This window comes from Hyla sarda, chromosome 5 (assembly GCF_029499605.1).
Source record: "Hyla sarda isolate aHylSar1 chromosome 5, aHylSar1.hap1, whole genome shotgun sequence".
Lineage (NCBI taxonomy): Eukaryota > Metazoa > Chordata > Amphibia > Anura > Hylidae > Hyla > Hyla sarda.
In genome coordinates, this window is record NC_079193.1 from 225,120,533 (window position 1) to 225,264,711 (window position 144,179).

General features: G+C 42.2%; 1 protein-coding gene, 1 long non-coding RNA gene and 1 pseudogene across 3 annotated transcripts in view; all 3 read left to right on the forward strand.

Annotated features, from left to right (window-relative positions):
• The first annotated feature begins 4,336 nt into the window (after positions 1-4,336).
• On the forward strand, positions 4,337-88,417 carry LOC130273832 (uncharacterized). Its single transcript, XR_008844134.1, has 5 exons — positions 4,337-4,421; positions 46,030-46,081; positions 56,007-56,077; positions 87,199-87,296; positions 88,389-88,417. It is a non-coding gene; the product is annotated as an uncharacterized LOC130273832 (long non-coding RNA).
• LOC130275218 (U2 spliceosomal RNA) lies at positions 38,099-38,307 on the forward strand (annotated as a pseudogene).
• Positions 88,418-124,974: 36,557 nt separating the features above from the next.
• JARID2 (jumonji and AT-rich interaction domain containing 2) overlaps positions 124,975-144,179 on the forward strand; it is a 159,699-nt gene continuing 140,494 nt past the window's right edge. Inside the window, exon 1 of one of the 2 annotated variants that reach the window (XM_056521214.1) lies at positions 124,975-125,543. In XM_056521214.1, coding sequence (XP_056377189.1) covers positions 125,466-125,543 — 78 coding nt within the window. In that variant the 5' untranslated portion in view covers positions 124,975-125,465. The remainder of the gene's footprint in view (positions 125,544-144,179) is intronic. The other variant, XM_056521215.1, reaches the window with a different exon arrangement.

Genomic DNA, 144,179 nt, shown 5'->3' on the forward strand with positions numbered 1-144,179 from the left:
AGGGGTAAAAGGAGAAAATGTATAATCTATTTGTAGCCGAATTTCTCTCGAGTAAGCACATACCTCATTTGTCTATGTAAAGTGTTCGGCGGGCGCAGTAGAGGGCTCAGAAGGGAAGGAGCGACAAGGGGATTTTGGAGAGTACGTTTTTCTGAAATGGTTTTTGGGGGGCATGTTGCATTTAGGAAGCCCCTATGGTGCCAGAACAGGAAAAAAAACACATGGCATACCATTTTGGAAACTAGACCCCTTGAGGAACGTAACAAGGAATGAAGTGAGCCTTAATACCCCACAGGTGTTTCACGACTTTTGCATATGTAAAAAAAAAAATTTAAATTTCAATAAAATGTTTGTTTCCCCCCAAATTTCACATTTTTGCAAGGGTTAATAGCAGAAAAGACCCCCCAAATTTTGTAACCCCATCTCTTCTGAGTATGGAGGTACCCCATAAGTTGACCTGAAGTGCACTACGGGCGAACTACAATGCTCAGAAGATAAGGAGTCATATTTGGCTTTTTGAGAGCAAATTTTGCTCGGGGGCATGTCGCATTTAGGAAGCCCCTATGGTGCCAGGACAGCGAAAAATACCCACATGCCATACCATTTTGGAAACTAGACCCCTTGAGGAACGTAACAAGGAATAAAGTGAGCCTTAATACCCCACAGGGGTTTCACGACTTTTGCATACGTAAAAAAAAAAACGTAACAGGAACGTAACAAGGGGGACAGTGAGCATTTACCCCCCACTGGTGTCTGTCAGATCTTTGGAACAGTGGGCTGTACAAAATTTTTTATTTGCACAGCCCACTGTTCCAAAGATCTGTCAGACACCAGTGGGGTGTAAATTCTCACTGCACCCCTCATTACATTCCGTGAGGGGTGTAGTTTCCGAAATGGGGTCAAATGTGTTTTTTTTTTTTTTTTTGCGTTTGTCAAAATGGCTGTAACAATCAGCCACCCCTGTGCAAATCACCTCAAATGTACATGGTGCACTCTCCCTTCTGGGCCTTGTTGTGCTCCCCCAGAGGACTTTATGCCCACATATGGGGTATCTCCGTAGTCGGGAGAAATTGCATTACAAATTTTGGGGGGCTTTTTTCCCTTTTACCTCTTGTCAAAATGAAAAGTATAGGGCAACACCAGCATGTTAATGTAAAAAATTTATTTTTTTACACTAACATGCTGTTGTAGACCCCAACTTCACCTTTTCATAAGGGGTTAAAGGAGAAAAAGCCCCCCAAAATTTCTAAGGCAATTGCTCCCGAGTACGGCGATACCTCATATGTGGCCCTAAACTGTTGCCTTGAAATACGACAGGGCTCCAAAGTGAGAGCGCCATGTGCATTTGAGGCCTGAATTAGGGATTTACATAGGGGTGGACATAGGGGTATTCTACGCCAGTGATTCCCAAACAGGGTGCCTCCAGCTGTTGCAAAACTCCCAGCATGCTTGGACAGTCAACGGCAATACTGGGAGTTGTTGTTTTGCAACAGCTGGAGGCTCCATTTTGAAAACAGTGGCGTACCAGACGTTTTTCATTTTTATTGGGGAGGGGAGGGGGGCTGTGTAGGGGTATGTGTATATGTAGTGTTTTTTACTTTTTATTTTATTGTTAGTGTAGTGTAGTGTTTTTAGGGGACAGGCACACGGGCGGGGGATTACAGCGAGTTTCCTGCTGCGAGTTTGAGCTGCGGCGCAAAATTTGCTGCATCGTAAACTTGCAGCCTGATACTCACTGTAAGCCCCCTGCCCATGTGAATGTACCCTGTACATTCAAGGGGGGGGGGGGGGGCTCCAGCTGTTGCAAAACTACAACTCCCAGCATGCACAGTCTATCAGTGCATGCTGGTAGTTATAGTTTTGCAACAGCTGGAGGCACACGGGTTGGGAAACACTGAGTTAGGAAACAGACAATGTTTCCCAACCAGTGTGCCTCCAGCTGTTGCAAAACCACAACTCCCAAACATTTTCAGGCATGCTGGAAGTAGTAGTTCGGCAACATCTTTAGAGCCAGATGTTGCCGAACTACAACTCCCAGCATGCTTGGAGTTGTAGTTTGCAACATCTGGAGGACTACAGTTTGCAGACCACTAATACAGTGGTTCCCAATCGGTGCCCTTCCAGATGTTGCAAAACTACAACTCCCAGTATGCCAAAACTGTCCAGGCATGCTGGGAGTTGTAGTTCTGCAACATCTGAAGGGCCAGATGTTACAGAACTACAACTCTCAGCATGCCTGGACAGTAAGGGCATCCTGAGGATGTGTAGTTTTGCAACATCTGGAAGGGCACAGTGGTCCCAAAACTGCGGACCTCCAGATGTTGCAAAACTGCAACTCCCAGTATGCCCAGACGCCAAGGGCTGTCTGGGCATGCTGGGAGTTGTAGTACACAGGGTCCCAATATAGCAATGCATGTCGCTTTACGGCGACATGCATTGCTGTAAAGGGCCCGACCGTGGCTGAAGATCCACTCACCTGTCGCCGCCGCCGCCGCCTTCATCGCCGGGATCCAGGTCTTCAGGGACGAGGTAAGTACCGAGGCCGGGCCCCAGCACTCCCCCGTCCCCCGCCGCGTCCTCCGGTCTTCCTCCCGTCCTCTCCGGACTTCCAGGGGCCGGGCAGGGCAGGTCCGTTAACTAACCGAAGAATCGCAGGGGATCGGAGGAGGTGGCAGGCTTGCCACCTCGCTCCTATACTCCAGCATGGTCCTGGCTGTCTATGACAGCCGGGATCACGCAAAATTACCGGGTGGGCGGGTCCCAGAAACCCGATCAGCCCGGTATCGCCGCAGATCGCAAGGATTCGATCACCGCAGATCGAAGGATTTCAGCAGGGATCCGCTTCCGATCTCCGCCGGGTGAGCAGCGGAGACCAGGAAAAGAACATGACGTATGCATATGTCATGGGTCCTTAAGACCCAGGGTGTGATGACGTATGCATACGTCATGGGTCCTTAAGGGTTTAAAGACTCATCAAAGTGTCTCAGGCTAACTGATTAATCTGGTAAATATATAGGCCGGCGTTTATCATTGTAGGTGTAAGTGAAGCATTTTTCTACCTTTTTTTTTGTGTGCTGGTAATGTATAGGAACACTAGATTTATTAAATGGTCACAGAGCATTTGATAATTTTTTTTCTCTCTTCACATACACGAAAAAGCTAAGCTAAGTCTGGGCTAGTGTAGTTTTAGAGACTTTTCAGTGGCTTTGCGCCTTTTTTTGCACCTTTTCACAAAAAGGCATAGTTCATAAAACCCTTCCATATCATGTGTATTGCCAAAATCAGTGGATTGCAACTCAAAATCATCAGAAATGTGTAAACCAAAAGGTGCAAAAAAGGCGCAAATAAACCCTGCCAGACCCTTTTTTGCGCCTTTTGTAGACATAAAAAGCAGTCTAAAGACAATGATAAATGTCGTCCATGGACTTTCTGGTTTAAGTTTATACTAGTTTATACTAGCTTTTAGTTAGTTTAGTGTACTTTTAACCAGAATCATGTGGCAAAAAAAGTATGTAGAACTTTAAAACTTATTGGGGGACATTTACTGTATAATTGTTGCTTTAGTAAGCAAGTTCTGAGGGCATTTTTTTTTTTGCTTTAGTTTTGCTTATGTGTGACATATTTATCTTACTATCACAGGGGTTGGATACATTTGGAGCACATATGCAAAACAAAAAAGTAGTAGCTGAGACTTTTGTGAGACTTTTTTGCGACTTTTAAATTTTGCTCACGTACGGGAGTTTTGTACTCCAGGTCAGACCTGGAGCAGACTTACAACTTTTTTTTTGCCTACGTGAGACTGAAATTTGCTTAGGTAACTTTTTGCTTGCCCACATAAGTCGCACACAAAAGTGCTTAGGCGCACGTGTGACTTTTTGTCGGCATGGAGTAAGCAACAAAAGGCTCTAAATACCTTAATAAATGTCCCCCATTATAAATGTGGTGCAAAGTTACATGCGCCACAATAATTATATTTTTTTTTTTTGCAACAAACTTCTGGCACAAATATGGGCTACTGTCATTCATGTATGTTTTTATTCCTAAACTATGCTCTAGTACTCTTTGCATTGATGCACAAATTACATGCTATTGTGGTGGGGTCACACTAATGACTGTCTTTATTTCCAGACTTCTAAGTATTATAGTGTAAGGACTCTAAGCTTATATCGTATGAAAACATGGAAGCAAAATCCATAATTGGTTTCAGTGCTTAGGCAGGTAATGTCCCCATTATATAGGCTCATATTCTTGTCGCACTATGAAATGGTTAATGAGCTTGCAGCACATATGTGACACAGGCTTGTGGTCAGAGGCCGGCAATACGCTGACTGCAGTGTGATAATCTGTGCACACGGCATAAGAAATGAGACCGGACCGGAGGACTGAAGAGCTATAGCGACACAACAAGAGAACAGAAGAAGGTAAGAAGTTTTGTTTGTTTTTTTGTAGCCCGGGGACAATAGGATGAAACTTTTTTTCACTATACTACTCCTTTAATTAATTTGGTGATGTTGATATCATATTACATTTAGTAGTATAAAATGGGTTACCATATTGCATTTTAATTTTACTTTACTGTAATAATTTTTAACATAAGCCAATGTAGTGTGATCATTGGCTAAAAGGCGTACTTATACTGTTTTGTCACTTTAAAGTGGTTATCCCGCTCCAGAAAAAATGTTTAAAAAAAGAGTCAGGGTGATAAAAATAAATAAATAAAAAATAAGTCATACTCACCTGCCCTGTTTGCCACAACTGAGATTCCAACAGCTCCTGGCCCCCACTGCTCAGAACTGTTTCCTGGTTCTTGTGATGCATTAACCCTTCAGTATCTGCCCATTCAGCCACTCACTGGCTGCAATAGTGACACAATTGTCAATTCTTGTAGGGTCAATGCTTCATAGGAAACAGGATGAAGCACTTAGCAGTGGGCACCATGACCGATCAAAACAGCAGCTGCAGGGAATATTGATAAAATGCTAAAATTCCTTATTGCAACAAATGCTGCCAAAGATTTAAAAAAAATTTCATTTGTATTTCAAGTAATATGTCTTGGTAGAAAGCATTCCTATTAAATATTTTACCTTAGAAATTTTAATGGTAAGAAAATATTACTTGAAAAAAATATCCATTTGTATTCTTTAAATATAAATGTAAACCATATGAATAAGAGGAAAATTTAAGTGTGTGGACTGCTGACATATATAACGGAGCTTTGTGCAACAAAGTGTCATTTGTTAAACATCTGGAGATGGTCGGAAGTCATGAAAATGTGTATCCTAACGCCAAACACTGTGGGCACTGATACTGCTTTGACAATGAACTATTGTTCTAATATTAGATATGATCAGTGCTTTAGTGTTTATGGTCGTGCATTTGGTGCTACATGCAAAGCCATATGACTTTCCAGGGCTATTCTGTTCCTGCTACTTTTAACACATTTACTTCTGAATGTCATTGTTCATGATTCTCATTTTTAAATTTAGCTTTTAAGAATGTCCCTCTTTGATGTCTCCTCTGGATGACTGGGCAATACTGTTTAAGCTCTTTATTACAGAGGAATTGCATAATATACAAACATTCTGTACAGAGACGGTAATTCGTCCCTAGTGTCATGTCTGTCTTGGTCTGTGTTCACACACAGTTATTGGATTTGCTGTGTGTGAACAGTTTTATGTTCCCTGGTTAGGGAATAGTTAATGTCTCTGGCTTTTTCAGCCTCAGCCACTGTTGTCCAATAGCCTTTAGGGTGTGTCTACTTAATAGGGTACTCCCCTGGAAAATTATAATTTATTTTTTTTCAAATCAACTTGTACCAAAAAGTTAAACAGATTTTTAAATGACTTCAATTTAAAAATCATAATCCTTCCAGTATTTATCAGCGGCTGTATGTATTCACAGGAAGTTATTTTATTTTTGAATTTCCTTTCTGCCTGACCACAGTGTTCTCTGCTGGCACCTCTGTCCTTTTTAGGAACTGTCCAGAGTTGGAGCAAATACCGATAGAAAACCTATCCTGCTGTGGATAGTTCCTAAAATGGACAGAGTTGTCCGCAGAGAGCACTGTGGTCAGGCAGAAAGGAAATTCAAAAATAAAATAGCTTCCTGTGGATCATAACAGCAGTTGAGAAATACTGGAAGGATAAAGATTTTTTAATAGAAGTAATTTACAAATATGTTTAACTTTCTGGCACCAGTTGATTTAAAAAAAAAAAAATTCCAGTGGAGTACCCCTTTAAGTTCAGCACTGACTAGCTTCAGTTCTGGTGATACTTCATTTACTGATAGACTTCTTGATGTCTAGCTGCTAACATGCTGGCCATGCTGCTAATGGAGACTTTGAGTGAAACACTCCTTATTTGAGCTTTTAAATCTACTATCTCTGTTTTAGCATGCACTTTGTATTTCCTGGTTTTAGCCATGTTAGGTGGCATGCTCTTAGTAGATTTTAGCTGTGTTTGAATAGTCTGTTAGGATTTGCATATCCTTTCTGCACGTTAGATGAGCTGAAGGCTGCATGCACTGGGACCTCTGTGTCAATCAGGGGGTGGGCGTGGCGGCACGGGGCATCAGGTACCTCGCTCCACGCCTATCCAACCATCATTGGCTTTGATCAAAAGCATTTTTTGGTGTCATGAAAGCCTGCAAATATTAGGTAATAACATAGCTATACACACCACCTGCACACAGTACAAAGGCTGTGTGCAGGTTATTGCACCAAGATTTCATGACAGTTGCGCTTTAAGCTTATTCATGTTTTGTTCTGGAGTCTGTTCAGACTAATCCTTTTTCCTGTCTGGTGTTTTGAACTCTATATGTTTATTAGTTCTTTATTCAGATCTTTGGAGTTTTGTTCATGACCGCTTATCTATAGAGTCCTCTGTTCATGACCACTGAGTCCACTGTTCATGCCCGCTGATATAGTGCCCTCTGTGCTGCTCACTGATCTGAAGTTATGCTATAGAGTTTTATGTTCCTGTTATGTTTCTGGTTTGTGACCGACTATTTATTAGTATGTGTTTTTAGACCCCTGCACTTTAGCTCAGAGAGGGACTGACGCCCAGTTGTCGGTCCACAGTTTAGAGTGGATGGGCAAGTAGGCAGGGAGAGAGGTTTTAGGGTCAGTTTAGGGCTCACTCTCCCTGTCCCCCTGGTCGGTCCCTGACACCTAGGCTGTGTTCTATTAATATATGACGATTTTTTTTTTTTTTATATATTTATAAAACGTTAATGTGTACATTCACAATCGGGGACATTTGTCATTGTTGCTTTGGTAAGCGAGTTCTGTAAGCATTTTATTTTTTTGCTTTAGTTTTGCTCATGTATTATACATTTATTACACTATCACAGGGGGTTGATAAATTTGGCTCACATAAGCAAAAACCAATAAATCACTTTTGAATACCATTTTTTTTAACACATAAGCAAAAACCAATAAATGACTTCAGAACACCACTTTGCAGCTTTAAAAAAATGTGTGATATGTATGTGTGTTTATTAAATAGTTTTTTATCACTTTTTCCCCCTAGATTTGGAGGAGTATATGGTGATCAGCATTGTTGGTTTAATGTTAATAAAATGGTTAACAGGGGAGTGTTGTTTTTTTTTATAATTTTTTTTCAAATGTGTTGTTTTTTTTTACATTTTATTTACTCAACAGGCTTAGTAGTGGAAGCCGTCATATAGACAGAGTCCATTACTAAGTCAGGCTTAGCGTTAGCCGCAAAAACAGCTAGCGCTAACCCCCAATTAATACCCCAGTACCCACTGCCGCAGGGGTGCCGGGAAGAGCTATACCAACACGCCCAGAGTGTCAAAAATGGTGATCCTGGGCCTAGGCAGTAACAGGCTGGCATTATTTAGCCTGGGAAGGGCCAGTAACAATGGTCCTCTCCCACCCTCGTAACGTCAGGCTGCTGCATCTTGGTTGGTATTTGGCTGAGAATAAAAATAGGGGGAACCCTATACTTTTTTTTTTGCATAAATAATTAAATATTTAAAAAATGGTTCCCCCTATTTTTATTCTCAGCCAAATACCAAGCTTGTCACCTGCCCCCACTGCACAACTATAACTCCCAACATTCCCTTACTGTGAGTGCATGTTAGGAGTAGTAGTTGTGAAAACCAGGGAAGCGAGCAGTAATGCGCTCTGCTCCCTGGACGGCAGTGATAAGAAAATCACTGTAATTTCATATTTCCCGCCAATGGTAGATTTGAAATTACAGTAAACTCTGCGGTGCTGTAGCACAGGGAGCCCGGGCTGACATAACACTGCAGCCGCCAAGAACTTCTGCAGCTGGGAGATGTGCAAGAGCCGTCCCAGCTGCCAGCGGGAAATATAAAAATGTGCTCTCCAAAGCTGGCCTGGCTTACATTTTTGGAGGGGTTGCGACTTTTTGTGCGACTTTCATACTTGATAAATCCCTGACCACTACAAAGTGAAAAATGAATTTCACTTTCGTACACACTTTTGAAGCTTTTTGCTTACAGCCAAAAGTCGCAAAAAAATTAGCTTAGGTGTTTATGCGACTTTTTGTGCGTCTTTCGTAAGCAAAAAAAGAGCTCTTGATCCCTTGATAAATGTCCCCCAATATTTTCATTTATAAATTTATACCACGTTAAATAAAAATACAGACAACCTTAAGTCCACTCCATACCAAACAGACAGGAGAGGAGAAGGATAAAAAAAAACTTTCACTTATTCAGTCATTTTGTCCATATTTTATTATATTGCCACAATCCCTTCTCCCCCACCCCATACAGAATATCTTTTTTTTTTTAATTTCTGTTAATTATATAATAATTATAAATAATATAAAAGACATACTATGTATTAAGGAAATATCATAAGAATGTGCTACATGTATTCTTTCATAATATAGCATGTAATGTTGCATGCCACAGAGACCTTAAGGGTCTATTCACACGTACAGTATTCTGCGCAAATTTGAAGCACAGAATTTTCTGCTGTAGATTTCAGTGTAAACTGAATGACTGAACACCGCTTGAAATCCTGTACATCAAATCAATCTGCACAGAATACTGTACGTGTGAATAGACCCTAAAGGAAACCGGACCCCAGCAACTTCTGCTGGCCCCATGGTGTAGTAATTTAACATGTATTCCAAAAATTGCTGTGTCATCATGGCCATTCAGGTAGGCCCAGATTTATCAAACTGTGTGAGAGAAGAAAATAGAGTAATTTTCTCACAGCAACCAATCACAGCTCAGCTTTCACTTTACCAGAGCCCGTTTGCTGAGATGTGATTGGCTGCTATGGGAAAATCCCCCTATTTTTTCTCTCACACCGTTTAATAAATCTGGGCATAATGTTTCTACATTAATTATTAATTGCTTGCAGCATGTGCATTCCTGAGTCATTTTGAGGGACATTTATCAATGTTTGCTTATGTATTCTTTTTTTTTAGTAATTTTTTCCTTACTTTTTTTTTTTGCTTATGTGTGACTTATTTATCAACTGGTTTCAGCCTGTTGATAATTTTCTTTCACGTAAGCAATTTTTCCTTTTTTACTTTGGTAGTAGCTTTTTCTGCTCCATGTTTGAGCTGGAGTAAATTTAATCAATTTTTAACCCTGTTGTGACTTTTTTTTGCGCAGTTGCGACTGTCGCAGTTAATAAATACTTGACTACCTGTAGTCCATTTTAAAATTATTACTACGTAGTTAATTTTTGGAAAACTTGCTTTTCTTGCTTTCCAGTCAAAATGTCGCACGAAAAATTGCGTAGTCACAGTTGCGACAATTTTGCTACAATTATAGTAAAGAAAACCCGACTAAACCCTTTGATAAATGTCCATATTTGTCTCAACCCCATTATTCATAGTCTGAAAGCTCTCATGAGCAGGGTCGTACTGTCTGATACTTGTCTTTGTACCCCAAAAATTGTAAAATGCTGCAGCATCTGTTGGCACTATATAAGTAAATATTATTTTTATTATTAGTATTATTATTCTTATGGAGTCAGTGCTGTAAGTCTGCTCAGTAAAGCTCTAAACACACCTCCTGCTCAGTGTTTGACATTCTCCAGTGTGTGTTTCAGGGCTGCTAAGACTTATGTCACAATCACAGGGGATGTTTATTATATAGCAATGTGTTTGGAGACAGACTGCCCCAGTGACTACAGGCAGCTAATTTACATGCTGCATGTGCTGGAATCAATGTATAAGTATGGCCATGACATAGGAAAGTTTGGAATACATGTTAAATGACCAACACAATGATGCCAGCAGTATTTGACTGACAGGTTCCTTCTAATGTGTAAAATCAGAGGCAAACAGGGGTGCAATATGGGCCCATAGAGCTATAATATTGCTGCATTTAGGAATTCCAGCACTGACCAAACACAAATACCCTGAAGGTGCAATGCCCGGGGTACAAAATCCCAATATATCAGTGATTTCCGTGAAATTAATATAAAGACGGACATGGGATTGAAGTACTGTTAAAAGCCTGTGTCACTGTGCCTAAGTGACTTCAATATTACGTGGACATACATCCACAGTCACATAACTGATAGTGGGGGCATATAGAAGCTCTTCCAAATGGATAATTATCCACCACACTGTAAGGACCAGGCACAAGGTGAAAGGATGTTAAAATATGAACACAGTGCCTTCCCCCTGCCCCCCCCCCCCCCCCCCCCACACACACACACACTTCTGTAACAAATCACTGCCATCAGGAGGAAATGAGGCAAGCTGATATATAAGGATTTTTTACCCCTTCAGGGGAATTTTTTTGGTGGATATTGGAATCCCAGAATCCCAGAATTTGTGTATGAATTTTCAACACTGCAAGCATTTGTAGTGCATATTGCAAACACTAAAAGGAAAAGTGCGGAATAACTCACCCAGTAAGTTGATAGCAGCAGGATGATTCACATCACATCCATTTGGTGAACAAGCAGGGAGGTGGAAGATGGAAACGGGGGGAATCAGGCATTGGGCCCGATGCCTGATTCCCCCATTTCCATCTTCCGCCTCCCTGCTTGTTCATCGAATGGACGTGATGTGAATCATCCTGCTGCTATTAACTTACTGGGTGAGTTGCTCCGCACTTTTCCTTTTAGTGTTTGCATTATTCATTCATTTCTTGCATGCAGCACCACCCCCAGCAGCACACAGTCTGTGAGCACTGGCCATATCATTGGAGGGAAGATTTATATAGGACAAACTGTGGCAGTGCTGGATTCTACTTTCTTTTGTGTCTTATTATTTGTAGTGAATATGTCATTGTTTTCTTCACACCTTTCTAAAAGCTAATTTTAGAGAAGGTAAAAAAAAAGTTTACATTTTTTAAAATGTTATATATATATTTATATATTAATATATATATATATATACTAAAGAAATATTTTCATAATATATAATATATATTTTAAACATATTTATACTAACTACATTGCATATTTAGTTTTAAATGTGTATAATGTATACCATGTGTACACTTTCTCAATGTCTGTACTGTAATCCTCCTTTATTACAAAGTGTAACCCCTGCTAGTCTGACAATACCCTAAAATACTTTCAAAGGTCACTTGTTAAAGCGGGTAGACATTATTGCCCTAACTTAACTAAAACACTTTTCACTTTTCAGATCACCGTTCAAAGATATTTTACTGGAATGTAAATTAAAGAGTACCTGTCACCAACTTAAAGGGGTATTCCAGGCAAAACCTTTTTTTTTATTTATATATATATATATATATATATATATATATATATATATATATATATATCAACTGGCTCCGGAAAGTTAAACAGATTTGTAAATTACTTCTATTAAAAAATCTTAATCCTTCCAATAGTTATTAGCGTCTGAAGTTTTCTGTCTAACTGCTCAATGATGATGTCACGTCCCGGGAGCTGTGCATGAGAGGAGAATATCCCCATAGGAATTGCACAGCTCCCGGGACGTGAGTCATCAGAGAGCAGTTAGACAGAAAACAACAATTCACCTTCAGAAGCTAATAACTATTGGAAGGATTAAGATTTTTTAATAGAAGTAATTTACAAATCTGTTTAACTTTCCGGAGCCAGTTGATATATATATAAAAAAAAAAGTTATGGCCTGGAATACCCCTTTAAACTTTTAATATAGTGTTCTTTGTGTAATTAGCAGAAACTTTACCATTCACTTGCTTTGGCAGGAGACCAAACTCAAGAAGTGCTTCTCTGCACTGAGCTTGATTGACAGCTGCAAAGAGCCTCAATGAAACATGCAAAGAGCCTCACTGAAACATGCAAAGAGTCTTATGAAAGCTGCACAGAGCATGAGGTCTTCTATTCATCACATTACTGCAACCATATGAGGGCGGAAGTGGTTCCTCAGCAGGCTTAAGTAATGTCATGCCTGCTGGGAAACCTCCACTTTCTCCTATTGGGAGATTGCATAAAGAAAGAATAAAGGTAAGATACAGAGCTTTTTAAAGCTTTGATATTTTTTTTAAGGGTGGGAGGAGTGTTAGCAGTAGTTAAGGAACATAGCCTGAGTTAGTTTGGAAAAGTTTATTTGGTGACTTTTTAACGTGTATATGCTGTAATATATAGGTATATGTGATAGAAATATTTGAGTCAGAGCGGCTCTAGAAAGTCTGGGTGGGGATAAAGAAAACAGCGATGCCTGTATAGTGACTGGAGTGTGTCACAGTTATGCAAGCCAGTGGACTGTGCATAAATAGCTTTGGAAGAAATTAGGGGTTTGCGAAGAAACCCTTATCCAGTATAAATTAAAAGTACATCTTGTAAACTGCAAATCAGAAGGTAAGACTAACCTGAGGAAATTGTTCAAACATTACTTGAAATGTTGGAACACCCAGAAAAGCATTAGGTCATATTTGTAATATTGGCCAGGTAGTGGAAATCTCTTAATTACAGTCCATTTGACCTGATAAGGTACATAAAATTTTGTCTAAATCAGACAACCTCTAGCTCAAAGTGAAACATCAAATTATCAAATATCTAATGGTGAGCAACTAGTTAACCAGTAAATCAATACATATAATGATTTGTCAGTGTTTTAAACAATAGAAGGAAGGGCTGTAAGTAAAAAGACTTAATTTCTTCATCAGCCTGTGATTCCTTGTAGTCAGGTTAGGTGTTCACCCACTAAAGGAGACAACTGTAAGGGAGAATGGGCGCAGCACTCAGTAGGTACTAAAGAATGTGCATCTGCCACAGGAATTTCATGTGTAAGTGCAAGAGCGATTTTACTTTATTATAATAGCATGTTGAAGCATGATAACATTACTTGTGCTTATTCAGATGATTCATCAGTTAGAAAGATAGTAGTCGATCAATGATACAGGTTCTGAAATGTTCTTTTCGGTTGTTCTTTGAACATATATTAATACTGATATGATCTAAAGGTAAGTCTGAAATCCTGGTTCTCATATGCCAAACAAAATCCTTTCCTTTATTGTTTCCAAATCATGCTATAGTGTTATATTAGTTCCCCCTACAAGTATTGTGTAGGTGTGTTTGAGACAATAAAAAAATGTCAAATAGGGTTATTATTCATATATTGAGGTTAACACGTTAAATACTTTAGGGACAATAGTTTGTATAACAGCCAACTAAATGTAAATTCTAAAATATTTCATTTAATTGTTTGCTATGAGTACCAGCTGGACATTTTTTGGCAGATATTACAAACCTTTTATATATTACCATCATAGACACCCATTGTGTCATAGAACAATGTTTTGGGCATAGTGTTTTCCCCCACTCACACAATCAATATACAGGTACATTTTAACCCCTTTACTTAAAATCAGGTACATGTACGTGGTGATTAGGGATGACTTCCGCATCACCATGTACATGTACCTGATGGAAATAAACTGTCACAGCGCCGCCGGGCACTGCTATGTACGGTGAACGGCGTAAACATAAAAAAAAATTTAAAAGACCAAAATCGCTGCTTTTTTGTCACATTTTATTCTAAAGAAATTTATAAAAAATGTATAAAAAGTAAAACCTAAGCAAAAATGATACTGATAAAAACTACAGATCATGGTGCAAAAAATGAGCCCTCATATTGCCCCATATACGGAAAAATTAGAAAGTTATAGGTAGTAAAATTAGGGCAATTTCAAACATACTAATATTGTTAAAATGGTTTGAGATTTCTTTTAAGCGGTACAATTATAGAAAAGAATATAATCATGGGTATCATTTCAATCGTATTGACCCACAGAAATTTGCTAAATTGCGTCTTTCTTTTCAATTTTCCCACATAAATAATATTTGTTTGGTTGCGCCGTACATTTTATGGTAAAATAAGTGATGTAATTGCAAAGTACAATTGGCGGCGCAAAAAACAAGCCCTGATATGGGTCTGTGGATGGAAATATAAGAGAGTTATGATTTTTAGAAGGTGAGGAGGAAAAAACAAAATTGCAAAATTTAATGCAAAAATAAAATTGGTCTTGTCCTTAAGGCCAAAATGGGCCTGGTCCTTAAGGGGTTAAAATGAAAAATCTGCAAAAATAAATAAAATTTTAAAATTCTGCCTCCACTTTGCTTTTATTTCTGTGAAACGCCTAGAGGGTTAATAAACTTCTTTAATGTCATTCTGACTACTTTAAGGGGTGTAGTTTATAAAATGGGATGATTTATGGGGGTATCTAACATACAGGCCCCTCAATTCCACTTCAAAACTGAACTGGTCCATGAAAAATCTGATTTTGCAATTTTCTTGAAAATCTGGAAAAGTGCTGCTAAACTTATAAACCTTCTAACATTCTAAAAAAGTAAAAGAATGTTTACCACATGATGGGAACATAAAGTAGACATATGGTAGATGTGAATCAATCATCAATTTGGTGTGGCATGGCTATTTATTGTACAAGCAGAAAATGTAAAATCTAGAAAAATGCAAATTTTTCATTTTTTTTCACTATTTTTTTTTTGTTACAAGAACCACTAAATATATCAGTCAAAAGTTACCACTAATGTAAAGTACAATATGGCACGAAAAAACTATCGCAGAATCTCTTTCATCAGTGAAAACGTTCCAAAGTTATTACCAAATAAGTAGACACAGTGGCCCTCATTTACTAACAGGATCCCGACACTTTTTGTCGGGTTTTGCGCCAGAATTCTGTCTGCGCCAGAATCTGTCGCACAACCCGACAAAATCAAAATCACTCAGAGTGAAAAAAAAAAAAACAACAAAAGGGGCTTTTTTCCCAACAAAAGGGGTGTGTTCTCGACAAAGAGAAAAAACCCTCCGAGTGGGAAGAAAACTCACAGGAAAACCTGTGAGTTTTGCTTCACAGAAAACTGACAGCTCAGAGCTGTCGGTAAATTCCTCAAAACGGAGTGAATCCTGCTACCCCCAGCATGGAACAGGGTCTGTTCCATGTTGGGGGTAGTAGTAGAGGGGCTGAGGGATTGATCGCACCGGGTCTCACTTCTGAGACCCGATCCGATGTTATTAAGCAGGGGAGCGGGCGGCAATTTCCGATCCCCTGCAATGTACTGTAAACTTTCATTTTTAAATTCCCCACCAGTCCACCAGGAGCCCTGAATGTCCGGGACCGAGGAGCCAATCAGGGCTACTGACAGGGTTTTAATATAGAAGCGCTGTGGTGGGCAAAGATGTATAGAATCGCTGGGGGGTATATATCTGGCCCCTCCAGCGTTTCTATATACCTTTCCTCCTGCTGCGCTATATCAAACTTAGGCCCCCCCCCAGTGCTATTATATATATATATATATATATATATATACTGACCCCCGCTGCGCATATTTATATATATACTGACCCCCCCCCCCCAGCTGTGCATATTAATATTCATGCTCCCCCTATCCTGGCTGCCAATGAATGAAAACTCTATTAGCGGCGGAGCGGAAGGCTGCCTGCTCATGCTGCTAAGAGTTTGTCATTCATAGCGGGCAGCAGCTGCATATCATGCTATGGGGGTCAGACATATGGAAATATGTCTGACCCTCACATCATACATATACAAATGCCGGCTCACCGCTATGAATGACAAGTAAGCTATTCGGAGCAGCAGCGCGAGCCTCCCTGCACTGCTTTACTTGTCATTCATAGCGGTGAGCCGGCATTTGTATATGTATGATGTGAGGGTCAGACATATATCCATATGTCTGACCCCCACAGCATGATATGCAGCTGCTGCCCGCTATGAATGACAAACTCTTAGCAGCGAGAGCGAGCAGCAGCCCTCCGCTCCCCCGCTAATAAAGTTTTCATTCATTGGCAGCCAGGGGAGGGAGAGCATGAATATTAATATGCGCAGCTGGGGGGGGGTCAGTATATATATATATATATAAATATGCACAGCGGGGGTCAGTATATGCGCAGCACGGGTCAGTATAGATATATAATAGCGCTGGGGGGGCAGTACATTTATTCAAGCGCAGCGGGAACTAAGTTTGATATAGCGCAGCAGGGGGAAAGATATATAGATTCTATACATCTTTGCCCACCGCAGAAGTGAGACCCGGTGCGATCAATCCCTCAGCCCCTCTACTACTACCCCAACATGGAACAGACCCTGTTCCATGATGGGGATAGTAGTACAAGCACTAATGTAGTCAGAATTTGTAGAGACTTTTTTCTGTCGCACAGAATACGTTTTGTGCGACAGAAAAAAAACCTGCGACAGAAAGAAAGGGAAATTGGGCGACAGATTAGTAAATAGCATCAGAAAAAAAAGGAGTAAAGGACTTGCAAAAACACAAACCGACACTCCACTCTTAGTAAATGGGGGCCATTATATTTTGAAAATTTGCCTTGGTCATTAAGGTCAAAACAGACTGTTGAGTAAAGGGGTTAACATCCACAATGCCAAAATTTTTGATGATTTTTAGTTTATTATGAGAACTAGGGATGATTGAATCGAATCTGCCGAATCCGAATTCGTTACGTATTTCAGGAAAAATTTAATTCGTAACGAATGAAAATATCACCCCGATTCGATCGCGCAAATTGCTTCATTAAACTCCATTTGGTGCAGTCCAGGCTCCAGGGGCCGGGTATCTAAAATGGTGAATCCACATGTGAGGACATGGGGCAAGGAATCCTCGGAAAGCGGGAAGGCAGAGCGGGAAGGCAAGTAAGCGGGATGACCCTGAATCACATGCAGCATGCAGCCTATCAGCAGCCAGCCACCCCTGTGATGTCACAGCCCTATATAAGCCATCTTGCAGCCAGTCACATCAGCGTTCTATTGCAGAGAGAGAGGGACAGAGAGCAGTGTGTGTTGCACATAAAAGCATTTTTACAGCAGAAACTCACCTCCCAGTCACATCAGCATTCTATTGCAGAGAGAGCGGGACAGAGAGCAGGGTGTTGCACAGAAAAGCTTTTTTACAGCAGCAATTTATCTCAAGCCCAAATCCAGCCTAGAAGCACTGATAGGGAAGCGAGTGAGATTGAGAGAGAAAGTGCAATTTGGGTGTAGAACACAGCGACTGTGTGCTGCAGCACTGGTGTGTACAAGAACTGATAAATGAATAGTAGCCATCCAGTTAGGGAGAGCAGAGCACTATAAGCATATTGTCCTCTATTAAGTGTAACCTGTGCGTACATCTAAGTGGTGCACCATTTTGTTCCTGTTAAAGTCTTGAGGGCCTAGATACTGTGAAAGGCCAGCCAAAAGTACACACCTGTTGGTGTTGTAGACAAATACTATTTAAGCGCACTGGAGCGCATTGTCCTCCCCTCATAAGTGCATACCACATATCTAAGTGGTGTACCATTTTATTCCTGTTAAAGTCTCCAGCCACCTCCAGGCTGTCTCATTCTTCAACTATATGGTCTCCTCATGCTTTCTGCCACCTTCAGGCTGTGTCATTCTGCCACTATATGGTCTCCTCATGCTGCCGTCAACTCCAGGCTGTGTCATTCAGCCACTATATGGTCTCCTCATGCTGCTGTCAACTCCAGGCTGTGTCATTGAGCCACTATATGGTCTCCTCATGCTTCCGCCACCTCCAGGCTGTGTCACTATACCGCCATGTGGTCTCCTCATGCTGCTGGCACATTAAATAAAACTTTTTAGGTTCATCTATTTGAAATCTTCAATTTAAATGTTTAAAAATATCTTTAATCTTTTCAATTTTGAGGCCCTTTGGTCTCGTCAGGCTGTTCCCACCTCCAGGCTGGGTCATTAAGCCACTATATGGTCTCCTCATGCTGCCGCCAACTCCACGCTGTGTCGTTCAGCCACTATATGGTCTCTTCGTGCTGCCACCACCTCCACGCTGTGGCATTCAGCCACTAAATGGTCTCCTCATACTGATTCCACCTCCAGGCTCTGTCATTGTACCACTCAGTGGCAGTGATTCTAATAGCCTCTAATCTGCATGTCATACTGAATAACAGTATTATTTCACTAACACATCACACACCCTATGCGTGTTACAGCAAGGCAAAGTGTTCTACACCCCTATTGAGGCTCTCTGTAGGCCAGAAATAGCAATTTTTAATACAGATTCCCCGCGAATATATTCATACGGAACCAAATTTTTTGGGAAAATTCGCGTATTGGCCAAATCAAATTTTTCAAAAAATTTGCTCTCTTTTCAAAAATTCGCTCTCTAATGAGAACCATAGAACTTGTAGACCTGCAGGGTGGTCTAGCTATTGTGGTAATATTACGAATGAAATAATAAAGTAGATTTATCAAAAACTGTGCAGAGGAAGAGTGATTGAATTGCCCATAGCAACAGATCGCTTCTTAAATTTTTTGACAAGGCCTCTGAAAAATGAAAGAAACACAGTAGAGCGCTCAGAAATGTTTAGATGCCCCATAGTGAACTTCCTTGTGTTCTTGCTAGAAAATCAAGTATTTCTCACAGAAAAGAATTGCAGTAACACATGTTTTGCTATACACAAGTTTATTCCCTTTGTGTGCATTGGAACTAAACCAAAAAGGGAGGAAAAAAGCAAATAGAACATAATTTCCCACCAAACTCCAAAAATGGGCTGGACAAAATTATTGGCACCCCTAACTTAATATTTGGTTGCACACCCTTTGGAAAAAATAACTGAAATCCGTCGCTTCCTATAACCATCAATAAGCTTCTTACACCTATGAGCCGGAATGTTGGATCACTCTTCTGTTGCAAACTGCTCCAGGTCTCTATTATTAGAAGGGCGCCTTTTCCCAAAAGCAATTTTAAGATCTCTCCACAGGTGTTCAATGGGATTTAGATCTGGACTCATTGCTGCCACTTCAGAACTTTCCAGTGCTTTGTTGCCATCCATTGCTGGTTGCTTTTTGACATATGTTTGGGGTCATTGTCCTGCAGGAAGACCCAAGATCTCGGATGCAAACCCAGCTTTCTGACACTGTGCTGTACAGTGTGACCCAAAATCTGTTGGTAATCCTCAGATTTCATGATGCCTTGCACACATTCAAGGCACCCAGTGGCAGAGACAGCAAAACATCCCTAAAACATCATTGAACCTCCACCATATTTCACTGTAGGTACTGTGTTCTTTTCTTTGTAGGCCTCTTTCTGTTTTCGGTAAACAGTAGAATGATGACTTTACCAAAAAGCTCTATCTTGGTCTAATCTATCCACAAGACATTTTCCCAGAAGGATTTTGGCTTACTCAAGTTTATTTTGGCAAAATGTAGTCTTGCTTTTTTATGTCTCTATGTCTCTGTGACAGAGACACAGTGGGGTCCTCCTGGGTCTCCTGCCATAGCGTTTCATTTCATTTAAATGTCAACAGATAGTTTGTGCTGACACTGATTCTCCCTGAGCCTGCAAAACAGCTTGAATATCTGTGGAACTTTTTTGGGGCTGCTTATCCACCACCTGGACTATCCTGCATTGATCTTTCATTTCTCTTCTGTCCACGCCCAGGGAGATTAGATACAGTGCTATGGCTTGCAAACTTCTTGATAACGTTGCGCACTGTGGACAAAGGCAAATCTAGATCTCTGGAAATGGACTTATAACCTTAAGATTGTTGATATTTTTCCACAATTTTGGTTCTGAAGTCCTCAGACAGTTCTCTTCTCCTCTTTCTGTTGCCCATGCTTAGTGTGGCACACACAGACACACAATGCAAAGATTAAGTGAACTTCTCTCCTTTTTATCTGCTTTCAGGTGTAATTTTTATATTGCCCATACCTGTTACTTGCCCCAGGTGAGTTTAAAGGAGCATCACATGCTTGAAACAATCTTATTTATCCACAATTTTGAAAGGGTGCCAATCATTTTGTCCACCCCATTTTTGGAGTTTCGTGTGACATTATGTCCAATTTGCTTTTTTCCTCCCTTATTTTGGTTTAGTTCCAATTCACACAAAAGGAATAAACATGGGTATAGCAAAACGTGTTACTGCAATCCTTTTCTGTGAGAAATACTTCATTTTCTAGAAATATTTCAGGGGTGCCAACATTTACGGCCATGACTGTATAAGGTTTAAGGATTTAAAGAGGTTTTCTAGCCTTGTTACAAAATAACATAATACTACAGAATGGGAGGACAAATAAAAAATATATATACTTACCCCTCAGCTAACCCAGCAGAAGTGCTATGATAGTGGCCCCAAACTTTGGATGCTGCAGCCAATCACTCCCATTCCCTGTAATTGGTATAAAAAAAAAAAAAAAAAAGGCCAGAAAAGCCTTTTAATAATGTTTGGTATTTAACTGGAGTCTACAATGTTATACTGTGTGTATTACCCTTTGATAAATACAGAAGCTACCCTGTTTCTCCTACCATATATTTGTGTTACCATGAAGTAAAGTCGCTTTTAATCAAAAATGGTATACCTTTTGGCCCTCAGTACTATTGTGAAGATTGTTACTGTGACTTAAATACTATTTACGGTTTGCATAATGATTACAAAATATCTTCCTAACTGGTTAATGATGTAGAAATATATAGCAGATCTAATTGACCATTTTCATTACATGCTCTAGTTGTCAGGCTGTGGTTATACATTGACCTTGACGTAAATTGTCTCTTTGAATTCTTGTAATATGTAACACAGACTAAGAGTTCTCAAGGTTACAGTGTATACACAAAAGTTTTAACAGCAAATATTAAATAGTCCAATGCCAAGACCTATAAATGTATATAGGTAGGGTTGCCAATAAGACAACTCATTTGCATATGCAATAGCTGGTTTACTTAAAGGGGTATTCCAGGAAAAAACTTTTTTTTATATATCAACTGGCTCCAGAAAGTTAAACAGATTTGTAAATTACTTCTATTAAAAATTCTTAATCCTTTCATTACTTATGAGCTTCTGAAGTTAAGGTTGTTGTTTTCTGTCTAAATCCTCTCTGATGACACCGGTCTCAGGAAATGCCCAGTTTAGAAGCAAATCCCCATAGCAAACCTCTTCTAAACTGGGCGTTTCCCGAGACAGGTGTCATCAGAGAGGATTTAGACAGAAAAGAACAACCTTAACTTCAGAAGCTCATAAGTACTGAAAGGATTAAGATTTTTTGATAGAAGTAATTTACAAATCTGTTTACCTTTCTGGAGCCAGTTGATATATATAAAAACATTTTTTTCCTGGAATACCCCTTTAAGGTTATCTATTTTGAAATAAAAAAAAAATAAAAAAAATAAAAAAAAATATATATATATATATATATATATATATTTGTGGTCAGGAAAACTATCAGATCCGAGTCTTGAGCCTACCTAACCGAAGCTAAGCAGCTTGAGTTGTGCCATAACTGCTGCGACAGATATACCTAAAAAGAGGGCAAAGACAACACTAGGTTATGAAGTAGGGAGTATTTATTGTATGAGTAGAATACAATCACGTGACCAAAAGCTTAAAAGTCAATAACATTTCACAAAGTGGATCTGGAATGTATCTGGAGTAACATGAGGACCACCACCTTCCCAATTTCTTAATGATGTGTACTGGCATGTTGTATTTAGAAGCTGCTAAAGCCGCTCCTATTCTAAAGGAGTGGCCAGAGATGGACATAGGGTTGACCTCCATATTTTTCAATATCACGCGGACATATCTCATAAACACAGCAGTAGTTAAAGGTACCCTTGACAAAGAGAATAATGGAGAATCAGGTGCCATACTGTTAATGACACTTAACCATTCTTGAATGACTACTACAGGACACCACGCATTACCAGTAGGGAAATACTTAATCTGGTTGACCTTCCCAGGCATAAGCATTTTGGAAGAGTACATTGTTAAGACATAGAAAGTGTCACACCACACAATATGTGACTTCCGTAAGAAGCCAGAAGAGGCATGAGTCCTAGAGAACTCCCCCGTCCTGAGGAGGCCATAATATGCTAAATACATGGCCGTCTTTAACAGTAGGCTGAGAGTGCAGCCGAAGGGCAAGCCAGACAAGGCTTGTGACAGAGACCTAAAAAGCTGCTCTGGTTGATACTGGTTGCTTCATGCTGCCTGGAGCCTAATCCCTTTGAGGATAGCCCGAATAGGATGGGAGGAGAATAATGAAGGATTATCTGGGTACTCTAGGGACTGAAAGTGCTGGATCCCTGGGAGGTAAAGTTTTATAGTATTGTGAGATTGTTGCTTTCTGCCATTCAAACCTCAAACTAAGGCCAGTAGGTATTTGATGTTACCGAGCTGCTGCTGGGGATGTGAACTTTGGAATTGGCCAAACAACCTCCATGCTGTGTTGTATGTCTTGAGCGTGTTGAATGAAAGCGACTGTGAAATGAGCATCTTAGCACTGCTTATGTGTTGTATCAATCCATCATAAACGATCTGAGGTGAGGAGTGAGAGTGGAAACGGCATCGGCCTCTGGGCACACCTGGAAAAAACCATCAATGTTAAGCCAAGATTCCTGTGCCCACTAATGTGTTCACCGAAAATATGAAAATTATGAATTAAAGATAACAAAATAAAGCGTCTAACAAAGGACATGATCTCTTTGGAAGTAGACCATCCTCTATTTAAGATGTCTGCTACGGCAGCATTGTCGGTGAAGAAAATAGACCGTACTGTTGGCCCATTCCCTGCACCAGTCCTGTGCGGCTGCCACCACTGGGTAGATTTCAAACAATGAGGATACGTGCCTAAACCCAGGCAGGCTTATCACTTCCTCATGCCAGGCACTGGCCATCCAATGGGAGTGATAGATCGCCGCAAAGCCTGTGGTGGAAGCCGCATCGGTTTGAGCACACTGAGACTGTTGTGAGGCCCTGGGTGTAAACAGTGATATGCCATTCCACTGGGACCATAAACTATCCCACATGGCTACGTCAGCTAACAATTCTCTGTCTAGTCGCACAGTGCTGTTTTGATCAGGGGCTGTGGGTAGTAGTTGAAGTAGTCTAGACACAAATTAACTCCCTTGTAGAATTATTGTAAATTATTATTTTATCGGCAAAGTTGAGCATGTTAAGGAGCGATTGCAGCTCCACCTTGGTAGACAACTGCGACACCACAACCTTGTTGATGGCAGCCCTGATCCTGTGCAGTTTTTCTAGCAGGAGACTAGCTTGCATCTTCACTATGTAAGCGTAACCCCAGAAAGGTGATCTGCGTGCTAGGGCCCTCGACTTTATTTGTAGCTATCGGAAAGTTTAGGTTGGCAAAAATGGTCCGTAATGTATCAAGGTCCAGAGGAACTGTGGCATGATGTTCTATGAACAGAAAGTCATCCAGATAGTGTATTAGGCAATTACAATGACCTCTGTTGAGTAATACCCAGTGGACAGCCTGAGCAAACTGATCAAATATCCAGGGGCTGCTTTTGGAGCCAAATGTCAGTTTGCTAGTGAAATATTACTGGTCGTCCCACTTGATGCCATGCAACTGCCATAGACTGGGTTTGATGGGGAGTAACTTGTAGGCATCTGTAATGTTGGCTTTAGATAAGAAGGAACCTTTCCCTAAAGGAATGATGACCTCTATGGCCTTGTCTATCATCCAATGGTATCAATGAATTAATACTGGGGATGGGACAAGAATGAGGTGCAGAGAGGTCATAAATTAAAGGGGTTATCCAGCATAAGGTGATTTTAGTACGTACCTGGCAGACAGTAATAGACATGCTTAGGAAGGATCTGCGCTTATCTTGAGCTAAATGGCTATGCTGTGAAATAACCACAGCACTGTGGCTAGCTTTTTGTGAACTTTTATTTCCTGTTTTCAATTTTCTTGTTTGCCTACAAATCCCATTATTCCATTTTCCTCCTTCCCACACATCAGCCGCCCAACCCATTGAAACATAAAGGAGCTGCAGACCTGTGGTTTTCAATCAGGGTGCCTAAAGCTGTTGCATTACTTGCAGATTGCTCTCTCCACCCATTGAAGCAGACAGGCTCCCTGTCATCAGCTGAGTCAGGTCTCGACTGCATTGCAAGCTGGGAAAAATCCGAGACAGCAGTCATTTTGTATGCTGGTTAAAATACATTTTGGGGTGAAAATCACATAAGAATTGTGAGAAAACCGTCACACACAGGTAAAGACACTATATTATGAACTACACTAACTTTACAGCCCCTGTAGCATAGTCAAATAAAAAAAAAAACTGGAATACCCCTTTAACCTTTTTTTTCCACACACCACTCCCACTGGATTCCCTCTCCAGATATAAAATGGCAGGAAAGACAAATGAGAAATGAGAAACCCCTTCATTAGGTGAAATTGAAATTGTTGCAGATCTGTGATCTGCCTAGGTACCTGATGGGGTACCTGATGGGGTGGCCTAGTTTATCCAGGGATGGTGCTGCCTTAGGGACAACAGCAGCAGAAGGAGAATATGTATGTCTCGGTTGCGCCCCCTCATGGGTTAACCTCATTACACCATCAGTGATCTGGGTCATGGCGTGGCATTGACTACAAGCAGGTGCTCTGAGACCGGTAAAATGACGGCAGAAGTTTTCTGTGTCTACGTTGGCCCAGCTGGTGACTTGGTCATACTTCGCTTTATACGACCTATGGTATTCATAGAAGGCATAGCCTCCTTACTTGTAGCCGAGATCCACCACCTTGTACATGTAGAGATCTAACTCCTGCCTCATGATTGAACTGGTGGAACAGATAATGTCCCAAAATAGACTAAAGACCAGCACGAACTCCGGCAGGGTGAGTTTGCAATTCAACCCGGAAACCTTGCCACATGTTATGGTATTGTTGTCTGGGGCTTCGTGTGAGGCAACCAGCAAGGATGACAGGTTAACCAGCTTGCCTTCAAGTATCTCTTTTTTTTTTTTCTTGTATAACTGTTTATTTAAAGAATTTTGTATTTTAATACAGAAGAAAAATACGACATGTGTACAATGAGCATGAGTACATTGCAATACATAAAGCAAAATTTGCAACTTTACATATATAAAGGAGAAACACTGTAGAGATGAAGTAGGAGGAGAGAAAGGGAAAGAAAGTAAAAATTAAAAAAGAAATAATGATGAAATAAATTAAAAGAAATAAAAGAAAGAGTATGTTACTAGGAACAAAGTGTGATGGAGAAACATTCAAAAAACTGCCCAACCCACCTGACATGCTCGTCCGAGAGGTGGCCTGTGAAACTGGAGTAGATGTATTTCTATTCTCAACTGTCTCCAGCCTGGACTAAATTCTTGAGATGGATGACGTGATAATATTTAACATAATATACAACTGTGATAAGGATGTATGAATAATGTCCTGAGATGCTGTCTCCTGGCTGGGACTTGCCACGTCCGCAGACAGGAGACAGAAAAGTTCAGCTTTCCTAGCGGCAGCGGGGTATGGAATGTGTCATCTGTGTAACTCAGCTTGGGAATGGTCCACGCTCTAAAAGATGGTAGTATGCTGTCATGCTCAGATTGTTGATCCATGTGGTCTCCTCTATGTCTGAGAGACATGCTAACTGAAGACAAACCAGAGAAAGAAAATGTGCCAATCATGATTGTAGACTGAGTCCAGGAAAATGCTAAATACTGTTGTCACCCGTGAACAACTAAAGCTACCCATCTAAGTCTTAGAGCCGATGTGGGGCATGCTGTGAGCCAGAAAGCTGTGAATATGACTGTCACGAAGAGAAACGAGCGGGTGGTAGGGTTATCTATAAAATCACTATTTGTCTACACTAGACCGAAAATAATGATAAAAAATCCCTCTTACACCACCCAATTTAACAGGAATCTATCAATTCAATTTGGATATGCTACAATACCCAAATATAATCTACTATCCCCAGTAGTATATAAAAACAAGAAAAAGATTGATCCAAATCTATAATGTAGCCAAACAGGTAAGTAAATTTAAGACTATAACTTAGCTCTCTTCAAGGACAATGTGCGTCCGTTTTACCAGGCAAAAGGCGTGACTTAATGATTTATTATGAAAGAAAAATATTCACAGTACATATAAAAACCGATATTAACAAAACAAAGTTTCACCACACAGAAAATAAAAATAAATGGGAAAAAACTAAAATCCATACTTTCAAAAATTACAGAGTTCTATTCCGTGGGGCCTGGTAGGAAATGGTGTCTGGCATCTAAAATAAGATCTTGTCCCCATGCAAGCGCACCCTAGCCCCCTCCCAGGTCTGTAGTTTTATACCCTGCTATGGACAGGAGACACCTCTATGTTCAGGCCCTGGGCGGGACAAGGAGGAGAGATAGATGTTGCCCACTTCCTTATGATACCTTTATGCCCAAAGAATAGGGAATGTCCTCTATCTTCTATCATGGGCCAGGCACCCACATCATTTTCTTACATTTGGGTTCTCCATCAAATCCTCTTTCTATGGGTACCTGACATGACCCCCTTATTGTGTATGATTTACCCAGTGCATACATTTCGGACAGGGATCAATACACAAGGGTCATGTGAGGACTCATTTTAAAGGTAGTACGATGGAGAATCCACCCGTATAAGATAGAGGCTGCGGACATATTTTCCTGTCCCCCATATTAATATTGGAAGACATTGCATTTTCACAGGTGCCATACCTCTCTCTCTCTCTATTGACACCAGGTCTTGGAGTCTGTTCACCTAGTAAAGGTGTCATATTTACCATCCAGGCAAACAGTGCCCATTAATTGGCACAGTTATGTTAATTTCCCTCAACTGGCCACTGGATGCAATGGCTTAGACTGTCATCTCCTGGTAGTTTGATCAAACAGGATGGATTCTTTGGAATGTTAAACTACCACAGATAAGGGTAATGTAAATAAAGTTGTGCATACCGAGGGACATTTATGCAGGACATATATCACCAGTAAAGAATGACAAACAATCACAATGCAATATGGATACATATTTTAGCCATTGTTTATGAAAATGACATCTAGTGTGACCATCATGCATGTAGTTATACAGTGGGGATCAAAAGTTTGGGCACCTCAGGTAAAAATTTGTATTAATGTGCATAAAGAAGCCAAGGAAAGATGGAAAAATATCCAAATGGCATCAAAGTACAGATTAGACATTCTTATAATATGTCAACAAAAGTTAGATTTTATTTCCATCATTTACACTTTCAAAATAACAGAAAACAAAAAAATGGCGTCTACAAAAGTTTGGGCACCCTGCAGAATTTATAGCATGCACTGCCACCTTTGCAAAGCTGAGACCTGCCTGTGTCATGGATTGTTCTCAATCATCATCAGGGAAGACCAGGTGATGTCAATCTGAAAGGTTTTAAATGCCCAGACTCATCTGACCTTGCCCTAACAATCAGCACCATGGGTTCTTCTAAGCAGTCGTCTAGAAATCTGAAACTGAAAATAGTTGACGCTCACAAAGCTGGAGAAGGCTATAAGAAGACAGCAAAACGTTTTCAGACGTCAATATCCTCTGTTCAGAATGTAATTAAGAAATGGCAGTCATCAGGAACAGTGGAAGTTAAAGCACGATCTGGAAGACCAAGAAAAATATCAGACAGAACAGCTTGCAGGATTGTGAGAAAAACTATTCAAAACCCACGTTTGACTGCACAATCCCTCCAGAAAGATCTGGCAGACACTGGGGTTGTGGTACACTATTCCACTATAAAGAGATACTTGTACAAATATGGTCTTCATGGAAGAGTCATCAGAAGAAAACCTCTTCTACGTCCTCACCAAAAAAATCAGCGTTTGAACTTTGTAAATGAACATATAGATAAGCCTGATACATTTTGGAAACAAGTTCTGTCAACCGATGAGGTTAAAATTGAACTTTTTGGCCGGAATGAGCAAAGGTACGTTTGGAGAAGAAGGGGAACAGAATTTAATGAAAAGAACCTCTGTCCAACTGTTAAGCATGGGGGTGGATAAATCATGCTTTGGGGTTGTATTGCAGCCAGTGGCATGGATAGAAGGAAAAATTGATTCAATAAAATTTCTGCAAATTTTGGATGCTAACTTGATGCCATTTGTGAAAAAGCTGAAGTTAAAGAAAGAATGGCTTCTACAAATGGACAATGATCCTAAACACACCTCGAAATCCACGGGGGATTACATCAAGAGGCGTAAACTGAAAGTTTTACCATGGCCTTCACAATCTCCTGACCTCAACATAATTGAAAATCTATGGATAGACCTTAAAAGAGCAGTACGTGACAGACAGCCCAGAAATTTCAAAGAACTGGAAGACTTTTGTAAGGAAGAATGGGCAAAGATACCTCAAACAAGAATTGAAAGACTCTTGGCTAGCTACAAAAAGCGTTTACAAGCTGTGATATTTGCCACAGGGGGCATTAACTCTGCAGGGTGCCCAAACTTTTGCAGACACCAATTTTTTTTGTTTTCTGTTATTTTGAAAGTGTAAATGTGGAAATAAAATCTAACTTTTGTTGACATATTTTAAGAATGTCTAATCTGTAATTTGATGCCTTTTGGAGCCTTTCATCTTTCCTTGGCTTCTTCATGCACATTAATACAAATTTTTACCTGGGGTGCCCAAACTTTTGATCCCCACTGTATATTAGCTATCTACGTAACCAATGCGCCTGCAGTCGTGACAGGTTTAAATGTAACCAAAATGCCTGTAGTCATAACAGGTTTAAGCGTAACCAATGTGCCTATAGTCGTGAGAGTTTTAAGCGTGACCAATGCGCATGTAGTCGTGACAGGTTTAGTGTAACCAACGTGCCTGTAGTCATGACAGGTTTAAGCATAACCAATGTGCCTTTAGTCATGACAGGTCTAAATGTAACCAAAGTGCCTGTAGTTGTGACAGGTCTAAACGTAACCAACATGCCTGTAGTCATGACAGGTCTAAACGTAACCAACATGCCTGTAGTCGTGACAGGTCTAAACGTAACCAACGTGCCTGTAGTCGTGAGAAATCTAACATGAACAACGTGCCTGTAATCGTGACCGGTATGAATGTAACCCATGCCTGTAGTTGTGAGGAGTTTAACGTAACCCCCATGGCTGTAATCATGAAAAAGTATGCATAACCGATGTGTATATAATGATAATAGCAGCCAGTTTGAGAGAGGTAGTAGCAGACCACTTGCCGAATATGTATGCCCTGGTTATTGGGAACTTTGGTTTGGTGGTAGAACAATGGTTTGAAGGTTATAACCTGAAAAATAGCGACATATGTATGCCTGTATGACTGAAATGTGCCCGTAAAACCAATATTACCGTATGTACCCAGAGCAGTAGATGAAGTCAAAGACACTTTGCGACAGAAATAGTAACGAATAAGGGTTTTATATGGAAAGCACCTAAAAAATTGATACAATAATATAACCACATGCTACATCACAAAGGGAACATAAAATATGCAAGATTCATGCACCCTAAAACCTCAACCTACCAGGAAAAAGACAGAGGATATAAGACACCGACCATGCACCTGTGGGTATAAGACATAATAATAAAACATTGACCAAGCCATGTCTATATACACATGTGTATATACATATGTATCTACGCGTATACATGCACTGTGTACATACATATGTATTATCCCCCCATATACATTCCTATATACCCGTATACCCATATGTAAATACAACACTTTTTTTTTTTTACCTTATACTAATGAACTATGAACAACCGGTCTCGTATAAACAAGGGAAGGTAGACGTGCCCCTGAAACAAACTGAACAACAGCGTAAAGCATTTAAGAAACGTGACCTTAAGACACACATAACTCAGGTTTATGAGATGTAACTAGTGCCAACCGAACCTGCAAAGTCCTGTATGCGTGTGCCAGATAAAAAAAAGGTACACTGATGGGACGGTGACTACTATATGAGCCTAAATACAGGCTTGTAATACCTGATATAGTGAACATGTAGACGCATAATAAATATATGTGACACAGAACATTTAAGTGCATGTGAGTATTGAGTGTGTACATTACATAAACTGCCAGCAGCTGAGACACCAGTCGGACCCCCGGCCCATACTCAGGCACCTCTGCGGGGAAGCAGCATAATGCTGGCGCAGAGATGGGAGTCAGCAGCTGCCGCACCGAGCCCCGGTGTACACTGCGCATAAGCAGCTGCGGAGTATGCGCCTGTATCGTGCTTGTCCTTACTGCCCAGACTCCCCTTTCCCCCAAAAAATTCACCATCTTACTTGAATCAGAAGAAGCGCTGGGCTGCAGATGCACTTGGAGCGCTAGGAGCACGAGATTCCGGCCAGCAGAATGCACGCTAGTCACACAGTGGTGAAGTAGCAGAAACAACTGAAGAACGTCAGCTACGGTTGGTCCTGATGCTGTATATATGTGGTAGGAACTGCCCCTCCCACAATTACGGCTAACCATTAGCCTACCACGTACATATATATATAAATACTGTATGTATAAATAATTGAAATACTGCCAGTTTGTATTTGTTTTGACAGCAGAGAGAGGAAAAGAAGCTTTACAGGATCTAAGCAATGCGATTTATCATGTCATCATCTACAACTCTCATTCTCTCACTCCTATCAGAAAAAAACTTCTCCTGTGCAACACCCCTTGGAATGTACTTCCCAAAACCATCATGGTGGTCAAGTAACAAGTATATGAGTATGAAGTATATATGGGTCTCCTCCAGACTCTCTGCCAACAGATGATATCAGGGGAGAGACAGGTCAAGTATGTTGGATTTAAACAGGCTAACCCCTTTATTCTCCTAGAGATTAGCCACTGCCACAGTGGCTTACCCCTTCTCTCAAAACATGATTGTTCAATTGTGCCAAACATTCATGTGTATTGGAAGATTGATAGATATATATGTAAGCCAAAGAAACATTTAGCTGATAGTTATTGAAAGTTTATGGCCATATTTAGGCTTGTTCCTAAAATTTTATGCATGTCTTGAAAACAAATTTCTTCAAGGAGACCTATGTCACATAATCACAGTTCAGAAACATAGACTTTTCTTTATTCCTAGTTTCCCTTATCTTGTGCCCCAATCCCTTTTCCCACCACCACCCTCCCTTGCCATGTCTATATTCAACACCACTTTTCTGTGCTAACATTCACAACGAGCAGGAGCTTTTGCAAACAAAAGCGCAGAGGCAAACATTGTGAAATACAAGTATTAACAATAACAGTCATAAATGCTATAGATCCTCTGTAAGTCCAGTGACTCTTTATTGGATGTTTTCTCTAATAGTAGACATTCTCTTCTCCATCCACCCAAACAACCACCATGACAGATTTTCTCAAGACTGCAGAATTTCCTGGTAAGACATCCTTGGCCACTCACTTCTGCAGCCTAAATAAATACAATCCCCAGACCTGACCCCCTCATTGCTTTAAGGTAGACTGTGTAAGGTCACACATCAACTGGTAACCGCCAGTTCAGAAAGATCTATGAAAAATAACGGAGGAATGGCACATTTTAGATGATGCAGAATGTGTATTACCCAAGAAATACAGGTAACTGCCAAAACAGACATATCAGGAGAAATGACAGGTTCTCTTTAGCTCAAGGGTCTCAAAGGAGTTAATTATGACATACTAATCCCTAGGATGACAGATCAGCCTCTATAAGACCTAAGGTGTCTATAACCTAAAGAAACCTTAAGAATTTGCTGTACTAAGATAATCTGTGATTCACTTAATGACTTGAGAATTTAGTGTAAGATGTTGTAATTTAGTAATTTAATTACATGTAACTAAGAAGAAACTTTCTAACCAATCTTATCCTCTTCAATATTCTTTGTGGTTTATTTGCCGGGATGAATCCTAATCGCACTATCCCACACAAAACCAATCTCTCTCTAAACCCCCGATGAAAACTGAAGCTGTTATTTTACTCCCACTTTAATATAAGAGAGGTTTACAAGACCTTACAGACCTAATTCCCAACCTTAGCTTTGTGAGAAAAGAACTTGACTCTTGAACTTTATACTGACTTGTACTAACTTAATTTTTTTTATTTTAACATATCTCATTTTTCATTTCATCAATGTAATATTGTTTAATACAAATCATTAAAAAAATAACTAATACATCTTGTCTGTTCATTTGGAACCAACACCACCAGATATCCATGTGCCACAAAGCACAATATCATGGTGAAAGCTAAATTATACAAATAACATAAAAGCATCAAGCAGAAAGAAAATGTAACTAGACGCACCAAGAGGGTATTTAGGGGCTTTCCACCTACACATGGACCAGTTGTAATCAAATTCATTCTATACCTCTAATTCCACTCATATTACAAGAATAATGACTACTTTATCTTCACTTCTAATAGATGGGACATCACTTTAAAATTCTGCTTTAGGGCTAAACTGTTGTTTATTTAACCTTTCACCTCTAGATTCTCAGCTGCATGTTTCCCCTGTCTAGCACTAGAATGTCTATGATCTTAAAAGATAAAAAGATAAGGAAGAAAGCGGGCTGATACATATATATGCACTGAAATGAATACATTTGCAGAAAAAAAGGACAACAATTGTAAAAATTCACACTAGAGTCATCAATCCATGTGAAATTTAAAACATGTTGATTTATGTTACAAGTATGCCATGGATTTGCTGCAGATTTTCCCCAATGACTTCAATGGGAAATTCAAATTTGTTTGTGGAAACACCAGGAAAAGTGGAGCAGTTGCCCATAGCAAGCTATCAGCTAATATTTTAGAAGCCTTTCTAAAAATAAAAGAAGCAATCTGATTGGTTGCTATGGGCAACTGCTCCACTTTTGCTCTGGACAGGTTATGATAAATCTCCCCCATACCCATAATCTTTTTTCCCATTTGTAATTCACACCAAAATTATTATCCACAAAGCCATACCAAAATCTGCACAATCTGCAGCGGATTTGTCATTGAAGATTTTGGTGCAGTAAAACTGTAAATTTATTTAATGGGAAATCTGCAATTAATTCATCACATATGGCAAAACCCTTAGGCTAAGTTCACAAGGTGTAAAATTTGCACAATGCCTGTCCGGAAAAGACAGGCAGATATTCCACAAATAGCAGGCGCCGACTTGAACATGCCAGCGCTAGGAACGCTTGGAATGTGCTGTCTCCATAGACAGCAATGTATTTATAAATGGATTCTGCCAAAAGGATGATCATGTCTATTCTTTCAGCAAGCACCCAAATCAAAATTTCTGTGGTGGAGACATCTTCTTTGAAAATTCTGCTGTGTGCACGGTAAAGCAGAATTCCACATAAAACAATGGGATTTCCGAGCATAATTTTTTCGCCAGATACCATAATATAAATGGTATATTTTTTTGCTGTTCTGGTTACCGTAGAAACGCCCTGTTCTTTGGATGGTCAGCTGATCTCATAGTAACATAGTTCATAAGGTTGAAAAAAGACCAGAGTCTGCCAAGTTCAACCTATGTCCCTAATCAGTCCTTACTGAGTTGATCCAGATGAAGGCAAAAAACCCTCAAACTAGAGGTAAAAGTTCCTTCCCCACTCCAAATATGGCATCAGAATAAATCTCTGGATCAACCTTCTGTCCCTATAAATCTAGTATACATAACCAGTAATGTTATTATTCTCCAAAAATGCATCCACACCCCTTTTGAACTCTTTTACCGAGGTTACCAACTTAGCTGAAAGACTTCAGCAGTGTGAGTCTTCTCCCAGTCACCTTTAGTTCAGACCATGACTCAGAGACTGCTGATCAGGATCAGGAGCAGTTAATTCAGAGTTTGCTAGCTAGAATCCAGGAGTTAGTCTGCCTATACCCAGGTGTCATCTGGTTCTTTCCCAATTCCTGTAGAACCGCAAATTTAGTCTCCTGGATTATTTTTCGGGTAACCGAAAGTTATACTTTCATCTAAGACCTTACTCTTCTGACACTGAGGCCCAGAGAGTGGGAATTATTTTGTCTCTTCTGCAAGGGAGTCCCCAGAAATGGGTATTTTCCCTTGGTCCCAATGCCCCTAAATTGACCTCCATGGATTCACTGTTTGCGGGATTGGAGCTCTTGTACACAGAGCAAGACCATGCTGAATCACAGCTGCGTACATTGAAGCAGGGTCACAGACCTGTTGAGGAATATTGAGCAGACTTTAGAAAGTGGTGCGTCGCTTTTCGGTAGAACACCCCAGTTTTAGTTTGTCAGTTTAGATTGAGATTAACTGACACATTAAAAGACATGCTGGGGATTTACCCCTCTCCTGACACCCTTGGCCAAGCCATGACGTTAGCTGTCGTCTACGTGAGCGCAAACAAAAGTGTTCATCTTCCTTCAATTTTCCTCTTTTGCTTGACTCTTTAACTGTCTATAATAACCAACCTGTGCCTGAGGTGGAGCCCATGCAAATATTGTCAATCCGTACTCCGGAGTAGCGCAGAAGATTTTGTCAACTAAACGGCCTGTGCTTTTACTGTGGGTAGAATACACACTTCATCTCCTCCTGTGTCAAGCATCCGTGCCCAAGTGGTAATCGAAGAGGCCACTTGGGCACACAGGTATGTCATGCCTCTCAGAGAACTACACCTGGCAAAGTTCTTCTGGGGGGCATTGTTCCATCTTATATACAACCTGATTTAACATCTAAAAGTTTTGCAGCAAGCTCTGGCTGAGTCCGCATGTTGTGGCACCATGGGCAATAGGATTGTCGAGAGCACTCATTCGGACTTGCAGTCAGAGGGAAGGAGTGAGATTCTGGAAGATGACTGTGAGGACACCAATGAGTGGTGTGATTTGGAGGATGAGGATACAGATGAGGACATTGATGGTCCATGAAGTAAAGACCTTTGTACTCTCCGGTGGTTAAGGTTCCAGTGGCCCCTTTTAAAAGGGGGTTACAGTAAGAACCCAAAGGGTTAATCTGCACTGAGGTCTTGTGTTGTTCTGGTTACTGTGGAAACGCCCTGTGTCCTGTCCTCTGTCTGTATTGTAAGTCACCGTGGTTGTGGACCCGTCGCCTAGGGCGGGTACGCAAGAAGGCAGGGGAAGTGGGAGCGGGTGAGTTCAGGGCTTCACTCTTCTCTGCCCATACGTGACAGTGAACTTCCAAAATTCCATCATGTAAACATGGCCTAAGACATAAGTTATTATGCCACACAATGCAATAAAATGCACTCACTTGTAGGAGTTGTACCATTGTACCAATAGGCACCCTTCTACTCTTCGATTTTCACAATTTCCTCAAATGGTGCATGACCAGGAAGCCAAATATTACAATTCTAGCACATATGTGGTCCTCCCATCCTGAAAACTAATGCTGTACCACTGTAGTCTTTCTCCAATAATGTTTATTAGGTTAAAAAAAAGCCCCTGAAATGCAAGGTCGGTAACAAAAGTGTCAAAAATTTTACATTTAAAGAGCCAGTACTCATAATTAAGTGTCTACACCTGCACCCTGTCTTTAAGTACTTGCTCCTCCCTTGTATCCCTGCCAGATCTTTGTTGCCTTGTGCCCTAGTTAAAGCATACTGTGTTCCTGTGTTCCTGACATCCGTGTTCCTTATCTTTGTTCCATTACCTGACCCTGGTTTAAATGTTTACGCTTCTGCTTTTTTGGACTCTGGCTCCGCTGGCAACTTCATTGGTGCCTCCCATGTCCATTAACACTGTCTTCCAGTGACCCATCTTGTCAAGCATTTCTTCTGTTAATGGACAAAATCTGAACTGTAAGGTGCAATTCCGCATTGAACCCCTTGTCATGCAAGTGGGGGATTTGCATAAGGAAAAAATTTAGTTTTATGTGCTACCACATTGTACTTCATGGCCTTCCTTGGCTTCAACATCATTCTCCACAACTTGACTGGAAATCTGGTGAAATCAGTTGTTGTGGACAATTTTGCCAAGATCACTGTCTCGTGCCTCCTCTTAGGCCTGCTAATAAAAGCTTCAGAACCGACGCTCTTTCCAGATCCTCTGATATCACAGGATTGGACTCCACACTAAGGTATAATCCTCCTGTGATATCTTCTGTGCCTGGTAAACTCAGACGTAAAGTCTTGAATTGGGGACATTCTTCTTTGCCAGTTGGTCACCATAGAAGTCGGAAGATTCCACGACAGAAACCTGCAAGTCCCTTACAGCCTTTGCCTGTTCCAGAAACCTCTTGATCTCATGTAGTGAGTTCCAAAGAAGAGGGGGAAACTAAAGGGGGATACTGTAACATCTGCGCTCTGGCCAGACACGCTGGCTGTGAGTGCTCTCTTGTCCTGTCCCTGGTGCCGGCGAGGTTGGGATTCGCATCGCGGGATGTGCTCGCATGCGAATCCCAACCCGTCACTCACCTCCCTTGTCTTCTTGTCCTTGCAGCCCCGGCGCGCGTGCCCCTGCCTCCTCGGGCGCACAAGCCGGAGCTCTTACATTTAAAGGGCCAGTACTCATTTAATTAAGTGTCTACACCTGCACCCTGTCTTTAAGTACTTGCTCCTCCCTTGTATCCCTGCCAGATCTTTGTTGCCTTGCGCCCTAGTGAAAGCATACTGTGTTCCTGATATCCGTGTTCCGTTACCTGACCCTGCATCTGTGCTACCAGCCCAGATCTTCGCTACCTTGACCTTGTCTTGCCTGTTTCCTTTTGTGCCACGCAACATCCCAGCTACCTGTGTGGAAGAGTCGTGTCAGGGGTAGCGACTTGGGTGCCGCCTGCCGCAGCAAGACCATCCCGCTTTGTGGTGGGCTCTGGTGAAAACCAGCGGCACCTTAGACCCCGCTCCCTGGTACAGCTCACATCATCATCCATGCAGGCCCAGAGGATCCATCACCTGCCGTGACCCTAACAGTTTCATGACTTTGCTTTAAGGATGGGGCTACACAGTGATTCTGGTGAAGTCAAGGGTCATGTATCCAAAAATTGTGTTGCACTGCAGTGATCACAAGATGGAGTTCTTGCAACCTTGGTCTTTAGGTCTCTACGGCTATGTTCACACACTTTTTTCAAAAATTTTCTTTGCAGCTACAAAAATCAGCCAAAAAAGTGTAAATATTTTTATGCAACAGCAGCTAGAAAAAAAAAATCCTTTTCTGCAGCTTTTGTTTTTAAATCTGCCTTTTTTTGCAGGTTTTCGCAAAACTGCCCTTTTTTGGAATGTTTTATGAGCAATTTGAATATCAGACGTGTTTTAACCCAAATAAAGAACATGCTATTTGCCAGCTGAAATTATGACCAAGTTTTACCTTATTGACTTCAATAAAGCACGATATTACAAGAAAATCATATAATTTTATCAGATTTTTTACTGTAAAAACACAGGTGGCCAGTTTTATTGTGTATGAACAATGAGTAAACCTAACATTTTTGTCATCATCTTTTTCAGTTATCCATTAAAAGGTATCAACTACTAAGAACTCTTAACTGTCAATTACTCCAATCCTCTAGCTAACAGAAGATATGTGTTTTATTTTATCAAAAAATACATAAGTATCTCTTCTTTTATCAAAATGAAACTTGAAGAAATCCATGTACTTGCCAAATGACAAACAGTCATACTAAAGTATTGAATAAATGTTCAGTCACAGAATTTTCAGCAACAATACTGTTATGTGTGAATTTATCCTATCAGATATACAGCTATGTACAAGGAAATGTATAGATAAGGTCACATAGAAGCTGCATGTGATGATTTCCAATAATTTAGCAAAGGGAATGTTGTGAAAGTAATTTAAAATAAAGTATTATAATTACTAGATTAAATAATTAAAAAAAATATATACTTAGCAGTCTCCCCTTTCTGTCTTTAGTTCAGTTTTGCACCATGTAAGCCCATTTTTTTTTTTACTCTTTCCTGCCCTATGACTATTAAAATCGCTTCTCGGCCTTTTGGCTAAGATCAAGTGTAGTATCTGTTCTTATCAGTTTAATATCTGCCCTATGACTAGTTACGTCATGGACTGGAATATGGTAACGCGCATTGATATATATTACGTCATATCGTGTTAACTGTCTTTGAAGCACAGAGTGCTAAGGGACAAAGGGCCTTAAAGTCTTCAACACTCTGCAGACCCAATAAATGTAGAGTTATCAACTTCATCTGACATTAAACTGAGCACAAATAATAAGCCACATGGAATTCATGGCACTCGTCTTCATTGCTGAGCAGCTACATGCAAGCCTTACTTCAATACCAAGCATCAGCTGGGATGGGATAAAGCACTAGAGCTGCGTTTTATATCTCCCCTCTCCCTGCTAGTAAACTACAGTGAAGTAAACATGACTGTGTAACTTTACAAGTTCTTTAATTTTCATATTAGTGGCAGTATTTATATGTTATATACAGTGTTACTATATTTTAATACAGATATGTTAAAAGTTTTGATCTGACGGTGTCTAGGTGTTCAGACCCCCATCAATTGCTTGGACATGCAGTGAGAAGTGGTCATCTAAGTGATTCTCTCCACTAATTACTCTACAATGCAGTATCAATAGGTATAATGCCTCTGGGTGAGCAAACACCGAGACAAGCACTGATCTAAAAAGTTGGTGCTTGTTCAATTATTGACTGGGCAGTAAGAAACCACCCCATGTAATAAGGCCTTTAGAAGAAAAAAAAATGTGTCAAGACTTTATGTTTTGTTTAAAAAAAGAGTATGTGCTTTAAAGAGTACCTCTCATGATCTTGTTAAATTTTATAATCCTTCCAGTTCACTGCCCCCATCAAGATAAACCACCCCCTGCCTTTATTTTTATTATTTTAAAATTTTCTACCTTGATACTGCTTTGTATTTTCTTCTCAGTCTCATTCAGATTTACAGACTGGGAGGGGGTGTTACCCAGCAGGCTGTAACATCATCTATAGCCATATAGGAGAGAACTTCCTCCCTCACTCTGCTACACACAGCCCAGAACAGTTCAGTGTGTGAGATGAGCTATGATTGGCTAAGGCTGCACACACCGCTCGGCAGTCCAGACTGCATTTCTTGATTTCGGACTTCTGCCAGGCCAGCAGGAGTCCAAAGTCTGTGCAAATTTTTTATTTGCCATAAGTAGTGCAATAGCAAAAATTAGTTTTAACCCCTTAAGGACTGAGCGTTTTTCCATTTTTGCACTTTCCTTTCAATTTTACACCTACAGACCCATGTGATGGCTTGTTTTTTGCTCCACCAACTTTACTTTGTAATGAAATTTTTTTTTTAAATGCCATTTTGTATCTTTTGGGGGCTTCTGTTTCTACGTAATGCATTTTTTTGTAAAAGTGACACCTTATCTTTATTCTGTAGGTCCATAGCATTAAAATGATACCCTACTTTAATAGGTTTGATTTTGTTTTACTTCTGGAAAAAATCATAATTACATGCATGAACATTAATACGTTTAAAAATGTCCTCTTCTGACCCCTATAACTTTTTTTTATTTTTCCGCATACAGGCATGTATGATCTGAAGTTTTTATCAGTACAATTTTTCTTTAGATTTTTTGACAGGTTTTTTTTATGGTATAAAATCTGACCAAAAATACGCTATTTTTGGACTTTGGTATTATTTTATGTGTACGCCATTGACCGTGCAGTTTAATTAACTATATATTTTTATAGTTCAGACATTTACCCATGCGGTAATACCACATATGTTTATATTTATTTTTATTTACATAGTTTTTTTTTTTTTTTTTAAATGAGAAAAGGGGATGATTCAAACTTTTATTAAGGAAGGTTAAATCCCATTTATAAACTATTTTTTTCCCTTTTTTTTTTCACTGTTATAGCCCCCATAAGGGACTATAACATGAAATACATTGATTGCAGACACTGATCAATGCAATGCCATAGCATACCTTTGATCAGTGTTATCGGCGCTCCACTGCTCCTGCCTGGATCTCAGGCACGGAGCAGTGAATCGGCGATTGGACAATGAGGAGGCAGGTAATGACCCTCCGTGTCCTAACAGCTGATCGAGACACCGCTGTTTCACTGCACGACTGAGCTGCCGGGAAGGCTTTTTTTTTTACTTTAAATGTGGTGATCAACTTTGCCTGAACGGCAATGTCCAGCATTAGCCACGGGTCCTGGCTGCTGATAGCTGCCGGGACCATGCAGGTATGATGCGAGCTCAGCTCTTGAGTTCGCTTCATAACCCTGCCGTGCCGCAGCGCCATTAAAAAACGTCATTCTGGGGCAAGAGGTTGATGACAGTGCCTATTTAAATGTAAATGTACATTTAGTTTCAGCTTAGTTTTAATTTAGGTAAAACTTTAAATTAAATATGAATGATCCCTTTGACAACAAACAGATCCCAGTGAACACCACAAGAAATATCACTATTGTGTTAATAAATTGTTTTAATACAATCTAACTCACTGGATCTACATTATTATATATATATATATATATATATATATATATATATATATATATATATATATATATGTATATACACACACACACACACATATATAATAATTTATATTTTTTATACACCTATACATTGGTTTTAATCAAGCCCAGACTTGTAACCCCACTACATACATTGTTTGCAGGTTGTATGGGATACAAAACCTTTTCACATTAGTACTCATCTGGCAACAATACTATTGTCCCTATTGTCTGGTTGTAGCTACCTACACACGTTTTAGTTTAGTTTCCCACAGAGCCACCACTAGAAAATGTAGTATGCATATACGTGCAGAGTTCTCTGGAGTGGGAGTAGCTCCTCTCTACTCTGATCAATATACAAGATCCCCTTACAATAACTCCCCTAAAACACAGTTTTTACTAATTTCTACTAAAATAACATATATTTTAAGCTAGAACTGCAGAAGGTCAATGAGGGAAACACCCTACCGTATGGACTCGGGGAGGATATATATAGAAACTGCATAGAGAGGGACTCAAACTCAGAGGCAAGCACACAAGAGGTGGCGAATCTGAGACCGAGCTACCTGCCAGCATTTTTTTTTTTAAACTGCATAGAGAGTTCATGTGATAAGGTGTGATAAGGACTTTCTGATGATGTTGTTGTTTCACCAAAACATGTAGATTTGGGCATATGTATGTGTTTTAAGTTGGTGCCACTATAGCACATGGTGGTTTGGAGTACTGCAGACTCCAAATTAGTATTCTTATTATAAAGTTGGAGTTCTACCCTAAAATATAAGTTGACTTCATTGTAGTGTAGTGACACCTAGTTTTTAAAGTGGTACTCCAGCCCTAAGACATCCAAAGGATAGGGGATAAGATGCCTGATCACGGGGGTCCCGCTGCTAGGGTCCCCCCACAATCTTTCATGCAGCACCCCGCTATCATCAGCCTCTGGAGTGAACAGTGCTCCGGGCCTGATGAATCATGATCACGGGACCAGAGTATCATCCCCATGTGAAGTCACGCTCCACCCCCTCAATGCAAGCCTATGGGAGGGGGTGTGACATCTACCATGCCCACTCCCATAGGCTTGCATTGAGGGGGCGGAGCGTGACATCACACGGGGACGAAGCAGTGACATCACGATACACCGGCCCCGTGATTGTGATTCATCAGATCCGGAGCGATGTTTGCACTGGAGGCTGATGATAGCGGGGTGCTGCATGAAAAATTGCGGGGGTCCCCAGCGGCGGGACCCCCACGATAAGGCATCTTATCCCCCTATCCTTTAGAGTACCCATTTAACCATTTTAGTCACAATTAATTTTAGTAGGAATTAATAAAAGTTACATTTTAGGGGAGTTATTGTAATTGGATCTTGTGTCCTGGGCTTTTGGACATTTATGCACACCACTATACCACATATGTTTGTGTTTGTTTTTGTTTACATTATTTTATTTAAAAAATGGGAAAGGAGGGGGGGGGGTGATTGAAACTTTTGTTAGTGATTGGGCTTATTCATATTTGATAACTTTCAATTCATATCTTTCGATTGCATACACTGAACAATGCTATGGTATAGCATAGTATTGATTAATGTTACCGGCACTCCATAACTTAAGGCCGCTGAGGCTGCCTACAATATTGGAGTGCTGATCGGATGGGATGATGGCAGGTAGGGACCCTCGCCCGTCCTCAAAGCTAATCGGGACCCCATATTTTGCTACAGTGGTCCCGATCAGCTCCACTGAGCTATCGGAAATACATTTTCGCCATTAACTTTGATTACAGCAATCTAGAAAGTTAATGCAGGACATAACCCTGATCAGGGATGTTTAGCATTAACCCATAGGGTTAATCGGTTCTGACAGTTTATTTTGTTTCCTTTTGTTGCCGAGTTACACCTAGCTCTCTGGGATGGTCAGCTGACCTCATAAGCTAGGCTTTGCCTACGAAAGAGGTTCTCTCCTGTAGCTAGCATTATAACCTGTTTATTCCTGTTTACCCAGTATCTGTGACTTTTGGCTTGACTTCTCGACTTCTCTCTGGTATTAGCATTTTTGTGCTTAGGAAACTATTGGTATTGACTCGGCCAGTGGACATTGACTTATTGTGTGTGTGTTAGATATAATCTGTCTGTATTGTATTTTATTTTGTTGACAGGTACTTCCTTCACATATTTAGGAAGGGACTGTCACCGTGGTTGTTGATCCACTATTTAGGGTGGATAGTCAAGTAGGCAGGGATAGACGGAGTGGGTGAGATCAGTACTGCACTCCTTCCCTGCCCATATGTGACACCATGGATCTCTGTTGCTAGTAACCAACCAGCTATAAAGCGTGCTTAGCTCCTAAGCATGATTCATAGACCGGGAGCAGGGTTAGAGCAAATCTAGTCTAAAATGATATAGCAACATCACAGGTACTGAATCTAATGAAAGTAAAAACAAACCAATGATTTTGGCAACCCACGATCTTATATGTTTGGGGTAGTCTACTTACTCAAGTGCTTTGGTCACAAAAAATAGGGATCATGCATATTTTATTTTAACCTGCCTGTTACATTGTTCCCACAGGTGATAAGCTGATGCTGGAGGAATCAGGCAGCAGCCTACCCCCTCTTCTCATGGAAATAACATGCCCATTGGAGTCTTGAAAATGTGTTCAACATTTATTAAGTGTGTCTGGCTGGCTAAGCATGACTACATGTAAAAAAAAGTGTTAATAGATACTTATAAAATACATTTCAGAAACAATATTTGTACTTAAGTAGATGTAAATAGAAACATGTATCAGGAACACTGAGGAGGTGGTTGTCTATTTGCATACTATTATAGGACATATTACAACTATTAAACTAGATTAAACCATGGTTGTGTTTATTTCATAATCATTAATCCAAGATTTATTCTAATAGTACAAAAAGTAAATAGTATAATGACTATAAATGTGGTAGTGTTTTTAAAGTAATTAACACCCTGCCATGATGTTTTATTGGATTGTTTAGAAAAGCTTGTTAGTTAGTTCCTAATGTTACCCATGAGTATGCCTTGTTTGTTTTGTGTAAAACACTACATAAGAACATGCCATAGAATAAATAGAAGAACACAACTGTGACATATACATTTACATTGGAATTTATAAAAAAAAAAAATATATATATATATATATATATATATATATATATATAGAAAAGTAAAGATGATGCAGCACTCCACAATTATGCATAAGGTGGTATTTATTCCAGCATGTGCAAAGACAACGTTTCACCAGTCTCTCACTGGCTTTCTCAAGTAACTGATAGTGACATCGGTGGGTATAAATAGACCTCCCATTTGGTCATGTGACATAATTGACAAAACAATTTACATAGGTAAACCAGGTGCATACATAATAAAAGTGAATAACTTGAACATTTCATAACGTATAGAACATCATAGTATATATGCATGTGATACAGTGATCAGATATTAGATACTGATCATAGAAAACGTAAAAATGACATAAATATACATGCAAGTGCGTGTAGACGTGAAATACTTCCGGTGTCCTCGCCATGATGCCTGTGTTGCAGAAACGCCGATCCAGCGTGCTATCAAAGAGATTCGCGGCTGTTAGCATCGCTTCCGGGTTGGGAGGAGGTAGCGGCGTCTAAATGACGCCATTGCTGCCATAGAAACCTCTCTCCGTCACTAGCGCATGCGTAATAGGCCTATGGGATGTAGAGAACGGACTGCTCATGCGTACTGTGAGTTGCGTCCTTGGCAACCAATGCGTCCGTACCTTAGTAGCCTAGTAACCAGGACTTGTCAGCGGCTTCAGTGGCAGTGAGCGATGAGCGTATCCATGTTGGGCTTATCTGAGGTGAGTAGTTAGTCAGTCACTTCACCACTAGTGGGTGTTGTTGTGAAGAAGATAGTATAGATGATTCCCCATTGGAAAAAAAAGAGAGTGGGGGAAACCTGCTCCGTCTGTCGTTGTCCTTAGCAACAGGTGTCCACACAGAAGCATAAAGAAAAGTGGGCATCCCTTATTCATAAGCACATGCGAGTATCCTAAATAGGACAGGAATCTTTGCATTTTTGCCCTGTCGGTGTGTTTGAACCGACTGCAGGTCCTGTCAACCATCATGATTCCGTGGAGCTGTCGGTGTGTGTGAACCGATCCTGTGCTCCAAACCACTGTGTGTGTACCGGTACCAGCTGGGGTGCGCTCTCGGTGGTCAAACTGAAAAAAAGAAAGAATGTGAATGCCATGTTATATAGGATCACATTAGAGGCTCCCACATACACAGAAGGTCACACATATATCTCAGGGACATAGACAACCCTGTCTAGTGTGTAATTGGGATAATTGCGGGGGGTGCCTATTGAGAGATGCTCATGGACATGTGCATACTCAGCACCAGGTCAAGTGGCTGTTGTCAGAGAAAATCCAACCGTAGCCACTAGCCGACTTTGAACCCCTCCTCCCACACACTATTGCAGACATGTGTCTATATAGGTCCCTCATTCATGAAAACAGTCATGCCGGAGCTCCGAGGATATGGAGTGTGGTTGGTACAACACAAAACAGTAAAGTAGATGGTACAGGTGAACGGAGGCAAGTGTGAAGAAGGGAATGATGCCCATGAGAATAGAGTAGGGAATAGATATAAGAACAGTGTTAGAAAGGGGAATAAAGTCACATGGATGAAAATTACCGCATAATAAGAAGAGGAAAGGTGAATGAGCTGGCTATATTGTCGAGTATGAAATCCAATGATAGATATAGAGTAAAATCCAAAGTGGTGGTTGGCATCATGGCAAGTACCCGGTGTGCAAGTGGTCTAAAAACAAAAGAGAGTAGCATAATTAAAATTAATATAATATATTGTAATATATACAAATGTTGTGATACATATCACTTTCACCTAAAGCTTGGTGGGGAAACTGATTATCAAGGGGCTAGGTCAATCAACGTTTAAGCATTTTAGGGAGCACTGTGAACTCCACATTAAGTCCTTTTGGTTTCAAACAATCAAGGTTGTGTATCCATCTAAGTTCTCTGGTTTTGAGCATGGTTATGCGATCACCGCCCCTCGTTGGTGGGGGGATGTGATCGACCAGCATGCCCCTAAGTTCAGATTCCATATGTTTGGCTTCAGTGAAATGTTTGGATACCGGTAAGTCCATGCGCTTTTTTCTTATAGAGTATCTGTGTTGGTTTAAGCGGGTTCGGAAATCATTCTTTGTTTCCCCCACATAAATCAAATTGCAGGGGCACCAAAGTATGTAAATGACATGATTACTTTCACATGTCAGATAAAAATTAATGGGATATTCTTTCTTGGTTTGCGGATATATAAATGTATTGCCCTTGTTAATATATTTACAACTAACGCATCTGAGGCATGGGAAGCATCCTTTGGATTTAATTGACATATATTTCTGATTCTTTCTAGGTCCTGCGATGTCAGCTTTAATCAGGTGGTCCCTAAGGTTCCGTGACCTACGGTAAGACATTAAAGGGGGGATTTGGAATTCTTTTATCTGGGGAAAATTGTTTTTAACAAGGTGCCAGTGTTTTTTTATGGCTCTAGATATCCTATTGGATGTTTCGTTATACGTGGAAATAAAGGGTATACGGTTGAGTTGGTCTTTTTTATGAAATTGGGATTTGCCTAGTCTCCTCTCAGTTTTTACCCTCTGTACATGTTTAGAGATGATGCCCGCTGGGTATCCTCTATCTCTGAAAAGTTTAACCATTCGATCTACTGCCATCTCAAATTTATCCTCTGTGTCCGTGATACGGCTAGCTCTTAGAAGTTGGCTGTAAGGTAATGAAGATACCATGGGTCTGGGGTGTGAAGATTCGAATTTCAGAAGGGTGTTACAATCTGTAGGTTTGTAATAAATGTCTGTGGATAGTCTGTTATTACGAATGGTCACTTGTGTATCTAGAAAATTGACAGTGTTGTCGGAAAAGGATAAAGTAAACTGTAAGTTGGTGTCAATGCTGTTAAGATACTTCTGGAAGTTTAGTAATTCCTCTGGTCCCCCTGTCCAGATGATGAAGATATCATCTATGTACCTCCACCACCCCAGTAAGTGACTGGAGTGGTGGGATACATAGACGCTCTCTTCCTCAAACTCGGCCATAACAATGTTTGCGTATGTAGGCGCTACGTTGCTGCCCATAGTGGTCCCCCGTTTTTGAATATAGAACTCATCATTGAAGGAGAAATAATTATTCTCCAATACAAATGATAGTAGCTGTAAAATTATGTCATTTTGCATGATAGTTAATGGGAGTTTTTTTTAGAGCATTGCTCACTGCTCTAAAACCCCTATCATGTTGAATTGAGGTGTAAAGTGAGGCTATGTCAAACGAGGCTATGATGGCATCATCTGGTATATGTAATGGTTGAATCACTGATAAAAAGTGCATAGTATCTCTCAAGAAAGATTTTGTACCTGTGGCCAGGGGTCTGAGTACCTTATCCAAAAAAATTGAAACATGGTTAGATAATGACCCTCTCCCCGAGACTATTGGTCTGCCGGGAGGGTCTTTTAACCGTTTGTGTATTTTAGGAAGTAAGTAGAGTAATGGGGTAACCGGGTATTCAATAAACAAAAATTCTTTAAGTTTTTTTTTATCAATAATGAGATCATCGTCCGCCTTGTCGAGTATCTCATTCAGTTTCCGTTGCATAGATTTTTTAGGATCGTTCTGGAGTAATTCATACACCTCCCTATCCCCTAGTTGTCTATGTGCCTCATTAAGGTAAGTACTCCTGTCCATCACCACAATTCCACCGCCCTTATCTGCAGGTTTAATTATTAAATTGTGGTTTTGGATCAGTTCTTGCATGGCTATGATTTCCCCATGTGTCATATTGGGGTGTTTAAGTAATGCCTGTTGTTCCTTGATATGTGTAAATTCACGTTTAACACAATCAATAAAAGTAGAAATGACATGTGATTCAATGGGTGGTTGAAACTCACTCTTAGAGGGTAAATCATAATCCTTAAATACAAACCCATGAGTATTCTGGTTAAGCAGTGCCTGTGTATCAGAGGACTCAAATGGGTTTTGGCTAAACCATATTTTCAGTTTTAGGTTCGAATAAAGTTCTCAAAATCAAGTTCTAATTGAAACCAATCATTATGTATGTTGGGGCAAAAACTGAGACCTTTAGACAATAAAGACAATTGTTGTTCAATAAGTATAGTAGAGGAGATATTTACCACAGTCTCTGTTTTTTTTCTGTGTTACTTCTTCCTCTGTTGCTGAGTTTGCTTGTGCTGTTGGGTCCGACCCGACTTCTGTGCTCTGGTTCTTGCGACCTCATTGGTGTTTGCGTCCTCCTCTTCTTGGCCGCCCCCGACGGGCGGCACGTGCACTAAAAAAGGATTCTGCTTGTTTTGTCGGTTATGTCCTTGTTGTCCTTGTCTTACTGTTCCATCTTCTGAGTCTGTCTCATTTCTCTTTTAAAATCTTTTATAGGTAGATACGGTATTTTCCCATGTATAAACATGTCCATTAGTGTAGTCCTGGCAGTCACGGAACCATTTATGTCTTTTTGTTTCCTCAATCTGTACGCGTTGTTTCTCCAGATAGGCTTGTTGTTTGTCAGATAGGTCACGCCATTCCTCTGAGAGGGATGCTTTTAGGGCTATTTCCACCTCTGTTACTTTGGTTTTTAGTGTAGCCATATCACGTTGCAAAAATTCTATGTTTAGGAGTATAAGATCCAGTGAGTATTTATTGGAAATAGCTTCATAGCAGGTACGAAAATCTGTGTCATTAGTAAATGCGTTGGTCCTAGGTTGGGCTCTCATGCCTCTCCTGGTGCGGTAGTATTCACTTAAAGGTAGAAAGATGGAGTTGAACAGTGAGTAGTTTTTTGGTCTCACTTTCATAGGACCGTTTTAAATCAATTTTAGACGGGTTATGTAAAAAAGCAGTGTTGATTGTCAAACTCCCCAAGATACGATCAGCGTCCACTTTGCTATAGGAAAACACATCTGTGGAATGTGGGGTTGAGATTACTTCTATGTTGGTATCCATCTGTGTATCCATGATGTACCTGGGTGCACGCCTGTCGACCTTCAAACAGCAAAAAGATAAAGGCAGCACCTCAGTCGTCCAGAGTAGGAGAAGAAAATGAAAAAGAAGATGGGGTGCACGCATTCCTGGAACCTGGGTCCACTGGTTCCTCAATCCAGAAAAGTAAAGATGATGCAGCACTCCACAATTATGCATAAGGTGGTATTTATTCCAGCATGTGCAAAGACAACGTTTCACCAGTCTCTCACTGGCTTTCTCAAGTAACTGATAGTGACATCGGTGGGTATAAATAGACCTCCCATTTGGTCATGTGACATAATTGACAAAACAATTTACATAGGTAAACCAGGTGCATACATAATAAAAGTGAATAACGTGAACATTTCATAATGTATAGAACATCATAGTATATATGCATGTGATACAGTGATCAGATATTAGATACTGATCATAGAAAACGTAAAAATGACATTAATATACATGCAAGTGCGTGTAGACGTGAAATACTTCCGGTGTCCTCGCCATGATGCCTGTGTTGCAGAAACGCCGATCCAGCGTGGTATCAAAGAGATTTGCGGCTGTTACCTATGTAAATTGTTTTGTCAATTATGCACGTAATGACGGGCAATACAGGGGTCGGAGCATCGTTACGTCACGGCTCCGCCCCTCGTGACGTCACGACCCGCCCCCGTCAATACAAGTCTATGGGAGGGGGCGTGGTGGTCGTCACGCCCCCTGCCATAGACTTGCATTAAGGGGACGGGCCGTGATGTCATGAGGGGCGGAGCCATGACGTCACGCTGCTCCAGCCCCTGTATCGCCCGTCATTACGCACAGAGCGAACTCGCTCTGTGCAGTAATGATGGCGGTGTGCCGCAGCGGCGATCCCCGGGGTCCCCTGCAGCGGGACCGCGGCGATCTAACATCTTATCCCCTATCCTTTGGATAGGGGATAAGATGCCAGGGGCGGAGTACCCCTTTAACATGATGTTGAAAAAGGCTAAACTACAGTAGTCTCCAATCATCCAACTTCAAACTGAAAAGCAAAATTTTGTGTTAGCTAAAAAAAAATCCCACATTTTTGGGTCAAAATTCAACACTTTCTTATAGGATGGTACATTTTGCATAAAACTTAAGGAGAGAGAAAAAATAACTAATTTTACCTACTTACTTAATTTACCTATATACTTAAAAAGTTATTACAGTTTTAGCAAATAAACTTCTATAATTAAGGAATAACTTTATGAAACATGTAAGCTACTGGTCGACATTCACATTGTTGGATGCAGTTTTTATATTTTACTTTCAATGTTTTTTTATTATATATACAAATTTTATATTTAAAAAAAAAGGAAGACTATTTTTTGCACAGTTATGCTGTGGTGCTCAACTTTCTCTATTTTAGCAAGTAAAAGTCATCGATGTACAGTCATCGATGTACAATAAAATATTTTTAAAAAATTCTTTTTTGCACCAATTCCTAATTATTTTTAAGATCTACGCTTGTAGTCATTTAATGGAAACATTGATTGATTATTTCTAGAAGATGAATATCAATCCTGGTATGTGATAGACACATAAGATATAGGGGAAAGATTTATCAAACCCTGTCCAGAGGAAAAGTTGCTGAGTTGCCCATAGCAACCAATCAGATCGCTCCTTTCATTATTGAAAAGGCCTCTGAAAAATTACACAAGGGATCTGATTTGTTGCTATGGGCAACTCAGCAACTTTTCCTCTGGAAAGGTTTTTATAAATCTCCCCTAGGTCTAGAAATTAGGCCTAAAGGAAACAATATATTAGTGAGACAGTATTTCCTCAGAGGAAAGTTTTAATGACACAAAGTAAAAGGGTTCAGAGTCCTTTAAAAGTTTGGCTATTCTAAGCCAGGTTGTAATAAAAATATGAATAATTATTGTTTTATAGTAAAAGGTAAATACGTAAGGCGTTCAATAAATTTCCAATATTGATTTGAAGCAATGAACTTATAAAATGTATTTTATATTTAAATTTTTTCTGTATAATCACTCTTACAGGGTACCTCTCATGATCTTGTAAAATTTTATAATCCTCCCAATTCTCTGCCCCATCATGATAAACCACCCCCTGCCTTTATTTTTATTATTTGTTAGTTTTCTACCTTGATATTGCTCTGTATTTTCTGCTCAGTCAGATTCACAGACTGAGAAGGGGCGTAACTGAGCAGGCTGTGACATCATCTGAAGCATTATAGGGGAGAACTTCCTACCTCACTCTGCTACACACAGCCCAGAATAGTTCAATGTGAGATGAGCTATGAATGGTTAAGGCTGCACACACACCCCTCAGCACACCAGACTGCATTTCCTGATTTTGGACTTCTGCCAGGCTAGCATGAGTCCAAAGTCTGTGCAAAAGATGAGGGGAAATGTGCTCTGGACAAGAAGGGAGACACCAAGTGGCAGCTTTTTTTAAACACAAATAAAACATAGAAAACATAATTTTTTTAAACAAAGAACATTAGAAAAATATTTAAACTATTACTTACATACAGCGCTATTTAAGCAAACCATTACTTACATACGGCGCCATTTGTTCAATTTTAGCACAAATGCATCTATACATTTCATTAGTCTAATTTGGTGATCAGGAGTATGACGCACAGAAAGTTTCATTGCATAACATGTCATAAGGAAGTCAGTCCTGCTGACTTCCTGTTAACTACTGGAAAAATGTGTGCAGCCAAAATGCAGTAAAAGCTTGTGAGAAATGCAGCAAACACAGCCTAAAGACTTCAAATATTTTTTAAACACCTTAATTGGGATTATAGGTCAAATCATTATGCATTTGAATAGGAAAACATCAAAACTTCACAAAATTTGAAGTGAACACAACTCACTTATGTGTCTAATGCATTCAGCTGGCTAAAATACAACACCACCAGCTTGCAGTGACCAGGTGCAGTGATCAAATGTCACATGCAAACACTCTGAACAGCCTGAGGATTCATGGGAAATGTAGACAGCATGTGGCAAACAATCCTAAAAATCCAGTAAGGACAAGTATTTCCAAATATTGAGGTACACAAATTAAAGAGAAAAAACTTTAAAACCCATTACTAAACAGAAGGAGGAGGGAAAACAGAGAAGGTAGTGAATCTGCGCTGCAGAGCCAACACAAAGGGCCACTTCAAGATCCAATAAGCATGCGCAAGTGCTTTATTTTTGGTCAGTTACTGAAGGACATCCCATAGTATTATGTACAAAATACTAAATTACAACCTTACAGATGCACAACTGTATAGACTGGGTTTCCATATGCTTCCACAGTGCTGATATACATGCCGTGGTCGATATGACCAGATGATGCAGAAAGGTCACCACAAAGATGAAGGGGGAAAATGGTGGGAAGCGGCAAAGTTAAGGGAAGCATTTTATTAAGGCGAAAAGAAACTCTGTACCACCACGCTAAAGATCGAAGAGTGGGTTAAACTAAATAAGATACTACTCTGGGAGGCTAAGAAAAAGAACACAGATCATACTCCCAGACAGCCAACTAGGTCGGTGGCTGACAATCTGGGAGTGATCCCCCACATGGCATAAAAAGAAGAAATTACATGTCATTCAAAATATGAATTTGAGCAAAGAACTTTAAAGAGAGTCTTTACTTGGGAGAAGATGGAACCAGAGGGTAAAAAAAAGAGAAATGTCAAAATGTTCAGCTTCTCAGAAGCCGAACACATACACAGAGTCACCATACTGGAGATTTCCATGAATAATGAGCTGTCTCCGAGGAAATCCAATGGGCAAACCTGGCAGTATCAGCCCAATGTCAAACTTCGGCTTACTCAGGCCTTGTTCAACATTCCAGAGGATTGGACACATAGAAGATGGGACTGCCAAAAAGCAAGCCAAAAACCTATACTAAAGTTTCAGCATAGAGGAGATAACAGGAGGGTGAAAAGGTGGACGCACAGCAGGGGCCACCCAAGGAGAAACATGTATAGATAGCAGTCTCCATTGAAATCCAAAGCTTAGTGGACGAGTGTCTTTGCCATTCTATCACCCAGGTTAGATTGGAGGCAACATAATAATGGTACACATGTGGCAGTCCAAGGCCACCCTGTGTTTTGGGCTTGTACAAGAGAGAACATGCAAACCTTGAATGTTTGTTTGCTCAAATTAATATAAATGGATGAAAGCAGACTGAAGAAAAGAAAATTTAGCAAAGGGAGACAGGTAAAGCCTGTAAGAGATACATATAATAGGGCAAGATATTCATTTTAAAGATAGAGCACCTGCCAACCAAGTAAAAGTGCCAGTATACCAGCGAGCCAGCCTTAATGGTCAACAGGGAGGCATACAACCAGCTTGATACCAGAGAAATAGGGTGTCAAGTACGCTCTTCTGGCTCAAGCATACACAACCTAAATTGACCAAAAATATGAGGCATCACATATACTCCTCTGGCTCAAGTGTACACATGCGTATGCACCTGACCAATGGAATGTATTTCTAAATGCCATCAGGCCTGGTCTATTTTGCCTGACCTGCTGTGCAAATGTGTGCTACATTCGCAGTGCACACCTGGTGCAGCTGAAACCAAAAGTAGTAAAGATTAATACATGACACCTTCCCCATGTGTTTTCCCTTACAGCATGACCAAAAACCACACAAACCTGCAGCCAAGTGTAAAAACTGCCTCTGATTTTTTCACCATGGTTTCCAGTGACATGGCACAGAACTGTCACATATACAGTACATTTTTGCAGGTTAATCCACACCAATTTATTTAGGTTGTGATGTAAATTTGTTGTTTTCATGTATAAAAAAAATTGTTGTGGATTTTGCTGCAAATACACAATCATTATGCAGCGAAATCCACAACACTGTGGTTTTGTGTGAATGTGAACTACCTCATTAAAGTCAATGGAAAACACAACATAAATTGACATGCTCAAGATTCACGGCCGGTACTGTTAGATAGTTGTAAGGGAACATGCCATATCAGAGAAAAATGCTTTAATTCTTTGGTGCCAGGTGTCAAAGAGGAGTTCTCGAGACCAAGTGCTCAATGCTGGATCTCTTCCTCGCTCCCCCTCTCAATTCATTGAAGTTGTCCCATGATAACAACGTATGCCTCATCCTTAAAGGGTACCTCTCATCAAAAAAACGTTGGATATATTATAGATTAATGTATGCAGAATAACTTTACAATTGCATGTTATTAAAAAAATATGCTTCTTTCTATTTAATTTTCCACTTTGAAGAAATGACCACTAGGGGTCTCCCTACCAGTCCTGGCAGCAAGCATTTCAGACTCATGCTGGAGTCCTAAACACTACGAGCTGCCAGTCTGCTTTGTTCACAAAGGAGAACACTCAGAGCTGCCAGCCTGCTTTGTTCACAGCCTGTTTGGCTGTGAACAAAGCCGGCTGGCAGCTCTGAGTGTTTAGGACTCCAGCATGATTCAGAAATGCTTGCTGACAGGACTGATCGGGAAAAATACAATAGAAAGAAGCATATTTTTCATTAACATGCTATTGGAAAGTTATTCAACATTCATTAATCTAAAATATATCAAAAGTTTATTTGATGAGAGGTACCCTTTAAGGGATGAGTGCCTGATTACAGATGTCTGACTGATGGGTCCTCTTATTCTTTATAGGAAAACAAATGCAATATATAAAGTATTAATATTATTATTTTCTTAATTTTCGCCACTTCTAAATATACATATTTATGAACTAAAAAAGTCTTACTTCATGTATACTAAACACCAATAGGAAGCATACCATGCTTATAAGAGTGCATAACCTTAATTAAGGAAACAAGTTACAATTAGGGCTGGACGGTATACCGATTCATATCGAATACTGACATTTTTGCCCTGCATGATATGAATTTTAACCCACTCCGCAATACCGGTTTGCCCCCCCCCCCCTTGGGAATGAATGAATTATCAGCCCAGCGCTGCGCTGACTCCACATCGGGGAACTAATCATATGTGACCCGTGAGCGTTGTTCTGCCCCCCCCCCCCCCAATTCATTATCAGCCCAGCGCTGCGCATATCTCCCGCAAGCGCTGCCCTCCTGGTCCTGCTGTTTGTTGCAGCCACCGGCGCTGGAGCTCTATACTGTACGCTGTATCCCCATGCCCGGACTGCAAAAGGTAAACAAAATAAAATTTTACTCGCCTCCCGTTGGTCCGGTACCGGCCTCACCTGCTTCCTGGGGACTGGAACGTCGGACAGCCGTCAGCCTATCACTGGCCGCAGCAATGTTCCGCCTCGGCCGGTGATAGGTTGAGCGCACTGTCATGTAAGAAGCCGGCCGGCTTCTTACATGACAGTGTGCTCAGCCTATCACCGGCCGAGGCAGAACATCGCTGCGGCCGGTGATAGGCTGACGGCTCTCCGACGTTGCCGACCCCAGGAAGAGCGTAAGGCCGACGTCGGAACATGCGTTAAAGTTTATTTTGTTTACCTTTTGCAGCCTGGCGGCTGCAACAAACAGGAGGACGAGGAATGCAGCGCTTGCGGGTGATATGTGAGTATTTACCCCGATGGGGACAGCGCAGCGCTGGGCTGATAATTAATTTGGGGGGGGGGAGGAAATGGTAGATTACACTGAAGGCAAGTGTAACTTATTTTCAATATATCAAAAGGGGTTAGGGGTGGCAGGGATCACTGAATGTAAGGTCTCTGTTTGTTATGTGCAATGTGTTTTTGTTGTATTTAAATGTTTTTTTTTTTTTTTAGTAGGCTGTTTCTGTCCATACATTTATTGTAATGATGAATTGTTATGCACATTGCAGTTCAGACAGTGCAACCAATGTAATGTTGGTATATTGAACATAATATTGAACATTGTCTTCAATGTGATCTGCTCTTTCATTGTAGTTCTGCCTAAACTTTTTTTTACGTATCTTAATGTTTTTATTGTAACTTGTTTCTTTAATAAGGATTGTGTATTCTTATAAGCAAGGTGTGCTTTCTGTTGGTGTTTAGGTTTTGAAAGTTAAACTCAATACATTGTGTGTATTAAGCCTTAAGTTGTTCATGTATACTAGAAACACATTATGGAAGTCCTAACCTTTATTTTGTTTTGCATGAGATTTTCAATTCAATTCAGAATCAAATATGTGTACAGGAAATTGTAGTGATTGACTTAATTTTGGCAGCTCATATTTCCATTTCTAAAATTGTTCTATTATTCCTAAATGTGCTACCCTAAATGTGCTACCCTCCTTTTCATGATTAGAGCATTGGGAAGTAGAGAAATCACATAGAAAAAAAATGCATATTGGAATACTGACCTACAAGTAGTATGTAATGGGTTAATGTAACATGTACAGAGGCCTCATTTGGTGTTATTGTTGTTATGGCAGATGGAGATGGAGGATTAACCTGGATAGCCAGTGAGCCGTGTACCAGGAGCTGGATTTTTTTCGCATATGAGGTCAGTAAGATAAGTTGAATGTGATAGAAAATAAACTGGCTGAACAAAACGGATATCTTGTGCTATGTACCTGCAACTAGTGCCAGTTTTACCCATTAGTAATTACAGAATTCTACAATGCTATGACATAATGGGAGTATTACATAAATTATCTGAGGAATATTCTGGTCTTTTATAAATAAATGATAAGAGCCCTGTTATTGCTAGAGGTCAGTCACAGCAGATTAACACAGCAGGGCTCCAAACAGATGCATTCAGAAAACTGTCCTCTGCTTCAGATTATTTATTTATTTATTTTGATCTGATCATTTTTATTAAAAATTTTCAGTCATTTTCTTGACAACCAAAGTGTGCATAAAGCAACACATGGGCAACAAAAAAAAAAGAAGAAAGGAAAAAATATATAATGCAGGGTGGACTCTAAGTAAAGAGAAAAGAACAAATAAAGCAATTATACAATGCAATAGTAAAAAGAGAAACAAACACTGATCATGTAGTGTCATACCAAATAAGAAAAAAAATATTATCTACACAAGATACATAAAAAATAAAAATTAGAAACAAGAATATCTGATAAAGGTATTGCAAAACAGTACCAAGATATCGATCTAATATAGATCAGTCTGGAGCCAGTGGGCCACAATTTTCTGTCATGCCTAATATACCAACCTCTGCAGAGCAACTTCAGCTTGATCATCAGGAAAGTTAATTCAAAATTGCCTAGGAGACTACATTTGGGTCAGCAGGCACTGTCATTGGGTACACCTTTGCAATAACATTCCAAATCCTTCCAAACTCCTTACATTCCCACATTAGATGTGCATTAGAGTCCTGCATCGGGATCCCAAAGGTCCTGCGGGATCCAGTAAAAACTTTATTGTTGCAGGCAAAAGTGGGCATTCACAGAACATACAGCAGGTCCCGCAAAACCCTACACAGTCCCACAAACCTCTGAAATGCCACAAGGGGCTAATGAAATGGCTGATGGTGAAATGGCACAAGGGGGTGATGAAATGGTACAAGGGGATGATAAAATGGCACAAGGGGGTGATGATATGGTACAGGAGGGTGATGAAATGGCACCAGGGCATAATGAAATGGCACAGGATGTAATAAAATGTTACAGGGGGTACCATTACAAAAAATTGTGACAAAATGCTTGCGGGGGCAGGCAGGATTGGACACACATTTTGCCAGAACGGACGGGGGGGGGGGGGGGGGGGGATAGCCACCCAATAATTGACTATCCCTGCCCTCAGTGGCCACTTAGTCAAGCAATGCATGTAAGCGGACTAGAGACCCTCTCCTGAGACTGATAAATATGTCAAATGTGGGAAAGCCAGGCCCACCTTGAGAGTTGTTTAAGCAACTGCAGCCCACCATCCTCCCTTTGAAAGAAGCCTTCCAGACAAAAAAAGTCTGGAAGTTCAGGATTCTGCCATATACTGTAGGGTTATTGTAACAAAGGTAATTGGGCCGGTCCCAGCACCACCCAGGTCCTCACTAGGCCCAACCGGTGGCATCTTGCATTATCCTGACAATCGAGCCTCCACCACACAGGGCTGATCACCATAGTGGAACGGTTCGGCTTGGCCTATAAGGAGATGGATGCACCAGGCCAATCTTCTGCAGCACCAGAACTCGCACCACCCAGTGCTAGTATATTTAAAACTGCCATCTGCCTTGCTCAGATGTTTGTGATTGTGGTTCCCCAAATTACCAGTGTTTCCCTGCTTATCTTACCTGACTTTTGCCTGCTGATTTTGTGCTGCTCTGTCCTCTAAGTTTTGACCCTCTGACTTATACCTGGTTTCCCCTCTGGTATTCTGATTTGGTTCATGATGTTTGTGTGTGTTGCTGACCTCGTCAAACTTTTTTCTTTTATGCCCCATGCACATAGTGAGGGTAGGGATGGTTGCCCAGTTGGGATCCGTTATTTTGGGCAGATCGTCTAAGTAGGTAGGGTGAGTGGTTGAAGGAAGAATAGGTCTGCACTGCTCCCTACCTACTGTGACTATACTCATAGGAGAGTTTTAGTCATATATATATATATATATATATATATATATCGCTATAAAAGACAGACAGAGTAAATACAGTCTTCCCCAACCAATGTGCTGCAATGGGTGAATGAAACTCTTTAGCTGAGGAAACTAGATACCTATAGGAACACAGAGCCAGGGGTCAGGTAGGGCCAAGCTTACAAAGGAGCACTTTTACATTATTTAAATTATTTTTGAAATTTAAATCCTATCTACTATAAAAGGGGCATTGGCTCTAACATCAATATTTATACCTGAAATACATTTGCTGCATTCAGATGATGTAACAGTTGCATAAAGGATAAACTCATGGTGCACACACAGCAATCAGAGTAATCCCGCGTGGCTGCTATATGACACCAGAGATTTTGTATATTCACAAATGACAAAAAAAAAAAACTAATGCAATCTTTGGTAAAATATTAAAACCTTTACATCATTTAAGCCTAGTTCATTAACGCTATTAACCTGAAAATAATTAAAAACGTTTCTTTTTATTTTTCTTACAGCAAAGTTTTCAAGGACATATTCAGACATACAATATACTGCACATATTTGATGCGCAGGATTTGAAGCTCAAGATTTGAAGCTGTGCTTTCGCTTACATTGAACTCTACAGCATCAAATCTGCAGCTCAAAATTCTACACATTAAATATGCACTGGATACTGTATGTGTGAATACAGCCTGGGATATGCATAGAAATATATCCATGCTAAAAGTATACATAGGGGCATTATTCACTGGCTGCAGGAAATATGTGAACTGTTTGTTTTTTTATGTTTGCCACATGTTTGATTACTGGTTGGGCAGTATAATATGGGTCTGATGCTGACAATAAGGCTACAAAATTCAAGTTGTAGCTTTTAGAGATGAGCGAACTTATAGTAAATTCGATTCGTCACAAACTTCTCGGCTCGGCAGTTGATGACTTTTCCTGCATAAATTAGTTCAGCTTTCAGGTGCTCCGGTGGGCTGGAAAAGGTGGATACAGTCCTAGGAGACTCTTTCCTAGGACTGTATCCACCTTTTCCAGCCCACCGGAGCACCTGAAGGCTGAACTAATTTACGCAGGATAAGCCATCAACTGCCGAGAAGTTCGTGACGAATCGAATTTACTGTAAGTTCGCTCATCTCTAGTAGCCTTAGCAGTATCTTGCACAAGGTCCTAAGTCTGAATCTGATCAGAAACAACAAAGAACAGCTAGCAATTATTGTACAATGCACACCCCCAAGTAATATAAAAATATACCAATTTTATTAAACTCATAGAAAAGACAAACATTTAAAACCATTTAAAATCAGGGGAGGACTGACAACACTCAAGGCCCCTGGACCATAATAAGTAAGGGCCCCCTGCAATGCTCTGCTGCTGGTCACACTTCTGCCCCTATTCTACCCAAATCCCTCCACCATCCCTACACACAAAATAAACTAAATTGTATTTATAAGAAACACTTTAAGGTAGGTAAAATAATTTTCCATGACCAATGATACCAGTATACAATAAGTAAATATTTACCACCACACAATAGCTGGATAATTTTTGCCATACTGTACTGAATAAAACCACTATACACAGACAAGTATACTATACAGGATCTGTATACTATATAAGTGATTATACACAGGACCATATAGCGGTAGATATCAGCTGTACCATATAAGTGCCTACAGTTACATCTAGGGACTCACAATTATGTATTTTCTGATCAGCGGCGCCCTCTTTCCTTTTCTTCTCCGTCCGGATCAAACCGCCATGTCCATCTCTTAACATCTGCAGGACAAACATGTCAGACTTTACATTTTTCCAGCGTCCTCCCCTCCTCTGCACAATCTGCCCATCCACAGGCCTACAAACTGTAATAATGTCCTTCTTGGTGTCCTGCACAGTAAAAGGGCAGATAGGTAGGTAGCCAGGTAACTAGGTAGGTAGATCAGGAAGCCAGATATGTAGGTAGGTGACTAGCCAGGTAGGTAGGTAGGTTGCTAGCTAGGTAGATAGGCAGCCATTTATGAAGGCCAGGTATTTACATAGTTAGGTAGCCAGTTATGTAGTTAGGTAGCAAGATATTTAGGTAGTTATTTAGGCAGCCAGGTATGTAGGTAGTTAGATAACCAGGTATGTAGGTAAGTAGTTAGGCATCCAGGTACAAAGTTAGGTAGCCAGGGTGTTAGTCAAGTAGGTAGCTAGCACCCCTTCCACTCAGTGGCAGATCCAGAATCTAGTCTCAGGAGGGGCACTATGAAGACCCCCTATGTAGGTAGTAGGTAGCCCTCCTATTAGTTTAGTAGTTTGTCCCCATATTAGCTAGGCAGGAACATAGTAGATAGTCCCTCACATTAGGTGTAGGCAGCAGAGTTCCCTCACATTAGGTGTAGGCAGCAGAGTTCCCTCACATTAGATGTAGGAAGCAGAGTTCCCCCATAGTGGGTGTAGGCAGCAGAGTTCCCCCACAGTAAGTATAGGCAGCAGAGCTCCCTCCCAGTAGGGGAAGGCAGCAGAGTTCTCCCACAGAAGGTGTAGGCAGCAGGGTGCCCCCGCAGTAGGTATAGGCAGCAGGGTCCCCCCCACAGTAGGTATATGCAGCAGGGTCCCCCACAGTATGTGTGGGCAGCAGAGTTAGAGTCCCCCCCAGTAGGTGTAGACAGCAGAGTTAGAGTCCCCCCCCCAGTATCTGTAGGCAGCAGACTTAGAGTTCCCCCCAGTAGGTGTAGACAGAAGAGTTAGAGATCCCCCTCAGTAGGTATAGACAGCAGAGTTAGAGTCCCCCCAGTAGGTGTAGACAAAAGAGTTAGAGTTCTCCCCCCCCCCCCCAGTAGGTGTAGACAGCAGAGTTAGAGTCCCCCCAGTAGGTGTAGACAGCAGAGTTAGAGTTTCCCCCCAGTAGGTGTAGGCAGCAGAGTTAGAGTCCCCCCCCAGTAGGTGTAGACAGCAGCAGAGTTAGAGTCCCCCCAGTATGTGTAGACAGCAGAGTTAGAGTCCCCCCCCCAGTAGGTGTAGACAGCAGCAGAGTTAGAGTCCTCACCCCCAGTAAGTGCAGGCAGCAGAGTTTGAGTCCCCCCCCCCCCCCACCCAGTAGGTGAAGACAGCAGAATTAGAGTCCCCCCAGTACATGAAGACAGCATAGTTAGAGTCTCCCACAGTAGGTATACACAGCAGCAGAATTAGAGTCCCCCCCCCCCAAGTAGGTGCAGGCAGCAGAGTTAGAGTCCCCCCCCCACAGTAGGTGAAGACAGCAGAGTTAGAGTCCCCCCCAGTACATGTAGACAGCAGAGTTAGAGTCACCCCCAGTATGTGTAGACAGCAGAGTAAGAGTTACCCCCAAGTATGTGTAGACAGCAGAATTAGAGTCCCCCCCTCCAGTAGGTGCAGGCAGCCTCTTCCCGGGTTGAAAATAAAAAAAAATGATGCTCACCTGTATGTGTCCCACGCAGCGCTCTCCTCAGCAGCAGGGGCCTGCATCTGTCTTCCTCCAAAGTGCAGGCACCGATGAGTGACGTCATCGGCGACTGCGTGGGGGCAGAGGTCACATCTTTGTGTAGGTGCAGACGTGACACACACAGATGGGACGCCATCTCTGATATGTGCGTGTACTGGCAGCGCTGTCTGCTGGGGATCCGGGACAAGTGTCCTGGATTCTCATTAGCAGCGGCAGCGGGCCCCTTACCCGGGCGGGCCCTCGGACGACATCCGATTGGATCGGCCGGTCAGTCTGCCCCTGTTTAAAATTACAGAAATATCGGAGTGGAGGATGTATGTATAACACCTACTACACTCACACCTGTGGATGTAAGCAATGGTAATGACAGCTCCAAAAAATGACTGTGTACAAAATATAAGTACAGCAAAAACGTACATGGCTCCCAATGAATGAGCAATATAAAGTGCTATTACTCTTGCACTGAAGTGTAATATGTGAGTCAGTACCTCATAAAAGAGCCGATGTGCCACAAACCAATCTTAAAAATGGCCCAATACTAATGACGAAAACTAAAGTGCCTGAAAGAAACAACCTGTGATCCCATGTGAAAAACCTGCATGATGAACCCATGTACAAAGTATGATTAGATAAGAGAGAAACGCTGTCTGACACTCACAGGGAAACCCTACGTGTTCTGCCGCCTCACCGGGCAGCTTCATCAAGAGTAATGAGAAAGCAACCCAGTGAGGCAGCTAGCTGTCTTACCGCCAGATACAAGATAGTGAGATGGAAGATGGGACCTAACTAAATTCCTGGGACACATAGAGATGAAACACTTGTGGACTACAGGTCTTACTGCTCAGACACATTGGGATGGGGTGACTAATCTAAATACCAGGTGATCTGTAGTGATAGACTGGTGTATTGATTTAAAGGAGTTATCAAGGAATAGAAACCCCATTCAAAAACTGCTCTCCATCTGTCTCCAGGTTGGGCGTGGTCCTGCAGTTCAGTTCCATTGAAGTGAATGGAGCCAAGTTGTAAAACCACACCCAACCTGGAGACAGATGTGGAGCTGTTTTCGAAAGAAATTAGCTGTGTTTTTCTATTCCTGGATAACCCCTTTAAGTAGCGTTCTGGCTCTTTAGGAGGCAGAAAGGGAGAGCACTCCTTTTGGGCAGAGCCAAGAACAGTGGCAGGAAGACAAACACATCAGCATAAGGGAGCATGGAGTGGACCACAGGTAGAGAAAATAATATGGAAGGAGGTAGAATGCATGATATTTTTTTTCCTATTTACTGTTTACCATAACTGATAAATGTATTATATGGGCAATAATTAGTTCACAGAGACCTGATAAGTATATGTTTTTAAAAATTCATTATAAAATCAGGTTTATTGTATTTTTTTATGTAATAAAATAAAAAAAAAGGCTAGAAGACAACCAAGTAGTGAGTGAGACTGTTCACTTCTTAGTAAGTGAATAGTTGCTGTTGGATATCAATATTATTTGCTTGACAAGTCGATGCAGTGGTGCTCTGACTCCTAGCACTGATAGGAGTTCTAGCACTAATACTCCAAGAGAACCCTTGCTGATAATGAAACCATCAAGCCACACTCACTTAAGTCAGAAGGGGCAGGGTGGTTCACTTATTTCTAGGTACAAAAGCTCTTCCTTAAAGGGGTACTCCGGGGAAGTTAAGAAAAATAAAAATGCCCCAAAGCCATCACAATACCTGTTATGTGTACCCTGTAGTTATTCATGTGATTTTGGCAGTTCCTTTGGCCCCTGATGTCTCCTAAATACTTTTTTTCCTTATCTTCAGCACAGACTACAACTCCCAGAATTCAGCTCTGTGTAATGGCTGCCAGCCAACTGCTTTCACTATTTGTGAGCAGGCATACACTGCAGATCACACACACACACACACACACACACACACTGGGGGAGATTTGTCAAACTGTGTGAGAGAAAAAGTGGAGGGATTTTCCCACAGCAGCCAGCTAACAAGCTGAGGTAAAGTGAAAGCCGAGCTGTGATTGGCTGCAAATGGGGAAATCTCTCCACTTTTTCTCTCACACAGTTTGATAAATCTGGGCACAAGTCTTTTCTTTTATGCCGCCTCCTGCTATGAATTTTTCTGTATCCTGAATGGCAGCATATTCAAAAGAAAAACAGCAGCTATGTGCTCAGTTGTGACTAGGAATCTTCACTGCTTTTTCTCTCACAAGCTCCTCACACAGGTAGGGGACGTGCGTCTGTACAGCCAGAGCTCTAGCCCAATCATAAATCAGACAGAAATCAGGTGATGCTGTCTTGATGGGAGGGGCTGCTCTCACTGAGGAGACAACGTGGATCTAAAAAATGAATTTTTCTCTCACTTCCTGCATGTAAGTGACAGCTGAAAGAGGAAAACTGTTGTATATAGCTAATGAATGATATTTAGACAAATGCATAGGTTGGTGAGACGGAAAGAATGGGCTATGGATTTAGTTCCCCGGAGTACCTCTTTAAGAACTGCGACTTTCTTAAGTCCTGCATATGCATGCAACCCCCCCCCCCCCCCACCACCACCACCACCACCACCACCACCACAACGTAAAAATGCACACCTTTTAGAACACCCACTAAGGTATGCTGGTCGTTGGTTGGCTGTCAGTTCTGACCTCCAGTGGATGAACACAGGGGCACAGCTTTTATGATATCCAATATGCCCTAATAAAAAATACACATATGGGGTTAGGGCCTAAGATTGGTAGCATCTCAGAAAAGCCATAGAGAGGTTCCATGTATATATTCATACAGGACTTTCTTTCTTATGTTTGCCAGTGCTTACTTGGAAAACTTTGCTCCAACAAGCTAGAGGAAAAAAACATTTAATGAGTGTAAATTCTAAGCTTTCCCTTCATCTGTGTTTTAAATAGAATAATGTTAATATTTAGTGAACACAAAAGAAAGCATGTATGTTCAATTTTGTAGACTTAGAATAACTTTTGGCTGCATTTAAAAGGACCCAGGCACTACATTAATGTGGTGTGTTGGACATTCTTAAAGGAACAAGAAATGTAAAATATGCCATCGCGCAACTATATGAACCAACAGGAAATCACTGGCTCACTTCAAAGAGAAAATACAGTATATAAATGGAAGACAGATGTGAAAAGTGGGTTCCTCTAATGGCTGGCATATTGGATTCACTATAATCACATATACATTGCATCATGTACATGATTTCAGTTACACTTTTCACTGTTCCTGAAATCCATACAGACATTGTACAGTGAGATAATACCTTCCACACTCTCTGCGCCTTTTTGATGATTTGGGAACTGTGATCACCATGAGAGCAGTGCTAATTCAAACAGATGTCAGAGTAGTAGTCGTGCTACTGTCTGACTGTGTTAACTAAAGCAAACCCATGTCTGCACAGGGCAGTAGGCGTCTAGTATGTCTAGGTTAAAATAATTTTCACATCACACATTAAATTTAAGAGCAAGAATTTTATGAAAATCTTTTTTTTTTTTATTAAAGGCCATCTGATATTTATTAAGACTGTATAAAACCTTATTTTTACCATGCCCTTGGTCAACTTACACAGTGGCCCTCATTTACTAACAGGATCCCGACACTTTTTGTCGGGTTTTGCGCTAGAATTCTGTCTGCGCCAGAATATGCGCCAGAATTTGCACCAGAATCTGGCGCACAACCCCGACAGTGGAAAAAAAAACTACAAAAGGGGCGTTTTTCAAGACAAAAGGGGTGTGTTCCCGACAAAAAGAGAAAAAACCCTCCGAGTGGGAAGAAAACTCACAGGAAAACCTGTGAGTTTTGCTTCACAGAAACCCGACAGCTCTGAGCTGTCGGGAAATTACTCAAGATGGAGTAAATCCTGCTACCCGCAGCATGGAACAGGGTCTGTTCCATGTTGGGGTAGTAGTACAGGGGCTGAGGGATTGATCGCACCGGGTCTCACTTCTGAGACCCGATCTGATTAACAGTTATTAAGCAGGGGAGCGGGCGGCATGTTCCGATCCCCTGCAATGTACTGTACACTTTCATTTTTAAATTCCCCACCAGAAGCCCTGAATGGCCGGGACCGAGGAGCCAATCAGGGCTCCTGGCAGAGCTTTAATATAGAAGCGCTGTGGTGGGCAAAGATGTCTAGAATCGCTGGGGGGGTATATATCTGGCCCCTCCAGCGTTTCTATATATCTTTCCCCCTGCTGCGCTATATCAAACTTAGTGCCCGCTGCACTTGAATAAATGTACTGCCCCCCCAGCACTATTATATATCTATACTGACCCCCGCTGCGCATATACTGACCCCCGCTGCACATATTTATATACATACTGCCCCCCCCCCCCAAGCTGCGCATATTAATCTTAATGTTCTCCCTTCCCTGGCTGCCAATGAATGAAAACTCTATTAGCGGGGGAGCGGAGGGCTGCTGCCCGCTCTCGCTGCTAAGAGTTTGTCATTCATAGCAGGCAGCAGCTGCATACCATGCTGTGGGGGTCAGACATATGGATATATGTCTGACCCTCACATCATCCATCTACAAATGCCGGCTCACCGCTATGAATGACAAGTAAGCTATTGGCAGCAGCAGCGCGAGCCTCCGCTCCCTGCACTGCTTTACTTGTCATTCATAGCAGTGAGCCGGCACCTGTATATATAGATGCGCGATAGGGGTCAGACATATGGATATATGTCTGACACTCACAGCATCTATATATATACAGGTGCCGGCTCACTGCTATGCGTCATTCATAGCGGTGAGCCGGCATTTGTATATGTATGATGTGAGGGTCAGACATATCCAGTGAAACATGGGGGTGGTAGCATCATGCTGTGGGGAGGCTTCTCTTCAGCAAGTACAGGGAATCTGGTAGGAATTACAAATGCAGGGCATTTCTTAAAGAAAATATGATGCGGTCAGTAAAGAAATGAGACTGGGACAGAGGTTCACCTTTTTGCAGGACACTGGCCTAAACATACAGCCTGAGCTACAATGGCTTATTCAAAGCACATAAATATAAAAAAAAATGGCCCAATCAAAGCCCAGACCTTAAACCAATTGTGAATCTATGGCAAGACTTGATAATTGCTGTTCACAGATGGTCTCCATCTAATCTGACTGAGCCTGAGCTATTTTTCCAAGAGGAATGGACAAACATTTCCATCTCTAGATTTACAAAGCCAGTAAAGAAATACCCCCAAAAGACTTTCAGCTGTTATTGCAGTGAAAGGTGGTTCTACCAAGTATTGGCATATGTATCCAACAGATTTAAACTTTTGTGTTCCCATTATTGTTTTTACCACAGTAATAGGTATTTTGCACTTTCAAAGTACTTTGCATGTTGTGTTGATCAAAATAGGCAAAAAGACCAAAGGGCTTTTAACAACTACCGCCTCTTTATAAAGTCCTCATAAACATGGCTGAAGTGTAATATGGAGCCATAGGCATTACATGTGGTGTTCTATGTGCTCTGCAGGGAAATTCATTTAGATTTCTCTTTTTCCGAGAAGCCATCCACAAAAGTAAAGGGTGCCATATTACAGCTTTGTAGATTGTAGAGGTTGTAACCATTTAAAGAAATGCTATACACTTGTGTGCATGAGCCTTAAAGGAGTATTCCAGGATTTTTTTATTTGACTATGCTACAGGGGCTGTAAAGTTAGTGTAGTTCATAATACAGTGTCTGTACCTGTGTGTGATGGTTTTCTCACAATTCTTCTGTGATTTTGACCCCAACATTTATTTTTAACAGCATACAAAATGACAGTTGTCTCAGATTTTTCACAGGTTGCAATGTGGCCAAGAACTGACTCACTAGTCAGCTGATGACAGGAGCCTGTCTGCTTCAATGGGTGGAGGGATTGCTTGGTGGGAGAGAGATCAATCTGCAACTAATGCAAAAGCTGTAGGCACCCTGATTGAAAACCACAGGTCTTTTGAATGGATGCAGCTCATTTATGTTTCAATGGGTGGGTTGGCTGATGTATGGGAGGGAGGAAAATGGAATTGTGGGATTTGTAGTAAAAAAAAGAAAAGTCAAACAGGAAATACCAGTTCACAAAAAGCTAGCCACAGTGTTATGGTAATCTCACAACATAGCCATTTAGCCCCAAGACAAGCGCAGATCCTTCCTAAGCATGTCCATTACTGCCAGGTATGTCTGCCAGGTATGTACTAAAATCCCCTTATGGTGGATAACCCCTTTAACAGTAGTTACTTGGTTGCCCAGTAGCTCGGCCACCAGTTCTGCATTGCTGCCTTAGTATACAATAGACAGCATAGTAACAGTTGTATATAATGTAATTAACCTACCAACGTTACTATAAGAACTTAGTGAACTTAGTGAAAAGCATTTTGGCAGCTAAGAGATACTACCAATATCACAATTTGCTAATATGAATAGAAATTAGAATCCCCTTCACTAATCATTAAACCCTACATCTGCTGAAATTCTCCATAATGCAATTTATGTGTATAAAATCAATTAGAAATGCTCTGTAATACAACCGTACATCAATACACAGACATGGAGGCACATGAAAGACAACGACAGTGTCTGCTGAAATCAAGATCGGGGCTTTATTCCATTGAGCATGTGATGAAAAACCTTCAAAATTTAATAGATCACAAACTGCTAAATTATAGGAAAACTGAGAAGATCTTATTACTATATGTCCCCCAGACAGGGAAATGAGTATGCAAGCACTGAATACATTTATACATTGATATCACAAGCTTTTGTATTCTGTTCTTTAATATCATAGTTTGTCATTCTATTTTTGAGACAAATTGTAAAAAGAAAATACATACATGAGTAATCTTTTTACACTACCAGCAATGGGACCATGTGCGCGGCACTGGATGTTTTCAAGATCTACTGAGGTGAAAAGGACTTGCGTGCAAGGAGTGATGGCAACTGTTATCTATTGTGTTACATTTGCTTAACTTATACATATCAAATACAATGGATAGTAGTAAGCAGTAGTCAGCAGTCTCATTAATTCAACAGGCAATGTTTCATAATTGTGTTAGTGGCCACCTCTCATCCCTCTGAACACCAACGTACTTGGCATTTGCCAGAACTTCCAGATGGTCAGTCCAGCCCTGATAAAATTAACATAAACACTAGATACACACTCTACTTGGTATTTACCCTCCTATTCAGTTCAGCAAGGATGCAGGAGCTCAATCATGTGACAGTTGTGACTATAATGTCACCAAAATATTGTCCAACACTTTTCTTTCTCTTGTGAAGGTGCTTAAGTCCTCATGGGTGGTGGAGGCCCAGGGCATGTGCCCCATGTGTTCTCCCTATAGTCTAGGGTTCATGCTTCTCGAAACTGGCTCTTGGATCCCCAGGCCAAAACCAGTATGGCACTGGTTTAAATGAGGTGTGTAGTTTAATGGAGACACTGGTTAGGAAAGTTATACAGATTCCAGTGCTGTATGCCCTGAGCTGGTGTATATTTCTGTGCTGGGCGTAATGGCAGCTATACAGGAGTGCGTCTTAGTAAAGTCAGTGAACTGAAAATGTGTTGAGCTTTATTTATGTGCGGTGTATAAAAACACTGCACATAGTAAATCTCCCCCATTATGTTATCATCGCTGTCAAATAAACAAATTAGTGTTTGTAGTCATTCTCTTATTACAAAAATAACTATAAAACGCACTGTGCTCACGTCTTTGCAAGATTTTTGCACAAGGGAGACTTCTTTGACAGCTTCAGACAAGAACAAGAAAGATGCCTTCCAGAAGAAAACTTAAACTGCTGTCAGCCTAAGATTACTTATTTTTTTTCCTTAACGAAAAGTTAAGTGCTTGACCTGGATGAACTCATTCTTTCTCGAGGGTTTCATTTAACAACCAAGTTTCTTTTTTAAACATGTAATGTATTGGAAATCCAGCCAATGCTTTGTTTACTTTTAACATCAATATTTAAAGGGTCTCATATTTCAAACCTAATAAAGCTATGCTTAACTTTTACCCCTTCTGCATACAGCACTTTTCTTGTTTGCAAATGTAAATTTTACAGTTTTACACATTTCGTGCATTTATGTGAAGGGCTGTATTTGGCGACTAAAATGGTCACCCATACGTCCTAGAATAAGAATTTACAGTCTTGTCACCATTCGCTACTAGCCCTGCTGCTAAATTCTGTGGCTGTAACTTTAAAAAAATAAATTTTTTGCCACTTATTCTAGCAGATTTACTTATTATTTATTTGGCATATCCTCTATACCTGCCTCTGATGTGCACCATGTGACCACTGCTGCCAGAGAGGAAAAGAAGTCTGGGGGAGACACCATTCATGGTTTCTCGGATATCACCTGTCACCTCCAAGTGCCTGTGCTGACCAACATGCCTGCCAGGTGTGCCAATGATGAAACACATGCCTGCCAGGTGTGCCAATGATGAAACACATGCCTGCCAGGTGTGCCAATGATGAAACACATGCCTGCCAGGTGTGCCAATGATGAAACACATGCCTGCCAGGTGTGCCAATGATGAAACACATGCCTGCCAGGTGTGCCAATGATGAAACACATGCCTGCCAGGTGTGCCAATGATGAAACACATGCCTGCCAGGTGTGCCAATGATGAAACACATGCCTGCCAGGTGTGCCAATGATGAAACACATGCCTGCCAGGTGTGCCAATGATGAAACACATGCCTGCCAGGTGTGCCAATGATGAAACACATGCCTGCCAGGTGTGCCAATGATGAAACACATGCCTGTCAGGTGTGCCAATGATGAAACACATGCCTGCCAGGTGTGCCAATGATGAAACACATGCCTGCCAGGTGTGCCAATGATGAAACACATGCCTGCCAGGTGTGCCAATGATGAAACACATGCCTGCCAGGTGTGCCAATGATGAAACACATGCCTGTCAGGTGTGCCAATGATGAAACACATGCCTGCCAGGTGTGCCAATGATGAAACACATGCCTGCCAGGTGTGCCAATGATGAAACACATGCCTGTCAGGTGTGCCAATGATGAAACACATGCCTGTCAGGTGTGCCAATGATGAAACACATGCCTGTCAGGTGTGCCAATGATGAAACACATGCCTGCCAGGTGTGCCAATGATGAAACACATGCCTGCCAGGTGTGCCAATGATGAAACACATGCCTGTCAGGTGTGCCAATGATGAAACACATGCCTGTCAGGTGTGCCAATGATGAAACACATGCCTGCCAGGTGTGCCAATGATGAAACACATGCCTGCCAGGTGTGCCATTGATGAAACACATGCCTGCCAGGTGTGCCAATGATGAAACACATGCCTGTCAGGTGTGCCAATGATGAAACACATGCCTGCCAGGTGTGCTAATGATGAAACACATGCCTGCCAGGTGTGCCAATGATGAAACACATGCCTGCCAGGTGTGCCAATGATGAAACACATGCCTGCCAGGTGTGCAAATGATGAAACACATGCCTGCCAGGTGTGCCAATGATTAAACACATGCCTGCCAGGTGTGCCAATGATGAAACACATGCCTGTCAGGTGTGCCAATGATGAAACACATGCCTGCCAGGTGTGCCAATGATGAAACACGCCTGCCAGGTGTGCCAATGATGAAACACGCCTGCCAGGTGTGCCAATGATGAAACACATGCCTGCCAGGTGTGCCAATGATGAAACACATGCCTGCCAGGTGTGCCAATGATGAAACACACGCCTGCCAGGTTTGCCAGTGATAACAGTCATTCCTACCAGGTGTGCCAGTATTGACCTGCCAAAATGCAGAAAGGAGTGCAGGCCATTCTGTATTCTAGTAAAAAGAAAAGTCAGAGATGTGGACAAGTCACAATGCAAGACATTTTGCTAGTCTTCAGTTTAGGGGTGAAAGATAATGCTTTTAGCCTAGATGCAGTACAGGGTTCTTTGAACAAAATATGGTGTTATATTGAGCGTTTTCATTTTTTTTTTTGCCAACAGAGTTATTGAAAGGTTTGTTTTTTTGTAGAACATGTTACCTTGTATTTCATTTTTGTAAAAAACTTTTTATTTTTATTTTAAGTGGGGTGGAATGGGAAATAGTGCCACAGGGTTTTTGTTTGTACAAACTTCACAGTGGGGGTTTAATGAAGTGACTTTTTTCTATAGTTCGATACGATTATAGAACCAGCAAATTTATAGTTTCTACATTGTGTTCCTTTTTAACAGTGCAGACTTTTTATTCTTTATTTGTTATTCTTTGTTTGTTTATTTGTTATTCTTTGTTTTATCACCATGTCCATCCCAAACGACTCAAACAATAAGTTGAACATGGTACTTATCGCACACTGTGATTGCTGTTAAAGAAAACTGAAAAAACAAGATCATTCCACAGCAGTGCTCTTATCCTCACAGATAGTAAAGTTAAAGGTGACATCAGTGTATAGATGACAAAGGTACATACAGTAGCTGTCAGTTACTGATCAGCCTCTCTCTCCCTGTAAAACCGCCACTGAAAAGGTCACAGAGAATGCCCAGTTAAGTTTTCAACTCATGTGAATGGGACAGCTCCTCTCTTTTGTTATCTATGGTCATTGGTTCTGCTGTAAAACATTTCTATAAATGTTGTTCTAAACAGCTCAGTAAAGATAGAAATGTACAAAAAACAAAATAAAAAAATTGCAATCAGAAAATAGAAATAGATTAGAAGAATGTGTTTCAGTATCTGGTTTTAATAAGTAAAATAAAAATTAGGTGATACATTACCTTTAATGGGTAAGTTCCCAGAGAGAAAATGGACTTCACTTTTTCAATTGGGGGATTAAATATATTTTAATTAAAAAAAAGGAAACGGGATCATCCAGCCCAGCAAAACAAGATCAACTTCATTGCTTAAAAGCCAGCGTAAGACACAAAATGCGATGCATTTCAAGTGCAAGTATGCACTCCTAGTCGTATTGAGAATAACTTTTCGACCTGTCAATTTAGCAGTTAAAAATACTTACCGCTTAAGGACGCTGCTCCTTTTCACCTTAAGGATGCAGCCCTTTTTTGCAAATCTGACCACTGTCACTATATATATTAAGAACTCCGGGATGCTTTTACCTTTCATTCTGATTCCAAGATAGTTTTTTTTCGTGACATATTCTACTTTAACATAGGTGTAAATTTTCATTGTTACTTGCATCCTTTCTTGGTGAAAAAATCCCAAAATTTCATAAAAATTTAGAAAATTTAGCATTTTTCGAACTTTGAAACTCTCTGCTTTTAAGGAAAATGGACATTACAAATAAATTATATATTAATTCACATTCAACATGCCCACTTTATGTTGGCATCATAAAGTTGACATGTTTTAACTTTTTGAAGACATTAGAGGGCTTCAAAGTATAGCAGCAATTTTAAAGATTTTCACAAAAAATTCAAAATCTGAATTTTTCAGGGACCAGTTAAGTTTAAAGTGGATTTGAGGGGCCTTTCTGTGAGATATACCCCACAAATGAACCCATTATAGAAACTGCAATCCTCAAAGTATTCAAAATGACATTCAGAAAGTTTTTTAACCCTTTAGGTGTTTCACAGGAACAGCAGCAAAGTGGAGGAGAAAAATCAAAATCTCCATTTTTTACACTAACATGTTCATGTAGCCCCATTTTTTTCATTTTTACAAAGGTTATAAGGAGAAAAAGCCCTGCAAAATTTGTAGCCCAATTTCTCTCAAGTATGGAAATACCTCATATGTTGACGTAAAGTGCTCTGCAGGCTTGAAACATGGCTCAAGAGGGAAAGAGCAACTGTAGGATTTTGGAGGGCAAATTTGCTGAAATGGTTTTTGGTGGGCATGCTGCATTTAGAAAGCACCCATGGTGCTAGAACAGCAAAAAATACCCCACATGGCACACTATTTGGGAAACTACACCCCTCAAGGAACGTAACAAGGGGTAATATGAGCCTTAACACCTCACAGGTGTTTGACAGGTTTGCTTTGAAGTTGGACGTGAAAATGAAAAATTTGATTTTTAACATTAAAATGATGGTACTACTCCAAATTTTTCATTTTCACATGGGGTAATAGGAGAAAATGGACCCAAAATTTAAAGCCCAATTTCTCCCGAGTAAGGAAATATTCCATAAGTGGATGTAAAGTGCTCTGCTGGTGCACTACAGGTCTCAGAACAGAAGGAGTGCCAGAGAGAGAATTTGGTTTGAATAGAAGTCAGTGGCCATGTGCGTTTGCAAAGCCCCCCACGGTGTCAGAACAGTGGACCCCTCCCAACATGTGACCCTATTTCGGAAATTACACCCCTCACGGAATGTAATAATGGGTGCAATGAGCATTTACACCCCACTGGCGTTTGACAGATCTTTGGAACAGTGGGCTGTGCAAATGAAAAATAAAATCTGTCGGACACCTGTGGGGCGTAAATGCTCACTTTTTCTCCTATTACCCCTTGTGAAAATAAAAAATTTGGGGTAAACCCAGCATTTTAGTGAAAAAAATAAATCTAATCTAGTTTTCCGTTTATTGCACTCTCATTTTTTTCCTCCTTACTTTAAAAAAATCATAACTCTTTAAATTTTGTACCTAAAAATCCAAATGATGGCTTATTTTTTGTGCCACCAATTCTACTTTGTAATGACATCAGTCATTTTGTAACTTTTGGGGGCTTCTGTTTCTACGCAGTACATGTTTCGGTAAAAATTACACATTCTCTTTATTCTGTAGGTCCATACAATTAAAATGATACCCTACTTATATAGGTTTGATTTTGTCATACTTCTGAAAAAAAAATCATAACTACATACAGGAAAATTTATACATTTAAAATTGTCATCTACTGACCCGTATAACTTTTTTATTTTTCTGCATATGGGGCAGTATGAGGGCTAATTTTTTGCACCATGAACTGAAGTTTCTAGCGGTACAATTTTTGTATTGATCTGACTTGTTAATCTCTTTTTATTCATTTTTTCATGATATAAAAAAAAGTGACCAAAAATACGATATTTTGGACTTTGGGATTTTTTTGCGCGTACGCCATTCATTGTGCGGTTTAATTAATGACATTTTTATAACTCAGACATTTCCGCATGCGGGGACACCACATATGTTTATTTTTATTTTATTTACACAGTTTTTTTTTTTTTTTAAATGGGAAAAGGGGGGTGATTCAAACTTTTATTAGGGGAGGTGTTAAAGGGGTATTCCAGGAAAAAAAACTTTTTTTTATTTATATACATATATATATATATATATATATATATATATATATACATATATATATATATATATATATATATATATATATATATATATATATATATATATATCAACTGGCTCCAGAAAGTTAAACAGATTTGTAAATTATTTCTATTAAAAAATCTTAATCCTTTCAGTACTTATGAGCTTCTGAAGTTAAGGTTGTTCTTTTCTGTCTAAATCCTCTCTGATGACAACTGTCTCGGGAAACGCCCAGTTTAGAAGCAAATCTCCATAGCAAACCTCTTCTAAACTGGGCGTTTCCCGAGACAGGTGTCATCAGAGAGGATTTAGACAGAAAAGAACAACCTTAACTTTAGAAGCTCATAAGTACTGAAAGGATTAAGATTTTTTAATAGAAGTAATTTACAAATCTGTGTAACATTCTGGAGCCAGTTGATATATATATAAAAAAGTTTTTTCCTGGAATACCCCTTTAAATGATCTTTATTCACTTTTTTTTTCACTTTTTTTGCAATGTTATAGCTCCCATATAGGGCTATAACACTGCACACACTGATCTTTTACATTGATCAATGGTTTCTCATAGGAAACCAGTGATCAATGATTCTGCCGCTTGACTGCTCATGCCTGGATCTCAAGCACTGAGCAGTCATTCGGCGATCGGACACCAGGAGGCAAGGTAGGAGACCCTCCTCGTGTCCCACAGCTGTACGTGATGCCGCAATTTTGCCACGGACATCCCAAACAGCCCCCTGAGCTAACCGGCAGTGATTTACTTTCACTTTAGACGCGGCATTCAACTTTGAAGGGTTAAAGGGTTAATAGCGCGGCACTGCGATCATTGCCGCGCGCTATTAGCCACGGGTCCTAGCCATTGTTAGAGGCCGGGCCCGACCCGCTATGACGTGGGGCCACGTCGTGGCCTCACGTTATAGAAAGGTAAAGGACTCAGGATGTACCGGTACATCCTTGGTCCTTAAGTGGTTAATTATCACGTCCAATTTTAATGAAAATTTGTCAAACACCTGTAGGGTGTTAAGGCTCCCTATAACCCTTGTTACGTTCTGTGAGGGGTGTAGTTTCCAAAATAGGGTCACATATGGGTGGGTTTTTTTTTGCGTTTATGTCAGAACCGCTGTAAAATCAGCCATCCCTGTGCAAATCATCAATTTAGGCCTCACACTTACATGGTGCATGAGCCCTGTTGTGCGTCCGCATATCACTTAACACCCACATACGGGGTATTTCCGTACTCAGGAGAAATTGCGTTACAAATTTTGGGGGTCGATTTTTCCTTTTACCTCTTGTGAAAATGAAAAGTATGGGACAACACCACCATGTTAGTAACATACTGGTGTAGACCCCAACTTTTCCATTTCATAAGGGGTAAAAGGAGAAAATGTCCCCCAAAATTTGTAACGCAATTTCTCCCGAGTACATAAATACCCCATACGTGGCAAAAAACTGTTGCCTTGAAATACGACAGGGCTCTGAAGTGAGAGAGTGCCATGCACATTTGAGGCCTATTTTATATATATATATATATATATATATATATATATATATATATATTTGCACAGGGGCAGACCTGGATGCAAGCGTTACAGTTGCCTCCACCACCACAAATACCCTACAGCAGTGTTTCCCAAACAGGGTGCCTCCAGCTGTTGCAAAACTCCCAGCATACCTGGACAGTCAATGGCTGTCCGGCAATGCTGGCAGTTGTTATTTTGCAACAGCTGGAGACTCCTTTTTGGAAACACTGCTGTACGAGACATTTTTAATTTTTATGGGGGGGGGGGTACTGTGTAAGGGTATAGTGTATATGTAGTGTTTTACCCTTTATTTTGTGTAGTGTAGTGTTTTTAGGGTACAGTCCCACGGGCGGGGGTTCACTGGAGTTTCCTGCTGGGAGTTTGAGCTGAGGTGGAAAATTTGCCTCAGCTTGAACTTTCAAAAGAAAACTCACTGTAAATCCACACCTGTGTGAATGTACCCTGTGCATTCCCATGGGGAGGGGGGGGGGGGGGGGCAGGTGCACAAACCTCTTCAGCTGTTTCAAAACTACAACTCTCAGCATGGACTGACAAACCATGCATGCTGGGAGTTGTAGTTTTGCCACAGCTGGAGGCACACTGAGGAAACACTGAGTTAGGTAACAGACAAACTCAGTACTTCCCCTCCAGTGTGCCTCCAGCTGTTACAAAACTACAACTCCCAGCATGCACGGTCTGTCAGCGCATGCTGCGAGTTGTAGTTTTGCAACAGCTGGAGGCACACTGGTGGGGAAACACTGAGTTAGGTTCTGTTACCTAACTTTGTGTTTCCTCACCAGTGTGTCTCCAGCTGTGGCAAAACTACAACTCCCAGCATGCACTGACAGACCGTGCATGCTGGGAGTTGCAGTTATGCAACAGCTGGAAGCACGCAACTACAACTCCCAGCATGCCAAGACAGCAATTTGCTGTTCGTGTATGCTGGGAGTTGTAGTTATGCAACATCTGGAGGGCCACAGTTTAGAGACCACTGCACAGTGATCTCCATACTGTGGCCCACCCGATGTTGCAAAACTACAAATCCCAGCATGCTCAGACAGAAAATGGCTGTGTGGGCATGCTGGGAGTTTTAGTTTTGCAAGATCTGAAGGGCAACAGTTTAGAGACCACTGCACAGTGATCTCCAAACTGTAGCCCTCCTGATGTTGCAAAACTACAAATCCAAGCATGCCCACACAGCCATTTATGGTCTGGGCATGCTGGGATTTGTAGATTTGCAAGATCTGAAGGGCCACAGCTTAGAGACTCTAAACTGTGGTTCTCCAGACCTCCAGGCCACTTACCAAGATCGCCGCCGCCGGATGATGTCATCGCAGCCGCCAGTGCCGCCAGGACCTGGATCGGTGAGCTCCACCATTCCCCCGCTTTGCCCGGACACCCATGGGTGGGCATAGCGGGGGAACTGAACTTTACCACCATCTTCTGCGATTGGCCAGTCACTTCTGACCAATCAATCGCAGGCATAGGAGGGGTGGCATCCATGCCACCTCTCTCTTATCCCTTCAGGGGGACTGGGGCTGTGTCGGAGACCTTCCTCTGTGGTCAGACAGAAAAGAAATTCAAAAAGAAAAGAACTTCCTCAGGAGCATACAGCAGCTAATAAGTACTAGAAGGATTCGTTTTTTTTAAATAGAAGTAATTAAAAAATCTATTAAACTTTCTGGCATCAGTTGATTTAAAAAAAAAATTTGATCCCTTTAAGGACTCCCTTACGCCCTTTGTCCTTAACAGGTTAAACCATGTTATGTGTCACTAAACACATTTTTCCGACCGTATTTTATTCTTCCCCGCTACCTTAATCCTAATAAACTACAACTAGGCATCAGGGCAGAAATGAATGGCTCCAGCAAGTAACGTAGTAAGTGCCTTACCTGTCAATCACACCTGCAGAGGTGTAAGTACAAGCATAGAGCCATGACTACTTGTGGCAGTATCTCCGTCCCCAATGTCTAGTTGGAGATAATTAGCATACAACACATGCCTGAGTGAAAGTTTTTTTATTCTTAGAATTAAAATCATGAAAAATATAAGGAAGACACAGTAAGGAAGTTGGTTTGGTGACACCTAACATGGTCTGAGTAGTTTTATATGTTAAAATCAAATGGCAAAATCCCTTTAAGTCCTTTTTCTCAACAGTCAGATAATCATGCTTCTGCCCTCTCTCTTTTTTTCTTTCTCTTTGCATCCTAGTGTCTTGTCTTTTACGAGTTTCTGTATTTTAAAGTATTTAAAATCTTTACATACATTTAAATATTTTTTTCATGGTCAAGATATATACATTCAAAAAGTACACTATGTTATGTTATTGTATACTTTGTAATGTATGGCTTGTGTGCGTTTCTATTCGGAGAATAAACATTTATTGAGCTATAGTTTGTGATATAGTGACAAAGTCAACAATAAATATTTCCACCATTCTCTTACAATAAAGTACAATAAGCTCTGTTTTTACAACTACTGGTTCTTTTTTTTTTTTTGGCCACAATGATGTAAAAAGCATAATTAGGGGAGAATTGGAAATCAAAGACTTCTGTGTTGGGATCACAAGATATAAGCAAGGCAGGGTGAAGCAGGCTAATTCTTTGTGGACTTAAATTTTAACTTGTCTGCGTGTATAGATCAAACATTATCACCAGAGGCTATGGATGAAATGATTTCCACTTTCAAAGAAAACCACTTTAAAAGAAATTTGCCAGACCCATATAGCAACACTACATTTTGTCTCGGTTTTCAATTGTGCTTCCCTCATGAGTAATGGTTTTGTCATCCCAATTGAACAGCGCACTGCAAAGCAGTTGCTGGAATGATCCTAAATTCTTGATCCTACAGAGAGCCATGCAAGAGAACAGTATTTTATGCCACAAAACCTGCCTTCAATATGTCACACGCAGTTATATGATGTGAGTCCTTGTGAATTTTAAGTTTTTAGTAAATGTCACATAAAGATCATCTTTAGCAAACAAACTTTAATGTATTCATTTGCTTTGCCTTAAGGCACAGACCGTTTACAAATAAGGATTTCTAAAATGTATTTATACAAAATCCAAATTTATCATAATTTTTCTTTGCAAACAGTTCACGAAACTGCTGATATTAAATGGAGAGAGTTCAGAAGAGAGCTACTAAACTAGTACATGGATAAAGGATAAAACTTACCAGGAAAGGTTAAAGAAAGAAAGACCAAACAGAGGGGATATCATAAAAACTTTTAAAAACCTAGAGGGAACCAACACGGTAAAGGAGGAGAGCATATTTAAAAGAATAAAAACTACCGGAAGAGGACATAGTTTTACATTAGCGGGTTTATGCAGTAATATCACTTTACTGAAAGAGTAGTGGATACATGGAATAGCTCGGTAGTCTACTTCCCGCAGAAGTAGTGGCTGCCAACACAGTGAAGGAGTTTAAGGGGGTACTCTGGCGCAAAACATCTTATCCCCCATTAGGGTCTATTCACACGTACAGTATTCTGGGCAGATTTGATGCGCAGGATTTCAAGCTGTATTCAGTCATTCAGTTTACATTGAAATCTGCAACTGAAAATTCTGCGCATCAAATCTGCCCCGAATACTGTACGTGTGAATAGACCATCAAAAAGATAAGGGATAAGCTGTTAGACCGCATCCCCTCCATTCAGGTCTATGGGAGGAGGTGTGACGACTACGTACCGTCACACCCCCTACCATAGACATCAATGGAGGGGGGGGTGGCTTGACGTCACGAACACGGGAGCACTACGCTCCTGTGTTATGGACACCTCTGCTGCCAGCCCGGAGATCGCAGGGGTCCCCAGTGGCGGGACCCCCGGGAGCTAACATCTTATCCCCTATCCTTTTGATAGGAGATAAGATGTTTTGAACAGAAGAACCCCTTTAAGCATGCATGGGGTAGACATAAGGCTATCCTGTATATAAGATAGAGCCAGGGACTACTGATAGTAGTCAGAATATTGGACAGACTAGATGGGCCAAATGGTTCTTATCTGTCAACACATTCTATGTAAATATATTATATTACAAAAGTTTGGGTTCAATTGCATTAAAACTTTCCCTATTGTCAAAATAAATACAGTTTTCCTTGTTGCGGGTGGCTGTCATCCAGTGCATTTGTATATTAGCGTAATCTGCATATGTAGCTAATGTTCTTCTCTTTATCACTACCACAGAGTTCCTTATAGGGCAAGATGCTGAGGGACATCTTAAAGGAACAGACACATATCAGCTTGTGGAAGCTTACTCTTGTTGTTGTATATTTTCTTTTTTTTTTTTTTACATTCCTAGACTTCATCATACATTTGAAATGAAACCAGTAAAAAATAAGACTTTCTGCACTCACCAGTCTTGTAAACAAAGGGTTTATTCATACACATATCATATAGCAAATGGTAATCACCGGATGCAGGGAGGGTGAACAGCACAAAGCAGCCAGCGGGGGCGTCTCACTGAACATCAGCCTGTTTTGCGTCAATGGCACATCTTCCAGTTAATTGCACTTTATTATGGGGGGCGGTCATCTTGCCTGAGCTGTGTTAACAGCATTTAAGTATATGCTTTACAGCAAGCCCCATTGACATAGGTAACAATAGTCTGGGAAGGATGAGCTGGGAATATCTCATATTGTCTTATCTATATATTGATCACATTCAACTGTAATCCTATCTGTGATCATAAGAAGTACTCAGCTGGAAAGGGAGTTCTACATGACAAAAAGTCTTAGTTTAGTTCTACAGAACAAAAAGCTTAGTTTTAGGCCTAGTAGCCAGAATAAAAACTGCAAGGTTTCTAAATTATTTAATTCCTTTAATAAACAAATATAGGAGGAGGCGTTACTCCCACTCGGACCCTTTTCTTCTCTTCTCGAGTGTCTTTTCTGTATGGAGCACTTTTGCTCCATACTCTCCCCCTCAGTCTCTCCCCTACTCCTTTCCTCCCTGGTACCAGAGATCGTGAATTGTGTTGTACCTGCCCATGCTACTCTGTGGTCTAAGCTCTCATGTGTCCCCATTAAGTTTCTGTTCCCGGATGGGAGGTTCCAAAGGAGACTATCCTATAGGAGCTGTTGTCTCCAATAAAGATGTACTACCTTCATATCAGGCATATACAGCATTGTTGTGCACTGTTCCTATCCAAGGTGGGTGTGATGAGATGTCTGACATCTTTTGAATCCCATCTAGTGTCCCCACCTGGAAAGTCGCTTAAGATCTCGTTTTTCTAGAGTTGGTGTGGTACCCCGGGGCTTTTCTCGCGACCGGAATATATTGCCTCCTGGGAAAGGGAGCTAAATCTTAGCTTAACTGAAGCAGATGTAGACTATATTCTTAGGCACTCACAGGGGTACTCGAGATGTATTCGATTAAGAGAATCTCACTTTAAATTATTGTCCAGGTGGTATAGGACCCCAGAGTTTTTATACACCCATGGGCTATCAACCAACAACTCCTGTTGGAGGTGTGTAACTCAGGTGGGGACCATTACACATATTTGGTGGACCTGCCCGGCTATTCAAATGTTTTGGAAGGATCTAGAGTTGAAAATAAATGCCATGATAGCTTCCCCTATAAACCTGACCCCCGATGTAGTTCTCCTTGGAAGACCCACTGTGGGCTTTCGCCCACGTAAGGATACTCTAGTTGCACATCTGCTGGCTGCTGCAAAATCTTTAGTGCCATTAAAATGGCTGGTTACTACACCACACACCATTTCTGAGTGGAGGTCCAAGGTCCACCAGTTGTGTTGATTTGAAGAGATGTCCAGCAGGAGGGACAGATACCATGAGAAGTTCTAGTCCATATGGGAATCTTAGTTAAATTATGTACATGCCTGATGGAATCCTTTTCTACCCTAGCACTCCCCCCCCCCCTCCCCTGACTCTTCTTCCTCTCAATACGGTCTTGATCCTTTTTTCTTTTTCAGATGAGCTCTATTTGTTGGACTATCGTGTCCTTTTGTTGATACTTCGTATGTTGTACCCAATGTGTATTGCTTGAAATTGCGATGTATGTTTATGTCATGTTGTTAAAAACCAATAAAACTTTTAATTGAAAAAAAAAAATATATAGCAGAAATACCTACAGTCTATCACAGAAAAGCTATCTGTGCCATTTTGTAATCCCTAATAAAAAACATTTTCAGAAGAGACCGTAAAAGTAACTTGGTAAGCAGATGTAATATACAGCATGTTAAAACTTTGGGAGTCCATTATGAAAGTACTTACGGTAACAATGAATACAAATCCTTCAGACAATCAAACTAAGAATATAAAACTGACACAGTCATTACAGACTGACATTCTTCAAAATATACCATTGCTTAGGTTTAATCTGACCAAACAGTACCTATCTATGAATACAATCTTTTTTTTTTTCAAGTCCTCTCCTTACACATGAAAAGTAAACAAAGTATCCATAGGGTTAACAAATATTTCTTTGTTCTTGAAACGTGCCCTCTTCATTTGTTTTTACTTTGTGATAACTCACAAATGGCAGGTCATGGAGGACTTTACAAAGGCTGGAGCTTCTTGTCCAAATCTGTAAATGAAATGAAAAACTAAAAGGAAGCCTTTCAGGGATGTGCAAATAAAAAAATAAACTACTCCTCCAAGGGAATAAAACAGAGCACAATCCACTTGTCCCGGTGCCCAAAAAAATTTCAACCAAAATAGTACATAAATAAGGTCTTTATTAGTTTATTTATTTCGTTTTTACACTTTCATTTTTTTCTCTACCACAAATTATTTGTGATGTGAAATTGATAAAAATGCAAATTTTGCAAATTAGTTTTTTTAATTTTTTACGCCATTCACCTTGTGGTCAAACTAACATGTTATTTTGATACTTTATGAACTAACATGCTATCTGATACTTAGCCTGATTACAGCAATAACACATTTGTTTAGTTTCCATCATGTTTTACTAGTTTAAACAATTTCTAAACTTTAAAAAAAAAAAAAAAAAAATTCCTGGGCTGTATGGGGGCAAATTTTTTTTTGCGCTGTAATCTGCTGTTTGTATTGGTACCATTTTGGTATTGGTCTGACCTTTTGATCACTTTTTGCTACATTTTTTCTTGGATATGATGTTATAAAAAAAAATGCAATTTTGTGGTTTGGTATTTTTTTTTTAACATTAACGCCATTGATTGTATGGTATATAATGTTATTTTTTGATAGTTCGGACAATTTCGCAAGTGGCAGTACCAAATACATTTATTTTTATTATGTTTACATGTTTATTACATGGAAAATGGGAAAAGGGGGGGTAATGTGAACATTTTAAATATGGAAGGGGTTAATGTGTTTCTAAAACTATTAACAAACTTTTTTTACACTGTTTATTAGTCCCTTAGGGGACTTTAAGAAGGAATCATTAGATTCCTCATACAGATCGATGCAGTTCTATGGAACTCCATTGATCTGTGTGATCTGTGCTAATTTGGTTGAGCAGGCTCAATCAAATGCAGATCCATGGACAGCCATGGATCAAGAGGTAAGCCCTTCGGCTACCTCCACAGTGGATCGCTAGGGATGGTTAAAAGGTATCTTTAGACACTGCTGTCAGCTTTGACAGTGGCGATCTAAAGGGTTAATAAACTATAAGAAGAGAAGGTGGGCTCAATCCATGCAAATATGATAATTTGCGGGTGCTACACAGTGATAAAGAAGCCAAACTCAAGAAGAAAGAAACACTACAATATAGCAGCACACCAGAGGTATGATAATGAACAAATCTTTATTGTACAAAACACTTTCTGTAAACACTACAAATATTGCACTTGTGAAGGGAAAATATAAAAGAAATTAAAATTGGCTCACTGGAAGCCCAAGCACAAACCTAGGGAGGGGCCATGAACCCCCTCTCCTAGAAATTGGCTCCCGTCCTCTAAGATGTTAAACAGTTACTATAGTCCATACAGAATTATACATTGTATCATAAAGGTGATAAAAACACTATAGGAACAAGGTGCTGTGATCCTGCTGACTACGGAAGTCGGTGAGTTGATGCCTAGCAACATCTGGGTGGCTACAGTTTGGAGACCACTATACAGTGGTCTCTAAACTGTAGCCCTCCAGATGTTGCAAGACTACAACTCCCAGCATGCCCAGATGGCTGTTTGGGCATGCTGGGATTTGTAGTTTTGGAATATTTGGAGGGCTACCGTTTGGAGATCACTGTGCAGTGGTCTCTAAACTGTGGCCCTCTAGATCTTGCAAAACTGCAACTTCCAGCATGCCCACACAGCAGTTTGCTGTCTGGGCATGCTGGGATTTGTAGTTTTGCAACATCTGGAGGGCCATAGTTTGGAGATCACTGTATGGTGATTTCTAAACCATGGCCCTCTAAATCTTCCAAAGCTACAACTCCCAGCATGCACAAACAGCAAACGGCTGTCTCTGCATGCTAGTTGCGTACCTTCAGCTGTTGCATAACTACATCTCCCAGCATGCCCTTCGGTAATCAGTACATGCTGGGAGTTGTAGTTTTGCAACAGCTGGAGGCACACTGGTTGGAAAATACTGCGTTAGGTAACAGAACCAAACTCAAGGTTTTCCAACCAGTGTGCCTCCAGCTGTTGCAAAAGTAAAACTTCTAGCACCCCCCCCCCCCCCCCCCCACCATGTGAATGCACAGGGTACATTCACACAGGCTGGTTTACGGTGAGTTTTCTGCTGCAAGTTTGAGCTGTGGCAAATTTTCTGCCGCAGCTCAAACTCCTAGCGGGAGACTCACAGTAAACCCCCGCCCAGGTGAATGTACCCTAAAAACACTACACTACACTAACACAAAATAAAGGGTAAAACACTACATATACACACACATGTACACTATCCCCCCCTTCCCCCCAATAAAAAAGAAAAATGTCTTGTACGGCAGTGTTTCCAAAACAGAGCCTCTAGCTGTTGTAAAATAACAATTTCCAGCATTGCTGGACAGCCACTGACTGTCCAGGCATGCTGGGAGTTTAGCAACAGCTGGAGGCACCCTGTTTGGGAACCACTGGCGTAGAATATTTTTGGTAGTGGAGGCAATTGTAACGCTTGCATCCGAGTCCACACCTATGCAAATCCCTAATTTAGGCCTCAAAAGCACATTGCGCTATCTCACTTCAGAGCCCTGTCATATTTAAAGGAAACAGTTTAGGACCACATATGGGGTATTTCCATACTCGGAAGCAATTGCGTTACAAGTTTTGGGGAGCTTTTTCTCCTTTTACCCCTTATGAAAAGGAAAAGTTGGGGTCTACACCAGCATGTTAGTGTAAAAAAATGTAAAAAATGTACACTAACATCCTGGTGTTGGCCCACACTTTTCATTTTCACAAGAGGTAAAAGGAAAAAAAGACCCTAAAAATTTGTACTGCAATTTCTTCAGAGTAGGGAAATACCCCATATGTGGACACAAAATGCTCTGCGGACCCACAACAAGGCTCAGGAATGAGAGCGCACTATGTATATTTGAGCGCACTATGTATATTTGGTGATTTGCACAGGGGTGGTTGATTTTACAGTGGTTCTGACATAAATGCAAAAAAATAAATACACACTTGTGACACCATTTTGGAAACTACACCCCTCACGGAACGTAACAAGGGGTATAGTGAGCCTTAACACCCCACAGGTGTTTGACGAATTTTCATTAAAATTGGATGAGAAAATGAAAAAAAAAAAATTTTTCACTAAAATGCTGGTGTTACCCTACATTTTTCATTTTCACAAGGGAAAATAGGAAAAAAGCCCATTTGTAACCCCATTTCTTCTGAGTAAGAACATACCCCATATGTGGGACATCGCTGCGGACGGTGATACACTGACGGCTCTGTGACGTTCCCGTCCCCAGGAAGCAGCAAGAGGATCACAGCGGAGGACCATGAGGCCGATAATGGTAGCAACGGTAGCAACGGGGGAATGTAGGAAGGGGAGTTAAAGTTTAGTTTGTTTATTTTTGCAGCCCGGGCAAAGGAATATGTAAAATTCACTCAGTACAGATGTGCTTTAAGGTTATAATGGGTTGTATCCTTAAGGGGTTAAAAGGATACTCCGCTGCTCAGCATTTGAAACAAACTGTCCCGTACACTGGAGCTGGCGCCGGGAGCTTGTGACGTCATAGCCCCGCCATCTCATGACGTCACACCCCGCCCCCTCAATGCAAGTCTATGGGAGGGGGCGTGACAGTGTAGGCCGCTGGACTTGGACAATTTGATGCACGGCCTTGCTGACTTGAGACAAATTGACTTGGACTGACTTGACTGAGACTGACTATAGCCCGTTTGTAGCTTACCAGGTTTTGACTTGGACCTGCAGGGTAGTGGACTTGTGGATCCGTGGCTGTGTAGTGGACTTTAGGCCTCCTCTGAACTCTAGACACACTCATACAGGACTTGACCTTACTGCAACTCAGCCAAGCAGGAAGAGAGTCGAGCGCTAGAGAGTAAAGTAGTCCCTCCCAGGGCTTATATGTACAATACATTATATAACATAGGCACTGGCGGTGATAAATACAAGACATAGGTGAGGGAGGGCCCAGGGATCACAGAATGGAGTCTGCCAGACAGGCCAGCTAGGGAATAGGGGTGCAACTCCTGTACTGGGCCACCACAATTAATAGAGAAGTGAAAGGACTGAAAGGCCAGAGATATTCAAACTTGGCTTTAGTTTATATAGCAGAGTGTGCAGATTCCAATAGCCACTCTGAACACTTGAGTGAAAAGTTATGAATGTACTCATTATCCTTTTTAGTTCACTAGATACAAATATCTTCCAAGAACACAAATAATAATGACATAGTCAAACACGTAAGTGCCTTCAATATTGTGGCGTTTTCTGGTCCAGTTCTCTCAACATCCTCTGTTGTGGTTATTGACCCTCATTCGCTTGACCTTTTCATTTTAACTATCTTCTACTATATACAGAAAAGAACTCAAAAGGACCTAAACTCATCTTTGAAAAAGATAATCACCCATAACAGTGGTCATGGGATTCCAGTCCAATAATCTGCTAAAAGTAAACTGTAAGTTTTGAGGATGGACTGTTTTTATGTATAGATGAGATTTGAACTCAGGATCTCCTGTTTACTAGACAGGCGCTTTAACCAACTATGCCACAGCACCATGTGTGATGCTGTGGCATAGTTAGTTAAAGTGCCTGTCTGGTAAACAGGAGATCTTGAGTTCAAATCTCATCAGTGTTTTTATGTATAGTACACAGTCACATGTCATCTGACCAAAAATGGCCAAATGCTCCTAGATTGTTGGATTTTGTTGCCTGTTTTTAACCGATTAAGGAACCCCTTAAGTACACAGCCTGTTTAGGCCTTAAAGGAGATGTCCGGTGCTCACTTTTCTTATTTTATCCGTTCCGGGCTGAAAAATAAAAGAAAACAAATTTTCTCTTACCTGCCTAGGCTCCCCCGGTGCTTCAGTACAGGTGTTCGGTCCCCGGGCTGTATTCTTCTTACTTCCTGTTAGCCCGGCACGTCACACGGAGCTTCAACCTATCACCGGCCGCAGCGATGTCCCGCCTCGGCCAGTGATAGGCTGAAGTGGGATACAATAAGAAAAGTGAGCACCGCACATGTCCTTTAAGGACACAGCCAATTATCATTTTTGCATTTCCGTGTTGTCCTCCTTGAATTTTAAGAAACAAAAAAAAACATCAACAGAGCCATATAAGGGCTTGTTTTTTCAGGATCAATTGCATTTTGTAATGACACTTTTCATTTTACCCTAAAATTTATGGTGAAAACCCCCCTGCAATTTTGCAACTTTGTGGGTTTTTGTTTTTTTTTACTCATTGCAGCTCACAATAAAATTGATATGTCATTTTTATTCAACTTATGATACCAATATTTACATAGATTTTGCATTATTTTATTGCTTTTTAAGTAAAACTTTTTCAAATATATTTTTTTTTACTAATTCTGATCCCTTTAACTGTCTTAATTTTACATATACAGAGCTGTACGAATGGCTTATTTACGGTCATCTGTAGTTCTTATTGTTTCCCCTTTTAGTTTAGATGAGACTGTAAGATGATTTTTTCCATTTACATCATTCACACATAGCAATGCCAAATATTTTTATGTTTTCTTCTTTTACGCTAGGTGCAACTGATTCCTAAAATACCCCAAAAGGTCTTGTTTTCAGTATTTTCTTAGTCTTAACAGGTGATATAATTATGGTCAGTGTACTTGAGTATGCCATTGGAAAACATTGCTTTATAAGATTTTATAAGCAATTATTACATTTTCTATACTGATCGATGCTATGCTATTGCATTATATTGATCAGTTAGATTTACGCTCTACTAGTAGAGTTTGCCTGAGGCAGAGTCTATTATCAGATCGAGTGACAGACACAGAGGCCTAGTGAAGATTACACTGCAAACATTGGAACCTTGCTCATGTCAGTCATTGAATGTGAGTGCAGGGTGCTAATAACAGCCATCACTTATTGTCTATGAAGCAAGCTCTGCCATGATGTATATGTACATTGCGGCTCATTAAGGCCAATGTGACCACACTGTGCATGTGTGTCGTATGTCATCAACAGGTTATGTTCAGCTACTGCATAAGTATTTCATTTGAAGGAAAATGGCTGCTAAATTATGCCAATATTGTTTTAATATTTATTGTCCATGTTAAAAAAAAAATAGCTGGCACTGCAGAGCCTTGATAGTTGTGAACACATTGAGCAATAGAAATAATCCAATAAAAAATATAACAGTAACTGTAGGTGGTGCTCAACCATTACAAATAGATAGCTATAAGTACATAGAAAAAATGATGAAAAGGTTGCACTCACCGTTAGTCATATGTAAATATGAGGACAGAGGCTGAAGCGACATATGTTTAGCGCTGCACAGCACTTTAGTCCAGCTACACATTACTACAGTAGTAGGGGTGGAAATGAAATTAAAACAATCAAACTGCTGATGTCAGAGAATGCAAATTGGATAATTATACAGAATAAGACAAAGCAGCAGAAAGACAACTAATGGAAAAAATAGAAAAGGGATTTTTGGTATTAAAAATGTACTTTGCTTCAAATACTGTCAAGAAGATATTAGCAAATGTACATGCTACTGCGTCCCCATGGCCATTCTTTTACATTGACCGAACCACTTCTCCTGAAAGATGCAGTAATTGCTCTTCAGAATTAACCTTAAAGTTTCACATACAAAAGTGATAATTGTTTTTTCTTTTTGATCCACCTCTAAAAGTTCCTGGATTGCTTGGATGCCCCTGATCTGAGAGTTTTGTGTATAGAAGCTTTCCAGGTCAATTGACGACAAGTACAATTCTCTGGGCATTCTCTGACATTATGCCAAGACTAAGAGTCCAGTAGACCTGAAATGAATTGGTGATACCTGTTCTGTACCTTTTATCACATGTTGGATGATGCATGAAAAGTTTCTTTTATACTGCACCCAAGAACTGGAATATTTTCTTCTTTGTACTATATACATTTGCATTCTCTCACATCAGTATGTTAAATGTTTTTTTTTTATATATAACTGTTTATTTTAAAAAGTTTTAAATGGGCACTGTCATTGAAAAAATGTTTGCTATTGCACTCCTTATGGTAAATAAAAAATATTTACCATAAAACATAGAAAATTTAGTTTTCTATGTTTTATTTGTGTTTAAAAAAGCTGCCACTAGGTATCTCCCTACTTGTCTAGAGCACATTTTCCCCATCTCTTGCACAGACTTTTGCACAGACCTGCTGGCCTGGCAGAAGTCCAAAATCAGGAAATGCAGTCTGGAGTGCTGAGGGGTGTGTTTGCAGCCTTAGCCAATCATAGCTCATCTCACACTGAACTTCTCTGGGCTGTGTGTGTAGCAGAGTTAGGGAGGAAGTTCTCCCCTGTATGGCTTCATATGATGTCACGCCTGCTGAGGAACACCCTTTCTCATTCTGTGAATGTGACTGAGACTGAGCAGAAAATACAGAGCACTATCAAGGTAGAAATCTAAAAAATTATAAAAAATAAAGGCGGAGGGTGGTTTATGATGGGGGAAGTGAACGGGGAGGATTATAAAATTCAACAAGATCATGACAGGAACTCTTTAAAGATTTAAAGTAATAAAGAAGGAATAGCAAAAATATACAATGTACACGTAAGTTAGGCATGTTTCAGGAAACAAAAGATTATACAATACTAACATGCGAGTCAATATTTCACAATATACCTCTCAAACCTAGTGAGTCACACGTAACTACGTAACTAGTGCAGTATAGCTAATCACTAGATATAAAACTGCTTAAGCTACAATTAATAAAATGCTAGAATATAAAAGTTATATAGAATACATATCAGGATAGATTTTGGTTCTGAGGACCTCGTTGACTAGCTTTCTGTTGCGTAGATACAAATGTATTCCTCCCAGGCCTGGTAAGCATTCCTAAATTTTAAGATGTTGAACGTTTTAATTTCCTTCCCACCCCTACTGCCATGTATAGCTAGATAAAGCGCTGTACATCGCGAAACATCCTATCCTGCCTGATTTTATGGATTGAAACAAATAAAGGAATATTTTTTTTTATGACCAATGGTAAGTGCCACCATTTCATCATTTTTTATATGTAGTGTATGTAATAATTTTGGTTTACTGGACTTTCATTATTTTATGCCAAAGTGTATATTACATATTGGCTAAAATTACACCTTTTTGAATACATGAGGACCAAATCAATTTAATAAGGTCCTTTCATCAGAGAAATTGGCTTTTGAAATAGAGCCTTTTGGCAGATTTGGTCCATCCTATTTCCAACAACCCTGGTATACTTTACATTTGTGAGAACGGGAGCCATTCTTGCAGAGCTCATAGAAGGGACCTCAGCAGGAAAGCCCCCTCTATCACAGTTACAATTGTAAGTTTCCATATAGAAGGCTTAACCACTTAACCCCTTAAGGACCCAGGGTTTTTCCGTTTTTGCACTTTGCACAAACGCCATTTTGTAAATTTTGGGGGCTTCCGTTTCTACACAGTATATTTTTTGGTAAAAATGACACCTTATCTTTATTCTGTAGGTCCATACGATTAAAATGATACCCTACTTATATAGGTTGGATTTTGTCGTACTTCTGAAAAAAATCATAACTACATGCAGGAAAATTTATACATTTAAAATTGTCATCTTCTGACCCCTATAACTTTTTATTTTTCCGCGCATGGGGCAGTATGAAGGCTAATTTTTTGCACCGTGATCTGAAGTTTTTAGCGTTACCATTTTTGGATTGATGGGACTTATTGATCGCTTTTTATTCATTTTTTTCATGACATAAAAAGTGACCAAAAATACGCTATTTTGGACTTTGGAATTTTTTTGCGCATACGCCATTGACCGTGCAGTTAAATTAATTATATATTTTTATAATTCGGACATTTCCACATGCGGCAATACCACATGTTTAATTTTATTTTTATTTACGCAGTTTTTTTTTAATGGGAAAAGGGGGGTGATTCAAACTTTTATTAGGGAAGTGGTTAAATGATCTTTATTAACTTTTTTTTTTCACTTTTTTTTGTAATGTTATAGCTCCCATAGGGACCTATAACACTGCACACACTGATCTTTTACATTGATCAATGGTTTCTCATAGGAAACCATTGATCGATGATTCTGCCACTTGACTGCTCATGCCTGGATCTCAGGCACTGAGCAATCATTCGGCGATCGGACACCAGGAGGCAGGTAAGGGGACCCTCTTCGTGTCCTATAGCTGTTCGGGATGCCGCGAACAGCCCCCTGAGCTAACCGGCATTAGTTTAGTTTCACTTTAGATGCAGCAATCAACTTTGAACGCCGCATCTAAAGGGTTAATAGCATGCGGCACCGCGATCAGTGACACAAGCTATTAGCCACGGGTCCCGGCCGTTGCTAGGTGCCGGGCCTGACCCGGTATGACGCGGCCCCGCGTTATAGAACGGGAGCGGACTCATGACATACCGGTACGTCATGGGTCCTTAAGAGGTTAAAGGGTTACTCCGGTGGAAGCCTTTATTTATTTTTTTATCAACTGGTGCCAGAAAGTTAAGCAGATTTGTAAATTACTTTATAAAAAAAAATCTTAATCCTTCCAGTACTTATTAGCTGCTGAATACTACAGAGGAAATTCTTTTCTTTTTGGAACACAGTGCTCTCTGCTGACATCTCTGTCCATTTTAGGTACTGTCCAGAGCAGGATGTGTTTGCTATGGGGATTTTCTCCTACTCTGGACAGTTCTTAAAATGGACAGAGGTGTCAGCAGAGAGCTCTGTGTTCCAAAAAGAAAAGAATTTCCTCTGTAGTATTCAGCAGCTAATAAGTACTGGAAGGATTAAGTTTTTTTATAGAAGTAATTTACGAATCCGTTAAACTTTCTGGCACCAGTTGATTTTAAAATAACTTTATCAGGTCTGAGAGAAATGCAATAAATGAAAGTAGATTAAAAGAATTTTCTCAAATAAATATCACTAGAAAATCTGATGATGTCCCTTAGTATGACAGGGAAACATGTTTGACTTTCATTTTAGTAGAGCGAGATCAAAATCTGTTGACAAGTATATACATTCTTGTAAGTGGTTAATTTGCTAGACTAGTATATAACTGCTTGTAGAAGTTAATATGCTCGCCTAAAACATCTGCTAGGGTAGGAAACAGCTGTCTCACACACAACCAGGCCCCTAGTCTCTGTTTTGAACGGAGTCTGGGTCACGCATGCACGCTGCTGCTCCATTCATTGTCTATGGAGCTGCGGGAGAGTGCTAGGAAACCACATGGCCTGATACTTTTTCTTTATACTCAGGATAATTCATTTTTCTGTACTATAGCATTTTTTAACAAAAAAAATTCAACTCAACATTTACCGTATTTTTCGCCGTATAGACGCACTTTTTCTTCCCCAAAACTGGGGGGGAAAAGTTGGTCCGTCTTATATGGCAAATACACACCTATCGTGGCGGTCCCTGCGGCCATCATCCGCGGCCAGGACGTGGTGATGCCCTGTATTAACCCTTCAGATGCGGCGATCCAAGCTGACCGCCACATCTGAAGGGAAAGTGACACTAACCCGGCTGCACCAGGAGGGATCTTACCTGCCTCCTCGGTGTCTGCTTGTGCCGGGATCCCCTGCATGGCCGGCGCTCTCCTTCGTCATCATCACGTCGTCACGCACGCCGTCCCGTCATCCAATAGGAGTGGCGTGCGTAGCGACGTGATGGCGGTGACGGAGAGCGAGGATACCCGCAGCAGAGACGTTCCAGAGCGACAGGGACACCCCGGGGACGCGGCGACAGCGGTGGAGGGCGACATCCAGGGCAGCGGGGACGAGCGGTGACGGGTCCGGAGCAGTGGGGACAGGTGAGTACAACTTCCTATACCAGTGGTCTTCAACCTGCGGACCTCCAGATGTTGCAAAACTACAACTCCGGGCATGCTGGGAGTTGTAGTTTTGCAACATCTGGAGGTCTGCTGGTTGAAGATCACTGAGACCTATACTTTACATTGTATTCTAGATTTTCCTCATTTAAAATTGGGTGCGTCATATATGCCGGAGCGTCCTATAGGGCGAAAAGTACGGTATTACCCTTATTATGCAGTTTTAAGAAATATCCCATGTGTGCCAAAGAAATGAGCACCTTGTGGACAAAACATTAAAATTATTCAAATAATATATATTTTCAGTTTAAATAGTAGCAGTACAGTGAAAACACCTACATTTTGGAAACTACACCTCTCAGATATTTGAGCATTTGAACCGTACAGGCATTTGGGGAAAGTTTTAAGCATTGAGGGATGAATATAAACATTTTAGCTGTTGTTCCAGTAAAATTCTCTTTTGGCTCATTACCACACACAATATTTTTCCCATAAAAAAAAATAATAATAAAATAGTTAAAGTTAAAAAGGAAACATATTTGGTATCGCCCCAAGCAGAATTGTTCAAACTATTAAAATATGTTTATGATCTTGTATGGTGAACTGCGTAAAAAGGGCAAAAAAACATACAAAATGCAAGAATTGCTGATTTTTGGTCACACCAAACAGTACTCTACTTAAGTATTCATTACCCTTGGACTCGGGCACTTTTTTTTATTGTAAAACCACAGATTGAACTTTATTAAAATTTTATAGAGGTGAAACTAGCTACTAATAATAATAATAAATTGCTCTGTGGATCCCTTTCCATCTCACCTGAATGTGAAGTGCTATTTTAGTTTGCAAGAAGAATTGTTTTGAAACCATTTAAGTAGCAGATAGTGCCCGTGTTTTCTTTTGAAAAGACAAAAATTTATTTTATTTCAATTTCATGTATTGAATGAACACAAAATAGTCCATCTTTTAGAAGTGGAAGCCAATATTACATGGATTTCGAAATAATTTACAGATACAAATCTGAAAAGTTTTTGCCCTTTAGGGGCAAAATGTTCACATGGCAGAAAATTTTGGGAATGCATTTCCGAGCTTATTCTGCCAAAAGAATGAACATATTCTTTTGGAGGACACCAACATTTTTACTTCTGCGGCCAAAAAATCTGCTGCGGAAATTTCACTATGTGCATCATTCAGCATAAACCTATTGAAAAAAATAGTTCTCTGCTGCAATGGAATCTCCGAACTAAATTTTTCTGCTGGATTCTGCACGCGAATTTCGCCGTTTGAACATGGCCTTACTGTGCAGCAAGTAATATCTGCAAGTCACATAAGAAATTTAATCTCAGTACAGATACACCTGTTCTGTGAAAATCTCAGAGGTTTTCAGAAAGCATTATGGAACAGCAGCATGAAGACCAAGGAGCTTACAAAACAGGTTAGGGATAAAGTTGTGGAGATGTATAAAGCAGGGTTAGTTTATAAAAATAAAATCCAAGTTTTGAACATGTCACAGAGCACCATAAAATCCATCATGAAAAAGTGGAAAGAATATGGCACAACCAAATATCTACCAATACAAGGCTGTCTACCTAAACTGACAAGCCAGGCAAGGAGAAAATGAATCAGAGAAGTGGCTGAAATGGGAGAATATGTCAACAGGACAACTATGAGTATATACTCCACAAATCTGGGCTTTATGGAAGAGTCACAAGAAGAAGCCATTGTTGATGACACAAGAAATCCTGCTTGGAGTTTTCCACAAGCCATGTGTGTGACATAGAAAACATGTGAAAGAAGATGCTCTGGTCAGATGAGCCCAAAATTTAACTTTTGTTACTTTTTGTGCAAAACAATATATGTGGCGGAAACCTAACCCTGCCCATTACACTGCCCATCACCCTGAGCATGCATCGAAAAACATGGTGATTGTGGTAGCATCATGCTGTGGGGATTCTATTCTTCAACAGTTTTATGAAAACTGGTTAGAATTGATGGAAGGATGGGTTGAACTAAATACAGTGCAATCCTTAAAGGGTCACTCTCATTAAAACTAATTTTTGCTATTGCACTCCTTATGGTAAATGAAAAATATTTCTAATATACTTTGTTTATTTGTGCTTAAAAAAGCTCAAGAGCACATTTTCCCCCAATTCATACACAGACTTTGGACCAAAGTCCAAACACAGGAAGTGCCGCCTGGAGTGCTGAGGGGGGGGGGGGGGGTGTCCAGCCTCATCCAATCATAGCTCCTCTCACACATAACTGCCATATGCTGTTGGTTGGACCCCCCCACCTCAGCACTCCAGGCGGCACTACCTGTGTTTGGACTTTGGTCTGTGTATGAGTTGGGGGAGAATGTGCTCTTGAGCTTTTTTAAGCACAAATGAAACATAGAAAACTTCATTTTTTTTTAAACAAAGTATATTAGAAATATTTTTCATTTACCATAAGGAGTGCAATAGCAAAAATTTGTTTTAATGAGAGTGGCCATTTAAAGAGAATCTGATGCAGTCTGCAAAAAGACTTGAGACTGAGGCCATGTTCACACAGCCAAAAATGTGCAGAATGTCTGGCCGGAAAACATGGGCGGACATGTCTATTCTTTCTGCGGATGCAGAAATCGGGATTTCCATGGCAGAAACATCAACCGTGGAAATTAAACTGGGTGCACAGTGCAGCAGAATCCCATTGAAAACAATGATACTCTGCTGCAGCGGAATTTTCAAGTAGAATATTTCAGCATAATTTCGGTCAGAAATTCAGCCGTGTGAACCTAACCTAAGACTGAGGTTCATATTTCAGCAGGATAATGACCCTAAATAAACCAATGGAATGGTTTAGATCAAAGCAAGTTAATATCTAAAAATGACCCAGTCAAAGTCCCGACCGAAAAGCAACTGAGAATTTATGGCAAGACCTGAAAATTGCTGTTCACAGACAGTATCCATGTGACTGAGCTTTCGATTTTTTGCCAAGAAGATAAACATTTCCATCTCTAGATGTGTAAAGCTGGTAGAGGCATACCCCCAAAAGAATTGCAGCTGCAATTGCAGTGAAATGTGGTTCTACCAAGTATTAACCGGTTGCTGAAGAAGGTTATCGGTTACCGCGCGGCCCCCAGCTGATTCCTGTAGCTGGGGGCTGGCGTTAATAGCCGACATGCGGTGATTGCCACGGCCGGCTATTAACCCTTTAGATCGCTGCTGTCAAAGTTGACATCGGCGTCTAAAGGGACATTAAAATGCTCCCTGGAGGTCCATTGGGGTGGATCGATTCCCCCCCCCCCCCCCCCCGCAGCGCGATCGTTGAGGGGCGATCCACTGCTGAGGTAGCCGGAGGGCTTACCTCTCCTTCACTGCTGGCTCCTGCTCTCTGAATGATAAAGCCTGGCAGGGCCAGGCTTTATCAATCGAGCACAGAGCAGGTTTTATGAAACCACATTGATCTGTATGAGGAATCTAATGATTCCTCCTGAAAGTCCCCTAAGGGGACTAAAAGTGTAAAAATAAAAAGTTAAAAAAAAGTTTACAAACACACACATTAACCCCTTCCTTATTAAAAGTTTAAATCACCCCCCTTTTCCCAAATTCCATATAAAAATATGTAACCATAATAAAAATAAACATATGTGGTATTGCCGTGTGCGTAAATGTCCGAACTATAAAAATATATTGTTTATAAAACTGCACGGTCAAAAATTCCAAAGTCCAAAATAGCATATTTTTGATCACTTTTTAGATCATGAAAAAATGAATAAAAAGCGATGAAAAAGTCCTTTCAATACAAAAATGGTACCGCTAAAAACGTCAGATCACAGCACAAAGAATTAGCCCTCATACCGCCCTGTACATCTAAAAATAAAAAAGTTATAGGGGTCAGAAATAACAATTTTGAACATATTAATTTTCGTGCATGTAGTTATGATTTTTTCCAGAACTAAGAGAAAATCAAATCTATATAAGTAGGGTATCATTTTAACCGAGTTGACCTACAGAATAAAGAGAAAGTATGATTTTTACAGAGAAATTTACTGCGTAAAAACGGAAGCCACCAAACTTACAAAATTGTGTTTTTTCTTCAATTTTGTCGCACATTGATTTTATTTTTTGTTTCGCTGTAGTTTTTTTGGTAAAGTGACTGATGTCATTACAAAGTATAATTGGTGGGGCAAAAAATAAGCCATCATATGGATTTTTAGGTGCAGAATTGAAAGGGTTATGATTTTTAAAAGTAAGGAGAAAAAAACGAAAGTGCAAAAACGGAAAAACCCTGCGTCCTTATGGGGTTAACTTAAGTAGAAGGGGGTGGTGGCAAATATTTATGCATCCAAAAGATGTCAACTTTTTTGTTCTATGGTCTCCCGAACCTGGCTGTCTGCACGGAGATCCCGTGTGTCTGCACGGAGATCTGGGGGGTAGGTCCCAGTGGCCGGACCTCTGCGATCAGACATCAGTACCCCTTTAACCCCTAGAGAACCCATGGCATGAATGAATATCATGACCATACTAGGGGACTCTGAAGCAGGTCCGGAACTGAGCTTGCTTCAAAGCCAATGAGAAAAGGCTGTTATAAGCACCCAGGACTCACAGCTAATGACGGACAATGGGGATGACACCATTGTCCAGTATTAACCCTTTAGATCCTGCAATCTATGTCGATCAAAAAGTGTTATACTAATTCTGTGATAACACAGGGTCCCGATCATTTAAATTTTGATTTGTGGCTTACATTCTCTTACTCATACCTTTTTTTTTACTTTTCCACAAAGTTGTATCAGGGTTTATTTTTCACAGAACAAAGTTGTACTTTTCACTGAAACCCTTTTTTATCATATCATGTATTATGAAGCCCTAATATGATTATGATATGATTCCAATGATACTAAACTTGGATAATTTATGTTTCATTTTATGAAGAAAAAAAAAACTGGGGGGTTATGGGACCACTAGACCCAGTTACATGATGGACATTGGAGCAATCTTCGGTAGCAATCTGCTGGTTACAGCGCAGACTTGACTCCTGAGCCGTACCTCCAAGCCTGTCCCATGACTGTTTACACTGTTGTACCGTTAAAGTCAAACACTGGCCACAGCTGTAAAATGCATGAGACCACTGAGATCAGGATGTCGTTACTTCCCTTGCTCCCCTCTAGCCTCTGGTATTGCGGCACCCAGTCTCCGTCATGCTCAACTTCCAGGTGCTGAGGGTCAATACGTCACTATCTCTGGCTGAGCAGCAATGTGATGTATTGACCCCCCAGCACTAGGAAACGGAACGCTACAAAGACTGGGCACCACAATACTGGAGGCTATCACAGGTATCTGTTGACATCCCATCAAAAACGGAATGCAGACGCTTACTGTAATGGAGGGCAACAGATGCCATTATTTTCAGTAGCCCGAACAGTCATCTAGTGACTCTGTTGAGGACATATATACAATTTTAAACTGACTTAAAAGAACGGTCTTCAGCGTTTTTTTTGCTTAGAATAGTGCACACATCTTGAACTGAGTTCTAGGTGACTCCATTTGGGTAATTGAAATGAATGGCATCTGTTACCCTAGGTTATAGTATACATTGGTAATGCTTTTTCAACCAAATGCCAATGGATACAACTGACGGAAGCACTTATGTATTGTGAACCTAGCTCAAGTACAGTTTGTTTGTTTTTTAAGCAGGCAGCCTTGACAATTAAGAAAAAAAAACAAAAAACCTTTTTGCCAGAGTACCTCTTTAATGCATGCAATTTATTGGCTGTAAACTCCCTCTGTGTCAGGGATTCTTAGATTAAAAACTTAGGGGAAGAGGGGAGACGCTTGAACTGTCTGGACACAGATAGTAAGCTCCATATTAGAGAACTGGTGCCTTGTTACGGTACAAGGACTCAAACTGGCGGATCATGTGTCTGGCATGTGCGTGTCTAATGAGCAGCTCATGAGGTGCTATGTCAGGACAGCCGAACTGAGGTAGTATGAGGTCACACAGTAACCCGAGAGAACACAGAACACATTCAATTCAGCTGAAAATGAACATCACCTCCTGACCAAGGGATCTCATGACACCGATACGAGGGATCACTGCACAAAGTGTGGTACTCATCCTGATGACTCTGCCTGAAAGGATGCTTTGTTAAGACAGGCAAAAATATTGTCAGTATTTTTAGAAGGATTATCAATAGCGTTAGACTCTACAGATGGGGTCAGTACAATTCAGCAATGTTTTATGGGCAAGTTCTCTTTGTAGGTCTAACTGTCATTAAAAGGGTGTTCCACAATGACAAAACCTCTTAAAGATCTCATAATTAGAAAAATAATAATAATAATAGGGGAAAACTTGTCATATTGGGGTAACTCATTTAACTTACAGTCTCGAGGATCAGGTGACCAATGACAGTGTGTTTTTGTTTAACCTCTTAAAGATGCAGGGCATACATGTACATCCTGTGCCCACTCCCCTTTTATGGCGTGGGGCATTAACCCCTTAGATGCTGCTGCCAAAGTTGATTGCAGAGTCTAAAATAAAAATAAAATAAACCACGGAGCTGATCATGACCATCGCAGTGAAATCGCGGGAGGGCCCTTACCTCACTCTTCGCCATCCTATCAGTGGCTTGATGCTCCAGGAAGCCTCAACAGCCTGGATCAATTGACCACCGATAACACTGATCAATGCTATGCTATGGCATATCATTGAACAGTGTATGCAATCTAATGATTGTATGTTATAGTCCCCTATGGAGGCTATAAAAATTGTGTAAAAAATGTTTTAAAAAAACGTAATAAATGTGATTTAAAAGAAAAAAATATGTAAACAAAAATAAACCGGCCGGATGAAGCGCATTATGATTGCGTGAAACCGTCGGCAGTCGCCTTCTTCTGAGCGCCATTACATCTGAGATGCCCAGTCTTTGATAAGAGGAATCGGATGAGACAAGCCGGAGTTGCGGTACCCTAGCGGTGAGTGCAGGTGTGGATTGTTTCTTGTTACAAGCATTTGTCTGAACGTATTTACCTTTTCACCTAGCACCGCCAGTGGGACCTTTTTCGTACTGGGTGACCTGTCAGGAGTCTACCTCCATATGTATCCTTTATAGCACATTGTGATTAATACCATATCAAGTTAGCAGTGCCGCTCCGTCACTTCTACCTACAGCTATAAACATATGTGGTATCACCGCGTGCGTAAATGTATAAAATGTATAAAAATATAACGTCAATTAACCGCACGGAAAATGGCGTATATGTAAAAGACCCCAAAAGTTACAAAATGGCAGGGTATTTTTATTTTTTTCAATTTTGCCCCACAAATTTTTTTTATTTTGCCATAGATTTTGTGGTGAAATGATTGATTTAATTACAAAGTAATATTGGAGGTGCAAAATAAAAAGCCCTCATATGGGTCATAAGTGTTATGATTTTTACAAGGTGAGAAGGAAAAAATGAAAGTGTAAAAATGTAAAAACCTAGAGTAGAAAGTTAAACATATTTGTAAATTACTTCTATTAAAAAATCTTAATCTTTCCAGTACTTATTAGCTGCTGAATGCTACAGAGGAAATTCCTTTCTTTTTGGAACACTGATGACATCACGAGCACAGTGCTCTCTGCTGACATCTCCGTCCATTTTAGCAACCATGCAGAGCAGATGTGTGCTAAGGGCAGCATGGTGGCTCAGTGGTTAGCACTGCTGCCTTGCAGTGCTGGGGACTTGGGGTCAAATCCCACTAAGGACAACAATAAATAAAGTGTTATTATTATTATAATAACGTCAGCAGAGAGAACTGTGCTCGTGATGTCATCAGAGAGCATTCCAAAAATAAAAGAATTTCCTCTGTAGTATTCAGCAGCTAATAAGTACAGGAAGGATTAAGATTTTTTAATAGAAGTAATTTACAAATATGTTTAACTTTCTGTCACCAGTTGATTTAAAAGAAAAAAGGTTTTCACCGGAGTACCCCTTTAAGGGGATAAGCAGGCAGCCTGGGCATTTTTTTGATTTAAACTTTTTGCTGGAGTACCCATTTAATTAGAATGCTACGCATATGAATGTGAGAAGGCTCCTGATTGGACGTCTGTGAATGGATTGCTACCATAGGTGTTGGTGTGCAAAAAGCTAAGTTTGAGAACTTTGACTCAATAAGTAGTCGCTAGCCAGAACTCACAGAAGCATGTAAACTATGGTAAAATGTTAATGCTTTAAGCTAAGGAAAAAAAAAACAACTTCAGCACCCTGGTAATAAAGATATAGGGGGAGATTTATCAAAACCTGTCCAGTGGAAAAGGTGCTGAGTTGCCCATAGCAACCAATCAGATCGCTTCTTTCATTTTTGAGAAGGCCTCTGACAATTGAAATAAGTGAACTGATTGGTTGCCATGGGCAACTCAGCAACTTTTCCTCTGGACGGGTTTTGATAAATCTCCCGCATAAGGCCCAGACTGTTTACTCTGCCTGAGACAAAAACTGTCTGAATTTCCCATAGCAACCAATCACAGCTCAGCTTTCATTCTACCAGAGCAATTTGAGAAACTTCTCTTTTCTTTGGCTGTAGAGCCTTTGGCTGTTGCCGTTTAGGGGTCACCAGGTGTGTGGTATCACTAGAGGCACTTTGGTACAAATATTTTTTCCTATACGCTGATGACACCCTGGTGTACTTGGCAGATGCTGAGAAGTCTCTATTGTCCCTGTTACGCCTACTTGACTTGTTTGGCTATTTGTCTGGTCTAAATATTCATTGATGGCTCTCTCGGCTCACACACTCCTTTCCAGTCCCTTTGCAGGTGGTTCAGCAGTTTAGATACCTGGGCTGACAGCTGATGTAGCTTCTTACATCTGTCTTAAGTTAGACCCCCTCCCGACTAAAACTGAGGCACAGCTCCAGACTTGGTCTAATCTCCTGTTATCATTAATGGGTAGAGTTAATATATTTAAGATGGCAAATCTTAATTCAAATTTTTATATCTTTTTCATGTCTCTCCTGTAGTGCCTTCCAAGCGCTTCTTTTAAGTATTGGATGGGGTGCATAGATCCTTCTACCGACAGGGCAAACCTCCTAGGCTGTGTCTGGCATTCTTGCAGGCCTCCAAGGCACAATGTGGTCTTGTGGCCCATAATATATACAACTACTTCTTAGCCTCCCAAATGGTTTAAGCCCTAAGGTGGATAGATGTGATCTCTCTAGCTACTAGTGCAGCTACTATGTAGCTACTGCACTAGTTGGGGAATTACTTGGATCACTTCCTGTACATGTATCACTCTACTCTGTCTTTTCTTTCCCCTATTGCCACGGTGGCTCGCAGTTGGTCCTAGTAATGTTCCCTTACACTGCAGTCTTCCCTAGGTCCCTTTATGGCCTAATACTTCCTGCACTTGAGGTCTCTCCATAATTCTACTTTTTAGTGGAGTCATGGCATTAAAATTGGCCCCATTTTTTATTTCTTTTTTTACGTTTTCAGCTGTGCAAGCAAATTTTGACATTCCTTCCACTGCCTTTTTATGTATCTCTAATTATGTTACGCACTGGGGGATAAGTGTTTCTGTTTCTCATCAAAGGCACAGAGGTGTCCTAATAGACAGGAGAGAGCTCAGAGGAGTACTTTCAGACAGAAGAGAGCACAGAGGAGTGCTATCAGACAGAAGAGATCACAGAGGAGTACTATCAGACAGAAGAGAGCACAGAGAAGTACTATCAGACAGGAGAGAGCACAGTGGAGTACTATCAGACAGGATAGAACAGAGGAGTACTATCAGACAGGAGAGAACACAGAGGAGTACTATCAAACAGAGAGCACAGACAAGTATTATCAGACAGGAAAGAACACAGAGGAGTACTATCAAATAGGAGAGAGTACAGAGGAGTGCTATCAGGCAGAAGAGAGCACAGAGGAGTACTATCAGACAGGAGAGCACAGAGGAGTACTATCAGACAGAAGAGAGCACCAAGGAGTCCTATCAGACAGGAGAGAGCACAGAGGAGTCCTATCAGACAGGATAGAGGAGTGCTATCACACAGGAGAGAACACAGAGGAGCACTATCAAATAGGAGAGAGCACAGAGGAGTGCTATCAGACAGAAGAGAGCACAGAGGAGTACTATCAGACAGGAGAGAGCACAGAGGAGTACTATCAGACAGGAGAGAACACAGAGGAGTGCTATCAGACAGAAGAGAGCACAGAGGAGTACTATCAGACAGAGAGAGCACAGACAAGTACTATTAGACAGGAGAGAACACAGAGGAATACTATAAAATAGGAGAGAGCACAGAGGAGTGCTATCAGACAGAAGCGGGCACAGAGGAGTACTGTCAGACAGAGAGAACACAGAGGAGTGCTATCAGACAGGAGAGAACCCAGAAGAATCCTATCAAATAGGAGAGAGCACAGAGGAGTGCTATCAGACAGGAGAGAACACAGAAGAGTACTATCAAATAGGAGAGAGCACAGAGGAGTACTATCAGACAGGAGAGAGCACAGAGGAGTACTATCAAACAGGAGAGAGCACAGAGGAGTACTATCAGACACGCAAGAGCACAGAGGAGTACAATGAGACAAGAGAGAGCACAGAGGAGTCCTATCAGACAAGAGAGAGCACAGAGGAGTCCTATCAGACAGGAGAGAGCACAGAGGAGTGCTAGCAGACAGGAGAGAGCACTGAGGAATACTATCAGACAGGAGAGAGAACAGAGGAGTCCTATCAGACAGGAGAGAACACAGAGGAGTCCTATCAGACAAGAGAGAGCACAGAGGAGTGCTATTAAGACAGGAGAGAGCACAGAGGAGTATTATCAGACAGGAGAGAGCACAGAGGAGTCCTAATAGACAGGAGAGAGCTCAGAGGAGTACTATCAGACAGAAGAGAGCACAGAGGTGTCCTAATAGACAGGAGAGAACACAGAAGAATCCTATCAAATAGGAGAGAGCACAGAGGAGTGCTATCAGACAGGAGAGAACACAGAGAAGTCCTATCAGACAGGAGAGAGCACAAAGGAGTACTATCAGACAGGAGAGAGCACAGAGGAGTACTATCAGAAAGGAGAGAGCACAGAGAAGTCCTATCAGGCAGGCGAGAGCACAGAGGAGTGCTATCAGACAGGAGAGAGCACAGAGGAGCACTATCAGACAGGAGAGGAAACAGAGGAGTACTATCAGACAGAAGAGAGCACAGAGGAGTACTATCAGACAGGAGAGAGCACAGTGGAGTACTATCAGACAGGATAGAACAGAGGAGTACTATCAGACAGGAGAGAACACAGAGGAGTACTATCAAACAGAGAGCACAGACAAGTATTATCAGACAGGAAAGAACACAGAGGAGTACCATCAAATAGGAGAGAGTACAGAGGAGTTCTATCAGGCAGAAGAGAGCACAGAGGAGTACTATCAGACAGGAGAGCACAGAGGAGTACTATCAGACGGAAGAGAGCACCGAGGAGTCCTATCAGACAGGAGAGAGCACAGAGGAGTCCTATCAGACAGCACAGAGGAGTGCTGTCACACAGGAGAGAACACAGAGGAGCACTATCAAATAGGAGAGAGCACAGAGGAGTGCTATCAGACAGAAGAGAGCACAGAGGAGTACTATCAGACAGGAGAGAGCACAGAGGAGTACTATCAGACAGGAGAGAACACAGAGGAGTGCTATCAGACAGAAGAGAGCACAGAGGAGTACTATCAGACAGAGAGAGCACAGACAAGTACTATTAGACAGGAGAGAACACAGAGGAATACTATAAAATAGGAGAGAGCACAGAGGAGTGCTATCAGACAGAAGCGGGCACAGAGGAGTACTGTCAGACAGAGAGAACACAGAGGAGTGCTATCAGACAGGAGAGAACCCAGAAGAATCCTATCAAATAGGAGAGAGCACAGAGGAGTGCTATCAGACAGGAGAGAACACAGAAGAGTACTATCAAATAGGAGAGAGCACAGAGGAGTACTATCAGACAGGAGAGAGCACAGAGGAGTACTATCAAACAGGAGAGAGCACAGAGGAGTACTATCAGACACGCGAGAGCACAGAGGAGTACTATGAGACAAGAGAGAGCTCAGAGGAGTCTTATCAGACAAGAGAGAGCACAGAGGAGTCCTATCAGACAGGAGAGAGCACAGAGGAGTGCTATCAGACAGGAGAGAACACAGAAGAATCCTATCAAATAGGAGAGAGCACAGAGGAGTGCTATCAGACAGGAGAGAACACAGAGACGTCCTATCAGACAGGAGAGAGCACAAAGGAGTACTATCAGACAGGAGAGAGCACAGAGGAGTACTATCAGAAAGGAGAGAGCACAGAGGAGTCCTATCAGGCAGGCGAGAGCACAGAGGAGTGCTATCAGACAGGAGAGAGCACAGAGGTGCACTATCAGACAGGAGAGGAAACAGAGGAGTACTATCAGACAGAGAGAGCCCAGAGTAGTGCTAGCCCACTCTCACTTACTGGACTTTGTCCATTTCTGTGCCATGATTGTATAAGCGATGATTTCTATAAAGGGAAATAAAATATTAGAAAAGTTAAATGTAGATGTACAACAAAAAGTTTTTGTATCTGACAGTGCCCATTTAAAGAAGTAGTGTTTCTGGGAAGTTTAACTATATACCCTACTAAGAAGTTGTTCATTTTTGTAAATAGCAGAAGGGGTATTGTTAGATAATAGTATGCCACTTAATATATTTATCATCATACACTATTTTTTTCATGAAATAACTACACCCTAGACCTGTCATTGTGCCCTCACATGAACCTGTGCTATGTACTTTGTGTTATTTTCTGGAACACAGTGTATAACAGCAACAGTTTTAAACAATGCTGCAACACGTGAATGATTATATATTGCACAGGAGGAAGCACCTTCGGGGATAGAAAGAATTTAAAGGTCTGAAGTCAGTCAGACTGTGCAGAGGTGCAGTTGCCTATGGCAGCCAATAAGATTGCTTCTTTCATTTTTAAAGAAACCTGTGAAGAATGTATGAAGCTATCTGATTGGTTGCCATGGGCAACTGCACCACTCTTCCTATAAACAGGTTTTGATAAATCTCCCCCCCCTGAGTGTGACTTTCAGTTGATTTGGAGTAGTAGCGTGCTTTTGTTTTACTCAAAATTCCTTTTACAATGTTTTACCTGTTTAGAATCCACTGTATGAAATAATATTGACTGAAGATAAATCAGCAAAACCACAGGAGAGCACCTACTACTTTATACCATGATATAGTACTAGAGAAAGTGCTAGTACTCTGTTGGGGGATGATGTACATAGGAGACTACTATAGATGGTATGTGGGAAGAGAAGAAGGGTTCATACCTCCCAACTTTTGCTCAGAGAAAAGGACAAGTCATGCCCCTTACTACGCACCCCAGTCACACCTAACCTCCTTCAATATTTTTCCACTACCATATAAAAACCTGGCCTGCACATGCGGAATGTGAATACATCTATAACAGCAAAAACATTGTCAATGTGTCACCTGAGAGGACCTCCTATCCTGGCAGACTGAACTGACAACCACCACTATCAATACCACAATAGACCATATAAGTGGTTACACTGCAGTTACATCTGGTGACTCATTGTGACCTCTTTTCTGATCAGGGTTGTTCACTTTCCTTTTTCTTCTTCAAAAAGCTCAAACCACCATGAAGATTTCTTTAAGCTACAACTCGTCTGTGCAGAACCGTCTGGAAAAACATTTAAGGCTCCACACTTTTCCAAGACCCTTGGTGCCCCAAACAGTAATAATGCCCCTCTGGTGTCCTACAAAGAGAGTGAGTAGATAAGTGGGTTTGGGAAGAATAGGTAGGTCTTCCCATTAGTTAGTTAGGTCCCTCTAGTAGGTAGACTGTAGTTTTCCCCATTATATAGGTGCCCTTAGTCCAATTACCCTCTTAGATCGCTGTCCACTGTAGGTAGAGCCCCCTGACATAGTTGCACCCCGGGAGGCAAACTCCTTAGATAGCTTTCCCTTGTAGGTTGTTGCTCCATGTAGGCAGACATCCTGGAAATAGTAGCCTCCTGTAGGAAGACTCCCTGGACATAGTTGCTCCCTGTAGGACGAACCTTCTAGATAGTTGCCCCCCTGTAGGCAGTTCCCCCTAGAGAGTTGCCCCGTATAGATAGTGGCCCCCATGTATAGTAGGCCTCTTGTAGATAGTTGGCCCCTTTACATAGTTGCCCCCTGTAGATAGTTGGTCTCTTGTAGATTGTTGCCCCCCCACCCCCCACCATTGTTTGTACATAGCCTTATCTCTAGTCTTGTATATAATCTGGGTGATGTATTATGCAGCAATGGAAAGTACTTACGTGTGTTCTACTGGAAAACAGTCAAGCTCTGGTCCCAATGAGAATGAGAATAAGTTGTGCACCATGGAAGGGGGGCTCAGAAGCTCCATAACAGCAGTGAGAGCACTTAAATCACATTGTCACCAGCGATTAATCTAACAAAATCATTTAGGTTTTTAATCTTTTTTTTATCACATAAGCAGCTATGGCCTAAGCAATGAACTGTTGCTGATGATGACGACAAGGAAAGAGGGAAAAGGGGATTACAGCAAGTAAGGGGTTATATCACAAAAGCAGCCCTAGTCTAAGGGGTGAATTGCCGCTAATGGACAGCTGGCCAGAATTTTATGAGTGGTCAGAGATAAGACGGACTATGGTGGGTTTTGGGGATCATTTATAATCCACTTTAGGTAGGGTCATATTGACAGCTCATGCTGTCATAGGGCTCTGGTCACATGCAGTCTTTGTTTCTGATTCAAGATGGATCATATTCTATATACACAGAAAGTGGTGAAATCAATCATAGATCTATAATAGGCGGCTGTGCAGCAGTTCTGAACCATATGGATTGAATCCAAGGAGAAAATAGATTTTTTTCCTCCAGACGGCAGAATGGTGGCAGCAGCTACATCAAAAGTATTTATCATTTTTTTCGACTCACTTCAAGGGGTATTCCCATCTGTAGAAGTTATACCCTATTTACAGGATGGAGTATATGTCATGTGTACTTCCCCTACATTTGTGAAAAAGTACAAGTTCTTCGTGAATAACAAAGTAGCTTAGTTCTTGAAAAGTTTAAGTGTGTTCCTGACTGACAAGGGCAAAAATTTTAGGGAGAGATTTATCAAAAATCTGTGCAGTGGAAAAGTTGACCGGGCATGCTGGGAGTTGTAGTTTTGCAACAGCTGGAGGCACCCTGGTTGGGAAACACTGCACTAGCGGTGTCACAAGAATGCCGCAGCACTACGCAAATAGCGTAGGGCTAACGCTAGGCTCCTATCGCTGCCTACGCAAATAGCGTAGGGCTAATGTAGGCAGCGATACGAGCCTAGCGTTAGCCCTACCCTATTGGCGTAGTACTGCACATGCGCAGAATAAATTAACTTTGGGGGAGTAGCCGACTCCGGGCTGGGAGGCCGGCACAGCCGGCAGTGACTCATGGGAGCGATGAGTCACCGGGCGAAGATGGCGCCGGATCGTGAAGAAGACGCGGTCGAGCGTCATCAAAGGACCCAGCTTCCGGCCAGATGGAAAAGCGAGGAGAAGTCCGGGAAGAAGCCGACATGGACAACGTGAGTATATTACAATGTGATATAACTTTTATTAATGCTTAACTTCCCCCATAAACAGGTTGCGTCGGAGTACTCCTTTAAGGACTCAGCCCTTTTTCACCTTAAGGATGCAGCCCTTTTTTGCACATCTGACCACTGTCACTTTAAGCATTAATAACTCTGGAATGCTTTTAGTTTTCATTCTGATTCCTGGAATGTCTTTTCGGGACAAATTCTACTTTATGTTAGTGGTAAAATTTTGTCGATACTTGCATGATTTCTTGGTGAAAAATTCCAAAATTTTATGAAAAATTTGAAAACAATGATTTCTTTGAAACTCTCTGCTTATAGGGAAAATGGACATCCCAAATAAATTATATATTGATTCACATATACAATATGTCTACGTTATGTTTGCATCATAAAGTTGACATGTTTTTACTTTTGGAAGACATCAGAGGGCTTCAAAATTCAGCAGCAATTTTCCACAAAATTTTCAAAATCTGAATTTTTCAGGGACCAGTTCAGTTTTTAAGTGGATTTGAGGGGCCTTCATATAAGAAATACCACACAAATGACCCCATTATAAAAACCGCACCCCTCGATATACCTCCCAGTGTTGGAGATGTGGGGTTGGGTTGGGGGATATTTACTACATATTTTGGACCTGCCCATTGATAACCCCTTTTTGGATGCAGGTACAGGTTCTTCTCAGGGAGGTTTTGGGAGTTAGGGTGCCCTTGGATCCCCTGGTCTACCTGCTGCACTTGTCTACCACAGCCTTGGCCAAGAAATCATTCAGATTGTTTTTGCACATAGTTCTAGCAGCTAAGACTCTAATTGCTAAGTATTGGAAACAAATTGCCCCCCTCCTGAGAGGGACCTCGTGACCAGGATCCGGGAAATCCGCTCCCTGGAATCTATCACTGCCTGCCTGAACAACACGATCCCACACTTTCTCTCCATATGGGACCCGTGGGACCGTTACACCAATAGACAACCTCCTTGAATTGTTCATCTCTCATTGACCTTCTCCCTCCGTCTTGCTTTGTTTTCTTCTTTACCTTTGTGTGTTTCTTCTCCCCCCCCCCTTACTCCCGGATGTTTCTTTGTCATTGTCAGACCCCCCCCCCCCCCCTTCTTGTTGTTCGATCACGGATTAGATTTCAATGATCTTTGGATTTGATCTATGTTGCATCACAGACATGTTTACTCAGGATGTCATATGTTATTATTTTTTGTGTGCTCCTTATCACTGGGAAAATTCTCCCCAACTTTGTTTGTGTGTTTGTATTACTATGTAAAAATTCTAATAAAAATTTACAGTTTAAAAAAAAAAAAAAACTGCACCCCTCAAAGTATTCAAAATGACATTCAGTAAGTTTGTTAACCCTTTAGGTGTTTCACAGGAATAGCAACAAAGTGAAGGAGAAAATTCAAAATCTTAATTTTTTTACTCTCGCATGTTCTTGTAGACCCAGTTTTTGAATTTTTACAAGTGGTAAAATGAGAGAAATCACCCTAAAATGTGTAACCCAATTTCTCTCGAGTAAGGAAATATCTCATATGTGTATGTGAAGTGTTCTGTGGGTGCACTAGAGGGCTCAGAAGGGAAGGAGCGACAATGGGATTTTGGAGAGTGAGCTTTTCTGAAATGGTTTTTGGAGGGCATGTCACATTTAGGAAGCCCCTATGGTGCCAGAACAGCAAGAAAAACCCCACATGGCATACTATTTTGGAAACTACAGCCCTCAGGGAATGTAACAAGGAGTCCAGCTAGCCTTCTTCTGAGTATGGAAATACCCCATGTGTGGATGTCAAGTGCTCCTCTGGCGCACTACAATGCTCAGAAGAAGAGCGCCATTGAGCTTTTGGAGAGAGAATTTGGTTAGAATACGGGTCCTTGTTGTCACGATGCCGGCTGGCAGGAGGTGGATCCTCTGTGCCAGAGAGGGATTGGCGAGGACCGCGCTAGTGGACCGGTTCTAAGCCACTACAGGTTTTCACCAGAGCCCGCCGCAAAGCGGGATGGTCTTGCTGCGGCGGTAGTGACCAGGTCGTATCCACTAGCAACGGCTCACCTCTCTGGCTGCTGAAGATACTGAAGAAAGGCGAGGTACAAGGGAGTAGGCAGTAGCAAGGTCGGACGTAGCAGAAGGTCGGGGGCAGGCGGCAAGGTTCGTAGTCAGGGGAGATAGCAAAGGTACTGGTACACAGGTTATAAAACACACAATACGCTTTCACAAGGCACAAGGGCAACAAGATCCGGCAAGGGAGTGCAAGGGAGGAGACTAGATATAGCCAGGGAACAGGTGGGAACCAATTAAGCTAATTGAGCCAGGCACCAATCATTGGTGCACTGGCCCTTTAAGTCTCAGGGAGCTGGCGCGCGCGCGCCCTAGAGAGCGGAGCCGCGCGCGCCAGCACATGACAGCAGGGGACGGGAACGGGTAAGTGACCTGGGATGCGATTCGCGAGCGGGCGCGTCCCGCTGTGCGAATCGCATCCCCAACGGCCATGACAGAGCAGCGCTCCCGGTCAGCGGGACTGACCGGGGAGCTGCAGGGAAAGAGACGCCGTGAGCGCTCCGGGGAGGAGCGGGGACCCGGAGCGCTAGGCGTAACAGTACCCCCCCCCTTAGGTCTCCCCTTCTCTTTATCGGGTAACTGCCTCCCCTGGGATGAGGACACCGGGAAAGGATGGAGGGATTCCTCAACGGCAGGCAGAACCGCAGGAGTAGGAATGGGGAGAGAGGGCAGAGGGCGGGACCTGGCACGGGGCAGTGTGACACCAGGACGAGGGCCATGAGGGGACACAGAAGCTTGCCCGATGGAACTGGGAGGGGGGGAGGGGCATTTCCTGTGGCAGGCAGAGTCCTTAATGACCTTAGGGGGACCAGATACAGGAGGAACCACAGAGTTACGGCAAGGGTTACTGGGAACCGGTTTTAGACAGTTCTTGGAACAAGAGGACCCCCAACTCTTGATCTCCCCAGTGGACCAATCCAGGGTTGGGGAATGAAGTTGAAGCCAGGGAAGTCCTAGGAGAATTTCCGAGGTGCAATTGGGGAGGACCAAAAGTTCAATCCTCTCGTGGTGAGATCCGATGCTCATAAGAAGGGGCTCCGTGCGGAAACGTATGGTACAGTCCAACCTGGCTCCGTTGACCGCGGAAATGTGGAGTGGCTTGACAAGACGGGTCACCGGAATACGGAATTTATTCACAAAGGAGTCCCGAATAAAATTCCCAGAAGCTCCAGAGTCCAGGCAGGCCACGGCTGAGAGGGGAGAGCTGGCTGAAGTGGAAATCCGAACAGGTACCGTGAGACGTGGAGAAGCCGACTTGGCATCAAGAGACGCCACACCCACGAGAGCTGAGTGCGAGCGTGCGTTTCCCAGACGTGGAGGACGGATTGGGCAATCCACCAGAAAATGTTCAGTACTGGCACAGTACAGACAAAGATTCTCTTCCTTACGGCGATTCCTCTCTTCCAGGGTCAGGCGAGACCGATCCACTTGCATGGCCTCCTCGGCGGGAGGCCTAGGCGCAGATTGCAGTGGAGACTGTGGGAGAGGTGGCCAGAGATCTAAGTCTTTTTCCTGGCGGAGCTCTTGATGCCTCTCAGAAAAACGCATGTCAATGCGAGTGGCTAGATGAATGAGTTCATGCAGGCTAGCAGGAGTCTCTCGTGCGGCCAGAACATCTTTAATGTTGCTGGATAGGCCTTTTTTAAAGGTCGCGCAGAGAGCCTCATTATTCCAGGATAGTTCAGAAGCAAGAGTACGGAATTGTATGGCGTACTCGCCAACGGAGGAATTACCCTGGACCAGGTTCAGCAGGGCAGTCTCAGCAGAAGAGGCTCGGGCAGGTTCCTCAAAGACACTTCGAATTTCCGAGAAGAAGGAGTGAACAGAGGCAGTGACGGGGTCATTGCGGTCCCAGAGCGGTGTGGCCCATGACAGGGCTTTTCCAGACAGAAGGCTGACTACGAAAGCCACCTTAGACCTTTCAGTAGGAAACAGGTCCGACATCATCTCCAAGTGCAGAGAACATTGCGAAAGGAAGCCACGGCAAAACTTAGAGTCCCCATTAAATTTGTCCGGCAAAGACAGGCGGAGGCTAGGAGTGGCCACTCGCTGCGGAAGGGGTGCAGGAGCTGGCGGAGGAGATGATTGCTGATGAAGTTGCGACTGAAGTTGGTGCACAATGGTGGACATTTCTGACATCTGGTGGGTTAGATGGGCGATCTGTCGGGCTTGCTGGGCGACCACCGTGGTGATATCAGAGGCAACTGGCAGGGGAACCTCAGCGGGATCCATGGCCGGATCTACTGTCACGATGCCGGCTGGCAGGAGGTGGATCCTCTGTGCCAGAGAGGGATTGGCGAGGACCGCGCTAGTGGACCGGTTCTAAGCCACTACAGGTTTTCACCAGAGCCCGCCGCAAAGCGGGATGGTCTTGCTGCGGCGGTAGTGACCAGGTCGTATCCACTAGCAACGGCTCACCTCTCTGGCTGCTGAAGATACTGAAGAAAGGCGAGGTACAAGGGAGTAGGCAGTAGCAAGGTCGGACGTAGCAGAAGGTCGGGGGCAGGCGGCAAGGTTCGTAGTCAGGGGAGATAGCAAAGGTACTGGTACACAGGTTATAAAACACACAATACGCTTTCACAAGGCACAAGGGCAACAAGATCCGGCAAGGGAGTGCAAGGGAGGAGACTAGATATAGCCAGGGAACAGGTGGGAACCAATTAAGCTAATTGAGCCAGGCACCAATCATTGGTGCACTGGCCCTTTAAGTCTCAGGGAGCTGGCGCGCGCGCGCCCTAGAGAGCGGAGCCGCGCGCGCCAGCACATGACAGCAGGGGACGGGAACGGGTAAGTGACCTGGGATGCGATTCGCGAGCGGGCGCGTCCCGCTGTGCGAATCGCATCCCCAACGGCCATGACAGAGCAGCGCTCCCGGTCAGCGGGACTGACCGGGGAGCTGCAGGGAAAGAGACGCCGTGAGCGCTCCGGGGAGGAGCGGGGACCCGGAGCGCTAGGCGTAACACTTGTGCATTTACAAAGCCCACCGTGGTGCCAGAACAGTGGACCCAACCCACATGTGACCCCATTTTGGAAACTACACCCCTCACAGAAATTAACAAGGGGTGCAGTGAGCATTTACACCCCACTGGCATTGGACAAATCTTTGGAACAGTGGGCTGTGCAAATGAAAAATTACATTTTTCATTTTCACGGACCACTGTTCCAAAAATCTGTCAGACACCTGTGGGGCGTAAATGCCCACTGCACCCCTTATTACATTCCATGAGGGGTGTAGTTTCCACTGTATAGTGGTCTCAAACTGTAGCCCTCCAGATGTTGCTAGGCAACTCACCAGCTTCCGTAGTCCTTAAGGGGTTAAAGAGTACCTATCATCATCCTAAGTCTCCCTAATTCCCTATCTGTCCCTGACTCTGTCTAACACTATCCCTGTCCTTTATTTTTTATTAAAAAAAATAGAAATACCTCTTTTGAGCTATCTTCGGTAGCTCAGTAGCCTTGTGTTTGTGAGGGATGGAAGTGGGCGGGGCCAGGCAGGCGCAACGTCATCTGATGCCTGCCAGGGCTCGCATACCCGATATGTACAATAAGAAGAGCAGTGCTTCACTGACTCGGGCCGAGTCAGGAGCGCACCCCTCTGAAGTGCGAGCACAGCGCTCACTCCCGCCTGTCTGATTGACAGGCGGGGAGTTGTGCTGAGTCCTGGCTGCAGAGTGATTTCAGACTCTGAGTCCGAAATGCTTGTGGCCAGGACTGCTAGGGAGACCTCTAGTGGAGGATTTTTCAAAGTAAAAATACACATAAAAAGAAGGAAAATGTTTTCATAAAACCAATTAGAAAAGTGTTCATTAGGGTTTCATCTGTCATATATGAATTTTTTTTCATGAGAGGAACACTTTAAAAAAAAAATTTTGTAAATTAAAAGAATATGTTTGTGCTAAAACAAAAATAAATAAATAAATAAAAAATAATATATAAATAGAATTGAACAGGCTGGTCTCATTAATCACTTCTTAGACCTGTAGTCAAAATCTTTCACTGGCTGGGGATTACCGTTGGTTTACTTGCAGGCATTCAGCAGCAGCAGCCCCACGTTGAGAAACAGTTCAGTGTCAGATGGATGTCCTGCAAAACTTTGTTTGCATAAAGGTCAGATGTCAATCATATGTCGGGTATGTTAGGTTACCCCAACAAGGAAGGCTGGATGTGTTTCGGGGTTCCACTTGACCCCTTTTTCAGTAGATAAATCACCAACCACTGCAAAAAGCTAACCATGCCACATTACAGTCAAAATGCTTTCTTGAAAGAGTCTTAAATGGGCACTGTCATTAGAATTATTTTTTTGCAAATGATACAGCAGGTAAAATAAATAAGTTTTCTAATTTACTCCCTGTAAAAACATTTATTTTTATGTCACTTTTATGGCCTTATAAATCTGGCCACTTGGAGTCTCCCTTCTGGTCTAGACTGAATTCTGTCTGTGCAAAAGCACAGACTTTGGTCTCCTGCTGGACTGGCAGCAGACCAAACTTAAGAAGTGCTGTCTGGCCATAGGCAGTGAATAGCACTCGCTCTCCTTGTTTAATGCAATTTTTAATTACAGGGATTAAATTACAAATCTTATTTATTTTACCTGCTGTATCATATGGCAAAATTTTTTTTTTAAAGGCAGTACCCATTTAATGATTCGCGAAAAACGTTTGCTTTTTTTCACCCATTGTACAAAAATTTGCCACAATTTACCAGCAAAAAACAGGATAAAACTGATAAATTGTTCTTAACCGCAAAAAGACCCACGACGTGTCCCAAGGGGGAATAACATAGTATAAAAAAAAAAAATCTAATAAAGGTTTTACATGCATGCATTAACTCCCTCCATACTAAAAGTTTAAACCACCCCCTTTTCCCATATAAAAGATATCTAAACAATAAAAATAAACATATTTGGTATAGCCCATTCACACTTGGCATTTTCTGGATGGAATTCTATGGAATGAGATTTTAATGCGCCATTCATGAGGGGCATGAGCTGTTAAAATATAACATTATTTATCCTGCATGGTGAATGGCCTAAAAGTTCAAAAGTACCCAACCCCAGAGTTGCGTTTTTTTTTTTTATCACATCACAGAAAAAATAAAGAGCAATCAAAAAGTCTGATCAATACTAAAATGCTACCGATAAAAACTACAGATCATAGCACAAAAAAACTAAAAAGGTATAGGGGTCACAAAATGGCAACTAAAAATAAAAATATATCAAAAGTAAAACATGATGGAAACGATACAAATTGGGTATTGGTGTAATTGCGCTGACATAAAGAATCTAGATAAACATGTCAATATAACTGCATGGTTAACAGCATAAAAAAGAAGCCCCTCCCCCACCAAAAAAAATACAAAAATAAAAACAACAACAACAATGCTAAATTGCATTCTCTTTTTAATTCCACCACATAAATAATTTTTCACCATGTTCTGGTAAAATGAAGGAAGTCATTACATAGTACAATTGGTCAAACAAAAAATAAATTAAAAAAAGGCATCATGGGTGTAGATTAAAAAATGAAACCGTGTTACGGCTGTTAACCCCTGCTGCTGGGGACCCCGGGATCTCCGCTGCGGCAGCCTGCTATCATTACTTCATAGAACAGACTCGCTCCGTGCGTAATGACCAGCGATACAGAGGCCGGAGCATCGTGACATCACGGCTCCGCCCCCTCGTGACATCACAGCCCGCCCTCCTTAATGCAAGTCTATGGGAGGGGGCGTGACTTGTATTGAGGGGGCGGGCCATTACGTCATGAGGAGGTGGAGCCGTGACGTAACGCTGCTCCGGCCCCTGTATTGCCCGTCATTACGCATGGAGCGAGTCTGCTCTGTGCAGTAATGATAGCGGGGTGCTGCAGCGGAGATCCCGGGGTCCCCAGCAGCAGGACCCCGGTGATCTGACATCTTATCCCCTATCCTTTGGATAGGAGATAAGATGTCTAGGTGCAGAGTACCCCTTTAAGGACTCAGCCCCTATTTGTGAAAATCCTAACGCTGCAATTTTGCACCTACGGACTCATATAAGGACTTGTTTTTTGCATCACTGATTGTACTTTGTAATGACATCACTTATTTTATAACATAATCTGCATCGAAACAAAAAAATTCTTATTTGTGGGGTGAAATAAAAAAAAATATTAAAATTGATTCTGTAGGTCCATGCGGTTACAAGGATACCCAATTTATCTAGGTTTTATTTTATTTTACTACTTAAAAAAATATATAACTACATGGCCCAAATTGTGTATATTTAAGGCTACATTCTCACTGCCGGTGCTTGTACCATCTTTCTCTCTCGCTATCCTCTCCAAAAATAACAGCGTCCGATGGACCCCATTGACTGACCCCAATAGGCCATAGCAGTAGGTCCCGGGACCGGAGGAGTGGTGGACAGAGCACCGAAGATGATGTGCCACTGGTAACTTACCATGCGCGCATCCTCCTCCTAGCTGCTCCGCTCTGTTTCTATGAGCGTGCGCACAGAACGTCAGTGACGTCCCTGCGTGCGCTACCTTCTGGTGGCCACTGCATTTTTAAAGAAAAGATATTTTTCCTGGGTTAAAAAGTTGTCTTATTTGCCGGAAAATACGGTACATCATTTTATTAAAAAAATGGGAAATGGAAGGGGATTCAAACATTTATTAGGGGAGGGACTTATTCACATTTATTCACTTTTTTTTTTTTTTGTCCCCAAAGGGATACCATGCAATCCCATAGGGGGCTATACCATGCAATCTTTTGACCGCATACAGCATAGTTCCCCCCACATTAGGTTGTCAGCATAGTTCCCCCACATCAGGTTGTCAGTATTGTTCCCCCCCACATTAGGTTGTCAGCATAGTTCCCTCATAATAGGTTGGCAGCATAGTTCCCCCACATTAGGTTGTACTTCCCCCACATTCGGTTGTAGTTCCCCCACATTAGGATGGCAGTATAGTTCCCCCACATTAGGTTGGCAGTATAGTTCTCCCACATTAGGTTGGCAGTATAGTTCCCCCACATTAGGTTCGCAGTATAGTTCCCCCACATTAGGTTGTAGTTCCCCCACATTAGGTTGGCAGTATAGTTCCCCCACATTAGGTTGGCAGTATAGTTCTCCTACATTAGGTTGGCAGTATAGTTCTCCCACATTAGGTTGGCAGTATAGTTCCCCCATATAAGGTTGGCAGCATAGTTCCCCCAGATTATGTTGTAGTTCCCCCATATTATGTTGGCAATATAGTTCCCCCACATTAGGTTGGCAGAATAGTTCCCCCACATTAGGTTGGCAGCATAGTTCCCCCACATTAGGTTTTCAGCATAGTTCCTTCACATTAGGTTGGCAGTATAGTACCCCCACATTAGGTTGGCAGTATAGTTTCCCCCACATTAGGTTTTCAGCATAGTTCCCCCCACATTAGGTAGGCAGTATAGTTCCCCCACATTAGGTTGGCAGTATAGTTCCCCCACATTAGGTTGTAGTTCACCCACATTAGGTTGCAGGTATAGTTCCCCCACATTAGGTTGTAGTTCCCCCACATTAGGTTGGCAGTATAGTTCCCCCACATTAGGTTGGCAGTATAATTCCCCCACATTAGGTTGGCAGTATAGTTCCCCCACATTAGGTTGTAGTTCCCCCACATTAGGTTGGCAGTATAGTTCCCCCACATTAGGTTGGCAGTATAGTTCTCCTACATAAGGTTGGCAGTATAGTTCTCCCACATTAGGTTGGCAGTATAGTTCCCCCATATAAGGTTGGCAGCATAGTTCCCCCAGATTAGGTTGTAGTTCCCCCATATTATGTTGGCAGTATAGTTCCCCCACATTAGGTTGGCAGTATAGTTCCCCCACATTAGGTTGGCAGCATAGTTTCCCCACATTAGGTTTTCAGCATAGTTCCTTCACATTAGGTTGGCAGTATAGTTCCCCCACATTAGGTTGGCAGTATAGTTTCCCCCACATTAGGTTTTCAGCATAGTTCCCCCCACATTAGGAGGCAGTATAGTTCCCCCACATTAGGTTGGCAGTATAGTTCCCCCACATTAGATTGTAGTTCACCCACATTAGGTTGGCAGTATAGTTCCCCCACATTAGGTTGTAGTTCCCCCACATTAGGTTGGCAGCATAGTTCCCCCACATTAGGTTTTCAGCATAGTTCCTTCACATTAGGTTGGCAGTATAGTTCCCCCACATTAGGTTGGCAGTATAGTTTCCCCCACCCACATTAGGTTTTCAGCATAGTTCCCCCCACATTAGGTTGTCAGCATAGTTCCCTTCACATTGGGTAGGCAGTATAGTTCCCCCACATTAGGTTGGCAGAATAGTTCCCCCACATTAGGTTGGCAGCATAGTTCCCCCACATTAGGTTTTCAGCATAGTTCCTTCACATTAGGTTGGCAGTATAGTACCCCCACATTAGGTTGGCAGTATAGTTTCCCCCACATTAGGTTTTCAGCATAGTTCCCCCCACATTAGGTAGGCAGTATAGTTCCCCCACATTAGGTTGGCAGTATAGTTCCCCCACATTAGGTTATAGTTCACCCACATTAGGTTGCAGGTATAGTTCCCCCCACATTAGGTTGTAGTTCCCCCACATTAGGTTGGCAGTATAGTTCCCCCACATTAGGTTGGCAGTATAATTCCCCCACATTAGGTTGGCAGTATAGTTCCCCCACATTAGGTTGTAGTTCCCCCACATTAGGTTGGCAGTATAGTTCCCCCACATTAGGTTGGCAGTATAGTTCTCCTACATAAGGTTGGCAGTATAGTTCTCCCACATTAGGTTGGCAGTATAGTTCCCCATATAAGGTTGGCAGCATAGTTCCCCCAGATTAGGTTGTAGTTCCACCATATTATGTTGGCAGTATAGTTCCCCCACATTAGGTTGGCAGTATAGTTCCCCCACATTAGGTTGGCAGCATAGTTTCCCCACATTAGGTTTTCAGCATAGTTCCTTCACATTAGGTTGGCAGTATAGTTCCCCCACATTAGGTTGGCAGTATAGTTTCCCCCACATTAGGTTTTCAGCATAGTTCCCCCCACATTAGGAGGCAGTATAGTTCCCCCACATTAGGTTGGCAGTATAGTTCCCCCACATTAGATTGTAGTTCACCCACATTAGGTTGGCAGTATAGTTCCCCCACATTAGGTTGTAGTTCCCCCACATTAGGTTGGCAGCATAGTTCCCCCACATTAGGTTTTCAGCATAGTTCCTTCACATTAGGTTGGCAGTATAGTTCCCCCACATTAGGTTGGCAGTATAGTTTCCCCCACCCACATTAGGTTTTCAGCATAGTTCCCCCCACATTAGGTTGTCAGCATAGTTCCCTCCACATTGGGTAGGCAGTATAGTTCCCCCACATTAGGTTGTAGTTCCCCCACATTAGGTTGGCAGTATAGTCCCCCCCCCCCATATGAGGGTGGCAGTATAGTTCCCCCACTTAGGTTGTAGTTCCCCCACATTTGGTTGGCAGTATAGTTCCCCCATCATTAAGCTGGCAGTATAGTTCCCCCACATTAGTTTGTAGTTCCCCCACATTAGGTTGGCAGTATAGTTCTCCTACATTAGGTTGGCAGTATAGTTCTCCTACATTAGGTTGGCAGTATAGTTCTCCCACATTAGGTTGGCAGTATAGTTCCCCCATATCAGGTTGGCAGCATAGTTCCCCCAGATTAGGTTGTAGTTCCCCCATATTATGTTGGCAGTATAGTTCCCCCACATTAGGTTGGCAGTATAGTTCCCCCACATTAGGTTGGCAGCATAGTTCCCCCACATTAGGTTTTCAGCATAGCTCCTTCACATTAGGTTGGCAGTATAGTTCCCCCACATTAGGTTGGCAGTATAGTTTCCCCCACATTAGGTTTTCAGCATAGTTCCCCCCACATTAGGTAGGCAGTATAGTTCCCCCACATTAGGTTGGCAGTATAGTTCCCCCACATTAGGTTGTAGTTCACCCACATTAGGTTGGCAGTATAGTTCCCCCACATTAGGTTGTAGTTCACCCACATTAGGTAGGCAGTATAGTTCCCCCACATTAGGTTGGCAGTATAGTTCCCCCACATTAGGTTGTAGTTCACCCACATTAGGTTGGCAGCATAGTTCCCCCACATTAGGTTTTCAGCATAGTTCCTTCACATTAGGTTGGCAGTATAGTTCCCCCACATTAGGTTGGCAGTATAGTTTCCCCCACCCACATTAGGTTTTCAGCATAGTTCCCCCCACATTAGGTTGTCAGCATAGTTCCCTCCACATTAGGTAGGCAGTATAGTTCCCCCACATTAGGTTGGCAGTATAGTTCCCCCACATTAGGTTGTAGTTCACCCACATTAGGTTGGCAGTATAGTTCCCCCACATTAGGTTGTAGTTCCCCCACATTAGGTTGGCAGTATAGTTCCCCCATATATGGGTGGCAGTATAGTTCCCCCACTTAGGTTGTAGTTCCCCCACATTTGGTTGGCAGTATAGTTCCCCCATCATTAAGCTGGCAGTATAGTTCTCCCACATTAGTTTGTAGTTCCCCCACATTAGGTTGGCAGTATAGTTCCCAAACATTAGGTTGGCAATATAGTCCCCCCCCCAATTAGGTTTAGTTCCCCTACATTAGGTAGGCAGTGGCCCCCACATACCTACAGCCTTTAGCCATATACAGTGTATGGCTGGAGGCTGTTGTGTGTGTACTGCCCCACTTCAGTGCTCCGACCACCGCTCCTCCGGTCAGGGGTCATGATCTACTGCTATGGCCTTTAGGCCATAGCAATAGGTCCCGGGACTGAAGGATCAGTGGTCGGAGCACCGAAGATGATGTGCCGCTGGTAACTTACCACGCGCGCGTCCTCCTCCTCGCTGCTTCGCTCTGCTCTGTATCTATGGGTACACACAAGGGACGTCAGTGACTACCTCCCAGCGGTCCCAGCATTTTTAAAGTTAACGCGGGGAAGCAGAAAGGTTAGCGGAACATCCTTGTGTCCAGAAAAGATCTTTCGGGACATAGGAATGTCCCGAATGTGAGGGAGGAAATTAATCTCGGTCGGGAAGCCCAGGGTATGGATAAACCATACCCCGAGTGTCCCAATTGACTGCACCACCCGCCCTATAAGACGACCCCCGACTTTTGAGAACATTTTCCTGGATTAAAAAGTCGTCTTATACGCCGGAAAATACGGTACATCATTTTAACAGATGGGAAATGGAAATATGGGAAATGGATTCAAACTTTTATTAGGGGAAGGACTTATTCCCAATTATTAACTTTTTTTTTTTTTTTTTTTAGTCCCCACAGGGGGCTATACCATGCAATTCCATAGGTGGCTATACCATACAATCTTTTGACTGCATACACTGTTCATAGCATAGCACTGATCAGTGTAATCGGTGCTCTGCTGCTCCAGCCTGGAGCCAGCTGGAGACAGTAGAGGATCACCGATTGGACGGCGAGGAGTCAGGTAAGGGCCACTCACCTCAACTCCTCACTGAGCCCCATCGGTTGGACTTTTAACAAAGTTAAAGCAGTGGTCTCCAAACTGTAGCTGGTGCAAGACTACAATTTATCTGGCATGCCAGGAGTTGTAGTTTTGCAACATCTGGGGGTCCACAGTTTGAAGATAACTGTTTTTAAGTGTTTTTGGCCTTTATGGTGTTTCCTAACCTACACTTTTACCAACTACTGCACAACTACAGCTGAAGATGCCCAGACAGCTGAAGGGTCACAGGTTGAGATAACACTTTTAGGCCCCTTTCACGCTGCCGTTGCTCCCCGTTAAGAACAGCCTTTAAAAGTCTCTTTTTTTTTCGTGTGAATTTGAAGGCCATTCTTGTTACGGGAAGCAATGGGCAACAACTGGCCCCAACGGCTCCCATTTACTATTATGGGGGTTGCCGGGTGCCGTAGTTATTTGACAGGGAATAGCGGGAGAAAAAGACGGCTCTTGCAGTACTATTTCTCCCGCTATCCTCCCCTGCTCCCCTGACGGCCGTCACACTGCAGTGTCATAAAGGCAGTGTGAAAAAAGCCTTATACAGTAAAAGGTAAGTGGCCTTCACATGTAAGGGTGTTCTGGGTAACGTGCCTCTTGAAGTGACCACTCAGTAGGCTGCAACCTTAGGGCGCGTTCACTCAGAGTAATTCAAGAGGAATTTACTCGAGTACCGTATAAGACGCACTTTTTCTTCCCCAAAAGTCGGTGCATCTTATACGGGGGGGGGGGAAAGTCGGTGCATCTTATACGGCGAATACACACCTATCGCGGCGGTCCCTGCGGCCATCAACGGCCGGGACCCGCGGCTAATACAGGACATCACCGATCGCGGTGATGCCCTGTATTAACCCTTCAGACGCGGCGATCAAAGCTGACCACCGCATCTGAAGGGAAAGTGACACTAACCCGGCTGTTCAGTCGGGCTGCTCGGGACCGCCACGATTTCACCGCGGCGGTCCCGAACAGCCTGAATGAATAGCCGGGTTAGTGCTTACAGGACACCGGGAGGGACCTCACCTGCCTCCTCGGTGTCTTCTCCGTGCCGGAATCCCCTGTATGGCCGGCGCTCTCCTTCCTTCGTCATCACGCCGTCGCGTACGTGTGTCGGCATGCTTAACGACGTGATGGCGGTGACGGAGAGCGAGGATAACCGGCCGGCAGCAGAGACGTTTCGGAGCGACGGGGACACGGCGACAACGATGGAGCGACATCCAGGGCAGCGGTGACGGGTCCGGAGCGGCGGGGAGACGTGAGTATTACCTCCTATGCAGTGGTCTTCAATCTGCAGACCTCCAGATGTTGCAAAACTAGAACTCCCAGCATGCCCGGACAGCCAACGGCTGTCCGGGCATGCTGGGAGTTGTAGTTTTGCAACATCTGGAGGTCCGCAGGTTGAAGACCACTATTGGGTTCAAAATTTTAATTTTTTTAGATTTTGCACCTATAAATTGGGTGCGTCTTATACGCCGGTGCGTCCTATAGGGCGAAAAATACGGTAATTCCTCTTGAATTCTCCGCTCCAAATTAATGCACATCTCCTCTGCCCATTGACTTTAATGTTTTTTCCGCTGTCCTGTTCACACTGCGGAAATTCTGACGCTGAATTCCTTTCCGCTTGAAGAAAGAACATATTCATTCTTCAAGCGGAATCCGCGAGCAGAAATCAATAGAAGTCAATGGTAAAAAAAAAATTTTCACACGCAGTTTTCACACGCAATTTGCACGAAAATGGCTGTAAAACCTTTCACTTCTTTCTCCCCCATTTCCGCGTGCAATTCCGTGCAAATTCCGCGCAAATAGAAAGTTATTTTTTCCGCACGCAAATTTTTCAGCGTGAATTCCTCTTGATTTGCTCTGTGTGAACGCACCTTATGAATAAATAAAGCAGGGTTTTCCAAACAGTGTGTCTCCTGCTGTACCAAAACTACAACTTCCAGCATGCCCGGAGAGACAAAGGCTGTCCTGGCATGCTGGGAGTTGTAGTTTTACAACAGCTGGAGACACACTGTTTGGAAAACACTGAAGTTAATCCTCACACACAGTGCTGCGTCCTTTCCTGGAGTTTCTTCCAGCCCTCTCGTATTTCTCCCATCCAGGTTCTGGGTACCCTGCCTGTCCCCTTCCTCCCCGTTCCCGGACCATGTGACAGCTGACGTCACAGCTCGGTCACAGCGATAGACCCCACCCTGCCTCGGCTTTCTATTGGTCGGAGGAGGCGGAGAGAAGCAGACACACATACACAGTGCAGCCCTCACTCTTGCTAGAGTTCACTCTGTGGCGGCGTAAACGTGACTTCCAGCCTTCGGTTTTTTTTTCATCTGCTTGCCCCTTATTTATGCCCCCCTCCCCCCGGTCTGTGGCCCCCCGCAGCCCCGGCTCCCCAGGTGACACTACTGTGCAACATGTAGCTGCTGAGCAGGCGCCACCATCATGTTCCATGGGCACTGGAGACTGTGAATCCTAACCACAAAGAAGCACAGGGCGTCGTGTGCCTGCACCTCTCTCCTTCTCCAGCAGCAGCAGGAACGTCTCGTCCACTATGGTTCTTCTTGTATTAAAGTGATCTTGTATTGTATGCACCGCCAGCCACAAAGGAGGATTATTGCTCACAAGGTGAAGCCGGTGACCGAGGAGGAGGCACAATACCCGGAGCGATCGGCTCCAGCACCCGGATCTTACGCTTCTTGAGCCTTTTTCTCCTTCTTCTTCTTCCTTTCTTTTTTTCATGAAGCAATGATGTCGTGCCGACCCGACTCGGATCTCAGAATGAGCAAGGAAAGGCCCAAGAGGAACATCATCCAGAAGAAATACGTAAGTAGGGCCGCCGATGGCGTGTTATTGTTGTGCGTGGCACCTTGCCAGGCGGACCTTTAAATGCCAAGGCTGTAGAGTGGTGCTGTGCCTGGCCGGATCTCCATGCCTGTGCCTGCACTGACCTCAGATGACACGATCTTATGGAGAGGGCTCGCTGGGGATCGTACAATGACATGGCTGCTCTGCTGGCCGGCTATGGCGGTGATCGGTAGGGAGCAGGCTTGGGCTTTCCTTTGTGTTGTTGGATGCGGGGTCAGGACGCTCCTGGGGTGGCTATTTATATGTACGTGGAGTTTGTGTTCACATTGTGCGGGGACGTGTAAGGACGGATCCGCATTGCAGAGGATGTGGTGTTGGTGCTGGGCACAGCCGCCCTTGTACGATCGTGCCGGGCTCCTTGTCAGGAAAGCCATGGGCTATAGAATACATAGAAACTTGCAGAGCGCTCTGGCCGCCCGTGCCCCCTCCTCTCTGCATCGGAGATACTCGTGCCACCCTACAAGGAATCGTGTCGCAGAGAGTCTGCCTGGCAACATCTCAACTCCCCCTAATGGTCAGGGGCGGTGTTTGTTTGGAGGTGGGGAGGGCTATAGACGGCATGTGTGAGCAGACCCTGGCCCATAAATCAGCCCCTTCCCTCCCACTTGCAGCCATCAGCATGGCCGCTGTCTGCTCACCGGCCGGGCCCCCTCCTCTCCTGCCGGCTGTGAGGTGTCCTAGGCGGCTGTGTGGCGTCACAATGCCCTGCCGAGCCTGGCCTAAGTGCCATCCTGACTAAAGAGAGGGCAGAGGAGGACAGGAGCTGTGGGGAGGCACGTCATAGAGGAGGCGGGGCGGCCTGCTGGTGCCCTCTGGGCATTGGCGATGTTACATTGTGTAATGGCTGCTCGGTGAGGGTGGGCATGGGCTTTACGTCACAGCTAGAGGGCATCTACACACGGGCAGGAAAGATCGGTGAGGCCAGGTCATGGAGTCAGAGCTAGAGGGTCCCGTCCCATTGCTTCTTCATACGTGACCCCGTGGACATCTGTCAGTATACATTCTGCCTTAATTAACTGTTATATGGGACCATCTACCAGATCGGTGTATGGAGAACGAGCCATACAGTGTAATGATCGGCCAGATCTGTGTATGGAGAACGAGCCATACAGTGTAATGATCGGCCAGATATGTGTATGGAGAACGATCAGCCATACAGTGTAATGATCGGCCAGATATGTGTATGGAGAACGATCAGCCATACAGTGTAATGATCGGCCAGATATGTGTATGGAGAACGATCAGCCATACAGTGTAATGATCGGCCAGATCGGTTTATGGAGGGCTGTCAACCATACAGTGTAATGATCGGCCAGATCTGTGTATGGAGAACGATCAGCCATACAGTGTAATGATCGGCCAGATCGGTGTATGGAGGGCTGTCAACCATACAGTGTAATGATCGGCCAGATCTGTGTATGGAGGGCTGTCAGCCATACACTGTAATGATCGGCCAGATCGGTGTATGGAGGGCTGTCAACCATACAGTGTAATGATCGGCCAGATCGGTGTATGGAGGGCTGTCAACCATACAGTGTAATGATCGGCCAGATCGGTGTATGGAGGGCTGTCAGACAGATCTTTGTATGGAAGGCTGACATATGCATCTGATCCAGAATGATCCAATGGTGATAACATTGGGAGCCCTCAGTTATTTTTTTTAATTAAAAATGATCAAGCAGTATTCTACAAAGGTCTCCATCAGGCAGGGTTTGACAAATATCTAAATGCCATATTTATCCACAAAAGAACATGGCACTAGTGAGTTACATAAGACCTGGATGCATATGTTTTCCTTTCCTAATATACTGGTGAAGTCCTTTTCGGGTGGATCATGCTATTTATATCACAATGGCAGCAGGGGATCTAAAATGGTGACATACAGTATCGGATACCTGTGGTTATGAGCAGAGACAGTAGATTCTGGGCCCCGGGTAACATCTGGATAAGGGCCCTGTGTGTGTATATCTGCAGATGGGTCCTCTCTCCTTCTGGAGAGAGTTCTGGCTTGGCATAAATCTCAATCAGTTCTGAGACTTCTTAACTGGATCCTGAGCTGTTTTGCAGGACGCACTACCTGTGTAGGTGGTATGGTGAGCTCATTTGCAGATTTGTTATCCAGGAGCCCGCCGAGTGCTATATGGCCTACTTAAATCTCCGTTCTACACCAGAAGTGGTGTCCTCTCCCTGAGGAAAATACTGATATCCTTATGGGGCAGAGGTGCCATGGGGCCTCTTCACCACTATTATGCCTTTAGAGTCCTATATATTCTACATTATACGTATATATTTCTGTAAATTAAATATTTTAGGATACGCCTTGTATCCACAGGCCTTATTTGTGGGACATCTAGGAGTTTCTAGGCTTTGTCTGGTGAGATGCCAGGATAGTGGACTGAATTTACTCCAGGACTGTGGTTTATTAACCATTTTGTAATAGCATGTGGTTATATTAGCCACACGATCATCATAGGAAATATCCATGGTACACGCTTACACCAAGGAATCGACTGCTGTCTCCACCTAGGCTCATAGATATACAAGAAAATGCGGAGTCTGCCATCTACAAGCCAACGATAGGCCAGACCACTGTTATCTGAAGTATTGGGAACCCCGATATAATTTCATCTACCCCAGCAATGCTGGAGGAGTCCCAACTATTAGGAAAGCCTTGGAACCTCCTTCCTTCAGGCTTGTGGGGAGTAAGACCATAACAATGAATTCATTGTCGGATGTACATGGAGATGTTAGGAATTTGGAATGGTGCACACTGGCTTGTAGCCGATGTAGTATTACGGACCACAAAGTAAAAAAAAAATCTGTATCGTATACGCTACGTGTGACCCTGCCCTAAAGGTTCCTTTGACAATCACAGCTAAACTTGTAATGAACAATAATCTGTCCACATGGCAAGGTTTCCACTCATGTCTTTCTGTTATTTTGGATTGTTGCCACTGCAGTTTTTGAGCCAAAGTGGTGGCTTTACATGTGCTTGCTAAGAGCAGCAATACGCCGCTATGAGCAGACACACTGAAGCAATGCGCGGTGTAATAGCGCGCATCGAGGCCGCTCCCCCTGCTCTATGAGCTAGGCAGGGAGCTGCCGTGATGTGCGAGTATACTGCACGTGTGCACTGCGACCCGCACATGGCAGTGTGTCTGCTCGAAGCAGTGTATTGCCACTCCGAGCAGGCACATGTAAAGGCAGCATACAGCAGTCCTTTAGCGGCGGATACTGTTTTTGTCCAGATTAATCTACAACTAAATAGCTGCATTAGACTACAGCAGTGCTTCCCAACCAGTGTGCCTCCAGCTGTTGCTAAAGCACAACTCCCAGCATCCCATATTTCTTTGGACTGCAGCTGTATCAATCTTGTAGTGCCACAAAGTCACTGAGAGATTTATCAAAAAATGTGCAGAGGAAAAGTTGCTGAGTTTCCCATAGCAACCAATCAGATCACTTCTGTCATTTTTGAAAAGCCTCTGAAAAATGAAAGAAGCAATCTGATTGGTTGCTATGGGAAACTCAGCAACTTTTCCTCTGCACAGGTCTTGATAAATCTCCCCCACAGTGTAGTACATGGGATTGTGGATAGGGCAATGAGGCTGTGTTTTGTTGCAGTTTTATCTGTTACACCACGGGTTCCAAAATTGTAGTAAAATCTCAGTGATTTTAAAGGGGTACTCCACTGCCCTGCTTCCAGAGCTCCGCTCCCCAGCGTCCGGAACTTTATTGTTCTGAACACTGTGTGCGGGCTTCAGTGTTCAGGGCCGCCCCTCGTGACGTCATGCCCGCTCCTTCAACGAAAGTCTGTGGGAAGGGGGCATGATGTCACGAGCGTGACTCTGCTGACACCTCTGTCCATTTTAGAAACTCTCCAGAGCAGGATAGGTTTGCTATGGGGGTTTTCTCCTACACTGGACAGTTTCAGAAAGGAGATTAAAAAAGAAAAGCACTTCCTGTGGAGCAGGAGGCGTGACGGTTACGTAGTAGCTGTCACGCCCACTCCCATAGACATGAATTGAGGGGGCTGGCTGTGACGTCACAAACACAGAAGCTCCAAGCTTCCATTTTCCAGACACCAATGCTGCCGGCCCGGAGAACGCGGGGGTCCCCAGCGGCAGGACCCCCACGATAAGACATCTTATCCCCTATTTCCTAGATCTGCAGTAAATCAGAGCAGCTATTGGTGTAAAGTTCTAGGTATAAATGAATAATCTACATTGCCTGTACACCAGGACCATGCTATTAACCTTCCTATGTGCTACGTGCCGCCTGCTTTCTTCTGAGGAAAATCTAACAATCTTTCCAGTCTCCTCCTCCCTGCTTTACTTCCCAGATCTCGTCCTCATATTCATTTGTGCCTTGTCACCTTGTTGCTCAGTTCTTCTCACAAAAGAGCGTCTTTTCTTCCCTGATTTGTATTGTCTCTACTCTGGTATTTTACATTGTTTTGCTTTTGTGCAGACTCGCTGTTTTTTTTTCCGAGTGTGTTCATTCTGTGCAGGAAGAAAGCAGCAGCAGCATAGCAACCATCGTCTGCTAATTCTTCCAGCTGTTCCATTATTCATTTTGCTGCTGCCATCCCTCACTTACTCTTCTCGGCCTCTCTCACTTGCACCTGTTTCTGACTATGCCAGACATCGTGCACTTTGTTGTAAAAAAAAAAAGTCTCAAACATCTGGACCCCAATTGTTTGGGTTACCTTTTTAATCTGGTTTCCACAGCCTCCCCTCCCCCCCCCTTCAATGGTAAGTTATTGCCATTGGCAAGACTTCTAATGGTATCAGTTATTGACAGTCATACATGGTTTTCTATTAGAGTTGTTCAGTGACAGAAACAACCTGTGCATAGTGTCAAAATATATAACAGATTAATTCATTTCATCTGTGATTTTTTTTTCCCCTGTAAGCTGGGACATCATGTCACAGCCTAAATAGCAGCTCCGTCCCTCATCCTCCCTCCCCACACCCACTCTCTTTCCTTAGTATCAGCATGGGCTGCAGTAATGTGAAGGAGAGGGCTGGTTTTACTTTTAATAATCTTTATGGCTGATTAGATAAGGCAGCAGAGAGCCCCGTTCTCAGCTGTTTAGGTTTATAAACTAAACTAGGAGGGATGAAGCTGCTGCTCATGCTGTGATATGAAATCACAGGTTACAGGAAGAAACCATGAAGAAACGGATGATCTGTTCACTTTGGATAATAACACTATATTAGGAAGTTGCTTTATTACACATTTTGACCCCATGCACAGTTGTTTTTGTTGCCGAACAACCCCGTTTAAAGGATTTATTCACACATACAGTATCCTGCGCATATTTGCACAGGATTTTATCAGATTTAAAACTAAATGAACAGTTTTAGATCCTGCAGATGAAATATGTGCAGGAAACTGTACTAGTGTATAGACCCTAAACTACACTATCCAGATTGTTGAGTCCAGTGCTATCGCTCTGGTCCACCCTATTTCCTTGGTGTACCTCCCTTGATGACATCAGTACTACACAACTGGACCTGCATCTCTCCATGCCCAATCTGAAGAATGGTATCTTACCTGTCTGTAGTATGTTTACATTTCACTTTACCTCCTGTCTTATATATAACAATACTAATGTGATCTGGTTTATACTATTAGAACTGTTATGTAGGCACGATCTCCTAGGTTTTCCTACAGTAGACTGTATAGATTTTGGATCAGGCATAAGATTTTGCGTTTTTTTTTAAATTTTTTATTTTTTTTTAGGCTTAAAACATAATGGAGATTTTAACAAAATCTGTGCAGAGGAAAAGTTGCCCATAGCAACCAATCGGATCGCTTCTTTAATTTTTCAGAACCCTTTTTAAAAATGAAAAAGTTCTGATTGGTTGCTATGGGCAACTTTTCCGCTGCACAGATTTTGATAAATGTCCTCCAATGATATTTGTGCAAATTGTGAGCAGACTGGAGCCAGCATAGAAAAGTATATTTACTTATCTCTTAGGTCTACATGTGTCACAAATCACATGCCGTCAAAATGTGGTCTCTTGCTCACCTATAGGTCTGCCTACACATCAGTGCAGGAAATGAATGTGTAAGTACATCTTTATCACACATCTCGGTGTTCATGTGTGTGTCACACTGTCTTTGTGGTGTCCATTTGGCATATTTTGTTATATTTTTTCATGTGACAGCACTGCAGAAATTACACTCTACTACAATGGAAAATAGTAAGTGCACAGCCTGTATAACAGTGTTTAATGTTCTGTCCCCTCAAAATAACTCAACACACAGCTATTAATGTCTAAACCTTGGCAATAAGTGAGTGCACCCCTAACTGGAAATGCCAAAACTGGGCCTAGTTAGCCATTTTTTCTCCTGTGTGTCATGTGACTCATTGGTGATTCAAGGTCTCAGATGTGAATGGGGAGCAGGTGTCTTAAATTAAAGGGGTACTAAGTCTATGGGAGGGGCTGTGACAGCCGTCATGCCCCCTCCTATAGACTTGCATTAAAGGGGCGGGGCGTGACATCACGAGCTCCCGGCTCCAGCATTCGGAACAGTTTGTTCCAAACGCTGAGCAGCGGAGTACCCGTTTAAGTGTTTCTCTACTGACACTTGCTGAGTGGTCACTGAAATTTCAACATGGCAGCTCATGGCAAAGACCTCTCTAAGGATTTAAAAAAAAAAAAGTGCACTACAGTCAGGTCCATAAATATTGGGACATTGACACAATTCTAACATTTTTGGCTCTATACACAACCACAATGGGTTTGAAATGAACAAGATGTGCTTTAACTGCAGATTGTCAGCTTTAATTTGAGGGTATTTACATCCAAATCAGGTGAATGGTGTAGGAATTACAACAGTTTGCATATGTGCCTCCCACTTGTTAAGAGACCAAAAGCAATGGGACAGCATAATCATAAATCAAACTTTCACTTTTGAATACTTTGTTGCAAATCCTTTGCAGTCAATTACAGCCTGAAGTCCAGTTCCTTTCCTTCTCCATACTCTTCTCTTCCCATCACTCTGGTATAAGTTGATCTTCGTCTCATCTGTCCATAGGATGTTGTTCCAGAACTGTGAAGGCTTTTTTAGATGTCATTTGGTAAACTCTAATCTTGCCTTCCTGTTTTTGAGGCTCACAAATGGTTTACATCTTGTGGTGAACCCTCTGTATTCACTCTGGTGAAGTCTTCTCTTGATTGTTGACTTTGACACACATACACCTACCTCCTGGCGAGTGTTCTTGATCTGGCCAGGGGGCCTCCGGTCGGCTGCGTTTTCGGCCGTATGCGGTTTCCCGACCGCAGGCAAAAACGCCGGCCCCCCCTCCTCCCAGCCGTATACGGGAACCGTAGTTACAAAACGTAGTGTGAACCCAGCCTTAGAATTGTACTTTTTTTTGAAAGTCTGACAAGCAGCTTGCTGAGGAATCAATCTACATACTACCCATTCAATTGTATGGAGCGTGAAGGAGGGGAGACAGGCAGCAGAGAAAGTATAGGAGACATCATAACAGCTAGGCTCCTCATGCTAGCTCAGGGACAACTGGAAATTAAAAATTGAGACTGGATAGCAGAAACTTGCGTAAAATTCCATTATAAAAGTTTGTCTACCTGTCATTTGGAAAATATTTTTATATAATGTAGATAACATTGTTATTTGTAATATACATTGGTTAAAAATCTGTAGTTTTGTCTCTGCATATTGCCTGTATGTCTCTTTGCAGAGACAAAATACAGGAAGTGTTGACAGACAAGCGGGGCTCTGTGCCGTGAGGACGAGCGGGGCTCTGTGCCGTGAGGACGAGCGGGGCTCTGTGCCGTGAGGACGAGCGGGGCTCTGTGCCGTGAGGACGAGCGGGGCTCTGTGCCGTGAGGACGAGCGGGGCTCTGTGCCGTGAGGACGGGCGGGGCTCTGTGCCGTGAGGACGGGCGGGGCTCTGTGCCGTGAGGACGGGCGGGGCTCTGTGCCGTGAGGACGGGCGGGGCTCTGTGCCGTGAGGACGGGCGGGGCTCTGTGCCGTGAGGACAAGCCCTGCTTGTCCGCCCACACTTCCTGTATTTTGTCTCTAAAGACACATAGGCAAAAGCTGCAGATACAGCATTTTTTCACACAAAAATCTGTACTTTGGTTAAAAAAAAAATTATATTACAAATGTACAAATGGGGGAGATTTATCAAAACCAGTCCAGTGGAAAAGTTGCTGAGTTGCCCATCGCAACCAATCAGATCGCTTCTTTCATTTTTTGAAAAGGCCTCTGAAAAATGAAAGAAGTGATCTGATTGGTTGCTATGGGAAACTCAGCAACTTTTCCTCCTGACAGGTTTTGATAAATCTCCCCCATAGTTTTATCTACAAAATAATGGGTAGAAACAATTCTGCTCCTTATGTATTTGCACAATAAAAAAAAGTCCCTTTGTATTACAGCTACGCTTTAAACTTCATCTCAACTTCAGTTTTTGGAACTCATGAATGTCTGGCATTGTCCTTTATGCTTTTTACGTTATCATCCTCGTTGCAGTGCCTGTTTTTTCTGTCATTTTCCTCAATGACTGCTTGTAACCTCTGTCAAGATTAATTTTGGCTCAAAAAGTAGTTTTGCTGTTATCTGGCCGGGTGGCTTTCCAGTATAGCTGTTATTTCATATGAATGAAAACTTAAGTTCAGGAGTGTATTATTGATTTCTGATAGTTGTTTGTTTTTATTTTTCCTTTCTTGACACGACCTGTTAGTAAAATTTAGTTTTGTGGTCAGTTGAGAATGCTGAACAGTCACTGTATATCATGTGTGGTTACATATAAAGTTCCCGAAGTCCTAACACTGCAATTCAGTAGTTGCGTTTTTGGTAAGATGGGTATAATGTTTTACACCTCCCATCCATTTTTGATTCAGCTTGACCTCAGCTTTGTAAAAGATCACAAGCTAACCAAATTACTGACAAATGTGAGATTATAAATGTATTTATTACTTATTACTATTCTTGCATTCTAATCATTTGGGTTAATGTTTATAAAAGGGGTACTCCGGCCTTAGACATCTTATTCCATATCTTACCCCCTAAGACATCTTACCCTCTGATCAGATGTCTAAGGGGCGTAGTACCCCTTTAATGCCAGTTGTTCTGTGTTGTTCTTTCTTATTGTTCCCCTTTAAATAATTGTCAACCTTATATTTTCATAGTGGATAAGTTATCTCTTAAATGTAGATTTTGCATAGTGTTTTTATGTGTGTGTGTGTGTGTATATATCAGCAGGACCACAACCTCCGCCTTTGTGCAAGGAGGAGCACTGCCAGAGCCCTGCAAAATGACCTCCAGTAGGCCACAAATGTGCATGTGTCCACTCAAATGATCAGAAACAGACTCCATGAGGGTGGTATGAGGGCACGACTTCCACAGGTGGGGGTTGTGCTTACAGCTCAACACCTTGCAGGACATTTGGCATTTGCCAGACAACACAAAGATTGGCAAATTCGCCACTGGAGCCATGTGCTCCTTCACAGATGAAAGCAGGTTCACACTGAGCACGTGACAGAGTCTGTAGATGCCGTGGAGAACGTTCTGCTGCCTGCAACATCCTCCAGCATGACCGGTTTCTCGGTGGGTCAGTAATGGTGTGGGGTGGCATTTATTTGCAGCACAGCCCTCCATGTGCTTGCCAGATGTAGCCTGACTGCCATTAGGTACCGAGATGAGATCCTCAGACCCCTTGTGAGACCATATGCTGGTACGGTTGGTCCTGGGTTCCTCCTAATGCAAGACAATGCTAGACCTCATGTGGCTGGAGTGTGTCAGCAGTTCCTGCAAGAGGAAGGCATTGATGCTATGAACTAGCCCGCCCGTTCCTCAGACCTGAATCCGGTTGAGCACATCTGGGACATCCTGTCTTGCTCCATCCACCAATGCCACGTTGTACCACAGACTCTCCAGGAGTTGGTGGATGCTTTAGTCCAGGTCTGGGAGGACATCCCTCAGGAGACCATCCGCCACCTCATCAGGAGCATGCCCAGGCGTTGTAGGGAGGTCATACGGGCACGTGGAGGCCACACACACTACTGAACCTCATTTTGACTTGTTTTAACCCCTTGGGGACGGAGCCCATTATGACCCTAAGGACAGGAGCATTTTTTGCAAATCTGACCACTGTCATTTTAAGCATTAATAACTCTGGGATGCTTTTACTTAGAAATTTGATTCCGAGATTGTTTTTTCGTGACTGACTTATTCTACTTTATGGTAGTGGTAAATTTTTGTCAATACTTGCATCATTTCTTGGTGAATAATTCCAGAATTTGAAGAAAAATTTGAAACTTTTGCATTTTTCTAACTTTGAAGCTCTTTGCTTGTAAGGAAAATAGACATTCCAAATAAATGATATATTGATTCACAAATACAACATGTATACTTTATATTTGCATCATAAAGTTGACATGTTTTTGCTTTTGGAAGACATCAGAGGGCTTCAAAGTTCAGCAGCAATTTTCCACAAACAGTTTTGAAGTGGATTTGAAGGGCCTTCAAATGAGAAATACCCCACAAATGACCCAATTATAAAAACTGCACCCCTCAAAGTATCCAAAATGACATTCAGTAAGTTTGTTAACCCTTTAGGTGTTTCACAGGAATAGCAGCAAAGTGAAGGAGAAAATTCAAAATCTTCATTTTTTACACTCGCATGTTCTTGTAGACCCAGTTTGTGAATTTTTACAAGTGGTAATAGGAGAAAAAGCCCCCCCAAAATTTGTAACCCAATTTCTCTCGAGTAAGGAAATACCTCATGTGTATGTCAAGTGTTTGGTGGGCGCAGTAGAGGGCTCAGAAGGGAAGGAGCAACAATGAGATTTTGGAGAGTCAATTTTGCTGAAATGGTTTTTGGGGGGCATGTCACATTTAGGAAGCCCCTATGGTGCCAGAACAGCAGAAAACCCCACATGGCATACCATTTTGGAAACTACACGCCTCAAGGCACGTAACAAGGGGTCCAATGAGCCTTAACACCACACAGGTGTTTGACAACTTTTCGTTAAAATCGGATGTGTAAATGGAAAAAAAAATGTTTTCACTAAAGTGCAGTTTTCCCCAAATTTATCATTTTTACAAAGGGTTATGGGAGAGAAGGCCCCTTCCCCCCCCCCCCCCAAATTTGTAACCCCATCTCTTCTGAGTATGGAAATACCCCATGTTAGGAAGTAAAATGCTCTGCGGGCGAACTACAATGCTCAGAAGAGAAAGAGCGCCATTGAGGTTTTGGAAAGAAAATTTGTTTGGAATGGTAGTCAGGGGCCATGTGCGTTTACAAAGCCCCCTGTGGTGCCAGAACTGTGGGCCCCCCACATGTGACCCCATTTTGGAAACTACACCCCTCACAGAATTTAATAAGGGGTGCAGTGAGTATTTACACCCCACTGGCATTTGACAGATCTTCGGAACCGTGGACTGTGCAAATGAAAAATTAAATTTTTCATTTTCACGGACCACTGTTCCAAAAATCTGTCGGACACCTGTGGGTAAATGCTCACTGTACCCCTTAATACACTACATGAGGGGTGTAGTTTCCAAAATGGGGTCATATGTGCAGGTGGGGTCCATTGTTCTGGCGCTATAGGGGCTTTGTAAACTCATGTGGCCTTCAATTCTGGACACATCTTCTCTTCAAAATCCCAATGGCGCTCCTTCTCTTCTGAGCATTGTAGTGCGCCCGCGGAGCACTTTACATCCACATATGGGGTATGTTCTTACTCAGAAGAAATGGGGTTACAAATTTTGGGGGGCTTTTTTTTCCTATTTTCCCTTGTGAAAATGAAAAATTTAGGGTAACACCAGCATTTTAGTGAGAACATTTTTTTTTTTTTTCATTTTCCCATCCAAATTTCATGAAAATTTGTCAAACACTTGTGGGGTGTTCAGGCTCACTATACCCCTTGTTACTTTCCGTGGGGGGTGTAATTTCCAAAATGGGGTATCATGTGGGTATTTATTTTTTTGCAGTTATGTCAGAACCACTGTAAAATCAGCCACCCCTGTGCAAATCGCCAATTTAGGCTTCAAATGGATATAGTGCACTCTCACTCCTGAGCCTTGTTATGCGTCCGCAGAGCATTTTACGCCCACATATGGGGTATTTCTGTACTCAGGAGAAATTGCGTTACTAATTTTGGGGGGCTTTTTTTCCTTTTACTGTTTGTGAAAATAAAAAGTATGGGGCAACACCAGCATGTTAGTGTGTGGTAAAAAAAAAAAAATGTTTACACTAACATGCTGGTGTTGCCCCCAACTTTTCCTTTTCATAAGGGGTAAAAGGAGAAAAAGCCCCCCAAAATTTGTAGTGCAATTTCTCCCGATTACGGAAATACCCCATGTGGCCCTAAACTGTTTCCTTGAAATACGACAGGGCTCCAAAATGAGAGCGCGCCATGCGCATTTGAGGACTAAATTAGGAATTGCATTGGAGTGGACATGGGGGTATTGTACGCCAGTGATTCCCAAATAGGGTGCCTCCAGCTGTTGCTAAACTCCCAGCATGCCTGGACAGTCAGTGGCTGTCCAGAAATGCTGGGAGTTGTTGTTTTGCAACAGCTGGAGGCTCCGTTTTGGAAACACTGCCGTACAATACGTTTTTCATTTTTATTGGGACAGTGTAAGGGGGTGTATATGTAGTGTTAAGTATACCATCTGAATGCAAAAGTGGGCGGGGCCGCGGTCACTCACCCGGCGTGGTGAGGAGGCAGAGACCGAGGCATTTCCGGCACGCTAAGGAGCTCCGTGCGGCGTGACGTGGGTAAACAAACACCATTTGAGCAATCCTACGCACTGTATCCTGGAGACCGGAGGCGTCTTGTGTGGCGCATGCGCACACTTGGACGGAGTGAGGACGGCGCCATCTTTGAGAAGGGATGTGTGGGCTCCGGTGTATCACTGCAATCTCCTGGTAGGTAATTTCTGCACAGGGCAATAACGGAGTGTCACGGGAACCGCAGCAGTTGTCCTATAGGCCACCAGAGGCAGCCAACACAGAGTGCCGGTGTGCTACCCGTCACTGGAGAAGTGACAACCCCTTGCTTGGAGTCACATGTGGGGTGGCAACAGAGGAAGAAGGTGGTCCCAGGTACAAGTGCTGGTGTTGTATATAGGAGAGGTGCCTGGTCTGCCTTAATGGTTGGCATGGGTGAGTGAGGGGCCACGGGTCCACTTCTGCAAAAAGAAAGGAAAAATGATGGTGAGCCCACGCATTCCTTTTCAAAGATGGCGTCGTTCTTGGTCTGTCCACATGTGCGCATGCGCCGCACAAGACTCCTCCGGTCGCCAGGATACAGTGCGTAGGATTGCTCACATGGGGTTTGTTTACCCACGTCACTTCCGCACGGAGCTCCTTAGTGTGCCGGAAATGCTTCGGTCTCTGCCTCCTCGCCTTGCCGGGTGAGTGACCGCGGCCCCCGCCCACTTTTGCATTCAGATGGTATACTTTACACTGTATTTCCTTGCAACACTATTTGTGTATAATTTGTGCGCCTTACTTATGCACATCACTTATATCTCCACCATGCACTTTATAATGTCTCTGATCGCTGTAATTCCAGCACTGCATTGATTTGTTTACATGTCAATCATGTTTGTGGGGGCAGTCCTGCGTGACCTATAAATACTCTCCTCTTTCACCATTTTGTTGCTTGACAAAGGCAGTGTGAGGCTGCCGAAACGTAGCTCACTTTGGAGTAAAGACATCACTTTATTTCACCAGCCTGGAGTGCCACTGCTTCTACTTTGCTGTACTACTTGGATCTCTGACCCAGATCAACAACAAGGAGGCACCCGTTCACCTTTACCGCTGGAGTGCTGCTTTCCTCTTCTAATTTATATATATATATATATATATATATATATATATATATATATATATATATATATATATATATATAATATATAATATATATATATATATATATATATATTGTATAAAAAAGTAAAGAAAAATCATGTAATGTTCCTGTGTTCCTTCTGTTTGAGCCCTGACCTCTTATCCCGCTGTAGGTCCTTGCCACTTCTGTGTGGTTTCACAAGTTTCTAAACTGCTCATTAGGGTCAACTTTTCGGGTTTTCTAAAGAAATGGCCACTAATGTAATGCAGGATATCTGAAGGGGGAGGGAGTGAGTCTTGTGCTTTACAAAGATAGTCTTACGATATTGGGAAAAACAGTTCTCTGTAAAGGTCCAGCTGGGCTGCAAGCTTAATTCATTGCTCCATGGTGGGATCACCACAGCTGCTGGAGGGCCTTTAGAAATGCAAAAAAGCTGTCAGTGTTTGTTCATCAGTGACACATGCGATGGGGCCAAGTTTAGGAACCTGCATGGAAACATGCTGCATGGAAACTGGAAACATAATTGAGAACATCATTTGTGGTTTTGATGGCTGCTTTGTCCCTTCTAGTCCTTAACTTTTTTTTTTTTCCCCCCTTAGGATACGAGAAAATCTAATTTTTACCCCTAAAATATTTTAAATATTTCTAAAAGTAAAAAAGTGGTTTGTAACCTAAAATAAACATGATAGTACATGGGGTTCCCTATTTATTGTGGTTTATTTGTTTATTTATTTATTTTTTTTTTTGCATTTTTAAATATGTTTTCCACTGGAGTACCACTGTAAAGGGGGAGATCTTTGCAGATATCATACCAGCATGGAGGATCCTTAATGTGGAGCAATACTGGTTCCTTTTGTTGCCCTACAGGCTTCATTGTGTGCCGAGAGACTCTACCTTAACCCCTTAAGGATGCAGGACGTAAATGTACGCCCTGGTGAGCTGGTACTTAACGCACCAGGATGTACATTTACGTTCTATGCATAACCGCGAGCATCGGAGAGACGCTCGCGTCATGCAGATCAGAACAGAAGACGCCGGGAAGGCAGCGGAGGCAGGTGAGGGGACTACCGGCTGCCATGCTGGATGATCGGATCGCTGCAGCAGCACTGTGACTGCGATGCTGCAGATGCCATGATCTTTATTGATCACGGCATCTGAGGGGTTAATGGCGGACATCCGCGCGATCGGGGATGTCCGCCATTACAGGTGGGTCCCTGGCTGCTAACAAAATCCCCTTTGGATAGGGGATAAGATGTCTAGGGGCGGAATACCCCTTTAATTTATATATTTTTATAGTTCGGACATTTACGCACGTGGCGATACCACATGTTTGTTTTTTATTTACGGTTTTTTTTTTTTCTTATGGGAAAAAGGGGGTGATTCAAAATTTTATTAGGGAAGGGGTTAAATGACCTTTATTAACTTTATTTTTTCACATTAAAATGATACCCATGGTTACATACATTTCTATATTTGTTCTGCTTTTACAAAATCAGTTTGTTTAAAATCGACCACCTCTAACTTTCTTATTTTTCCGTATTCAGGGATGTGTGAGGGCTAATTTCTTTTTTGCGCCATGTTCTGTAGTTTGTTTTGGTACCACGTTTCTGTATATGTGCTCTCTCCTGTCTGATAGCACTCCTCTGTGCTCTCTCCTGTCTGATAGTACTCCTCTGTGCTCTTTCCTGTCTGATAGCACTCCTCTGTGTGCTCTCTCCTGTCTGATAGCACTCCTCTGTGCTCTCTCCTGTCTGATAGTACCCCTCTGTGCTCTTTCCTGTCTGATAGGACTCCTCTGTGCTCTCTCCTGTCTGATAGCACTCCTCTGTGCTCTCTCCTGTCTGATAGTACCCCTCTGTGCTCTTTCCTGTCTGATAGCACTCCTCTGTGCTCTCTCCTGTCTGATAGCACTCCTCTGTGCGTTCTCTCCTGTCTGATAGCACTCCTCTGTGCGTTCTCTCCTGTCTGATAGCACTCCTCTGTGCGCTCTCTCCTGTCAGCACTCCTCTGTGCTCTCTCTCCTGTCTGATAGTACCCCTCTGTGCTCTTTCCTGTCTGATAGGACTCCTCTGTGCTCTCTCCTGTCTGATAGCACTCCTCTGTGCTCTCTCCTGTCTGATAGTACCCCTCTGTGCTCTTTCCTGTCTGATAGCACTCCTCTGTGCTCTCTCCTGTCTGATAGCACTCCTCTGTGCGTTCTCTCCTGTCTGATAGCACTCCTCTGTGCGTTCTCTCCTGTCTGATAGCACTCCTCTGTGCGCTCTCTCCTGTCTGATAGCACTCCTCTGTGCTCTCTCTCCTGTCTGATAGCACTCCTCTGTGCTCTCTCTCCTGTCTGATAGCACTCCTCTGTGCGCTCTCTCCTGTCTGATAGCACTCCTCTGTGCGCTCTCTCCTGTCTGATAGCACTCCTCTGTGCGCTCTCTCCTGTCTGATAGCACTCCTCTGTGCTCTCTCTCCTGTCTGATAGCACTCCTCTGTGCTCTCTCTCCTGTCTGATAGGACTCTTCTGTGCTCTCTCTCCTTTCTGATAGGACTCTTCTGTGCTCTCTCTCCTTTCTGATAGGACTCTTCTGTGCTCTCTCTCCTTTCTGATAGCACTCTTCTGTGCTCTCTCTCCTGTCTGATGGGACTCTTCTGTGCTCTCTCTCCTGTCTGATAGGACTCTTCTGTGCTCTTTCCTGTCTGATAGCACTCCTCTGTGCGCTCTCTCCTGTCTGATAGCACTCCTCTGTGCGCTCTCTCCTGTCTGATAGCACTCCTCTGTGCGCTCTCTCCTGTCTGATAGCACTCCTCTGTGCGCTCTCTCCTGTCTGATAGCACTCCTCTGTGCGCTCTCTCCTGTCTGATAGCACTCCTCTGTGCTCTCTCTCCTGTCTGATAGGACTCTTCTGTGCTCTCTCCTGTCTGATAGCACTCCTCTGTGCTCTCTCTCCTGTCTGATAGGACTCCTCTGTGCTCTCTCTCCTGTCTGATAGGACAGGAGAGAGCACAGAGGAGTCCTATCAGACAGAAGAGAGCACAGGGGAGCGCTAGCCCACCCTCACTTACTGGACTGTCCATGCCTGTGCTTCAGCTTGGACAAAGCCACGGTTTTATAAACGTGATTTCTATAAAAAGGAAATAAAATTTTCTTATTAAATATATTAGACTATGCTACAGGGGCTATAAAGTTAATGTAGTTCATAATATAGTGTCTGTACCTGTGTGTGACAGTTTTCTCACAATTCTTCTGTGATTTTCACCCCAATATTTATTTTTATCAGCATATAAAATGACTGCTGTCTCTGATTTTTCCCAGCTTGCAATGCGGCCGAGACCTGACTCACTAGTCAGCTGATGACAGGGAGCCTGTCTGCTTCAGTGGGTGGAGGGATTGCTTGGTGGGAGAGAGATCAATCTGCAACTAATGCAACAGCTGTAGGCACCCTGATTGAAAACCACAGGTCTTTTGTTTCAATGGGTGGGGTGGCTGATGTGTGAGAGGGAGGAAAATGGAATTGTGGGATTTGTAGTAAAAAAAAAAGTCAAACAGGAAATAAAAGTTCACAAAAAGCTAGCCACAGTGTTATGGTAATATCACAACATAGCCATTTAGCCCCAAGACAAGCGCAGATCCTTCTTAAGCATGTCCATTACTGTCTGCCAGGTACATACTAAAATCACCTTATGGTGGATAACCCCTTTAAGGATTTGTGTTACATCTGCCCTACAATCCTATGGTGATCTAAGGGGGGTGTATCTCTTGCCAGAGTATGCCTGTATATACATCTAGGGGGATGTTTATATATCATGCAGGTTCCCAGAACATGTTTGCTGTAAAATAATGTGTATGCTGTTGTGCAATTTTTTTTTCTTTAACCCCTTAAGGACTAAGGACGTACCGGTACGTCCTTGGTCCTGCTCCCGTGATATAACGCGTGGTTACACAGTAACCCCGCATCATATCACGGCGGGCCCGGCGTCATAGTGAAGCCGGGACCCGCCGCTAATAGCGCGCAGCGCCGACCGCGCGCTATTAACCCTTTAGCCGCACGCTATTAACCCTTTAGGCGGCTAAAAGCGAAAGTAAAAAGTGCCGGTTAACTCAGTGGGCTGTTCGGGATACCCGCGGCGAAATCGCGGCATCCCGAACAGCTTACAGGACAGCGGGAGGGCCCCTACCTTCCTCCTCGCTGTCCGATCGCCGAATGACTGCTCAGTGCCTGAGATCCAGGCATGAGCAGTCAAGTGGCAGAATCATCGATCACAGGTTACCTATGAGAAACCAGTGATCAGCATGGAAGATCAGTGTGTGCAGTGTTATAGGTCCCTATGGGAGCTATAACACTGCAAAAAAAAAGTGAATGAATATCATTTAACCCCTCCCCTATTAAAAGTTTGAATCGCCCCCCTTTTCCTATAAAAAAAACAAACATATATGGTATCACCGCGTGCGGAAATGTCCGAATTATAAAAATATATCGTTAATTAAACCGCTCGGTCAATGGCGTACGCGCAAAAAAATTCCAAAGTCCAAAATAGCGCATTTTTGGTCACTTTTTATATAATTTAAAAATGAATAAAAAGCGATCAATAAGTCCTATCAATGCAATAATGGTACCGTTAAAAACTTCAGATTACGGCGCAAAAAAATTTGCCCTCATACCGCCCCATACACGGAAAAATAAAAAAGTTATAGGGGTCAGAAGATGACAATTTTAAACGTATTAATTTTCCTGCATGTAGTTAGGATATATATGTAGGATATCA